General features: G+C 43.4%; 1 protein-coding gene across 1 annotated transcript; it reads right to left on the bottom strand.

Moving 5' to 3' along the window:
• Positions 1-4,168: 4,168 nt before the first annotated feature.
• NAMPT (nicotinamide phosphoribosyltransferase) lies at positions 4,169-66,141 on the bottom strand. Its single transcript, XM_084635591.1, has 11 exons — positions 65,929-66,141; positions 37,799-37,955; positions 36,021-36,124; positions 33,584-33,712; positions 32,775-32,933; positions 32,219-32,355; positions 28,704-28,929; positions 23,673-23,792; positions 11,408-11,548; positions 10,613-10,747; positions 4,169-6,244 (listed from the first exon to the last, which is right to left on the bottom strand). Exons 1-11 carry the CDS (start codon positions 66,124-66,126, stop codon positions 6,131-6,133), a joined length of 1,620 nt encoding a protein of 539 aa, XP_084491717.1. The 5' UTR covers positions 66,127-66,141; the 3' UTR covers positions 4,169-6,130.
• Positions 66,142-121,896: the final 55,755 nt, after the last annotated feature.

The raw sequence follows: 121,896 nt of genomic DNA, 5'->3' as shown, positions 1-121,896 counted from the left end.
ATATGCTACACCACCCAGGGTGCCCTTCAACAGAAGACTGTCGCAGATTGAAATACTCTTCCCTTACAAATAAGGCAGAGAAAAGCATATATTATAAAAAGAACAGACAGTGTCTGAGAACCTCAGACACCAGGGCTGATGGTCCATTAAAAAACTACTAACAGAGGTTAACGGTGCTATCAGTAAGGGAAGAAAACCTGACTGAACAGAATGCTTAGAGCCCACAACTGCTATTACAGTAAATCTGATTCATATTCCTTTGTAAGGAGGAATGAGGCTAAAGAGGTCATGAGTTTGTCATTATGTGCCTTGGGAGACAGTGGAGATGGATAACTAAGTGCAAAGTCTCCCTCATAGGGATTCTATCCATTCTCTGTGCAAGGCCATGGTCTTTCAGGAGACAATCTTCAGGCAGGAGAGTTGGGTCTATAGGACTCTGTGGTGGTTCTTCAGGACTGAAGAATGCATTGTACCTACCTGGAGATGAAACCTTCACAACTTGAATACAGCTTTTCTAGCCCCCAAGAAACGTCACAGGGAAACCAAGAGTAGCCCACACACGCTACGCTAACTGGAGCAACAGTTACAGTGTAACGGAGTCAGCAACCCTTCCCCCCCCCCCCCCCCAGCAGGCAGTTCACCCTGAATAAGTTTAAATAAACAAGAGGCAAAAAACTGAAAATAGGAAGGGAAGGGGGGGAAGCTGGTTAAATAACCCCATTGCAATGACACTAATATAAAACCCCACAATCCACACACATCTCTCTGACCCCCAAACACCTCCATGGAATGGAGCCTCCTTGCACAGAGAATAATTCCAATACCTATTTGTTAGCTAGCATTACAATGGACTCAATTCTGAGTCTAAAAATGCTAACAGACTTGTAAACGGTAGAGCCTGTTGCTACAGATGTGGGACTCAAGCAAGGGGACATGAAACAGGAATAGGGTGGAGATCTTTCAGGAAATATGTGCTAAGAAGGCCATACAGCTTTAGACAGTCATAAGCTGTTACCCAGATCCACTTATTTCCTTCTTCTTGGCTAAAGTGACAAGCCAGGTGCTTCCCAGAGGTAAAAGGTCACGCAGGTTCTTATGTTCTGATCTCCCCTTTTGGGTATCACAGGTGGTCTCTGGCCTGGTGTTTTCCTCAAAGTCTTCCCAGGCAACAGAGGCTCTTTGTTTGCTTTTGTTAACAGCACAGCCTGGGGCTTGCAATGGATAAGCTGAGAACAGCAGCTGAGCCATCTCATTTCCGCAGGAGCTTCCACAGCTGCCTTCGCATCAGCCTTGCTCCTCTTGAAAAAAATACACCCGGCTTGACTCATACCCTGAAGAGGTGAGCTCTTGTTGCTATAGCACTGAAGCCACAAAGTGCTCCAATTTGAAGGCTTTGGTGGTCTAAGTTTTGGTTCTTAACTCACTGTTGCATCTGTACATACATTTACATGAGCCTTTCTGGCTCTGGAGGACTCAAACACGGGCTAGAAACAAACCAGCCAACCACCTCCATTCTTAAACTGTGCATTATGCTCTTTATAGCTTCACTTTAAAATTGGTTTAATGCCCCTATATTTCAATTGACCCACTCCCTTATTACCTCATCCCAAAAAAGGTAGGGTATAAATCAGAAATAGACCATTTATACCCCAGGCATGTATGACACTATTATTCTTAACCATTAATATAGTATGTAATGGACACTGACAAATAGGCAAGGTTCCTACCTTAAGCAGCTCAATCCAGGTAGTATTTTATGTCAGAGCTGGGGGACAGGGGAAGCAGGGAAAAAGCACATCTATTTTTAGGGCTATTTTAGGTTGGAAGTTTTCCGAGAGCCTCCTTCATACAGATACAAGCTCTCCTGCTGGTAATAGCTCACCTTACCTGATCACTCTCGTTACAGTGTGTACGGAAACACCCATTGTTTCATGTTCTCTGTGTATATAACATCTCCCCACTGTATTTTCCACTGCATGCATGTGATGAAGTGAGCTGTAGCTCACGAAAATTTATGCTCAAATAAATTTGTTAGTCTCTAAGGTGCCACAAGTCCTCCTTTTCTTTTTGTGGATACAGACTAACACGGCTGCTACTCTGAAACTTGTCTATGAAAACACAAAGAACACTTTACATACCTGAGAACAAGTAATAACTTAACTCACAAAAAGTGGGACTATGATGGAATAAGAAGCCTGGAGCATTGTAATGGGATGGTTTAACTAACTTACCAAGACAGTCGGCTGTACAGTCAGCTGTGTGGTCCTAGCTACAGTATATAGTACATATACTCTTGAGAAACCATGCTCAGAAGACTGAAATGTCTAATCATAAGCAGCCTGTTATTGTAGGCCAGAGAAGTCACTAAGATCAGGGCTGCCCTGTTTCAAAATTCTGTACAGCCTCATTGAGAGAGCTTGTATTTTGTATTGACAGGGCATGCTCATCAGTTCTTTAAGCTTCTGCAGCTAGTGCACAGGGGATTTCAAAGTGAAATTTTCTTTCATTGTTATGCTTAACTCATTTAATTTTTGGGTCTGGCAATAAGCATTTTGCCCCATAAGCGTTTACATTACATCTTTAATGGGGCTGGTTAATGGGCTTCTGAACAAGTTTTCAGCAGCTTTATCCTGAAACTGTCAAGTCTGAGGACATTCACTTGACTTAGAATTGTGTGAAATATAAAGGGCGATAAGCCCTTGGGGTTTTCATACCTAAGTGTTCTGGCGACTGTATATCAAGATCATAGAAGAGTGGTCCACCTTCAAATACATATAAAACCTGTAAGTGGAATAAGGTGTTAGAGTAGGGATTTGCTCAAGTCCTGTAACAAACATGGGATACGTGTAACCTGCTCCACCTCCTTCCAGAATGTGTTTTAAGTCTAAATACATAAACGTAAACCAGTGATACTCAGACTTCAGTGGTTCACGAGCCAAATTAGTAATAAACATTACCCAAAAGAGCCAGAGTACTGCAAATTCATGGTTTCATTTACTATTTATATATATTTATATATATTTATATATTTATATCTATATATATACACATACAATTCTCACAGCAAAATGACTGACCAAGTATTTTATCAATTACAATTGGTTAACATAGTAAAAGCATCCTGATTGGTTAATAATTAAAATCACAGTGTTTTAATATTGTGTGCTGCAAAGAGCTGCAGGAGACGCATTGAAGAGCCATTTGTGGCTTGTTAGCCTCAGTTTGAGTATCACTTATGTAAACTGTTCACTTTGTATGGTTATCCTATATAGAAGATCATGGCACTTCAATTTCACTCTGTCCAAACTGCTGGCAATGGGTGCATTGGAAGAACTCTGACGTCCAACAGCACAGGTTTAAAACAAAGTCAAATGGATATTAGTGTTTCACTACCAGAACTAAACTTTATTTCCATTTTATTACATATTTGTATTTGATGTTGAGTACATTTAACACAAGATTTAAGTGAAGAATATTTACTCTCCACTAAACGAGTTAAGGAGGAATGTAAAACTAGAAAAAACAGTTTAAACTTTACGTTTTGAATTTTGGCAAATAAAACAAATACTTTTCTATTTTCTCCTCAGATCTTCTAAGATAGATCTTGTTACAAAAAGATTTAGCATCAGTTTCATAGCCATGCATCTCAGGAAAAAAAGAAGTCCTATAAAATCAATTTCTTATGCGAAGTACTAAATAAATTATTTAGAGTATTAACACAAAACGTCCAACTCCGATTTTTAAATACAAGCACTGTACTATAATTAAATGGGGATAATTAAAATGTCTCAATAGCTACAAATCTAATTATTTAAAGCAAACCCAAACATGCTGTTTGCTTCAGTATGGAAGAATTATGATATTGTAAGGTTCAAGCACTGTAGTAGGTTATATTTCACATCACTATCAACCCTTTGGTGTCCGACATGTCAAACGCGTGGTGGCAAGAGTTGAGGATTGACTAGCACCAGGTGGTTAAAGTACTAACATTATTTTAAAATGAAAGACACGACTTTCTGAAAGTGACATGCACAGCTTAGGAAATAAACTGAAATCTAGATATAATATCAAACCGTCACTTGTGTACTTCATGGTAGACAAAAAGAAAACAGTGCTTTCATAGCATATCCCCAGCTCTTAATTACAAAAATATCAGTTATGGGTAGTCAATAGTTATCAAAATCTTTATTGGTACAGGATGAAAACAGTTATATTTTTTTTTAAACCATACATCATAAAATTCTCTAATACGTATCATATGGAGGAGTGAAAGTCTCTATTCTATTGAACTGTTACTAATCCTATCTCTGGAGTTAAAGTCTTTACTGACCAAATATGAACAATATGGGTAACAGCAATAGAATGCAGATCCAGGGTGTGAAAAGGTCAGTGTTTATCATCTTACTAAAACTCTACATCACTGAAGTGTATAATCACATACAGTAAGAGTGAAAACATTTTTTTAAACAAATAAAACAAACTATTGCAACTGGGCTTAAGTGTTTTAACTTCAAATCCCGGAAACATCCTAGAAATATGACAAGTTCTTTGTGGCCCTTTTTGGTGTGACAATAAGAACAATAAAGTATGGCTTTTTAACCTTCCTTCAAATAAAACTATATTTTGTATTATCTCAATTGGTCTAAATTGTTTGATCTCTTCTAAACCATTTGTCCTGTAACATCGCTTGCTAATACATTAGAGCCAGAACCAAATGCAACACCTGTTCAATGATCAGTGACTTAGTTGCTCTTTAGCATGGATAACGTTACAGAAACCATTGCTTTTCTAAAAAAGGAGAGATTCATTTTCTCATAAGAGCCACTCTACAGTAGAGTCAAACATCTGAAAACTTGCTATGGTTTGTCTAAAAATCATTGACAGTTTTGTTCTCCAGCAGGTGTTCAAACAAGCATATGCAGAGAGTGAATAAAATCAAGCGCAGTGGACTAAAAAGTACCTTTCATATCTTTTGTTTTCATAATTATCCCTCTGTATCATGTCCCCCCTGGGGGGTTCATGTAAAAGGAGTTTGTCTAGCGTAATATTTTATTAAAGTTGTTTAACAAAAAATAGTTAAACATATTTATACAATTTAACATCCAGTCTGCTAAAAGGTAAATTAATGAAAAAAATACAAAAAGTAAAAAAAGTGCACTACCCAGTCCAGTATTTCACTTTAAAGTCATGTCACTTACAATATATGAAAAATAAACCCAGAAGTATAATTACTTTAAAATACACCGCTTCCATATTTATCAGTATTTTACACGTATATTCTGTAGTGGAAGAGGATATCTCTTAAAAACTTTACTCTTAAAATATTGAGGTGCATATGCCAAGTGGACTATACTTGACAAGAGACAAGTTGCAGTAGAGAATTCTTTCAAATTTGGCATTCCATTTACATACCATACACTGCTAGCAAGGCCTATACGTTTATAGTACCTAAAGATTCCAGCAAGAACAGTAATTTTCTTTAATGTAGAATGACTACTACAGATAACTACAAGGAACAGTGAGGTCAGCAATTCTATGGGTCTTAAGTACATACAAGTCCTGATTTAACCTTCAAATGGTACAATGTCACAAGAAACTTTAAGGCCATTCTTATTTGCTGATTAATGGACAAAAGGCAATGATTTTTCCTCCAAAATATTTTCTTGAAAGTCTGTGCTCATAAAAATCATGAAAAGTTGGAAAGACTTAATTATTGAAACTTTAAATATATTTTACACAATCTTGTTTGTACAAAAATACAAGTTAAATATAAACAAAGTAATCATGATAATTTCATGTAAATCCATTTTGTGATATTCTGTTCCATATAAAAATGTTTCTCTGCTCTGTCTCATTTGTGAAAAGATCAATACCAGATTGAATCACTACTGGCAAAGGGCCCTAAAAAGCACACTTCAGCATTAAACAGACTTTACATTGTAAGAACCATTTCCTAATTTCCTCTTTTCTAAAGACTGGTGCCAAAAAGGAAAGAAAAAAGGCAGTATGTCCATAAACCAACAAATAATTTGGCTATAATGCATCATAACACACAAACACAGAGATCTGTACAACAAACTCGTTAGCTATGCAGTACATACTCATTACACAGAGAGACATGGAATTAAACTTAATGAGGTGCCACTTCTAGTTCACTGTCCCTCAGGCTGGCATTTTTCCTTACTTCGTCAAACGAGTAAGACTTCATTACCTTTCCGTTCTTGAAGACCGTATGAAGGAGATCCTGTAACAGACACCACTTTGTTTCAGTGAACGTGAAATAAGATCTCTTTCAAGAAGAGGTGCTGAACACACATGTATACTAGTTACACTGTCAGATATAAACTTTTATATGATCCTGCAAACACTTATGCACTGCTCAACTTTACATATGAGTAGCCCTGTACACATCAATGGGACTTACTGATACGTAAAAATGAGCACCCACATAAAGTGTTTGTGAGATTGGGGCCTTAGTTGCTAAGAGACTAGCTTTTGTGTTTCTATTTGCAACTCTAACATTCTTAAAATCTTATAAATATTTTAGCCATATTATGCATGTGTAGTGTTTATAGTACAAAGAATTAGTATACACAATCTCAAAATAAATTAAGACATCAACCTCTTGTGCCAGGCCACTGCTGAAAGCACAAACTAAGAGTGGTGAAGATATTTCATACACTCTGCTAGAGCTATTAATAGGAAAGGTGAAGCTCACTTGACCAACACCTGACGAAAATTCTGATATTAGAACTAAGAGTGCGATCCAACATTCACTTCCCTCAGTGCGTAGAAGGACCAACACACTTTTCCCCTCTGGAATAGCTACTGGAAAAGCTGTTTGTAGCACCTGGCAGAAATCTCCTTTGCATATATCCTTGTATTAAACAGAGCATCACCAAAGAGACAAGCTGTGAGTTAGAAGTGTAACAAAAGCCAACTCTGTATAGTGTTAATGTGGACAAGTGTAGCTGCCATCACACAGACCTGCAATTTTAGTCAACCAGGCCTGGGGAGCAGTGAGTATTTTGTATTCCGCTTCCATTTAGTGACATTAATGAATAAGCCACTTCAACGCAGTAGGCAGCAAATCTTTCTTCCTTACCCGTTGTACTTGCTAGAGATGGAGGACCATATTTTGCCTGATTTTGAACAGACTCAAAGCTTTGCGGGTCCTGAATTGTGTTGTGATAAGGCCTACCTCCTATGATTGAAAGCTAGATACCTCCAGGATGGACAAGCGTGTTACTCAAAGCGTTACCAAAATATACCACCTCCTACAAAAGTGCCATGCAAATGCCTTTTCTCACTTTCTGGTGGCACTGTAAATAAGAAGAGGGCAGCATTATCTCCCATAAACGTAAAACTTGTTTATCTTAAGGATTGGCTAAACAAGAAGTAGGACTGAGCGAACTTGTAGGCTCTGAAGTTTTACATGGTTTTGTTTTTGAGTGCAGTTATAACCAAAAAAAAGTCTACATTTGTAAGTTGCACTTTCACAACAAAAAGATTGCACTACAGTACTTGTATGAGGTGAATTGAAAAATACTATCATTTGTCAAAAAATATACACTTTGATTTCAATTACAACACAGAATATATAGGAAAATGTAGAAAAACATCCAAAATATTTAATAATTTTCAATTGGTATTCTATTAACATTGCTATTAATTGCGATTAATTTTTAATCACAATTTTTTTTAGTTAATTGCATGAGTTAACTGAGATTATTCGACAGCCCTAGCAATTATAGATCTGTTTGAGAAATCTAAAGGCAAAAGTGATATATATTTACTAGAAGCCAATAAATACCTAGAGTGGCAGAAATTGCCCGCAATACAACAATATTCAAACTTCTGCGTAGGTTTCCAAATATTGCTACTGCCTATTGTTTTGCTTTATTGATAAAGACTCTTGTTGTCTGTGCCTTCCTTGCTTGTGAACAGGCAAGTCTATATGACTGCACCTTTCTCTTCTTCTTCAAGATACATCAGGTGGCTTCTATGACCAACTGTTCTGCAGTGAAGAGGTGTTATATAGCTGCCTCTGCCCTCACTTGTATGTTAGTTTAACCTGGAGAACAAAGATTCTAAAAATCTGTGCATAAATACTACTTAGGAAATTTCCTGTATACAGCCACTTCTTTACCTGGAGACAGTTAGTTGATCCAAAAAGACCAAAGGATTGCATGACTTCTCCAATCTCTCCCTGACTCTCTCCCCAAAAACTGCCCTGCCATTGTACTGTCCTGCCATATGCGGCTGACAATTCACACATTTGATCCCTTTATAAGGGCCCCTACTATTTGCACACAACTGCCTGTAAGGGGTTTCTTTAGAACACGCTAGTAACTGTTGTGATCACCTGCACCAAGCGTAACACGTCTGGTAACTCATGTCTTAACTGCTTCCTCAAAGAAGTAGGGTTAACATTCAGAAGAAAGTGGCTACTGGGCGAAGTGGCTGCAAAAGATAGGAATGGTCACTCCCCCTCCAAGAAAAAGTCCTTTCCTCAGTAAGAAATCAAAATCCAGTAATCTGATGTTTCTTTGCCAATCAAGCACTGTGGCTATTCAGAAAGCCTGGGCAACAGCTTACAGCATACACATTTCTCACCACCTCGCTCTTCAATTTAAAAGACTGCAACCAAATGTTTCCTCTTCCTGTCTTAGCATGCATATCACAGCCCCTGCATACATCCCTTCTATACCAAATTCAAGAGCCCATTTTAAATGTCAAGCCAATGCAGAGCTCTCAGTAGTTGTTTCGTCCTGCATTCAACTCATATCCTATCACCCACTTTTGACTTTGTATCTCCCCTCTTTGCTGAGCTCTACATTTGAAATTGCTTCTCTTGGCCTATGCAGTAAGTCACCTCCTTCCTCTCCTTCAAATCTACTGAGCCTGGCACTACTGATCAACTACAGCTTGCCTGTTCTCACTCTTGCACCCAAATGTTTAGTGTCTATCTGAACATGACTCAGCATTCCAAAAGGCAGTGAACTTTTAAATCCTCACCAGGTATTATGAATACATGCAGTGCAATGAAATGGCTAGAAGCCAGGAGGGCTGGATTTACTCTCCAATTTGCCTCAGATTTAGCTCAACACTTTGGGGCAAGTCATTTAATTTCTGCTTTTCTCCATCTGAAAAGTGGAGAAATATCAACTGGCAGAAGCACTGCAAGGCTAGTTTGTAAATCCTTGTCTGGAAGTCTCTAAGGGCGGCATTTTCTTAAGTGCTCACAACTGGCCTAACTCTCTTCCCTTTGAAGTTAAAGGAAGTTTTATCTCAGATCTCAACATGAACATAATTAGGCCTACGCCAATTGCTTTTAAAAATTCCACACAAAACCACAATTTGCATAATCATCCAAAATGTAATATTTAACCTGTAGCAAGTTAGGCAGTTATCAGATGTCACTTGATATCTGGCCAATTTCCTTGGTTATTTTGGGGCTACTAGGTGTGTGATGTGGCTGTATGAGGCCTTCCAATGTACCCCACTTCTCCCTACAGCTGGATCTTGCCTCCTCCCCTCAAATTAGATAAGAGGCAGGAAGGGTAAAGCATATACTGGGGTGCTGAAGTAGAAAGATAAGAAAGAGTGGGCAGGTGTAAGTCAGTGCAGGTGTACAACACCCTACTGGGGATGGGATCATTTTGAAAACGGGAAGATGAGAAGAGTCCTTCTGTTGAGAGAGGTTGAAAACATCCTGCCCGAGCCCCTTTTGCCTCCAAAATATCTAGTAGGAGTGTGCTAATGCTCAGTGATTCAGATCAATTCACTGAGGAGGCCTGCAGTCATCCTAATGGTAACACTGGTCACTGACGTCCCAGGTACATCTTGGAGAACACACTGGATTTATGTTGTAAAGGGGGCGGGGGGAAATTGGTGAAATAAGATGCATTTACTGAGATATTCTGTGGCCTCCAGAGTACAGTGTCAAGGGATTAATCGAAGTTTATGGCACAATTAAAGTCTTGAATTTAAATTTTTAGATGACTTTAATGCAGTTTTGAAGGCTATGCTCAGCGATACAGTATATAATGCCACACAGCAGATATGGCATCGTAGACTGAATGGAGCTAAAAAGGGCTTGAGAACAGGACAAGAACAGCAGCTTGGCTTTTATGAACATACCAGAAAGCCTTAATTTTTTAAAAAGGAAATTAATGAGGACATGTTCTCTAGAGGGTTCTTTTTTAAATGGATTTTTAAAAATCCAGTTTCTGGTAGACTCCAGTTGACAAAAGCCATTTAAATATTGAGGGAGTATTACAGAGGTTGCACTGTAAGAGCATTCTACATTTCATCAACAGACTGTTCAGATCTGGAAAAAGGAAGGCAATTTTCCCCATTCCTTTCCTATAATCCCAACTGAAAATACTAGAGAGTAAAACTAAGTGATATCTACAGTGCAGGTTATACTGATTTTGCTATAGATGGAGCTTCTGGGATTATTTGGTAGAGGTTATTGGTTGAATATGAAGAAGACTGAAAACAAATCTCAAAATCAAGCTTAACTATCTAAGCTACTTTCTCTCAGTTTGGGTTAGCATTGGGAACAAAGTCATCTACTTCTGAGGAAGTCATAAGTCAGAATACATACATGACCATATTCTTCAAGATCCCCCTTGCCTTCCTCTAATGTAACAAAATCTCCATTGGGTGTCCTATGTAAAGAGAGTCGACCTTTCTTTGACCTTTTGTTAGGGTCTGCTACTGGATCCTTAAAGACATTCACCTGGAAATCACAGTGAGAAGAAGTTAGTATAAGAGGAGATATTCAAATGAGTGCTCATGCACATCATGCAGATGGTGCCAATATGTGATTGAAATGTGAAGCAATACAAATATAGTAAAACCTCAAAGATGTGAACACCAGAATTACGGACTGACTGGTCAACCAGACACCATGTGAAACTGGAAGTAACCAACCAGGCGGAAGCAAAAGAAAATACTGTAGTGTGTCTGTATTGCATGTTAAAGGTGGGCACATGTGGGCTCCCTGTCCCCACCACCATGTGCGAGGCACCCACTTATAGCTAGGAGTTGAAGATGCTGTGATTCACAGGCAAAGCTGCGAGCCCCCACTGCCAGCCAAAGCAGGAGCAGCACTGGGGTCTGCACTGCTTTCCTATAAGCCCTGGGTGTTGTTTTCACTTCCCCTCCATTGGCCAATCGGGAGGGGGACAAGCTTTCCCAGAAAGAAGCTGCCTGCAAGAAAGCTGCATAGCTGCATCTGGAACCTGGCCCGGAGTGTGAACTGCTGGAGCCAGAGCTGCATTCGGAGTTACGAACCTTTCAGAGTTATGGACAATCTCCATTCCCGAGATGTCCATAACTCGGGGTTTCCACTGTAGTTTATATGTGATAAAATGAGTGAAAAAATTAGAGGTCATACCCCAAGGCCATTGGTCACCACATAACTGCATTTGAAGGAACAATTCAAGAGATCCCTAGTTAATTTCTGCAGCAAAGCGCCACCAGATCCAAAGGAAACATTTTCAATACTCCATTTATTCTTCTTCATTCCCTCCACAATCTGATAAGAAAAAGAAACAGTGATAAAGGAATGTACTTTAAGAGCTGGGTTGATAAATGTCATTTTTCATAATATTTTATTGCACATTTTGAGAAGATGCTCTTTTACAGACAATTAAGCCAGCTAGCATTCATATATCAAGAAGATATATGTAAAATATTGTCAATACCTGGCATGCTGTTCAAATTTTTAATACTTTAGTCTGAGATCATTATAAAATGTTACTGCTGGAGAACTGTTATCTGCACTGTAACATGCAACATAAAACACCACCCCCTCCCTTCCCAAGACAAGAATAGTACAGTAATGCAACACCCAGCCATAGAGCCCTAAAGCATATTATTTCTTTGCTCAAATTAATCCTTCATGGTGGCATTCAAGAGCCTTCTGATGGTTGTCAAAATTGTGGGCCAACTCTAGATTCCAAAGAAGCTCAAGTTATAGGATGTGTTCTGAAACAAAGTGATCATTTCACCCACCAACACCAAGAGAGGGGCTTTGCTTGCCTCTACCCGGAACTGCAATAGAGCAATTCTTCCTAAGGATATGCAGCCTAGAATTAGTTGTATTAGAGATTTCTAGGATGGTATTCACGTGGTAGAGCATTTGGTTTACCCTCTTCTTCAACCAAAGTTCTTGAGCGATTCTTGTTTGGCATATTCAGCTGTTTTGCCATCTTTTCTGAGAGTTATCAGAAAAAAAGTTAAATGCAATCCCATCAGACAATTTAAAAACTTACCATAAATATGTCTTCTCATAACACAAGAATCCTCTAGTCTAGAGTCATGATTGCTGTATTAGCCCTACCCACAATGGCCAGAGAAGCTGATTGGTCAAAGTTCTGTTTTCCTGAACTGCTCCCCTATATGAGCTTGGAAAGCATGTCACAACCAAGGTCAAGAAACTTTCAGTGTTTGGAACCACCTATAAACATACTACTAACCAGAGTCTGAAAGTCCCAGATGAGAGGATTCTTCTGTTATGAAGGGACAGTTTACACTTAAATTACACTACATTAAAATTATTTTACTCTCTCACACAGACAATCCCTAGCCTGTAGTCATGACTGATGAGAAGTGACAACCAGGCCATCCAGAGAAAGAGAAGGGGAAGAGCTAAATGAAAAAAGAGACTGGGGGAGAATATGCGGTGTTCTTGTAGCCATGTTGGTCCCAGGATATTAGAGACACAAGGCGGGTGAGTTAATAGCTTTTATTGGACCAATTTTTGTTGGTGAGACAAGCTTTCCAGCTTACACTGAGCTCTTCTTTAGGTTTGGGAAACATGCTCCAAGTGTCATAGCTAATTACCAGGTGGAACAGGTTGTTTAGCATTAATTAACACATACAGTATTTCAATGGGCCATTCAAGGTGAAGTGGCCAGTTAACACCCCTCCAGTCACAGGGGGAGAAATGAAGGAGGGAAGTAACTGGGGGTGGGGGGGAGGGTGTTTAGTGGGTTATAGAGTGTTGAATGGTCCTTGAAATGTGTGTGTTAACAACTTATGCTCAACAACTTTGTATTTAAGGGTGACACTTTGAGCATGTTTCCCAGACCTGAAGAAGAGCTCAGTGTAAGCTTGTCTCTCACCGACAGATTTTGGTCCAATAAAAAGGTATTACCTTAGCCACTTTGTCTCTCTAATTAGGGGAGAATGGCTAACTAAAAGATCTAGCAGTCCAAAGCAGCAAGATCTTCAGCAGCCTTTCCAGGATATTTAACATGCCAAACTTTCCCCTTGCATGATTTGTTCAGGGCCTTAACCTATGACAGGGAAGCTTGAAGGTAGTGACACTGAACATGACTGTTTGCAGAGTTGCAGAGGCTCCTTTAAAACGAGAGGGTCTAGCAGGATGAAGGGTCATTACACAAAGTAAAAATTATTTCCCCATGCTATTCCCCCCCCCCACACACACTGTTATTCACACCTTCTTGTCAACTGTTTGAAATGGGCCATCCTGATTATCACTACAAAAGTTAGCCCACCTTAATTGATTAGTCTTGTTATAGTTAGTATGGCAACACCCATTTTTTCATGTTCTGTGTGTATATATCTTCCTACTGTATTTTCCACTGAATGCATCCGACGAAGGTGGTTTTAGCCCACGAAAGCTTATGCCCAAATAAATTTGTTAGTCTCTAAGGTGCCACAAGTACTCCTCGCTTTTTTTGCTGATACAGACTAACACGGCTACCACTCTGAAACCTACAAAAAAGGGACACCCTGTCCGCGGGATAACATTCAGACTATGGTAGACTTTGCCAGCCAGTCTCAGGCCTGGTCTACACTACAAAGTTAGGTCGATGCAAGGCAGAGTACTTTGACCTAGCTGTGCATGCGTCCTCTCTTAAATTGGGCTACTGCCGACACAACTGCCCTGTTACACCAACTTAATACCCCCACCTCCCCGAGAGGCCCAGAGCCAAGGGTGATGTACTTAGGTTGACGCAGTGCGAGGGTAGACACTGCGTTACTTACATCAACCATTACTTGCCTCCAGCTGCTGGAACAGGCGGGAAGAACTGGGCCTCCTGGGCCTCCGGGGAGAGGAGGCAGTGCAGGCGCAGCTGAACCAGTCATAGAAACGTGGACATCTCTGAGTAGACTGCTCTAGGGAGCGGGAGAAGGGCTACAGCAAGGAGCAGCAGCGCCACATGAGAGCCAAGGAGCCATAGCATGCATACCAGAAGGCCAACAACTGATCTGGTGCCGAGCTGCAGACCTACCACTTTCACAAGGAGTTGCATTATATCCTCCGCGGAGACCCCACCCCCCCCACCAGCACTGTGGCTGCCTCAGAGGAGTCCCAGTCAGAGGCCCAGTCAGAGGCCCCTGCTGTGAACTGCAAGGAGGCGGAGGTAGAAGAGGAAGAGTATGGGGGACAGGAGATTGGGAGGATCCAGGTGCACAGCAAGCCAGGATCTGTTTTTGACTCCACCGCAGTCCAGCCAGTCCCACCAGTTGAGCACAGGCAAGCCCAATGCAGGGGAAGGAACTTTGAGCAAACGTGTAGTTTGATTTTAAAATTACAGGAATGCTTCCCCCCCTCCAAAGTAGCAGAACACATCTTTTGACATCTCATTAAATTTACTCATGCTAGAAGAGAGAGTGGTACAACCAAGAAAGGAAGAGTTGCTATCTGCTTTTCATTCTCCTCTAGATTTAGGCAGGGTGGTCCATGCGGAGCAGTATATGCACAGGGATGTCCCATAAATCCTCCGGAAAGATCTCAGTGAAACTTTCATGGAGGTACTCTGCAATCCTCTGACAAATGTTTCTAGTGAGGGCTGCCTTATTTCTTCCATTGCGGTAGGACATTTTCCCACAGCACCCAGCAATAAATTCAGCTGGCACAAGCTAGCAGGATATGGGCCTGGGCAGCATCAGGTCACCAGCAGCAGCTGCACGGTCTCTGCCTCCGTTACCCTCAGGACTGAGGTATCAGCTAAAATCACCACTGCCTGTGGAAAACAGTGCCAGTATTCAGTGTCATTGCCCTATACTACCAGAATCATGCAACCGAGCTATTACTACCTCATTTCCCCTTCCCCGGTGGGCCATACTCACCCTGGCTGGTGCCGAGCAAAAGCACAAACAATCGCAAGCAGAAGTGAGAATGGAGTGCTTACAACTTTTTGGGAGTAAAGGGAGTGTTCAGCATTTTAAGTTTTGCTTTCCCTAATGAACACACTAACAATAGTACCTTTTTGTTTTATCTACAGCTGCTGCCATTGTGGCCTTCAGGTTCTCCCCCTCCACACCTGCAGAATGCCTGAGTCAGACAAGCAGGAGAAAGAAGAGGTCTCAGGGTGACACATTCCAGGAGATCCTGCAAGCCAGGGGGGAACTGAACACTGAGCTCAGGGCCTGGAGGATCACCATTGCCGATAGCCTGGGGAAGGATGGAGTAGAGAGGAGAAAGATGCAGGAAAAGGAGAGGGACATGCAACAGGACATACTGGGACTTCTCAGGAAACAAAGATGCTGCAGACTCTAGTGGACCAGCGGGTTCAACAATTCTATGCTCGCCTCCCTCTGCAGCCCATGGCAAACTCAATATTGAGACCTCCCTATACCCCACTCAACATTTCACATGGTATCACAGCTCGCTAAAGTACTCCTACCACTCCACCCTGGGACACTGAAGACAATCAGATATACATCATCTGTGGCTTTCACAGATCCGTGTGTGTAGCTGAAACGGACATGAATGTCCTTCCTCTTCATACGTTCTGTTCTCTTAATTACTTAAGTTTTAAATGTTTAATTGCCTGTTTGTTTTTTTCACAGATTTTGGTCAGAATTAAATTCTGTTTTTTGTAACATAATTCAATTTATCATTAGGGCTACGATTTTTCCATGGAGATGGCGGAGGTCACAGAATCTGTAACTTCCAGAGACCTCTGACTTCAGCCCACAGCAACTGGGAGTTGCAGGGTCCCCCTGCCTCTCCCGGATGACAGCAACTGTGGTGGGGCCCCCCACAGCTCCCGGCCACTGTGGGGACCTTGGAGCTCTGAGCCCCCAGAGGCAGCGCTTCCAGCAGACCCCCTGCTGTGGGCGGTGTGGGGACCCTGCAGCTGAGCTCCCCATTTTGTCATGGATATTTTTAGTAAAAGTCGCAGACAGGTCACAGTCTTCTGTGAATTTTTCTTTATTGCTCGTGACCTGTCTGTGACTTTTACTAAAAATATCCATGACAAACTCTTAGCCTTATTTGTCGTTTTTAGTTCACAACATACACTGGCTGGTGCTGAGAAGTTCTGAAAGCGACCAGTTACCTGTTACTGAGCAGTGTCTCAACTCAAAAAGATCATTCACAAGCAATATTAATAAGTGCATTGACAATGCACTGTTCCTACATATAAAGCTGTTGCCACACAATTCATACCAGTCTGCAAACAGGAGGGCCAGCTAGAGCACAGTACACCAACACACTACTCTGGTTCAGTATTAAAATGCTATTTCAATGCCCCCCCTTAGCTGTATAGCTCTGCACTGAGCTCCTCTAATAGCCCTCATACCTGGCTGTTCAAATTCAGCAGACAGCCACTCCACCTGCTGCTTGGTGAAAACTTTTTCCCCTTTGCTTCACAGATATTACACAGCAGGCAGCTAACCATTGGGATATTTTTCTCACCAAGGTCCAATCGTCTGAGTAACCACCACCAGCAACTCTTCAAATGACCAAAGACACATTCAACTGTTATTCTACACCTGCTGAGCTGGTAACCAAAGTGTTTCGTGGTGCTGTTGAGTTGTCTCGCTTCATGAGCCATGGGAGCAAAAGGAAGGCTGAGTTCCCAAGGATCATTACTGGCATTTCAACATTGCCAATGGTAATCTGTGTTCTTAAAGATGTGAGCATCATGCACCCTCCTTGACCAGCCCATAATGATATTGGTAAAGCATCCTCAGTGATCCACCAGTGCTTGCATTACCATAGAAAAGTAGCCCTTTCTTTGACATACTCTGTGGCAAGGTGGTCTGAAGCCAAAATAGGGACCTGCATGCCATCTACCCGACTGTAGTTCTGGATCCCCACGGCTGCAAATCCATTACTACATCCTGCATATTGCAGAGAGTCAGAGTCCTGCACAGCAGGAGGCACTTGAGGGTCCTGCACATTTCTGTGACAGTAGCCCCCATGGTGGATTTCCTGACTCCAAATTGATTACTGACTGACTGGTAGCAACCTGGCACTGCAAGTTTCCACAGTGCAATTGCCACTCACTCTTCCACTGTCCCTGCAGCTCTCATTTTGGTGTTCCTGTACTGGAGGGCTAAGGTAAGCTTACGTGTAGCTCACGAAAGCTCATGCTCAAATAAACTGGTTAGTCTCTAAGGTGCCACAAGTACTCCTTTTCTTTTTGCGAATACAGACTAACACGGCTGTTACTCTGAGATCCAGGTACGTGGCCTTGCGCTTCTAAAAGTTCTAAAGCCATAGCTCATCGTCCCAATCTGCATGATGAGGAGATCCCACCAGTCACTGCTTGTTTCTCTTGCCCAGAACCAGTGCTCCAGCATCTGCAGCTGCTCCATGACCACCACCAACCACCTTGAATTGTTTCGCACTGGTCCCACAGCAATATGCTCTCCAAGGAATCGTCATGTTCCCTGTGTTTCTTCTTGTAACTCTGCAAATACTGCAGGATGATGTCCCCCATGCTTGCAACATTCATGACAACAGTGCAGAGCTGTACAGGCTCCATGTTTCTATCAGAGATGGCCAAAACCAAGGATGCCCATGAGGGTTTGTGGGATTTTGAAAAGACGGTGCAAAAATTATGAGACAGATGAAATTATGGGATGAGAATAATGCATTATGGGAAGTTGACCCATGCTCCTAGTCACCCCTGCCCAACTTGTTTCGGCTTCATCATGCATTGCCAAAATTCCCAAAAGACAGTGCACTGGAAGATGGGATACCTACCCATGATACACCACATTCTGCATCGATACAAGGGCTCCTGGTGAGTATGCACACCACTGACACAAGGAGCCATCTACGCATGTGCATAAGCAACGTACTAACTGTGGCAGCTGTATGCTGACTTAACTTGAGTCAACGTAAGTAGGTAGTATAGACATGGCCTCAATTTACAAGTGGACCATCCACATAGAGGAGCACTAAAGTTCTAGACTTACCCTTACAGGATATGGTTTAAAGCCTAAAGCCATGACAGGGAAGCCAACAGGTAGTGGTATAGGAAAAGGCAACACACACAGCACAGCGGCTGAGACATAACGTCTCAAGGTTATGCTCCAGACTTCCTCCCACCAGGTCTTTAGGGGCAACATCTCCCTCTAACACACACCTCTTTAGAGAATTTCCCCTGCCTCAGTTCCAGCATATACAGATTCCTCAACCTGACAAGGAGACAGGAACGTCAGACCTCCCTGTAGTACTTCCTTTTAATGGAATCTTCTTGAGGCATCCTGAAAATTTCTCTTCTAAATCTCTAAAAATCATATTGGTTTTAACAATGAACTTCACTCCTCTGGTGCCAATGACTAGGGGACTCTGATTTGGACACTACTTCCTAGAGAGGAGCATGAGCAGGAAGGGACTCTCCTTCCTTGGAGGATTAGAGGCTTTCCTAGAAGCCATTTGCAGAAGGGGAACCAGAGGACGGCAAATGACTCAGAGTTGTTAATTAGGTCTGAATGAGGGAGATTCTCCAAGAGCCTCTGGAATAACTGAAGGAGATAAGGAAGGGGTAGGAAGAAGAACTGTTTGTGCAGACTCCTTTCAAGCACAACCTCCAAAAAATTGTTAGAAGATGGCCATGAGCAACATCTAATTCAGAAACACGAAGCTGCTTGGGAGGACCAGTCATTCTGGGGGACACTCCCAGGTTAACAGGCATTACCAGTGCAGAGTGTGGCATAACTGGGCTCTGTTTGACTGGTGTAGTAGAGTGGGGCAAGAAATCACAACTACAGGGTTGGTCCCCTTCAGCCAGCATCCAGCCACATGCTTCACCCCGTTCTGTCCATGGCATCCCTGGACAGTTGGCCGCCTTATGCTGTGGACACATTCTCGATTACCTCAGCTGATGAGCAAACACATTTGGATGAAAAGTTGGCTTCAGCCCATCCACACTCCCATCATGAGGGATCTTCATTAGTCAGAATGATCTGGGGAGGGGGGGGGGGGGGAGAGGAATAGTATGACCCTGGCTAACGCTATGGCAAAAAGTTCTGATTCTACCACTGACCCTTCTGCTGAGATCCACATTTGGTGCTTCCAGAGGAGGAGCAGAAGGGGAAGCAAATAGAAGAGGAAGGAATTACTTACACCAAAAACCTCAAAGGTCTGCAGCCTTTCCTCAGAACAACGCCACACAGAAGAGTTTCTCATTGTGGTGAAGGCAGCAAGACAGAGGGCACGTTGTACTTTTCAGCTCATACAGAGGGAGCAATTCAGGTGTCTAGATTTTGACCAGCTAACCCAGGGGTTCTCAAAACTTCATTCTAACATGACCCGCTTCTGACAATAAAAAATTACTACCTGGCCCCCAGGGGGGGGTGGGGGTGGGGGGAAGGAACAACACACGGACACCAAAGCCTGAGCTCCCCCAAGCCCCGCCACCCTGGGTGGGGAAACCCAAAGTCCAAGCCCCAGGCAAGGGGCCAAAGCCAAAGCTCAAGGGCTTCAGCCCCAGTTGCAGGGCCTGAACCTGAGCCCCATCACCCAGAGTTGAAGCCTTTGGGCTTTGGCTCCAAGTAGTGGGGCTTGGGCTTTGGCTTCAGCACTGGGCCCCAGCAAGGCTAATGGAAGCCCTGGCAACCCCATTAAAATGGGGTCGCAACCCACTTTGGGTCCTGACTCTCTGAGAGCTGCTGAGCTAACCATTTCCATTGTAGGCATTGTTAGTCTATCAGTCATGATCCCAAACTAGAGGATTCTCTAGTATGAGAATTTAAATATGTCTGGAAATCGAATGCTCAAAAGATAATCTCTTGAAGATCTAGTATATTTTGCAGTTAGCAGATTGGAATGACTTAAAAGTGAAAACATCAAAATAAGAAGTCAAACAGAAGGTTCCTTACCTGTGCTACCAGTACCCCCTATTAAAACAAAGAATTTTAAAAATCCAGTTTACATTCTTCCTGCTGTTTTTGTTCGCTTCAACTAGTTTGGACAGTGAACTAGACTGATCAGTTAATTTCTCATTCTAGGTTTTCATAGCATGCCCATCACCACAGTACTGTACCTGGTACATGACACTGTAGTTACATTTGAGATTCCAACACTGATGTGGAATGTTTAAAGTTAAAACAAACTTTCAAGAAGTTTAAAAGAAAAGTAATCACTATGAATATGTATATACAGATAAAATCCTGTAAAACTATTTAAAAATGTTTTATTCTACATGAAACCTACAGTGCTATATGTAAAATAATTGAAAGTGCCTCTTTAAAGCAATCCCAGCATTGATATCCTATACATCAGCATGGGAGATGCGGTGTTATTTAAAACAGGAGTAAGAATGCCTTTGCAGTTTAAATAAGTATAAACTTGGTTCTCTTATACCAAGCGTTATGACTGTTTTTATTCTCGCAGGTAATGCTATGCTGCTAAAAGGCTTGGGGGAGGAGGGGAGGAGAGGAGAATTAATATATATATTTTTATATCCTACATTTTTGGGATCTGAATAGGAAAGTAATTTAAATACAGACTTATCCCTTGTGTCCATTTCCTCTCACATTAGGTATCAGAAACAGTTTTTCCCTGTCCTATTTACACCTTGCAGAACAGCACTGAATCTCCATATCCTGAAGAACAAGGTTCCACCTCCTTTCCCGCATAAATATATATTTTAAAAGACTAGTTATGATTTTGTGATAGACTAGTATGACACTAATTGTTGCCTCCTAGAATTTTGTCAGGTTAAGGAAAAAAAGTCTTACCAGAAGCTCACTGGCTTTCTTCTGGAAAGACTGAATTTAGTGGGCCAAATTCATCACTGGTGTAGCACCATCAGAGGTCAGTGGAGTCAAACCAGCAATGAATATGGCCCAATATATTCTAACTCACAACTGAATTCTGTTTAACAGTTGTTAAATGTAGTTTATGGTCTCCAAGAACAGATGCTGGAAAAGTTTAACAATCAATCAGACATAATTATGTATTAAAGAGAAGAACACGCCTAGGGGAATTCTGCGCCACTGCGCATGCACAGAATTCATGTCCCCCCAAGATTTCTTTGCTTCCCCACCGAAAAATAGCTTTCTGATAGGAAAGCAAAGGGAAGCCACAAGAGTAGTCATGCGACCCTCCCCAGCAGTATGTTTTGGGTGTCCAGGGCAGCCAGTACAGAGGTAAATCACTGTGGGGTAAGGGGTGGGACTGGGGAAGACCCGGCTGGTGGCTCCTACCCTGCGCCGGGTTCGGCCGCTAGCCCTGGCTGGGGAGAATGGGACTTCCTCTTCCCCTGCACAGGATCCAGAGCCAGGTCAGACCCATCCCCAGATTTCTCCAAAGGCTGCAGGAAGTTCTGCAAACGCCTCACCCATCACTCCTTAGCTGCAGAGGGAGGGATCACTGTATTGGGAGATGCTCCCCCATCCGCCCAACCCCCATGCATCCAGACCCCCCCAGATCCCCCACCGAGCCCCACTCCCCCTGCATCTGGACCACCCCAACAAGCCACCCACACCCAGATCCCCACTCTACTAAGCCCCAACCAGCTGCACCTGGATCCCCACACCCCATTGAGCCTCCCTCCCCCACATCTGGACCCCTCACTGAACCCCCACACCTAAACCCCCTTCTGAGCCCCAACCACCTTCGCCTGGACCCCCTTGCAGAATCCCATTACCATTGCACCCAGAACTCCCCAACAAGCCCATGTGCATCCAGATTACCCCACACAGAACCCTCTCAACCCACACCTGGATCCCCCCACACTAAGCCGCTCCATACTTGGATCCTGCTGGGCTGAGCCTGCCTTCCTACACCTGATGCACTTGGCACACAAGGGCAGGGCCCTGGGGTGTTTCTGGGACAGGCTCGGTCCTTGCGCTGTGTCAGGGTTAAGTGCAGCCTCACTGCTGAGCCATGTCCCTGGTTGAGAGCTGCAGAGTGATATCCTACCTCTGTGCACCAGTGGCCTGTATTCCCCAATGCGACGCTGGAGCGTCCACATGTATTTGACAAATAAAACCTGCAGAATTTTGAAATACTGTGTGCAGAATTTCTATTTTTTTGGCGCAGAAAGCCATCAGGAGTAGAATATCCAGATTCAGTTATTTCATGCTTGCTGTTATCACAGTTGTGCATGATACAGCAAGACTATTCTCGTCAAATCACTGTTTCTGTCAAACAAACCAAGAAAATCAGATTTGCTTTTCAGGGTTGTCATAGCATGAATTTGTTAGCTGTTTTCCATTACAAGGCAATCTTCCCACCAATGACTCTGTTACTTAATATCCCAACTAGCATGCTCTCTGAGGATTTGTCAGTGACATGTAAATACCTTTGCAGCTTTGTTGTTTGGGCTCATGTTCGTGGATCTCAGATTATACATGGTTTATCAAACTGAACAGATGCATGACTCCCACCAGTGTGCCACTGCTTTACTGCCACTTCTGTGGTCTAGTTTCTCTAGTCCTTAATTCAAAAGAATGCAAAGCTGCTCAGACCTGGTGAACTGGAGTTCCTGTGGGTACTTTCCAATATCTAAGAGGTTTCACTGAACTGAGTATTTCCTAATTTATTTTGCAGCACTGCAGCAGTATTTACTCAGGTGAAAACGATGAATGCCCTATGCAATGCTGCTATTCATTTTCAAAGCAAAAGGCATTAATCTTGTGATGGCCTGACTCTTAATATCAAGTAACTGATGAAGTGCAGAAATAAGATTAACCAATCCTGTTCTGCACTTCCTTTCATCAGATACTTGCAAGTTTGTCACTAGAGTTTCCAGGAGGTAATAAAAACTTCGGCTTCTATTTCGCTGAAATTGTACTTTAATTTTAACAGTAAGAAATGATGTGCCCATCTCTCAGACTATCAGGCACCAGCAGTTTAATGTGGTATAATTTTGCATAAAACATGGATTGTTCAATTATTCTTATTGGCTGGGATTTTAAAGATGCCACCCCCACCACATTTAATACTAACAATGGTTTGTAGACACTTTTGCATTTGCTTTCAAAAGTATCTCCTTCAAAAAGCACAAGTACACCTTGAAAGTTTGAATGCAGACATTTAAATTTACAACCTAACAATCCAAACTAGTTAATTACTACTGTTGTCACAGCACAAGTCATGACTGGCACACTAGACACAAATAAAAGGATAGATCTTTGCTCTGAGTTTAATCCTAATTAGTTTCAACATGGGAGGGATAAAGGAAACAATGAGGCGACGGAGGAGAATAAAAATTACAACCATGAGATTAGAAAATGTATTTTAGGTTATGCTTTTTTTTAAAAATTCCTTGTGGTTTTAATAAAATTAATTTATGCGTTCGGGTTTGTAAGCAGTGCCCAGAATGAAAGCTAGGAATGGGTCAGTAAAGAACCATTAACATCTGACTAATTGTAATAGACTCCAGATTAAAGGAGGACACTGCCAATTTCACCTGATATATTAAGAAACTTCATACCTCTTGCAGCGTGTTGATATCCACACCATCTCCCTGAATAACTCTGATATAAGGGGGCAACACCTTGTAGCCTTTTGCATTTTCTACAACAGGGAACTTCTTTCCTAAGATCTCCAAAACCTGTAGAAAACAAAATGGAAGCAATTCTGTTTCTACATCTCTCACTCTAGCAAAGTTAAACACCAAATCCATTAAACTTAATAGAATTAATTTTTGTTAGCATTTTGAGTACATGGCTCAGAGCAAAGCCATGCTGTACTTTAAATACTCCAGTCATTGTGCAGAGGGTGGTTTAGAAGAAAATGGCTTAGGAGACAATAGGGTCTGTATAGTCACATGACTAAAGAGAACTAATCACACCCAATCCCCACTTCTTGCTGCATAACCACAAATTGGCAGCTAGACTCTCCTTAGTAGGTCGACCCAGCATATTATTTTCTCTCTCTCTCTCTCTTTTTTTTTAAAAAAACATTTCTTTACTTTACACAATGCAAACAGTGGATGTGCCCTTCACGTTGCTCAGCTCTGTTAGCACCATACGCCTCATGGAGTAAGGATTGCTGTCCGAGGTCTCAGTTTAAACTAGCAATACTCAAAATTTAGATCGTGATCCACACTGACTTTTTCATGGTTCTGAGAAAGAGAAAGTAAGCAAAGTTCCTATGGTGATCTAGCACTTGCCCTAGAAAAAAAAGTACCCAGACAGGTTAAATCTGTATTTGTCCTAGTAGACAGCCAACATATAATAGCACTGAGAGTTACTCTAATGGAATGGTATTGTTAGCTTTTATGATATGATTTTTACATTCAAGAGTGTGTGTTCTAAATAGCTTTACACTTCTTGTGTGGCATAATGCGATGACCTGGAAAACCGCATGGTGACTTGCCTGCCTGGGGAAAAAGTTACACATCTCTCCAGGCATCTAGATAGACTTATGTGTAGCACTGGGGAGGAGCCAGTGGTCATGGTATGACATAGGGAAGGATAGGAGAGAGGTCCTGGAGGACGAATTTAGGCTGCTAGGTAAGAGATTGAAGTCCAGGACCTCCCTGGTAGCGTTCTCTGAAGTGCTTCCGGTTCCACGTGTAGGGCCAGTTAGACAGGCAGAACTTCAGGGTCTAAATGCATGAATGAGACGATGGCGTAGGGAGGAGGGAACTGGGAAAACTTTTGGGAAAGGGGGAGCCTATACAGGAAGGATAGCTAAACCAGATTGGAACCAGACTGCTGACACTTAAAATTAAGAAGGTTGTAGAGCAGTTTCTGAACTAAGGGCTGGGGAAAAGCCGACAGGTGCAGAGGAGCATGTGGTTCGGACAGAGATATCCTTTAGGGGAGGATCTATTAATGGAGATTCGTTATGTCCTAGTAAGGAGGAGAGGATGGAAGAAGAAAAAATACAGGTAGGATCTGATGAGAAACAGTCAAATGAAAAAAAAGTACCGTTCAATCACATCATGTAATGGCAGACAGCTAAAAAGTGACAAGTTTTTAAAGTGCTTATATACAAATGCTAGAGTCTAAATAATAAGATGGGTGAACTATAGTGCCGTGTATTAAATGAAGGTATTGATATAACAGGCATCACAGAAACTTGGTGGAATGAGGATAATCAATGGGACACAGTAATACCAGGGTACGAAATATGTCAGAAGGACAGAACAGGTCATGCTGGTGGGGGAGTGGCACTAAATGTGAAAGAAAGCGTAGAATCAAATGAAGTAAAAATCTTAAATGAACCAAACCGTACCATAGAATCTCTATGGATAGTAATTCCATGCTCTAATAATAAGAACATAGCAGTAGGGATATATTACTGACCACCTGACCAGGATGGCTATAGTGACTGAAATGCTCAGGGAGATGAGAGAGGCTATTAAAATTAAAAACTCAACAATAATGGGGGATTTCAACTATCCCCATATTGATTGGGTACATGTCACCTCAGGACGGGAGATAGTTTGACACTTTAAATGACTGATTCTTGGAGCAGCTAGTCCTGTAATCCACAAGAGGAGAGGCAATTCTTGATTTAGTCCTAAGTGGAGCAAAGTATCTGGTCCAAGAAGTGAATATAGCTGGACCCCTTGGTAATAGGGACCATAATATAATTAAATTTAACATCCCTGTCGTGGGGAAAACACCACAGCATCCAACATTGTAGCATTTAATTTCAGAAAGGGGAACTACACAAAAAAATGAGGTTAGTTAAACAGAAACTACAAGGTACAGCACCAAAAGTAAAATCCCTGCAAGCAGCATGAAAACTTTTTAAAAGACACCATAAGAGAGGTTCAACTTAAATGTACACCCCAAATTAAAAACATAGTAAGAGAAACAAAAAAGTGCCACTGTGGCTAAGCAACGAAGTAAAAGAAGCAGTGAGGTAAAAAGGCATCCTTTAAAAAGTGGAAGTTAAATCCTAGTGACGAAAATAAAAAGGAGCATAAACTCTGGCAAATGAAGTGTAAAAATATAATTAGGAAGGCCAAAAACGAATGTGAAGAACAGCTAGCTAAAAGACAAAGCAACAGCAAAAAATTTAAGCACATCAGAAGCAGAAAGCCTGCTAAACAACTAGTGGGGCTACTGGATGACTGAGATGCTAAAGGAGCACTCAAGGATGATAAGGCCATTGCTGAGAAACTAAATGAGCTCTTTGCATCGGTCTTCATAGCTGAGAATATGAGCGGGATTCCCAAATCTGAGACCTTCTTTTTAGGTGACAAATCTGAGGAACAGTCCCAGATTGAGGTGTCATTAGAGGAGGTTTTGGAACAAACTGATAAAACTAAACAGTAATAAGTCACCAGGACCAGATGGTATCACCCAAGAGTTCTGAAGGAACTCAAATGTGAAATTGAAGAACTGTAGTCTGTAACCTATCATTTAAATCAGCTTCTGTACCAAATGACTGGAGGATAGCTAATGTGATGCCAATTTTTATACAGGGCTCCAGAGGTGATCCAGGCAATTACAGATTCTGGTAACCCTGACTTCACTACCAGGCAAACTGATTGAAACTATAGTCAAGAACAAAATTGACAGACACATAGATGAACATAATTTGTTGGGGGAAGAGTCAACATGGTTTTTGTAAAGGGAAAGCATGCCTCACCAATCTGCTAGAATTCTTTCAGGGGTCAACAAGCATGTGGAGAGGGGGATTCAGTGGATATAGTGTATTTAGATTTTCAGAACACCATTAACAAGGTCCCTCACCAAAGGGTCTTAAGCAAAGTAAGCGGTCATGGGATAAGAGGGAAGGTCCTCTCATGGATTGGTAACTGGTTAAAAGGTAGGAAACAAAGGGTAGGAATAAACGGACAGTTTTCAGATTAGAGAGAGGTAAATAGCGATGTCCCCCAGGGGTCGATACTGGGACCAGTCCTATTCAACATATTAATTAATGATCTGAAAAAAGGGGTAAACAGTGAGGTGACAAAATTTGCAGATGATACAAAACTACTCAAGATAATTAAGTTCCAGGGGCAGACTTCGAAGAGCTACAAAATGCTCTCAAAACTGGGTGACTGGGCAACAAAATGGCAAATGAAATTCAATGTTGATAAATGCAAAGTAATACACATTGGAAAACATTATCCCAATTATACATATAAAATGATGGGGATTAAATTAGCTGTTACCACTCAAGAAACATCTTGGAGTCATTGTGGATAGTTCTTTGAAAACATCCACTCAATGTAAAGCAGCAGTCAAAAAAGCTAACACAATGTTGGGAATCATTAGGAAAGGGACAGATAATTAGACAGAAAATATCATATTGCCTCTATATAAATCTATGGTATGCCCACATTTTAAATACTGTGTGTGGATGTGACTGCCCCAATCTCAAAAAAAAGAAAAAAGATGAATTGGAAAAGGTTTAGGAAAGGGCAAACAAACATGATTAGGGGATGAAACAGCTTCCGTATGAGGAGAGACTAATAAGACTGGAACTTTTCAGCTTGGAAAAGAGACTACTAAGGGGGGGGATATGATTGAGGTCTATAAAATCATGACTGGCATGGAGAAAGTAAATAAGGAAGTGTTATTTACTCCTTCTCATAACACAAGAACTAGGGGTCACCAAATGAAATTAATAGGCAGCAAGTTTAAAAACAAACAAAAGGTAGTATTTCTTCACACAATGCCCAGTCAACCTGTGGAACTCAATGCCAGAAGATGTTGTGAAGGCCATAACAGGGTTCAAAAAAAGAACTAGATAAATTCATGAAGGATAGGTCCATCAATGGCTATTAGCCAGGATGAGCAGGGATGGTGTCCCTAGCTTCTGTTTGCCAGAAGCTGGGAATGAAAGACAGGGAATGAATCATTTGATGATTACCTGTTCTGTTCATTCCCTCTGGGGCACCTGGCATTGGCCACTGTCGGAAGACAGGATACTGGGCTAGGTGGACCTTTGGTCTGACCCAGCATGGCATTCTTATTCTACAGTTCTGTATGATGAAGTGGCTCTTTGGTTGTTCAAGAGCAAGTGTCTCTGGTTTAAATGCAAGTCTGACAGGGTTTGGAGCTTTTCTTGTACGTGCAGCACGTGTAATTTATTGCTTCAATGTTAAGTGACTCTGGATTTTCAGGCTTTTCTTAAGTGGTGAGAAAGGTCACTTTAGCTTGGCATTTGATTAATGTTTAGTCAGCCTCCTATTTCACTCCTTATTGGAAAGTGCTGAGACAATAATATATGTTGTATTATCCCCGAATCTTTCTGCATCACAACTGAGAATTTCATTACATACACTGACTAATCTTGCAGAGTTCTAAAAGGGACCCAAAAATGGCTTTAAGAACTATAATCAGTTGAGTAACTGGCTTGGTAAAAACCAAGCTATTTGGAATGTGGAACAGAGTTTCCTCAGATAAGGTTAACTAGGGACATTTTTTGATTTATCACACATGAAATACCCTAGTGCAGCAATAGTTTTAGATCATCAGTAATAAAATTTCCCAAATGTGTTAGACAGCCATTTCAAAATTCTACATACGAAGGATTATTTTAAAAGTATTACCTTTAACACTGTGTCAAGAGGATTTCCAGAATCTGGTCTAATAATCAGTGGTGCCTTTGGACTTCTGGATACAATTAAATGCCTTAAGTCCTCACCCCATATTTTCTCACACGCATTGTAGATGTCATAGCTGTCACTGACCACAGATACAGGCACTGAAGAAAATTGTGTCACTATGTGTTCAAAAGCATCTTTCTCATGGTCTTTCCCCCAAGCGGTTATGGTACTGGAAAATCAGTTGAAGATCTGCATTAGACTGAAGTTCATGAGTCAGCCAAATCACATATTTTGTATTTTTCTGTACGTAAAAGGTACCCTATAACTAAAGCCAACTATAATGCAAACTGACGCAGTCCTTGAAATATCTTCAAGTAGTTTATATGAACTATAAAAGAGGCTGAATCAATGTATTGCTGCTAATAGTTTTAGAAGGAAATCTCTCAAAAATGTTCTGCCTTGGCATCTTACTATCTTCTCAGGCAGTGACCCAACAAACTTCACCCATCCCCTTCAATCTGAGGTCTATCGTACTTTGTAGAGGGCTCCTGTCTGCATTTCCCAACTTGGAGACCAAGCCTAACTGGTGGCTGGTTAATCACTCTGTAGATTAAAGTAGGGTAGAATAAATAAAATCTCCCTCTACTTGGCTGCAAGCAAGCTGATTTCCCAAAACTGGGTACAGGATATGATGGAAGAGATCCCTCTTGCTGGCGGTGGTGCTTGAGGTTCTATGTCCCGTCCCCCCTTTTGCAGATAGTGGTGGAGTGAGTGAAGGAAGAGCCCTTGTGGAGGCAGCAGAGTGGGGAGCAGGCATCCATAAAACTATGGAACGAGGCTGAATAGGGAGCAGCACTCTGGCCTGTGTGTGTGGTGGTGGGGGGAAGAGGGGAAAAAGAGGAGGAGTAAGGAGAGAGTCCCCTAATCCTGGGGAGTGAATGAGATAGTAAGTACTTTGCTAGCAGGGGGGCGTGCACCTGGCTTCCTCTCAGGACCAGCTCCTTCAACCTCCAACCTGACAGATTCGCAGTTCAGCAGCAGCTCAGCTCCATCTCCTCCTCCTGCAGGAGCACCCTACCTGGGGGGTGTGGGTGGGTGTAATGCATGCCAGGGTGAAGGGATTTACCTATAAATGCGGGGTTGTTTTTCTTAAAAATGCTGATACAGGATGGGAATCTTATTTTTTACCTGTGCAGTTTTGTAAAACTCCGCAGCATCAAGGCCTTAAATACTTCTAACACTAAACCAGGTACAGAACTACTTACATCAGTAGTCCTATTGACTACAATGAAGCTACTCGTGCTTGAAGTTAAGCAATGTGCTTATATGTTTGCAGCACTTGGCACTAAAATTATATATCAGTAAAAACTTCTCTTGGTAGCACAAAATCTGTCACTTCAGAACAAAACTGCTTTAGTGTTAGCAATGCATCACTATGTCGGCCCTGATTGTGCAGTTACAAATGAATTGAGATGATTCATGATAGTTAAATTAAGCAGATGTGTAAGTATTTGCAGGATCAGGGTGTTAGATTTTCCACAGCATTAACAAAATCATTGTTAACTTGCATACAAACAGGCCAAAATTTTCAAAAATAAAAGCCTATGGTTAAAACTCCTTGACCCATATTTAGATCCTTTAAGGGTCAGGATTTTCAAAAGCAATCAAGTGACCTAGGAGCAATAATCCTATTGACTTCAAACTGTGAAACTAATGTAGGAGTATAGCCAGGTCAAAGCATTTCTGCTTTCACGACTTTTGGAAGCTCAATATTTAGAAGATGGTGTTGACTACAAAGACAGCACGAGCTATTTGTTTTGTAAATTTGTGTTTCTGTTATCATATAAAGGATGTTAATGAGGCCTTGGACTTGCCTTTTTCAGCAACAGATGAGCACGTTAATTGTGAAATTTCCCAATAGAAAAGAGCATGTAAAATCTGAAATTCTACTAACAATTAGGAAGCTAAAACAAGTATGAAACATCCCATTTAGTGATTTAAAGACTATAACATGGTACGAACTAGCACCACAAACAGTCCTGATTAAAATTTAAAATAGATTTTTTTAAAAAACTAAAAGCATTTATCCACTCTGGTGGCTCTCTCCCCCCACAGGCACCCTCAGCAATGTTGGCAAATAGATGCAAAAAGGAAGTTCCTTTTCCAAGAGGAGCTGTGGCAATAATGGGAACATGCACGGCAAGGTGCCAGCTACAAGCACAGCGCTGACAGCACTCCAATCCCGGAGAATTGGGAACAATTTGAGAAGTGGCTTGCATGAGCCTCTCACACTCATTAGTGGCTTGGAGACAATGGCTGCAATATGCATGTACCAAACAATCTCAACTGGGACTAAAACTGTTCACTTTAATGTCACCATGCCACTGAACTGCACAGAACATTTATTACAGCTGTTCAGTATATTTTCTTAAGTTACGCTTTAAATTTACAGTTATTTCTGCCAAGCCTAAAAAAAAGGTCAAAAGCACTGGGCAACCTGTTGAACTTCCACTAACTTATACAATAGTTCTCTAGATTTCCAATTAGTCATTAAATCCCATACTTAGATTGCTCCAGAAACACTGACCTGGACAGACATTTACTGCTCAGAGATGACCACTATACGAAGTAAATCCAGTGTTCAAATTGGAATCATGTACCCCAGTTTACCAGATTAGAATATTTATTAAACTAAACACTAGACTTTTATCCACTAAGAATAATAAGGAGTGGTGCAAAGCTTTTATCCATTTAAGAAGGTAGACTGGATAGCACAAGGTAATGAGATTCAGAGACTTTCATCTCTATCAAAATCCAGTACAGGTCAGGAGTGGCTGAAAGTTACCAGCTAACGACTGTGATACAATGTTTGAAATGAATGAGTGTCAATCTCATAGGAGTGTTCAGAATATAACAACCACTGTCACAATTCTCATCCTTCTTGGCAGGGTCAGTAGAGATCAAGGATTGATCACACAGATAGGACTAATTCTTCAGCCAGGGTCCTGACATGATGGGAAGCTTATTATACCATAACTACCTCTTCTTGGGAAAGAAGTCTTGAGTTGGGAGTGCTGACACTGGCAACTTTCATGACTTCTCATGTATTTTTAAATACCTGTACTAAAGAATTGGGCCCCAGTATCAAATTGTTGCCCATTGAGAATACAAATGTTCAAGATGTTTTAGCTATGACTTTACAACTTGACTCAAATAACCCCCCAAGTTAGTCTCATTTTGAACCTAAATAAGTTTCTTAAAAAACAGATCAGTACATTAGCTGGCAAGCTTCATCATGCATCAGCTGGCAAGGTTCACTTCTGCCTTAACAGCTGGACTAGCATCTACTCATACAGTGTGCCACACAAAGACTGAAGAGGTTTTATCTGCCTCGTTATGTGGAGTGAAGCAAGCATTTCCACATGCAAAGAAAGGACATGGAAAAATAGTTGTGTTAACACTAGAAATAACGAAATTCAGCAAAGGTTTCAAACAACTGGGGGTGGGGGGGATTTTACCTGTGTTCAGCAGCTGGAATAGAATATCCTGGAACAGGGTCTTTCGTTCCATAGTACTTTTTAATTAAAGCAATTCCTGCTACTGTGTCAGTTCCTTTAAAGTTTACCAAGTGAGCAGATGCTCCTATTCCTGCTGTCTGAGAAAAAGAGACATGACTTTAAAGTACAGTGCCAAATCATGAAGCCTAATCATCAAGTATTGTACAGGGTTAGTTCTGTTACAGCAAAGCTCTTGTTTAATTCTAGTTTCTCCTGTATTTAGTTTAAACACAGTCTCATACTATCCAGAAGATAATTTCCATAAAGAGAAAAGTTCTCCAGGTCTTGATATTTCTTTAATTTTGTACCTGAAGGTACAAAGAGAAGGAAAGAGTTCTCAATAAAGTACTCCCAACTCACACTGCTCCAATAATCCAGACTTTCATAACATTACAAGACACCAAAGTGTCAGAAATAGTCAAAAGATATTTGTGCCAAAATGCTATAAATTCCTGGCTGTACTATATTTCTTTAAATAGAATTAAACTTCTCAAGCTATTGGGCAAATTAGTGTTACCTCTTGTGAAGAAACTCCTCTGTAGCCAAAGTCATGCAGTTTGTACTCCAGTCCTTCTAAGCTGCCAGATGTCTCTAGCAAATACTTTGCCAAAATTTTCTTCTGCTCCCTGGAATTTGTGGCTACTGTGATTGGATACCATGACTGAACAAGAATAGTCTACAACAACAAAAAAACCCATTGTTATCAGGTGCACATAAATGAAATATGTTTGATCAAGACTCAAAAATCCCCACTTGGCAATGAGCCATGCACAACTGAGGCTACTGGCAATAAACCAAGGGGAAATCTATATGGGCAGTGCAAAGACTTAGCAAAATTAGGTACGGCAAATGGTGTCAACATATGCACAAGTAACTTATTGGGAAGTACCATCACATCACTCCCCAATTCTACTGTCTATTAACTTACAACTACACTCGTCCAAGAGGTGTTCCTCATTTTTAGAAGTGATGCAAGAAATATTGGCTGTGTCCAAAATAGTTTGCCTAAGAGTCATATTTAATTTAATAACTCCTTTTTATTGTGAGGTGGGCCAAGCAGCTACTCACTGCAGGAGTCAAACTTCCTGAGCTGCAGACCAATGCACACAAAAGTCAATTCCCACAACATGTCTGAGTACTGTTGTGAATTTCCCCTATTTATTAAATAAGCTTATTACACAACACTTCTGCAGCAGGCTTCAAGAAAGAGACAGATCTTTTGAAAGCAGAAACCAGCTGGTTCCAGAGATCTCACCCTAAACCCAAGTAGAATGATTGTGAACCCGTTCTTCATTTTTAATGAAAGCTTCATTTTTGAAGACTGACCTCAATCCAGTTGGTGAGCCAATAGCACTCTGGATCCGTGTTTTCTACCGTGAATAGTACATTTCCTCTGGGAATGACTGAGCCTTCAGGAACAGCCTTTACTTCTATCGGAAGATGCCCTTCATACTTCTGTAAGAGAAATTAATAGCAGCATTAGATAGTAGGAACAGCTGAGCCAGCCCTGCTTCCATTGACTTCAGTGGAGCGAAGTCAGGCTTTATATTTGCTAAAAAGAAAGCCTTTACAGTGAAAAACTAAATATTTAAAAAAAAAACACACACAAACCACCCACTCAAATATGCCAAAACCTATACATTTAAAAAGGCACCAATTCCACAAAATGAATAACCATGGTTCACCAAAGGATATTTAACAAGGTTATTCTTTGAACACACTCATTTAAGGAGACCCTGCTGTTTAAAAAAAAAAAAGAACAAAAAAAAAAGGTTTGATCCACAGAAATGTTTATGTAACAGATCTTTGCCGTTCAGTTTTCTGTGGTGTTTTACCTTGACGGTTGCGCCATCTGGCATCTATTTTTTTAAATGGTCTCATTATGTTTTGGTGCTGACATTTGTTTTAAGAGAACTAATATCTTTAAATGGGATTCAGTGTACATCCTTTCTAAAAAGTTTTATCTACTCTATCCACTGACCATGGAATCCAGCCTCCCAAATTTTTGTTCTTTCAATTTCAAAAAACAATTGTCAACATTAACATTCATGTTCGAAATATTCAACACTCTGGAATATGAGATGTAGCAGCCTGTTTGCAATGAATAAATTATGAGACAGCAACTGTAAAATAACTATTATAAGCTACTGAAATAGCATGACGAACTAAACTGATAAGTAGCAGCTTGCGTAGACCCAAAGGAACGTGCCTTAGGAGTTTTTCCATAAAGTGTACAAAAAGTGTTAAAATGAACATATGTACCAAAATGGTGCTGCTTTAGAAAAATGGTGCAGTTTTATAGCTAGTATCAAAACATATTCGCCAGCGATATCCCAATGCATGTCAAAACGCTGCTTCAACAGCTCCAGTTGTCAAAGATTAATCAGTATAACTTTTTTTAAATTAAAACACTTCCATTCAGAATTTCAGAAGCACTTTCTCATGGAGATGCATCCAAGAAATCCAAGTATTTCCAAGAAATCACTAGAGTTTCATTTCAGTCCTTTCCTGTTTAAGAGTCTTATCACATTTATATACTGCAAGGAACCAGTTAACCAGACTGACCAAAGATGACCATGCCTATTAAAACCTCCCAAGACAGAAGCCTAGTAAAGACTGTCTGACAATAAGGCTTTAAATTATTTATTGGTGAGATAATGGTGTTAAAAAGGGACAACCTAAAGAGGAAAAAAGAAACCAAGTGATTAAACAGTAAAATAAGTCTGGTTCTCTTCAGGAGAAGTAATATGCAAAAATCTTAGTAATGTACTCAAAGGATCTATGAACAGAAGTAGACACACACACACACACACACACACACACACACACACACACACACACACACACACACACCCACCATACCCCTTTAGCTTTCTTGAGTTAATGGTAGAATAGAGAAAAATAGTTTGATTCAGCTGGTCACTAGTGTTACACTTTGTGAAAGTGGAGAATTTCCATTCTTATTGTCCATTTTGGTTGCTAAAGGACAACCAGACATGCCAATATGTTCATATCCACATGCCATCAATTACCTCAGTCATGATCACTAATGCAATATGCAATGCTTTCGAAGAAATAGTTTAGTCTATCATAAAAATTGGAAATGCAGCAAGCTTCAGGGAATGGAAAGAACGGAACAAATCTGCCCACACTTAAAGGGGAAATGCCCTCATTTCTTTGAAAAAAAATTATACGCTACGAAAGTAACATTTTCGAATATAGTTATTTTGGAGATTTTGTCTCAGAAAAATTTCTAACTGTTCTCTATATCTCATAACAAAAAACTTATTTGAAGTAGCACTACAAAATTTAGACACATTTTAGATATAAAATTTTAGATATAAAATTTATATTTTCATATACCAATTAAAATGTATTTTCTCCATTTACTATTTACTCATGCAAAAAGTTGCAGTGCTTTCTGCATTAGAAGAAAAGCTACTATGATTAGAGAAAGTGATTTAAATGACATAACCAGACACTAAATATTGTATTACATATTGAAATTTGCTAACAAGCCCCAACTCATACTAGCAGGTGACAGCAGCAATAAATCCCTACTACCCAGAAAGCCATATTTGGCATTTGTAAGGATGAAAACTACTTTGCTTCATGCATTTACAATTATTTGATTATTCTGTGACAGCTGCTAGTCCTTGCAGACTACAGCAGTGATCCTAAAGATGGAAGTAACTAATGCCTGATTCACAAATCCTACCTAGAATTACCTTGAATTAAAATATACCTCAAGAATATTTTTTACCTCAAGAATATAGCTCCATCCCTTTTCATTGAAGACATCATCTTGAAAATGCTCCCTATACACCTCTTTGGCTTCCTGGATTTTCTCTTTGGTTATCACTTTGCCTGCAATGAAAAATAGTTAAAAGTAAGTTCAGACAATGCGATAATTTTTTAATGCCAAGCATTATTAAGCAGCTCTTGATGAATAAATAAAAGATGAGGCTTTCATTATCAAAGTCTCCTCCCAGACATGAAAAAGTTACTTTGTGTCCAAAGAGCTTTCGGAGGGCAAATATGTAATAGCGAATGCTATGCTTACAAGCATCATTTTTGGCTTTAAAGTTGTATTGTAAGAGAGACAGGATGGCTAAGAAAATTGGTATTGGAATAGAAGACCTTTCACTTATAGATCAGTCGTTCAAATTCAGCTCAGGTTGGTAATAATTTGAGGACATTATCAACTGATGGCTGGTCAGCATCTACATGAAATGATTTGATGCCCTCAACACTGTTCCCAGAGAAGGAGTCACAACACTCAGCAAAGCACGCAAAGTCTAAATTAGCGTGGATAAGAAGCTACGTTCCTCCACACTGATGATCCCTTCAAAACAGGATTGAGGCACCTTAGCAGGACACTCTGAGGAAGCTTGCAATGCTATTGCCTCGGTCATACTCTTTTTGTGGCTAAATAGGGGACTTCAATCTACAGGACTACTAACCTGGCACATTCCATAAATGCTAAAATGAATTAAGTTTAATATTGTCCTGTAATCCTTTAGATCTCTATAGAAGCTGTTATAGTAATGTCAACTAGACTCTGACAGCCCACCCCAGAATGAGATTTTGGAGACTAAGTATACTGATCATGCTGTGATTATTTTGGGACAGTTTTCCTAATTCAAGGAGGTAAAAAAAGAGAAAGTTCAGGTCCTACGCTTTTCACAGTGTATGATATGGGATTGCCACCAAATGATTTTTTTACTGGAGTGCCAACATTTGGCAAGAACTGAGATTGGTATTGGTGGAGTCTTGGTTAGGATTTGCACACAGTCTGAGACCAATGATGTAGGAAAAGTATTTTTTGGTATAACAGGAAACGAAATGAGAGGAAGAAGCACAACACATGGTATTTACTTGAAGTGCAAAAAACAAATAATTGTACCTCCAAAATGAGTTTATAATGCAATGTGAAGTTTTAAGATGTACACTTTTAAATGGGCTGGGGAAAAAATGCACACTTAGCTACCACACTCAATTAAAATTGTTATAGATCATTACTAGATTTAAAGGAAAATACACTTAAACACAAGTTACTAATACATGCATATAACTGATTAGCAAATACAGATTGTACATTTTTCAAGTTTTGAACATAAAACTTATTTTCCTCCAAATCTTAATTGACTCTCAAAGAGAGTGGTGTTGCTACCTTTTTTAATGATTCCAAGTAACTTATCTTTGGTTCTGATCTTTAAGTTTTGATGTTTCAGATGACCATTTATCTAAAACATTGTAACAGCTTCACAGATAAAAATACTTGTTATTCTTTTTTGTAGTTTTTAGTTTGCTGAATATCTCATTGATACCTAACAAAAATAGAAGGCACTGAATGTAGAAGACCATTTTACGAAAGATGACATCTCATTTTTGAGAGTCATGAGAATAAATTGAGACTTCAAATTTAAAAAACAAACACTGAGCTAAAATAATCCAAAAACTGCTTCAACTATCAGAATTCAAGAAGTTTGGAGAAAAATATGGAGATTTATGTTTTTGCTGAAATTATGAGACAAATACCTTTTAAGTACTTATTTAGAATGTACTGCAACCCGTAAAAAACTGTTTCCTCATATTTCACCTTCTTTAATCTGGAGTTCTCAGTCTTCTTTTCACGACATTCAAAGTAGGAATAAACTTTGCTTGTATTAGGTGGATATTGCTTATAATGTGTAACCTACATTAAGAAAAACCTCAGTAAGAGCTCAAAATGTATATCACTACAGAACAGACAACAAGAGATCACAAATAAACAAGACTTGTTAGAGTTTTCAGCAGAGTTCCATCTCTACATGTGACTTTGGAATGACCCCAACGCTTTCAGGCTAGAAATGAGGAACATTCTCTCATTTCCCCACTACATCCATACTAGTAGCTGGGAGGATGGTTGTGGGATATCTCTATCGGCTTACCCCTCCCTCGGATTTCTGATTGCTCAACCCAATTTCTCCTATTTTACTCCTTCCCCCATCTGTTTTACAATCTGTCTGTCTAGTAAATAGCTTTAGTGCCCACCTCTGCTTCTACTCATACAGTAGGTTTCCCTATATCAGCAGAGTGAAACTGACCTGGGTTTTGAATAGCAGCAATGAAAAGTGACAAGACTGGTCAGTTTTCGTTCTGCTGTGCCTTTGCAAACCTGGTAGCAGCAGTGGAACGGAAGATGTTTGCCTGTTGAGAAGTTAGCACTGCTTCGGTTTATGCTCAATTCACATTTGCAGGTTATCATAGTCATAAGGCTAGAAACAGTTCTTTAAGCAGTTCAGATTCTGAAGAAGCTGATGGCACTTACCCAAAAAAGCTTCCCATCTATCCTGGGTGAACAGAGGAGTAGATTTTTCTAGCTCTGATTATGTCCATGCCAGCTCTCTAGCCACAGTTATTGCTGCTAGTTGTGTTAAATAAGTGGGTTGATTTTCTTCTTCAATGGAAGAGTTGTATTTTCCCACTGGAATTACTAAAGGGATTTTGCTCAAACTTTCCATAAAAGCTTATCTTCCACTCCAACAGTGAATGTTTAGTGAGAGCTGAGCATGTGAACACAAAAGGTTATAAACGTACCTAGCATTCGATCAGATACTGATGGGAACTATCTTAGCATGTACATTATACAGATCTATTATACTCCAAGTGTAACTACATCTTCCTTTCCCATAGACGGGCCATTTTAGCCTTTAACTTGCAAAGCTGGTATTCCTCTTAAAGTGTTAAAATTACACATACAACCCACAGCTGCATGTGAGATAAGAAGGGTATATGATGGTGTAAATTGGAAAGTTTGGGCTGGTTTACAAATTCTACCATCTAAATGTCATAAGAAGTCAGCTAATTTTCACAATTTTTTGCTCTGTCAGAATATATACGTATACACCATACACTAATATACACCTACACGCTTTACAGCAGAAAAAAAATATATAAGAAAGGAGAGGTGTCATCACCGCTCAGGACAGAAAATTGGAGGAAAAGTGCAAGATGTGTTTGGATATCTCTTTGAAGACTGAGATATTTCTAGGTTTGAACAAGGTATTAAAAATAATTTTTCCCTGCTACTACTTCCAAATTAAGAGGATTTTAAGACACTGAAGTGATAATTCCTAAGTATTTTTCTGTTTTGTTATTTTTTTTATAAAAGTGTTTCCCATCTTATTTTACAATAAGTATCTGACACTTTCAAGATTAAATATTTAATTTTTCCCTTACCTGTATTACTAAAACTGTAGATTAAAAGATTTTTAAAATCCTATTTTCCTTTTCATCACTTATGCTGTTCTATTTTTTGCATTTCACTTAGCTTGGACAGTGAACTAGACTAGCCAGTTTCACTTTCTGGTTTTCATATACCAGCACAATGCTGTTGTGTTTGGGTATCCAATGCTGTAAGGGAATGTTTAATAAATCATAAAGGGCGTAAAAAATGAAAGTTTTTATTCATCTTTGGCCATGGAAAATTCAAACCCCAAGTTTTAAGCATGGACAGTGTGGCAGAGTATTTTTAAGTGTCTGGATTTACTTCAAATAATGAAAGTACTGCAGAACCAATACAGCTAAAGGATCATAAACTGGCTCAAACATCAAACACAATTGCTCCAAATGCAAAATGTGTATTATCTGAGATGTCAGAACAAGAAAACAACTAGATTTTTAGATTCAGCCAAGGAAAATGATATGTTTTAATCTGGGAAGTCAGAAAATTCTATATAGAATTTAAAGACATTGCCACTTTTACCGAGCAATTCTTCCAGCATAATTATATCTGTATGGAAGAAAAAGTGCTACAATTGGAAGGATTTGAAAAAATTAAGGTATATTGAACACTTACTTCCACTTAATGTTTATATACAAGTATGTTTGATCACTAAAATTATATTACTTGATCTTTAAGAAAAGAGGATGCATGGAACCAACAACAGGTTTGGGCTATTACAAGATATTGGATGTTTGATATTCTGTGCCAGATAGTTTCACACTGAAGTGAACTGGACTAATCATGTGATTAACTTTCTAGTGTGTGTAAATTTGCAGGATTAGATCCTTCATTAGGCATTTTTCTAGTTTTGTTGATTTACATCACCGTAATGTGACGGATATTAAGTTTGTCTACATACTGAAATTTAGTATTTGCATCTACTATTTTAACTATAGTTATTCTGGGCTCTGATCCAGTACCTACTGGTACCTAGATTTTGTACAGCAACCTGAAAAATCCCAAGCTGCTTCTATATCTACACTACACTTTCGTCTGTAAAACTTTTGTTGCTCCAGGGTGTGAAGAAAAAAAAACCACCCAGACTGACAAAAGTTTTACCGATGACAAGCGCCGGTATGGACAGCGCTTTGTCAATAGGAGACGCTCTCCCGCCGACAACGCTACTCCCCCTCATTGGGGATGGTTTTCTTTTGTCGGCAGGAGAGCTCTCTTTGGATGAGAGAGAGTGGCTACAACATGTGCCTTACAGCGGAAAGGCTTTAGCAGCACAGCTGTGCCACTGTAAGCTGCGCAGTATATACACAGCCTTAGTGAGAACAGGGTCATAATGATTCGGCAACACTACTTCCTGCTCCATCTACAGAAAGTGTTCTTTGGAGGTTTCCCAAAGAAATACTAAACTGGCACAATGCTGCTTAGCTTGAAATATGCAATGTGATCACAGTATAAGGTGCGAGAAGTGTAAACTACAGTTTGCAGGCTGAAGTCAGACAGGATTACTAATAACCAGATTAGTTCTTTATTCAAAAATATCAATCAAATTTAATAGATTTTCCCCTCTCAAGTTTCTTTGGGAAAAATATTCCCTTACCTGAAGATATATACCAAACTGCTTCCCAAAGAAAACCTTTTCATTTAGTTTTAAAACCTTGGAGAGTTACAGTCACAGAGAAATGCTGTGTAATATAATAGTCAATTACATTACCTCATATTTAAAAAGTCATTGACAGATTTCAAGTTCAAGATAAGAATTTTAGCCTTAGAAATGTAATTGATCACTGGGTACTGAGAAATAATTTAAATGGATTGAACAAGGTATATATGTCTTTCTAATTTTAAGACACATTCTTCAATAAAAACAGGAGTACATGTGGCACCTTAGAGGCTAACAAATTTATTTGAGCATTAAGCTTTCATGGGCTACAGCCCACTCCATCGGATCCACAGAATGGAACATATAGTAAGAAGATATTTATACATACAGGGAACATGAAAAGGTGGAAGTACCCATACCAGCTCTAAAAGGCTAATTAATTAAGAGGAGCTATTATCAGCAGGGGAAAAAAAAAGCCCTTTGAAGTAATAATCAAGATGGCCCATTTCGGACAGTTGACACGAAGGTGTGAGGATACTTAACATGGGGAAATAGATTCAATTAGTGTATAAATATCTTCTTACTAGATGTTCCATTCTATGCATCCGATGAAGTGGGCTATAGCCCAAGAAAGCTTATGCTCAAATAAATTTGTTAGTCTCTAAGGTGCCACAAGTACGCCTCTTCTTTTTGTGGATACAGACGAACACAGCTGCTACTCTGAAACCTGTCAGTATACTTAAGTAATCTTTGCATTATATTTGTAGCACAACATACTCAATGTATGCTCCCTCCCACATATTAAAACTCACGTTGTTCATTGTTCTCACTTGCTTTGTCTTATTTGAAGATTGAAAGATCTTCAGAGTATAGAATGTGTCCTTGTAAGGCGCCTAGCACACTTCACTGTTCAGAAAAATGGAAAGTATAGAACTGCATAGCCTTGAAGTGCTAACTGTTTATTACAGTCAAACTATATTAACATGTTAGAAGTTAAGCAGAGGGAAAGGCTGGTCTTGTGGTTAAGATGTGGAACTGGATCTCAGGAGATCTGGTTCAGTTTTAAGCTCTGCCTGTGTGAAATTGGGCAAATCTCTAAATCATTTTGTTCCTCATCTGTAAAATGAGGACATTAGTACTTCCTTTATCGCACCCTTTCAGCCTCATATATTCCACGGTGAGCTTCTTGGGATAGGGACTGTATCCTACTAAGGGCTTGTCTACACGACAGCCTTATCGCTAAAAATCAGCGTGTGTAAACACTCTGTCGGCACTTTTGCTGACAAAATACTTCCAGCTTTGCGAATGGTCTTAGCTTTGTCAGCAGGAGAGCGCTCCTGCCAGCAAAGCCGCGTTCATGCTGCCACTTGTGATGGCAAAACTTGTGTCTTTTGCGGGGGGGAGGAGGGACTTTTTCTAAGTACCCATGAAAGACAAAAGTTTTGTCGACAACTTCACAGTGTAGACATACCCTAAGTGTCTGTACAATACCCAACATAACAGAGCCTCAATCTCGTTAGGACCTGTAGACTTTACCATGATACAAGTATATACAAACCACCATTGTGACAATCAGCAAGCATGATACAGGGGTTGTGTTTAGTAGAAAAAACAGCTTTGAGAAGGACAAAACATTAGTGAATAAACACACTGCAGAAAGGATACAGACAACAAAGAAAGCGATAAAAATCAGTATCATAAGGCACTTATGACTATAAAAATGTCAAAAGAATGTTACAATCACTTTTTTCCATGTCCAGGTAGACAAGAGAAAATGCAAGACACTGAAAAAACCTACAATCAGAACAACTGAGTGAGATGTGGAGAACATCTCACCTGAGTTTCCATGTGTCCTACAGACCAGTTTAGGAAAAAATTACTGTTGACTATTCTGTCTTCCAGGAGTAACTTGATACATTTTGACAGGTTTCAGAGTAACAGCCGTGTTAGTCTGTATTCGCAAAAAGAAAAGGAGTACTTGTGGCACCTTAGAGACTAACCAATTTATTTGAGCATAAGCTTTCGTGAGCTACAGCTCACTGCAAATGGTAGAGACTTTGCAGGTGACTGATTAGGGATGAAGAAGTGTTGATACAAAGGGACAGAGCACTCAAATTTAAAATGACCTAAGACAACAGACTTTTGATAACAAAAGTAACTATGCAGTTCAATAGAAAAACGCAAGGTAATGAGGGCAAGGACCTTCAAAAGAAAAATATATCTCAATGATCTCACACTATTAAATCAGACTGGTGGTGTGTGACGGGGCGTACCAGCCCATACTAGATTAGAAAAGGTTAACCCCCTATTGTAGGTAGAGGTAGACACGCCGCCTCACTCACCACTGCTGGGCATGCTCCAACTGGAGCCTCAGTATAAAAGGGAGCAGCCTAGCTCAGTCTCCCCTGATCACTGAAGGAGTTTGCACATTGCAGGCTCCTTCTCGGGTGCTGCTGGAGCCCCAGATGTCAAACAAACAAACAGATCCAGGAGCATGCCCAGCTGCCCACAGAAGCCCAAGAGTAGACAGAACCATTGGGAGCTTTGCCGGCCGATGATCCCAGAGACCCAGGAGACCTGTGGATAGCAGTGCTGGAAAATAGGGTTGGAAGTAGCCATGGGGAACTAGATATTGGTCCAGTGGTTAAACTGGGACAAAGGCAGCATGTTTTGGACGGATCCCTGATGACCAAGTGAGGAATCAGTTTGCCGCTATCAGGGCCATGGGTGGAACAGGGAGGGCCCAGGTCCCCCTACCCTGGCCACCACCCACCCCTGCGTGGCGGCCCATTTCCCCCTCAACCCCACAGAGGGCTGCCATATTAGCCCTGGCCAACAGGCTCCGCAGAGGCAGGCTGCCATAGTGACGCCAGCCACTAGGCCATGCAGCCCTGAGGCTTAGGGTGGTCATTAGGACTCAGCCGCAGGGCTACAAAACCCTTCCTTGCCTACCCTAAGGGTATACCCACCCTGTGACATGGTGATAGTTTAGATTTTGTCTGCATGCCACTTGAGCAAAGACTGATGCAATACCCAATTTAACTAAACTAGATTGTTAAATTGAAGCTCAAATTGTGGGCAAACCAGCTCCGAGAAGCAACTAAATACAACTTTGAGATGAAATACACAGACAGATGTTCACCATAAATCAAAGCGAACAATACTGAAGTAAATACTACAGTCACACAGACTGACTAAGGACTAGTCTACACCTGAAGTGCTAAATTGGTGCAGCTGCGCTGCTGTAATGTGTCTAGTGAGCTCTCCTGTCAACATAATAAATCCACCTCCGCAAAAGGCAATAGTACATCGGCAGGAGAAACTCTCCCATCAACATAGTACTGTCCACACCAGCGCTTAGGTCTGTGTAACTTATGTCGCTCAGGGGCTGACTTATTCAGACCTGAGTGACATAAGTTATAGCAAAGTAAGTGGTAGTGTAGACCTGGCCTTAGAAAGAAAGCAATGTTTTTTTTGAAAAAGAAAAAACCCCAAAAAACTAATGCTATCTACCCGCTAATGCTACTCTAGCATAATCTAGAGGAACCCAACAGACTTTAAGCCTGTTAATGAAACTGCTTTCAAAACTATATAGCCCATCCACTTTAACCATTCCAGAATTGTTTTAACACATCCTCAAGAGGAGAGACACCCAGGCAGAACTAGATTCAGGATCATTCCTGGTGCCTAGCAAGGTTCAAACATGTTAACAGAAGGTGAGTCAGATGATAAAAATGGTTGCCTCTGTGTACACTAAAGATATATCTGGTCAGCAGAAATTTGTTTACAATGTAACTCCCAAAAGTTCAACTAAACTCGCATCAGACCCGGTTGTAGTTAATTGAAAATTTCTCCAGCACCAACAAGGCCTATGAATTTGACGCCTGGCATAAGCTAGCACGATAGGTACCTTATTTCAATGGATGCTAGAATATACTGTCTTACTGATGTGACCAGTTTCAACAGCAGTTGGGGCAGGGAGGAGGAGAAGAAAGCGTAGCCACATTTGGCAGGATTTTCAGCTATAGACCTAGCCAGTTTGAAACAATGTTTAAAAATGATTTGGCTAACAATCACTTTCTCTGGGAGCACAGAGGTCAGTTTGGTTTGGCCTAACAGCTTTATCAAAAGTTTTAGAACAGGATTTTTTTTTTTAACCTTAATTATAACGTTGTAAATTGGTTTGCTAAACAATTAGGCCCGAGTCCAGTAGCCAGGGAGATTAATTATCCTTATAGTTAGAAAGTTTTTCCTAGCATCTAACCAAAATCTCCTATGCTGCAGATTAAGGTAATTATTTCTTGTCCTGCCTTCAGTGGACATGAAGACCAACTGATCACCACCCTCTTTATAACACTTAACATATCTGAAGATTTATCAGATCCCTCCTTCATAGTCTTTTCTCAAGACTAATGACGACTAGCTTTTTAAGCCTTTCCTCATAAGTCACATTTGCTAAACCTCCTATCATTTTTGTTGCTCTCCTCTGGACATCGTTCTTAAAGTGGCACCCAGAAATGGATAGTATTCCAGATGAGGCCTCACCAGCGCCAAGAAGAGGATGACAATTACATTCTGCATCTAACATGATGTTCCTGTTAATGTACCCCAGATTACTAAAGCCATTTTCACAATTGTAACTGTTGACTCATTCAATTTGTGATCCATTATAACCTCCATATCCTTTCCAGCAGTACCCACCTAGCCAGTGTTTCCTCATTTTGTACTTGAGGATTTGATTTTTCCATCCTAAGTATAGCACTTTGCACTTGTTTTTACTGAATTATGTCTTGTTGATTTCTGACCAATTCTCCAATTTGTCAAGGTCCTTTTGAATTGTAATCTTACTCTTCAAAGTGCTAGCAATCTCTCCCAGCTTGGTGTAGCCACATATTTCATAAGCATAGTCTCCATTCCATTAACTATGTCACTAATGTAAATTTTGACTGGTACCAGACCCCACTAGATACATCCTCCCAGTTTGACAGTAAGCCATTGATAACTACTTACAGTGTTTCAACCAGTTTATTTCCCTAGTTGGTTTATGACAACATCATGTGGAACTGTGTCAAAAGCCTTACTAAAATCAAGGAACCACATCCACAGCTTCCCCCCATCCACTAACCCTCTTAAAGACAGAAATTAGGTTGACTTGGCATGATTTATTGACTATTCCCTATGATCCTCTAGATGCTTATAAATGCATAGTTTAATAAATTTGTTCTATTATCTTTCCAGCTATTGAAATTAAGTTGACTGAAATTAGGCTGACTGGAATCTATGATATTTTAGAGTGCAATCAGTGAGGCTGTGTCACCCCAGCCCTGCAGCCTGGGGTCTGTTTACCTTACCATGAGGCTTTTTAACATATGTATCTTCATTCACCTCTCCTGATACCTCAAAAGATCGTTCCTAAGAATTTTGTATTTTTTCCACAGGGCTTAAGACTAACACCAAATCTCCTATTTCAAAAGAGCATTTACATGTAAGTTAATCATACCACACCTTTCGTTTGGCCTGTCACTGAGGTTTGTTTGAACAATACCCACCACATCTTAACTCTTTTCTGAATCTTTGTACATATTCTAGTACTGCTCTTCTTTTGCCTCAGTGTCCAATTCCCAGGAGTCTGAAATCTAAAGGTCCTCTAACATTCCTTCCATGAAGATCAAATGGGGGAGAACCTCGTTGATTTTTGGGGTACCTCTCTGTAAGAGAATAGCAAATAATGCAACAATTCGTCCCAGTCTTGAACTCTCTTCTTTGCCTACATTCCCAGCACAGATTGAAGAGTTCCATTGAATCTCTTCACAAGACCATTTGCCTCTGGATGATATGGGGATGCCTTCAGTTGTTTCACCCCACATAACTTCCATAGCTCACTGAATAGCCGAGACATGAAATAGGACTCACGGTCAGATAAAATCCCTTTAAGGAAACCCACTCTGCTAAAAATAGTAAACCGGACTTGAGTCACAGAATCAGCTTCTATGTTAGTCAGAGCAACTGCTTCAGGATATCTAGTGACAAAGTCCACTACCAACAGGATACAGTTCTTTCCCTTTTGGATAGGCACAGGACCCACAAGGTCCACTGATACCCTATAAAATGCCTCTTCTTTTACAGGCCAGCAGCATATGGGAACTTTCTGTTGTCTGAAAGGTCCTTCCCTTTTTTTGTCATAATTCACAAGACCTGCAATAATTCTTCATTCTGTATCCCTGGCCAGTAGAGAGAAAAAAAAATTTTAAACCTCTCAGAGATTCTCTTGCCCCCAAATGATTGGCAAAAGGAAAAATCACAGGCTAGAAACATTTAATTCCCCACAGTCCTGGCCAGGCACAATTACTTGCTTGTAGTGTTTTCAAGGGGTTTTCTCCCATAGGAGCTTCCCTGTTGTGTCTCCCTTCTTCAAAAAAACCTTTCCTATTTCCCCCTTTCTGGGGCTCTCTAGGAGACATCCTCTTATGCTCTCTAGAGTGGGGTCTCCCCTTTGTTCATCTTCAAAATGCTGGCAACTGACAACTGGGTCAGCTTCTTCTGTAACACAGGTCAATTTCTTTCCCCCCATAGGGCATACTACTTTTCTCTGCCATGCAGGAGCGGGTCTCAACCCCTCCCACATCTGGGAATATGTTGACTTTTTTTTTCCTTCTTCTGTGACAGTGGACTAGGAAGCACCTTCATCTCCTCACAGCAGTTTCTGGGACTTTACCATTTTCCTCTGGAATTGAAGCACAATATTCCCTTTTCCTACAAGTTACAACATTAAAAGCAAAGGAGTACTTGTGGCATCTTAGAGACTAACAAATTTATTAGAGCCTAAGTTTTCGAAAGCTTATGTTCTAATAAATTTGTTAGTCTCCAAGGTGCCACAAGTACTCCTGTTCTTTTTACAGATACAGACTAACACGGCTAGTACTCTGAAACCTAACATTAAAAGCCTTAGTCATATGCAAAATCATTCCCACAAGTATTTCCACAGGCATACTATTCAGCATACCCACAGTGAAGTCATCCTTTAAACCTTCCCATTCCAAATGAACCTTAGCCAAAGGCACAGGAATTTTAGGTTTCCCTCAGAAGCTCTACCTTCTGTCCAGGTAACATGTCAGTCTTTTGGACCACACTCTCCCTGACTAGAGAGATCTGTGCACCAGAGTATCTCCACCCTATGCATTTTTTTACCATTAATTGGCGACTTCAATAAATTCCATATCTACCTTCATAGGGTCAAACCTCACAAAAACTACAGAGGACCTACAGATACCTCTTAAGGACCTGTGTTCTCCCAACCACCCTTCTCCTTCCCAGAGGTAAAATGAGGTTCACCCTTTACACCAGGTTTGCATCCCTCCTTCTCTGTCTTGCACTCATTACATATTTTGGCTCACACAAAAGGAATCTGTCAGAATGGCCACTCCTGTACAAAATATAAAGACTCATCCCATAATACTAGGGCTGTCAATTAATTGGTTAACTCACGTGATTAACTAAAAAAAATTAATTGCAGTCTTAATCACACTGTTAAACAATAGAATACCAACTGAAATTTATTAAATATTTTGGATGTTTTTCTACATTTTCATATATATTGTATTGTGTTGTAACTGAAACCAAAGTGTATATTTTTGATGAATATTTGCACTGTAAAATTGAGACAAAATTCAGCTCATACAAGTACTGTAGCGCAGTCGCTTTGTCGTGAAAGTGCAACTTACAAATGTAGAATTTTTTTGGTTACAGTACTGCACTAAAAAAAAATGTAAAAAACTTTAGAGCCTACAAGTCCACTCAGTCCTACTTCTTGTTCAGCCAATCGCTAAGACAAACAACTTTGTTTACATTACATTATTTACAGGAGATAATGCTGCCCTCTTTTTATTTACAGTGTCACCAGAAAGTGAGAACAGGCATTTACATGATACATTGGTAGCCAGCATTGTAAGGTATTGACATGCCAGATATGCTAAACATTTCATGCTTCGGCAAGCCTTTCATGCTTCGGCCACCATTCCAGAGGACAAGTTTCCATCTGATGAGGTTTTTTTGTTTTTATTATTTTATTATTATGTTTTTGTTAAATTTGTGACTGAACTCCTTGGGGGAGAACTGTATGCCCCCTGCTGTTTTACCAGCATTCTGCCATATATTTCATGTTCACAGCAGTCTTGGATGTTGATCCAGCACATGTTCGTTTTAAGAATATTTTCAATGCAGATTTCTCAAAACACAAAGAAAGTACCAATGTGAGATTTCTAAAGATAGCTATAGCACTCCACCCAAGGCCTAAGAATCTGAAATGCATTCCAAAATCTGAGAGGGATGAGGTGTAGAGCATGCTTTCAGAAGACTTAAAAGAGCAATGCTCCAACGCAGAAACTACAGAACCTGAACTACCAAAAAATCAACCTTCTGCTGGTGGCATCTGATTCAGATAATGAAAATGCACATGCATCGGGCCGTACTGCTTTGGACTGTTATTGTGCAGAACCCATCATCAGCATGGACACACGCCTCCTGGCACAGTGGCTGAAGCATGAAGGGACATATGAATCTTTAGCGCAGTTGGCATGTAAATATCTTGCAATGCCAGCTAAAACAGTGCTGTGTGAACACCCGTTCTCACTTTCCGGTGACCCTGCAAACAAGAAGCGGGCAGCATTATCGCCTGCAAAAGTAAACAAACTTGTTTGTCTGAGCAATTGGCTGAACAAGAAGGAGGACTGAGTGGACTTGCAGACTCTAAAAATCTTACTTTGTTTTATTTTTAATGCCGTTTTTTGTACATAATTCTACATTTGTAAGTTCAACTTTCATGATAAAGAGATTGCACTACAGTACTTGTATTAGGAGAATTAAAAATACTATTTCTTTTGTTTTATTACAGTGCAAATATTTATTTTTGATGAGTACTGTACACTTTGTATTCTGTGTTCTAATTGAAAAGGTAGAAAACATCAAAATATTTAAATAAATGGTATTCTATTATTAAAGAGTGCTATTAATTTTTTTAATCACTTGACAGCCCTACATATTACGTTTTCTGACCTCCTCAGTACATATCCTTCAGAAATGTTCTTGCACAAAGAGCTCAAACAATTGGTCATATTCCTCAGCCCTCTTCCCCTTTTTACCCATTTTCTCATTAGGTCACATATTTTATAGGCATGTTCACAATGACTCATACCTAAATTTCAACCTATACACTTCAGGGGTGATTTGAATCTTTGCAAAAGAGCTTGTAAAAAGTCAGGATATTTCAAAGCTCCATCAATTGGCATTTCTTTGAATACATTTAAAGCTTCACCAGAGTGTTTTGCAATCAGTGTGTGGACTTTCTTGTCCTCTGGAACAGTATGAACCTCACATAGCCTTTCAAAAGTAGTAAGGTATTCTTCAATCCAGTGCAATTCCTTGTATGCAGGGCACAACTTGTCCCAGCTGAGTGTTCCTTGGATGAAAGGAGTGATTGGAGACAATGGGATCTGTCCATGCCTTGCCATCATGTCCAGATTATACCATCTCTCCCTCTTCTTTAGCTTTGTTGATGGGCTTCATGGCTTGTGGGTCAGTCGGTCCGTCCGTCCCCCAGTTTGATTTATTTTGTACATCTGTTTTATGTTGATAGGCAGCTGCTTCTAGCTCCTCTCTCTGAGGGTGTGCTTCTTCCTGTTGCTGCCCTTCTGCCTCCCTCTCCTTAGCGCTCATCTCTGCTTGCCACTTTTGATGCTCACGCTCTTTGTCTCTGTTCCTTTTCATTCTCTTCCCATTCACATTGGATTTGGAAGGTTTCCTGCTGCAGTTTCTCTCTCCCTCACTCCCCTTCTCTCCAACCACATGCATTCTAGGCTTCCTTGTTAGCTGGGGGATCTGTTTCCTTCCAATGCTGTAGACCCTGCAGCCTCAGATAAGTCCTGGTAAACTGCCTGCCCTCTGTTGGCTTTGTTATAATACATGAAGAGGTTTTCTCAATTCCTGTCTTTTTTCCACCATGGAATATGCAGTGATTAGCGCACAATTCTTCTGTTTTTTGTTGTTTTGGGGCATGTGTTTCTTTACTTATCTGGCCCCTGCTTCTGTTCTCCATCTCTCACCCCAAATAAGCAAACAGAAAACTGTAACCTTTCTTGGACTGTTCCTGAGCCACCATACTTGAGACTCACCTAAAACTAATACCAGTGCTTACACCACTATGACATTTTAGGGTGCAATCCAGACCACTGTGGGAGTATTGTAAGACACCCAAAGTTGCAGGGTGTCTTACAATACCTTGCTGCTGTAACTCCTACCTGGGCCACTCATAAGCAGCCTGCCAGCATGAAGGTCACACCCTGAGTGTCTGCATATGGCCACAACTCTGGTTTAGCAACTCTTATTCCTGGTGGAATTCTGTGCCTAAAAATTCTGCAACAAAATTAAAAATTCTGTGCACTATTTAAAAATACTGCATATTTTGTAAAAAACAACAATATAATCATACCAGTTTCAATTCTTTTTGGTCATTTCAAAATACCTGTCAGCAAGTATGTCTGCAACAAGACAGACGACAAAGAAGATTCAGGAAATCTTTTTTGACAAATAGATTCCTTATTAGGCATATTAATACAGAACTTGGAGTAATAATTCCCCCCACCCCTCAGAAGCAGTGCAAAGGCTTGGGGGAGTCAGGGGTAACGGAGGAGCTGAGGGAAAGGGAAGTAAATTGCTGGGAAGGAGCCTGGGTGTGAACTTTGGAGGGCTGTTGGGTGTGGGTGGGACAAGTATGGAACAGGGTTTGGTTGTGGTTTCTTTTTTGGGGGGAGGGGGGGATTGTTCGGGAACTTCCCCCATGCAGACCCTGGCTGACCCCTAGCCTCTCCCATTCAGTCTGGCACATCTGCCCCATCCATGTGTCTGTGCCCTCACCCAGCCACTGCCCTGTCCCTATGTAGCTCTGCCCCACTTCCTCCTGTGTCTGTGTCCCCTCCCAGCCATTCCCCGGTCCCTAGGTCTCCCTGTACTCCCTCCCCTTGCCCCCATGTGTCTGTGCCCTCACCTAGACACTGCCCTGTTGCTGTGTAACTCTGCCCCACCTCCCCATGTGTCTCTGCATCTCCCTCCCACTGTGCCTCCACTCCAATTCAGCCCCTGCCCCAGTCTGTCCTCCCCCACTAGCCCTTATGAGCCCGTGTGACACACACCCCCCCCCCCCCCCGAACCTCACAGTCTATCTTCTGACCTGGCCTGACAAGCGCTGCGAAGGAAGCTCTCTTCCCCTTGCTGGCAGGGAGCTGCAACTTTGCTCTATTGCCACAGCACCCTCTGGTGGGCAAAAGGCAGAACTGCAGCAACATTTGGCAGACGCTTTTTTCTGTGCAAAAAATTAGAAATATGTGGAGCTCATTAAATATGCGTGTGCACAGTGATGCAGAATTCCCCCAGTAGTAAATGCTGAACCCAGCAGCTTGTCAGCAAAACCAGTCTCAGTCTCCCATTAGCTTTAATTACTTGCAGGGCGACGCCAACACATTCCCAGTCCTGAATTCCCGCCCTCCCCCAAAAGTGTATTCTGGACAAAAGTGTATTCTAGCCCTCTCCTGGACTGTTCAGATATTTCAGGTCTGTTGTCCTTGTAAGGGAAAAATATACAACTTGCCACCTTAAATAGAGTTACCCACACAAGTCACAACATTTAATTAAATTTAATTACAGAACAAAAAAAGTTTAACTACAAAGAGAGAAGTAATAAGGTATTAAGTCACAAATGGTTACAAGATAGCTAAAACAATTTCCTTGCTAGCATGGCTGGTGCCTATGATGTTTGTAGTGTAATTTATAGATTGTGGTTTGTATCACACTGAGCTTTGTCAACAGTGAAAGGGATATAATCCTCTCAAACTTGTCTAAAAATTGACTTAATACCACTACTCGGAACAAACTGGTCAAACATTATCAAGGGGAAAGGTTTACAGAGGCAGTTTCTTCAGATGTCTTCTTGAACCAGCAAATTCTAGAACACACAGAGGAGGCTCTTCTCTACTTTGTCTTGAGTAATAGCTCTTGAATTAGCCCTTGTACAACTCTAAAATTACAATAGATCCTGTCTACACTAGAAATATCATGTAGAATTCTCCCCACTGTTACCAATACTATTTCAGCACCAAAGTAAACATTGGGAGGCCCTGTATGAAAAAGCTGTCGCCATTTTGAGCACTGTATTATCTAACCCTGCAGGTTAACAGATCTAATCAACAAGGCATTTTAAAATGATGAGGCCTGTCTACACTAGGTCTCCTAACCATGATTTAGCAATGTTAGCAACAGCGGGAAATCTTTGCAAAATGACCCGTGTGCAGTGGAAATATAAGTAACAGTAATAACTAGGGAAAGAGTGTGTGCCAAAAACAAGCAGTTAGATTCAGCATGGAGGCTACTTAAGCTGCTGAACACAGATTCATAGATTCTAAGGCCAGAAAGGACCATTATGGTCAACTAGTCTGTATATCGCAGGCTACAGAACTTCCCCAAAATAATTCTTAGAAAATAAATCCTATCTTGATTTAAAAATGGTCAGTGATAGAAAATCCACCACAACCCTTGGCAGGCCCGCCATCAGCAATTTCGGGCCCCAGGGCAGAACAGTCAATGGCCCCCCCTAAAAATGGATGGCTGAGGTTTATGACTACTTTTTATCCTATTGATAACACATTAGAACCCATTATGCGTAAGTCATGGTGTTGCTTGCTCTAGTTAACCTTCCCTTTCCCCCCTGCCAGTTACAGCACCAGTGTTAAACAAATTGTGAGCCTAACTATAAGATGTAGAATTTGTTGTTTTGAATTATACATTTATATTAAATACATACATTATGGAATGAAATTTATATAAAAAAACATTTAAAGAAGCACAAAGTAAGAAAAACCTAAAGTATCAAGTAGGCTAATTAAACGCCTAATTGTGATTCATGTGTAATCTAAAGACAAGGAAAAAACTGATATACAAGATGTAACTGAACAGGACCAAAGTTAAAATATACAATACTTGTGCTGCGGGACATCAACACCTAGAGCAATGAGGAGACAGCAAGCATAGTGTGCCAAATCTACCCGGAGATCTTAGAGGTGGCGATCTGAGGCAAAGGCCGAGGGAAAACCTGCACCTCGTTCCCTGGCTGAGCTGCAGAGGTGGTCCATCATCCTGGGTTCACGATAGCAGCTCGTGAGCCAGTGCTAGCAGCAGTGAAGGGGAAACTAGCCCCGGCTGCCTCTTGGTAAACTTAAGACAGCTGGATTGGGTGGCTGAACTTGCTGGCTTGTGCTTGGTCAGGAGCTGCAGCCCTGGGGGAGAAAATCTGGTACCGCAGAGGGACCTTGTTCCTCTTCAACGTCTCCCTGTCATCAGCCCTGCAGCCTGAGAGCCAGCACGGCAGGCACAGCGGCTCCCAAGCAGCCAGAGGGGGCAGCAAGCTCCGCAGTTCCCAGGTTGCTGTTGCTGATGCTCTGCCAGGCAAGCAGGGTGCAGCAGCGTTCTGGCAAACTGTTACTGTCACAATGAGGGATGGCGCTCTGTACAGAGCAGCAGGAAACTGGGGTTTTTTTTTAATTTTTAAAAGTATCTAGCCCATCCTGGGCCCTTTTAAATCACCAGGCCCCTGGGCAATTAACCCCTTTGTGCCATCCCCCCACCTCCGGGCGGCAGGCCCGGCCCTTGGTGAATTGTTCCAATGGTTAATAACTCATCGTTAAATGGAAACAGGAAGTTAAGGGGGAAAAAGCCAATAAGGTTAAGTGACAAGGTTTTAAGAAGTTATTTGAGCCAAACAGGAATCCTTCAGAAAAGGGGATCCAATTCTTGTGAAGTCAATAGACAACAGCATCAAACTACAACAGGTAACACAGGTGCTGGAACTACGGGTGCGGGGGTGGGGGGAGGAGGTGCTGTAGCACCCCATGGCTTGAAGAGGTTTCCATTATTTACGGGGTTTACAGTTTGGTTCAATGGCTCTAAACACACCCGCTATAAAAACTGTTCCAGCACCTCTGGCAGATAGAGTGTAAAATGAAAATTAGGAAGCCTAATAGGGTCTACAGAGTTTGAAGATCAAGTAGCCAAGGACACAGAAGTAAACAGGAATCTCCAAGTACATAAGAAAACAGGTAGCCTGAAAAAGAGTCAGCAGGACTGGTAGACTAACAGCATAAAGTGTACAGTTAAGGAAGATTGAGGATAAGGACATTGCATAGACACTAAGTAAAGATGCCGGAAGTAGATCTGAGCTAATAATGGATTTTATCATTCAGGGACCAAATGGAAAAATCCAGAAAAAAATCTGGCTTGGATTCTGGATTCTAAACAAAACCAATTTTTTTCCTTAAATGTTTTGTTTAGATGAAAAACTTAAGATTTCAAACAAGACATTTTCAGGTTCTCCCTCTCTCTCATTTTTAATTGGTCAATTTTGAACTAAAACATCATTTAGAAAAGAAACATTTTGACTGAAGTTTTCCCTCCAGCTTTTTTGTTGGGTGAAACTATTTGTCAAATTTGACACATAGTTTTGGTGCATCAAAAATAAATAATTGTGTGAAAAAAATCTATTTCTTGAGAAAATTTCACCCAGTTCTAGTTGGGAGACACCTAACTCTTTCTATATAATGAAGACGGGATACTGGCAGAAATTGAGGTGTAAAAAAGGTGCTAGAACAAAGTAACACATTAAAAGCCAAGTCACCAGGACCACCATTCCAAAAGGACTTAAAAATGATGTGGCTAAACTGCTAAAGAAAAATATTCAGAGAGAAATCCTGGCCACACTGAAGTCAGTAAGAATTTTATCACTGATTTCAACAGAGCCCGGACTTCTCCCTCAATTTCCCAATCAAAACCTTTTACTACACTGGAGGACAAGTGAGGCAAATGTGAATCTTTAATTCCCAGGATCACTCCTCATGTTTTTTTGTTTATTGTTTGAGATCAGGCTTTTCTGAGTAGTTACAGTTAATTTAGTGAGTTTTACTTCAGTATCATGTAAATTGGTTGGAATAATCATTAAGAATTAAATTTTAGTATTTAATGTGATAGGGACAAACCAAGCTTCTGTAACAATGATTTTTTTCTTCTCTTTCAATGGATTAGAATTCTTTTAAAAATTGTCAAAATAATGGCTAAATAAAAGAACAGATAATTTTTTTTGAAATTCCAGATAAGCTTTCACAGTGATTCTCACAAGAGGCTATTAAGGAAACTAGAGTAGCCATCGGGTGGGAAGTTATACACCATCATGAATCAGAAACTGGTTAAGAGATTAAAAACAATAGGAATAAATGGCTGATCTTTATTATGGTAAAGAAATTAACATATGGGTCCCTCACTGGCCTGGTCTAAACTACAAAGGGAGACCAACAGATCTGCTCCCGAGCCGCAGGCCTACTGCTTTTACAAGAGCTAAATGCCATAGTTGACAGACTCCACCAACACTCTGCAGAGCACTATGGATACCTTGGAGGAGCCAGAGCCAAAAGACCCCTTCTGTGAACAGCAAAGAGGAGAAAGATGGGGCACATGCAACTGGTGGGGTCCACCTATGCCACGAGCTAGGACCATTTGAGACTCCACTGCACTCTAATCAGTCCCACCGGCTGAGCTTGATGCAGGGGAAGGAATCTTGGGTAAGCGTGAGAATCTGTTTTTCATTACTATATTTAAATGTACAGATGCTACCCCGCCCAACTTAGCAGGACACAGGTATCGATTTTTCATGATTTTATTTGTACGAGAAGAGGTCGTAAAACAAATAGGTAGAGTTAGCATCCGCTATTCATACCCTTGTTGGGCGAGACTGGACTGGGGGGTTGGGGGATGGGACAGGACTTGCAGAACAACTTATGTGCATATTGAGGTACCTTGTATCTGCCTGAGAGATCTCAATGAAACTTTCACAGAAAGTCCTCTCCCAGTTTCTAGGAATGGCAGCCTTATTTCTTCCTCCATGATAGGGCACTTTTCCATGCCAGTCTGTGCTGACTTCAGCAGGCACCACTGCAGTAAACAAGCTAGCAGCATACAGGCCCAGGTGGCTCCAGAACACCAGCAGCAGCTATGCATTTTCTGCCTGTGATACCCTTGGGAGCAAGAGATCAGAAAAATTACCAATGCACGTGGAAAACAGTGCCAGTACTCCGTGACATGTCCATGTACTCAACCCAATGGAAACAGGCAGAAATTGTACTGCTTCATGTGACTGAACAATTCCTTCCTCAGCCATACTGAGACTGGGTATGGGACTGGACCGGGACATGGGACTGGACAGCAGTGCAGTGTTGAGGTGCTCCAAAGCGGAAATCTCATAAGCATGTCTTATTTAAAATTTTAGGGGAGCAAGGGAAGGAGTTCTGACCCTTAACTTTTGCTTTCTGTTGTTACTATAAATGATAACTCTGTTTTATCTGTAGCTGCTCCTGTTGCTGCTTTGAACACTTGACCATGATAAGGAAGAGAACGAACAGGACTCAGGAGGATATGTTTACCGAGACCTTGCAAGTCAGCATTACACCAAATCACGAACAGAGGGAGCTAGATGGTGAATATTTCCAGACAATATGGAGAAGGAAAAAGCGTACAGGAGAAAGGCCCAAGAGTCACAGCAGGAAACAGAGAGAGAGCTGTACCAGGACATAATGGGGCTTATCCAGCAGCAAACACAAATGCTACAGACTCTCCCTGTAAAAGCCCTGGCTGGGATGATTTAATTGGGGATTGGTCCTGCTTTGAGCAGGGGGTTGGACTAGATGACCTCCTGAGGTCCCTTCCAACCCTGATATTCTATGATTCTCGTTGACCTACAAGTTCAACAAACGCAGGTTCCCCTCCTGTTGCAGTCAATGGAGAAATCCATTTCAACAGCTTCCTACACCCCTCAAAATTCCACAAGCCATGATGGGCCACATCTCTATACTTCCCATTTCACACCGGGGTTAGTAAGGACACCACAGCTTCAGATGAACCAACAGTGGCTTTCACAGATCAGTGTATGGTAGCCAAAGTGGGGTAAAATAGACAAATGTTCTTTCCCCTTGTTAAGTTCTGTTCCATTAATTTTTTTCAGAGGTTTTTATTGTATTTTTCAGTTTTGGTATGAACAAATTTTTTTTGGAAGTTAATGTGTTATTTCAGGAGATGTGTTGTAGAATGCCTAGCACTACTCAAAACACCCACAACTTGTTTATTGTACAGGGTGACAGCACTCATAGGATCAGTGACAAACACTGTAATAATTGTAAGTGTACACCAAGTACTACACAATCCCTTACAGACCCTGAAACTTCAGGGCCAGGTAGAGCACCAACACACCACATTACTGTGGTTGACTGTTAAAGTGCTCTTTCAATGCATTCCTCAGCCACACAGCTCCGCCTTGAGCTCTTCTAATAGCCCTTGTGTCTGGCTGTTCAAATTCAGATGACTGCCACTTCTCTCTCCATCACAGCAGCCATTTTCCCCCATTGTTTCACAGATATTATGCAGGACACAACAAGCTAAAGCCATTGGGATATTTTTCCCCACTGAGATCCAATCCTGTAAGTAAACACTGCCACCAGCATCTCTTCAATCTACCAAAAGCACATTCAACTGTCATTCTACACCTGCTGAGCTGGTAGCTGAATTTCTCCTTGGTGCTGTCAGCAGGACAGTGGGGTGGGAGGAGGTATTGTTTCATATTCTCTGTGTATATATAAAGTCTGCTGCAGTTTCCACGATATGCATCTGAGGAAGTGAGCTGTAGCTCACGAAAGCTTATGCTCTAATAAATTGGTTAATCTCTAAGGTGCCACAAGTACTCCTTTTCTTTTTGCGAATACAGACTAACACAGCTGTTACTCTGAAAGGTGGCCAGTGTACAGCTTCATTAGCTAGGGGAGCAAGGGGTACGCAGGATTCCCCAGCATCATTATTGGCATTTCGACCTCACCAGTGGTAATCCACTGCTGGTGGGGGGGGGGGGGGAGAAGAGAGTACCTGCTTCAGCTTTCTGAGCAATCCTGTGTTCTTAAAGATGCATGTCATGCACCTTCACTGACAACCCATAACGTTACTGGCGAAGAGTCCCTAGTGATCCACCAACATTTTTATAATCACAGAAAACTAGCCTCTTCCGTTGATGTACTATGTGGCAAAATAAGCTGGGGCCAAAATAGGAATACGCATGCCATCTATCCCCCGCTGCAGTCCAGGAACTCCACTACTGCAAAGCTATCTACTACATCCTGCTTGTTACCAAGTCACAGGCCTACAAAGCAGATGACAACTAATAGCTCTGCATGACAACAGCCCCCATTGTGGATTTTCCATGACTGCCCACTGACTGGCAGCAAGCCGGCACTGCAAGCTTCCACAATACGATCACCATTCGTTTCTCAACTGTCAGCGAAACTCTCATTCTGGCGCCTGAGCTGGCGGGCTGGTGTGAGCTCAGCACACAGATGCAGGAATGTGGCCTTTTGCATCTGAAAGTTTGGCACCTACTATAATGTAGGTTTGGGACAATGAGTAATGTGATCCAACCAATCAGTGCTTGTTTCTTAGACCCAAAAGCATCACTCCACCATCTTCTGCTGCTCAATGAATGCCACCAAAAGCCTTGAATTGGTTTTCACGATGTGTCCCACAGGAAATGGTCCTCCACAAAATTATCATGTCCCCCAATGCTGTTCTTCCTAAGGCTCTACACATACTGAAGGAGTGTGCGTCCTGTGTTTCCAACACTTATGACCACAGTGCATATCTACATGGGCTCCATGCTTCTGTCAGAGATAGCAGATACTGAAAAATGCTGCAGGGTGTGTGGGATTTTAAAGATGAAAAAATATGGGATATGGATGGCATTATGGGGATTTGATCCCCTTGCTCCCAATCACGATTTGTTCTGCTGCTCCCTCCATTGTCAAAATGTCCCAAAAGCCAATGACCCAAAGAAGGTGATTGGTACACTAGGATACCTACTCACGCTGTATCACACTGTGCATTGACACAAGCAATCCTGGTGAGCATGTGCAGCACTGACACAAGAAGCCAAGTATGCACACGCATGAGTGATACACTAACTGCAGTGGCTTTATGCCAACATACTTTATGTTTGTCTAAGTTTGTAGTGTATACATGGCCATAGTTGTGTACAAGAATTAGTAGTGTTAATATATTAACAATCTGGAAAAGGAGATAAGCAGCAAGGTAGAAAAATTTACTGATGACAAAAGTTATTTTGAATAATTAAGAACAGATAAGACAAACTTCAGATGGTCTAACAAAGCCAGGTGAGCAGGCAACACAATGCCTAGCAGTGCAATTCACTGTTACCAAATGCAAGGCAATACACCTTTGAAGTAACATGTTAAACTAGGGGTCTCCATTCCATGTCCTCATCCTACCCCCACCTCTATGCTAGGGGTTCTGACACACCCATGTCAGGAGTTCGGTCTTCCCCCATTAATCTGCCCACTAAGGAGTTCCCAGAGTGCAACCTGGACGTAGGACTGCTGAGCTAACTGTCCCACCAACCTGGGGGGTCTCCCTCTCACACTGTGATGCTGTTGGCAAGCTACAAATCACTGGCAGGTACTGCCCTTACACAGACATCCACAGGCAGGGACACATCCAACTGAGTTACATGAATGCTTCTCCCAGCCACTAATGAACAATGGAGAGGCTCCAGCCAATTCCCCCCATCTCCCCAGCCTTGCACCCTAGTATACCGTCTTGCCCTGGTTAGAAGCCTGGCCAGTGTAAGTTCATTACCCAGTCCACCCCCACCTCGATGTGACGAGGACACGCACTAGCCTTTGTAAACTGACCTGAGATTTCCCAAGCACTTTAATCAAAACACGTTAGTTTAGGTAAAATATAAAACAGATTTATTAACTACAGAAAAATAGACTTTAAGTGATTATAGGTAGTAAGCATAACGGTCAAAGTAGGTTACCTAAAAAATAAAACTAAATTTGCAGTCTGAGTTCTATAAATTAAACAGGATTTGAATCAATCAGTATCTCACCCTGATAGATGGTGCAAACAGACTACAGATCTTCAAGGCACAGACTGGAACTGCCTTCCAGCCCAGGACCACCCTCCCAGTTCAAAATCTTTGTCCTTCAGACATGTTTCCAGGCGTTGAGTTGTGAGGGGAGTGAGAGCAAGTCATGAGGTCACTTCCCCTTCTTTTACAGTTTCTTCCAACTTGCTGAAAAAATCTTTTGATATGAGGTGAGTCAAGCTGTCTCTATTGTATACATGCTCTAAGATGGTTGTTGGGAGAGTGGATTCCCTTCAATGGGCCATCAGTGGGTCTTGCTACTCCACTTTTGTACCTGAAAGGCTAGTTGTGGGTGTTCCCAGCCTCACAACATATTTCAGTAACACACAACAAAATTTCATAACTTCACATACAAAGACAGTACATACAACCCAACAGGAGGATATTAGTGTTCAACAGATCAAGACTTTTAAAATAATACCTCACAAGGCATACTTTGTATGAAACATATCAATTATATGACAGTGGTGAATATGCAGGTTCCAGAGTGCCACACAAGGGTTCTGTGGGCCCCCCAACAATAGTCCCTGATATATTACAATTACGGTCACACAGAGCCTCTGCCACGGTGAGCATGGGGAAAACAAAGGGGCACAGAGCCCCAGGCACAGATTAGAGGGAGCTGCAGGGAGTCCTTGAAATAAAAAGGGGAAGGAGGGAGGCACAGAGAGTTTGTGAGGTAGAATGGAGGAATGGACACACACCAGCGGCTCCATACATTGTGGTCAGCCTAGAGAAAGCAACAGGGTATGTGACCCTCTAGTTAAAAACTGCTAGCATTTTAAATCAGAAGAACTTTTCCCTTTTTCAGCTATGTTGTTTCCTAGTAAAACCATAGCAATGTATCTTCACCTTTAAGATATTACAAAATGCTTTAGCACATCCATTAGAACACTAGCTAACTAAAAAGTTTAGTTTTCAGAAACTGCTTTTGGCTTTCCCAGATATGAATTTGTTTATTCAGTTTGTCAAATTAAGATTTCTTCCCTACACCAAAGATTCGTTTAGAGATGTTTAAAAAATAATACCACCTTAATAACTATTGAAAGCTTTATTTAACAATGATAAACCAAGGACTAAAAGGGCATATTTTCACTCTGCAAGACACATATGCCCCAACATTAACTAAACATCTCATTTAGTGAAATAGCAATTACTGACAGGAACCAAACGTGATACCTTATACAAAAATAAATAAATAAATAAAAATAAAACCCACTTTCCTATAAGCCTGCATGTGCTACCTTCTTGATCTTGGTCCCTGTACACAGTGCATGTCTCCACAGTTCATCTAACAGGTTGCCCAATACTGAGAATGACGCAGGCAGAGCTGGACTATACACTAGACTAACTGCAAGAAGGCAAAACACATATAGGTGTGCAAGGAAACAATTTGTAAAAGTAAAATTTAATTTATTTCTGATAATTGTTTTTAGTGTCATACAGTGTAAAGTGTTATAAAAATATTTACCTTAGTATTGGTCCAGAAAAAGGACAGTATAACTTAGTTTCCTGCTTCAAAAAACTAGAAGCACTTGCTGCATAATTCTGGGGGGTCCAATTTATAATGCTAAATTGACCTTGCAACTCAGCACTGCAGAAAACTGTGCCTAGCCTGCAGCAAAGCTCTGAAATCCATCCATCAAATATTAACTCTTATCTAGAAAAAGAATGCCAAAACAAGCTTTTTAATACCCTGCCACCCCTAGTTTTTGATAGATTGGCCCAGTGACCCAACAGGACTTTCTTGCCATACTGTATGAGATAGGAAGATGTTTTTCGAGGAAATGGTGACAACATGCTGATTGTTCACATGGTATTCCTTAACCAAAAGATCAGAGTCCAGTTCACAGTACTTATTTTTAAAGTCCTACATGGGCAGAGGGCCAGCTACTAAGTCCCTCTCCCTCCCTCCCCAACCCCTTCACATTACATTCGGCAATGACACTAAAGCTAATGAAACTCAGATTCAAATTCATGGGTGGGTAGAGCGGAGGGCTGTCAGGAGTAGCAGCCGTGTTAGTCTGTATCTGCAAAAACAACAGGAGTACTTGTGGAGGGCTGATAGTTGCCAAGTCTGCTCTCCACTAGAAAGGAGTTCAGTAACAGTCTTGCCCCACTTAGGACAGATTATAAATTCTGTTCATGCTGGATTTTGCTAAATAATCATGTGTCACTGACAATGGTTGCTTGGAAGTCATCCACTGGGACTGGAACACTAAGTAAGCAGCTTAAACCAGAGGTGGCTTCTTCCTCAGAGGCTGAATTATGCATCAGTTTTTATAAGGTGTCCATACGGTAAAGGACGTTATATATGTGTGCAACAGCTCTTACAGGATTTTTTATTATTAGAGATAGGCATATAACGAGAAGTAAAACTTACATCACATTAAAAAAAAAGTAGAGGTTTCCAATTGTATCTAGCATACACTGAAGGAAACTAACCGTAGCATTAACTCAGTTTAAAGCTGGTAGTTTGGACAATCTTAAGGAGTATCAGGCCTACTCTAGCCTTTTCTGAGAGTTTGCAGTGGAATCCCTAGGCAGTCGGCAGCGTTTTAAACGCAGCAGCAGTTAAACACTGGCAAACTGATCTATTATACTGGCACTCCTACTATTGCTACCACCAGTGGAGCTACACTAGTGGAAATCTTAGAAAAAACATTTAGTATAGATTGAGTTTAAGAACATGCAGCACAATTTACATCCATACCACGAAGATTCTGAACAGTATTTTAAATTTATTACAGAGCAGTATTTGAGACCTGCTGGTGGTTAACCTTAAACATGGTTCCAACTTGGAAGGTTCACTTACACTTAGGATGTCCAGACAGCAAGTATGAAAAATTGGGACAGGGTGTGAGGGGTAATAGGCACCTATATAAGAAAAAGCTCCGAATATTGGGACTGTCCCTATAAAATCGGGACATCTGGACACCCTACTTACACCCCCTCCTCTCCCCAAAAGAGCCATGGTAAATTCATTGACATAGTTCCTAAAAGGGTAATGTACATGGGTTAAACCAGTTTTGAAAGCAGTTTCACTAAGGACTGGTCTACATTATAAAATTAGGTAGGTTTAACTACATCCATCAAAGATGAGAAAAATCCATACCCGAGTGGAGTAATTAAACCGACCTAAGTCCCCATGTAGACAGCACTCGGTTGACTGAAGAATTCTCCCGTCGACCTGACTACCGCCTCTCGGGGAAGTGGATTACCTATGCTGACGAAAGAACCCCTTCTGTTGGTGTAGATGTCTATACTGAAGCACTCCAGCAGCACTTTAAGGGTAGACCAGCCCTAACCCCTGACTGACTTGGTTAAACTGATCTAATTTTCTAGTGGAGACCAGGGCTAAACATAGTTTAACCATTAAAAATACTTTTTTTCTTCACTACCCTAGAATGAGACCCTTCCCTCCAGATCCTAAGCAATACATTTCTCAAACAACTTCTACAGTGAGACTGAACAAAGCTTTAGAAAAAATAATATGGTAAGTATATTATAAATTACAAACATATTAGCAAGAATAGTAAAATTTAAGGGCACTGTTAAACTAACTTACACTCCCAATTTGGATTTGGGAGGGAAAATACACAAAGGTTGGAATATTCAAAGCCAATTAGGGGATTTAGTCATAACTCCGATTCATTTCCGTGGAAGGTGAGCAGCTAAGGAGCGGATTTGGAAGTTTTACCTGGAGGATCTGACACCCAATATTAGCATTGATTGTTCCCTTTACAGCACTGTGAAGTCACAACTAAAACGAAACAAACGTGACGCCAACCAGCACAGCTTCACTGTCCAAAGTTGAATGGGGGGGTGGGGGGGCGGGGGAGCCCTCATTGAGGAACGCTAGACATGGAACATATTAACAGCTTCTTAAAAACAACTGAAAGAAACAGGGACAAGGGGTTTTCAACAACAATCACTTTACAATTTTCTCAACACAACCCGCCCCACCCTTCTTTGGGATCCCTCAAAACACCATCGTTATAGGTGGCAAGAGGATTTTTTTTAAGAGCAAGGCGAGCCAGGCAGCAGCATCTCCCCTTTGCTGCCACACCACCCGGGGAGTCGCTCTCCAAACGCGAGGTTTTTTCTCAGTACGCCCCAAGTGAGACTCTGCCGCTGAGCGCTTGGCAACTGCCCGTGCGCAGCCAGCGGGCCCCGCGGTACCACTGACCCTCTCGGGCCTCAGGCCCCCACAAACCTGCCGCGGGCGCCGCCAACGCCCGCCAGCGCTGAGCGTCCCCCGGCGCCGGTTTCACTTTCCAGCTCGCTTCCACTCTCCGGTTCCCGGCAGCCCCCCCCCCCCCGCTTAAAGAGGTCACCACCCCCGCACCCGGGATACCCTGCCAGGCCCGGCCCGGCGCAGCCCCCAGCCCGCTCGCCCAGCCCCTCCACCGGGCACCCCGCTCTCATGCCACCACCGGGACCACAGGGCAGCCTCCCAGCCCTCCCTGCAGCTCGGGGGAGCCCCGGGGGAAACCCAACCCCCTCCACTGGGTATCCCGGCCTCATGCCACCAGCGGGACCCTCCGCCAGCCTCCCCCCGGGGCAGCTCCCCTCCAGTCCCGGCCCCGTGCCGCTCTGCGGCCCCTGCCCAGCCCGACAGGCAGCGGCCGCAGGTCCCGCCGGTGCCGTGCGCGGCGCCCCCCGTGCCCCGCTAGCCCCTGGCCGGGCGTCGTCGGGAGCCCGGTGCCCTGCGCGCCATGCGCCGGCCGAGCCCACGCACGCAGAGGTGACCCCGGCCCGGCCCGCCGCCCCCCTACCTTGTAGGAGTCGGTGGCGAGCAGGATGTTGAACTCTGCGCCTGCCGCTGCACGTTCCATCTTGCCGAGCACGAGCCGCCGCCGCCGCCGCGAGCAGGGACAATCACCAACGGGCTGTGCCGCCGCCGCCGCCGCCGCCTCCCCTCGCTGCCAAGAGCCTCCCTGAGGGGTGGAGCTACTGCTCCACCTCCCCCCCATTAGATTTCGACCTGCGACGGGAGGAGGCGGGGCTATGACGTCACGCAGAGGAGGGCGGGGCCTGCGCGTCCACGCATTCTCGAAGTGAGCGGGGCGGAGTCAGCACTTCACGTTCTCTGTCGTAGGACTCGATCGCCCGGCTGCAGGAAGGAGGCGGAGCCGAGGCGGTGACGCCACAAGGGTAGCCGCTCTACTCTCTCTTTCTATTGGCTGGAGTCGGTCCCCTGAGCTGGGCGGCCGGAGAGGGAAAGATGCTCAGTCAGGAGAGCCGGTGACCTAGCGGGGAGAGGAGAAGGAGTGTTTGCGCATGCGCGCTGGCGCAGAGCTCGCTGCTTTCGATTCTCTGGAGCTGCGGTGGGTGCGGGGAAGTGGCTCAGGCCTGGCCCTGGCCGGTTTCTGCTAAGCCCGCCCCGCCCTTGGCTGCGGGGCCGCGGAAGCCCCGTGCGCTGGGCCGCTCCGGGGTTCCCGCCCACGGCGGGAGGCCGGCCCCGAGGACAGCTGTTTCGCAGCGGAGGAGTGTCCGGAGCAGGGGTGGGTCCGGATCGTCTGTGGGGCCAGCGCGGCCGAGAGCCCCGCTCTGTAGAGCAGCAGCAGCAGCTCCCCTCAGCGCTGCTGGGAGCCCCGCGGTAGCTGCCGGGCTGGCTGGGGCTTGCCGAAGGGGAGCAGGGCGCGCAGGCCGGCCCGGAATCCCGTCTGAACCCCGCATGAAGAGGGCTCAGGGCTGCCGCAGAAGTTACTGGTCCTCTACGACGGCCTGCAGGAGAAAGTTGTTTGGAGACACTTCGGCTCATCCCTCGTCAAGAACGCCACGGCTCCTGCACCGCCGCGGGACAGAGTCTACGTGCCCCGGCCCGCCCCCCAGCTACGCCTGGGACACTGCTCCTACTCCGGAGCGGTCCCTGCAGGGTGGTCTCTCTTCTCCAGGGGAGGCAGCTGCTGCCACATCTCTCCTGAGCGGTGGGGCTGAGTTCTGCACACACAAGCCTAGCACGACCAACTCCTCTGCGCCCCCCTCGCTGGTTTACCTCCTGAGGGGCAAATGCTCTGTAGAGCTCCTTCGTCATGGCAGCCAGGCCAAATTTGCGTGATTGGCCTGCCTGGCATGTGGCGTTCAGAGTTAGCCCAGCTGCCCCTTCTCCAGGAGATAAATCAGGAGCTTTTTGGATGTAAACAGGAGCCTCTTTGACAGAGTGGGAGATGGTCAGTACAGACACCACAGCCAGCACACACACACTAACCCCAAGCTTCACTCTGAAGTCTGGAAAGTCTGAGTCAGTGTGAAGCAATAGGAACACCTACAGGCATGGGTGAGAGGTCGTTTTGTATTGAATATCACCAGATTCAATCTTCACTGGTATTCACTGGCTACTGTTTAGCTTTTAATTTTTTTTTCCACACACACAACTGTACAAATTACGTCTGTTACTCCTGTGGGAATTCTGTGCCACTGTGTAATGCAGAATTTTGCAGAAATGAATGTGGGTTCAGAATTTACTTTCCCCTACAGAAATGGGCTGCAGTGGTGCTAGTTACCACTAGGGGCCACTGGACCCAGCAGAGCCCAGTTTGCACATAAGACACTGCTGGGGGGAGTGGAAGGGAGCTAGAGCAGGGGTGGGCAAACTTTTTGGCCTTTGGGCCACATCATGGTGTGAAACTGTATGGAGGGCCGGGTAGGGAAGACTGTGCCCCCCAAACAGCCTGGCCCCCACCCCCTATCTGCCCCCACCCACTTCCTGCCCCCTGACTGCCCCCCTCAGAACCCCCAACCCATCTAACCCCCCTGTCCCCTGACTGCCTCCCCACCCCTATCCACCCCCCTGACAGGCCCCCCAGGACCCTACCCCCATCTAACCCACCCTGTTCCCCGACCACCCCCAGAACCTCTGCCCCATCCGACCGCTCCCTGTCCCCTGACTGCCCCTGGAACCCCCTACCCTGCTGCCGCCCCCTTACCATGCCGCTCAGAGCAGCAGGAGCTTGCAGCCCTGCTACCCACGTGGCAGCATCACTGCAGGGAAGAGGGAACAGCAGGGGAGGGGCCGGGGACTAGCCTCCCCAGCTAGGAGCTCAGGGGCCAGGCAGGACGTTCCTGCGGGCCAGATGTGGGCCATAGATTGCCCAGCTCTGAGCTAGAGGGTACCTGGCAGCTGCAGTTCCCAACATGCCCTGAGGGAAGGAGAAGGTGCGGTGCAGGAAACTCTGCAAGCCAGGGACCAAGCATCAGGCTGTTTCTCCCTCTGGATCTCTGAGGGAGGAGGGGGCGGGTGGCTGGGCAAGGGGGAGGGAGGCTCTGTGGCTGGGCTGGGGGGGGTGCAGGTGTCTGGCCCCCAGCTGGGATCTGGGGGTGGGGAAAGGGGGCAGAAAAACAGGAACTGGGTTGTCATAGGAGTTTCTTTAACTCTCTACTCCTGGAGGAATTTTTGTGTGTGTCTGTATTGTTACAGACATACTTGCTGACAGGTATTTTGAAATAAATTACAAAAATAATTGAAACTGTTGTGATTATGTATTGTTATTTTGACAAAATTTGCAGATTATTTTTTTTTTTTTTGGTGCAGAATGCCCCCAGGAGTAATCTGTGTTTGAGCATGGGCTTTTAGCCACTAGCTTTTAATATGCAGGAGGCAATGGCCTCCACTTGGGACGATTCCTCCTCTGCCTTGAACATTAAAATACTAAATGTTACTCTGTTCTGTATAGGTTTTCAGTTATATAGGCTTGTCACTCTCAATCCTAGGATGGCTTTAGTCAGTGTAAAGAGGGAGAAACAGCTACAAGCATAGTAGGGAGCCTTTTTTCACTAAAATATCACCACGTTCAGTCACTGTGATTCAGACTATTATTGTCGAATTTTGGGGATCTCTGCCATTTTGACTTTACAAATTACACCCTTACAATGAAACTGTTGTATGCATATTAGTGTAGAGTATGAGGGAGATTACACAGATGGTAGAACTTGGCTGAACTGCTACATCTATACAACAACACAGGCTTTCAGGTACTAGTTATTGAATAATACACAAGAACAAAATCCTCCAGAAATACCACCAGCCAAAGCTGACAGTGCTCATCAGAGTACCTGTGGGCCAGCATGCCCAGGGACTATCCAGCAAGGCTGTAGGGGAAAATGGTGATCCTTCACCATTGCAGCTGAGTACATAAAGTAAAGTTATAGCCCCACCAATTCATGGTATATAGGCAAATCCTCACACATGGGAGAACAAATCCTCCATTGAAACAAATGTGAACCAGTGCAAAGATATAGTGTACACCATACATAGTATGACTCTGCTCCAGTGAGTGGGGCGGGGGACAATATGCCTGGAATTAGGTGACAGGTGTAGCAATGTTTGCAGGGAGTGCTGTGTGGATGTGGTGCACCATGTATACAGAACGGCTAATTTTGCTTCAGTTCACCAGTGCAAGTTTCAAGTGTGCAGTTCTCTAGTGTACACAATGAATCATGCTAAGCTGTTGGTCAAAAAACCGTTTTGTGGAACCATATGCACCTTGAAGCAGGAGACAGATATGGCTGTGAGAAGTCCTTTTTGATCCCTGGGGTAAACTGCAACTGAGAAATCCTTGATTTCATTTACACAAACATAAGTTAGGGTAAACCACAGGATGTGCAGAAAGGAGTCCATCATTTAACTATTGACCAGCCTATCAATGAATAGTACAGGAAAAAACGGTTACTCTCTATATAAACAAGTGATAAAAAAAACAAGCCTTTTCATAAAACAAGGACCTTGTATGAACTAATACCTGGTATAAGTGTTCACCGTCCAATATACGTATCTAAAAGAAAGTTTCACAAATGGTTACTGCTTAAGAAAATGAGCCATAGCAGCTGGAATCTTGGTTTCCACGCTTTACTAATACTATTAAATATGTGAAAAGACTGAGTAAATTACACAAAGTAATCAACTGAGGTAATCAATACCTAGATCCTTTTTCTTGTAACATCATGAATTAAATATTTAGGGCCTAATCCTATAGAACTCATGCAAGTACAGTAGTCCTGTTGAATTCCGTAATCACACAATAGGCCTGATTAGCTGAGCATACAACAGCCATTCTTGGCAGTACGTTAAAGGATCTAGTGAACAAACCTGCTATACTTTCTTGGAAGCAAGCTCTGTAGCCAGTTCATATCTTGCAGAAAAGCCTGACCTACTTGTAGCAATCCTGCAACCTATTGTATACAAGGTATCCATGACACCTCCTGTACTAGGGAATCCTTTGTCTTCTCACGAAATGGTTTCATATAACTTGATTATTCTTCGTGAGTGTCAATGTTTTGCTTCTGTTTAGAATTAATGAGTGAAAGACATTACTAAACTTAGGGCCTGATTGTCCTCTTGCTTAAATTGGTGTAAATCAGGAATAACTGCACTGAAGTCAATAAAGGTACACTGGAGTAAGTGAGAGAAGGTATGTTACATATGGCAGTATCTAGTGATAGGACAGCATAATACAGCTTAGCATTCCATAACAGGAGGAAGCTCTTTGACAGAGTGGTAGCAGCTGGATAGGGTTAAAATAAATTGTAGAGCAGAGATTCCTACACATTTCTTTTTTTTCTAGGCAGTATATGTGCCACTTAGCAAACAGAACACCTGGCAGCAGCAGATATGAAAACCAACCAAACTCAAGTGGCTGCTGCCATTTGAGGATCAAGGAGCTGAATGTAGGATTAATTTGCCATGACCTCTGACATCCTCTCCTCCTCCCCTGTGACTGACATTGAAGTTTCCCACCCGCTTTCCTCCAGTCCATATCACTGTTGATAAAGTCACCTTTCTCGCTGCCTTGAATGCTTTCACTGGCTCGCCCTCTTCCACAACATGAAGTTCAATGATCTTGCCCTTATTTTCAAGCCAGTACTGCATAACTCTGCCGCCTTCCTAGTGTTCCCTCTTAATTTTTCCCACCTATGTGTGGAAAAAATTTTGTTATGTGCACCAATATGGAGGTGATGTGTGGTGGGGCCAAAGGTTTTGGAGTGTGGAGGGGCTGAGGGTGCAGGTTCTGGGGTGGGGCAAGGGGTGAGGGGTTTGGGGTGCAGGAGGGTACTCAGGGGCTACAGCGGGGAGAGAGGACTCCCCCCAGCTCTCTCCCCACAGCAGCACCTGGGCTGGGAGGGAGAGGCACCCCTCCCCCAGCCCAAGCAGGTCCAGGCCAGAGGAGGACCGCGCATGGGGCCGGCCCAGGCTGCACTGCAGCGGAGTTGGGACCGGGGTAGGGGCATCCGCAGCTGCAGCAGTTTGGGGCCGGGCTAGGTGAGGACCAGGGGAGGGGCGTCCTGGCCACGGCAGGTCCCCGGGCGGGTTCTCTGAGCGCCTGCATGGCACTAAATAGGCTGCTGCGTGGCCGTGCAGCTTACAGGGAACCTAGCTTCCTACTTATCTGTCCTTGTTGTGCCTCCCCCACCCACCCACTCTGCTCCTCCAACAATGCCAGTTTCCAAATACCATTTGCCTACTTTTCCAGTGAACTTTTCTGCACCTTCTGCCCATCACCCTCAAGCATGGAATGGCTTTCCTGAGCTGGTCTGGACTGTAACCTCAACCCCCTTCTGAAGATCTACTTCTACTGTGATGCATTCAGTAACTATAACAGTATAGTTGTAGGGTAAATTGGGATAATTTTTACTTGATATATCATCATTTTAAAGTAGTATGTCCTTCAAACTTTGTATTATCAGGATGGGGCCCAATCACTGTCTGGCTTGTTTGCAGTTCTTCTTTCCCCTGTCCTGCTCCTCTATTTTCTTTTAGAATGCCAGCTCTTTGAGGCAGGGTCTGTATCTGTTTTTGTGTTTGGAAAATGCACATTATAGTGCAGGTATTATCAGAAACAAGAGTTACTAATAGTTAAATGACTGAATGACGAAAAATCCTTTGCCTGAAACCACAGTTGCAGAAAATTTGCAAACCAGCTATTTAATTAGTGAAGACGGGGGAGCAGAAATCCTTCAGCGTCCAGTTTTTTAAAAAGTCATGACATTTCTCTGTATAAGGCTCTGCTGATGTATTTTCAAGCTTTCAGTAGTATGATTAATGCTGATTTGTTCACACAAGATCTTTAATCCTCAGCATCTTTCCCCCTCTTAGCTCTTCAGTCGTATCTGACAACATGTCAGAGCTTGAATAATGGCTTAATTTAGTTTAGGTGAAAGAATCAAACTGTATCAGTAATGAAATATTGGAATGTTAGCATACTGTGGAGCGTTAATCGAAAATGGGACCAGGGTAAATGAAATTATGCTAAATGACAGTTTGCTGGGGAAAAGGACAAAAGGCAAAGATTAAACAGTGGCAAAGATTAAATACTAGTCACTGGTGCAGCAGTAACTGGAGGGAGCATGTTTACAAGGGAGAAGAGGGGTGAATCCAGGAACACAGAACTCTACTCATGTATAGAAATGCACTCAGATAGTCTATTATTACCAGTGATTGCCTCCATTGTGGGTATAAGTAGACTTCAGTCTACACTACAAACTGGAATCAGGATTGTAACTTGGTTAGGGGACAACTATGATGTAATCAAGTTGCATCTGTAGCACAGACAAGGCCTGAATCTCTGTCTAAAGTAGGCAGGGAACCAAGTTAAGGTTTATTTATTTATAGTCAGTTTAAACATGATTGCAGATACATTATTTCTAACATTATTTGGCATGGTCAGGGCTGGTCAGTGATCATCTTTTAGCATTTTACTCTTGCAAGTAAGAGATTTTAAAATTTGTTCATTATAGGTATCTTTAACTCTCTCTCTCTCTCTCTGACAGTAATGAATGGATTCAAATTAGGCTAGGAACCACCTTGCTTTCCAGGGACTTCTGCTAACAAGTGATTTTCTATTTAGCAGAAGTGTCCTATCAGCATTTTGCATGTAGAATTTAACAATTTACTGTAGAAAGTGAATCCCACAAAAATATTTTCAGTCTAATGCCTTGTGAGCTGTCCAGGGACAGTCAAACTAAGATAGACAATGAAACCATCTCTCCACTATACAGGTCACTAATCCAGATATATCAGAGCTCCAAACTTACTTTACATAGTCACAGGAATGACATTGCAGGAGCACAGGAAACTCATCTGAGTGAAATTTCAGCACAGACCATGCAGAATTTAAGTTTCATCTGGAAAGTTTCACATTGTTCTGGTTGTACGTCTGTCTACGGACAAACAGATACAACTGTCAGCCTGAAACAATCACTCAGATGTGTCCTGCCCTATTCATCTCTGTGTTGACTCTGAAGCCTATTGTTAAGTCAATATTAATGCTGATCATCAAGTGTATGCGAGTTCAATTATCCCCATCCCAGTGGGTGCTGTGGGGTCTATTTTACTAGTGGGCCAGCACCTAAACCTCCAGTCGAGGCCTCCTGGCTGTTTCTTCCCCTCTTGAGGTCCCAAGTGAAACAACAAGACAGCTTACAGTCAGTAAACAAGGTTATAAAAAGGCCTAAAGGAAAAGAAAAAGCTGTAGGCAGCTCCCTCCAACATATAGGCCTCTCTTACTTCAGAGGACCCTGCGTTCACTGGGTCTCTAGTGCAAGTCTCAGTCTTTTCCCCCTTTTTAGCCCAGGGGATCCACACCCTCCTTCTATGATGGCAGAGACTTCTCTGGTTGTCAGCCCCCTCTTTGTGCTGGAGAAGCTCAAACAGCCTGTTCCCTTCCCAGGGTTTCCCCCTTCTGAGTGGAGTTCTCTCCTTTAATGACCTCCAGTCTTTGCATGATTTGCAGATGTGGAGGCGCAGAGCCTCTCCAACCCAAAGCAGCCCCCTGACTCCTTCCATGCTAGTGCAGGGTTTATAGAGCCCATTACATGGTATCCTCCTAAGTACTGTCCATACTACACCCGTATGTGACACCAAAAGGGGATGTGCAGATTCGCATTAGATTATGTCAGCCTCCATAATACGATTATCCCTCTATTTTGTGTGCTTTGATCAGCAGTGAAATAGTTAGTGATGCTATAATTTAAATGATCATTATTAGACCTCAGAGTCAATACCTTGTGGAAATAAATAGGAACCATACATCCCTGGTATGAGCTGTCTGCAGACCCAAGCAGATATTGTTACATTGGTATACAATATTTCAGGCAGAAGTTTACCTTTGGAACCACAAAGGGTAGAGACAATTATTCTACTTATGTAAAGAAAACTTATATTTTTGAGCACAAGATGGCAGCCACTAAGAAAAAGTGTCATTCCAAATTAACCTCTGTATACTCCATAGGACAGGGCCCACAACTGCTCAAGGTTTCCTGTACTCCCCAAATTCCAAAACTCGCCTGCCCTGCACCATCCTACAGCACCTGTTCTAGCCCCATTTCAATGCTGCAGTGGCCTTCCTTGTGGTAGGACAGCTAGATGAGTCTCTGGAGCTCATCAATTCTGCTGCAGGGTATGTAAGGACTATGGGGTGTACTTATTATTTTAGGACCTCAGTATTACCTAAATGTACATTTTGGTGAACTTGAGAACTAGGGGCCCAGATTCTCAACAGTACTTAAAGGGTGCTCTGCTCAGTATTGCAAAACCTTTCCTCACGGCAGCCTGCTGCCAAGGCTCTCTATACAATGCATGGGAAGAATTAGGTGCTGGAGGAAGGGATCCATGGAAGTCAGCAAGTTGGGTCGGGAGAGGCCTAAGCTAGCCAGGCATGAAATGCTGAAAGGGGAAGTGGGGAGGAGAGGGGCTTTGGCTCCTAAGTGGCTGACTTGCTGTGCCTGGCTAATGGGCCATCTCCCTTGGCTTGGGATCCTCAGCCACAAACCCTCTCCTGGAGTTAAGTGACTGACCTGGCTTAGGTGCTTAGGTAGCCCAACCCTAGCAGTTGAAAACACCTCACTCTCCTGCTCATGCTCCATTCCTCTCTCAAGCTCACCCCACATTTCTCTGTGCCCTTGTTATCTTTTGTGCAGAGGCTGTGCTGTCTCCACCCCAATATCAGTGGTCTGCATCCAGTTCTTCTGCTGTAGGGTCTGACCGGTCTCAAGAGTGCTCAGAGCATGCCTACAGGATCAGGCCCCGCTGGCAAGATTGGCATCCCCCTGCCTAATTTGAGAATCCTGCTTTGGAGCCCCTGGGACTTTGGCTTGAGCTAGGGCTCTGAGCTGCTCGTTAGCTGAGAGGTGGCAAATAGGAACTATGCAGCTTTGTGAATGCCAACCTGCAGAAACATAGGCAATTCAGGGGACCTATAGGGTTAGCTGACCACATGCATAGTGGTGGTTTTGAAAATGTCAGTGGTGCCTCAATGGTGGCTTTAAGTGCCTAAAGAGACAGATCAATGCCTTTGGGGATTTGGGTCTACATTCTCATCAACTAAGGTACTTCTGAGGTATTCATGAGCATGACCTCCTCAGTCAGACTTCCTGCTGAACAGCATCCCAAACACTTGCATGAACTCAGCGAGAAGGAGGAGATCATCTTACATGGAAATGAACAAGAAATCCCTGACATGTCATTTTAAGTCATCTTCAATGAACAAAGGAGTGTTGTTTTTTTAATTGAACAGTGTGCTCTCTCGTTTAGTTCCTCTAAAAGTAATGTGTAGATGGCTGTTTAAACCATAACTCAAAAAGTTGTTTAAAAGTGATGTTATGTCAGTTGTAAAAAGAAACTGAATACACTATATAATGAAGATGAAACATCAAGACCTAGTTCATACAAAAGCCAGAGAAAGGCCAAGCCCAGTACAAGATTTTATTTCTAAAAGACTAGATACCAGATACTAATGGTATTGTTAAAATATATGCAGTTAATAATTGAGATATTTCAGTTTATATTTTACCAACATATAGTGTCATGTTTGGTTGTCCACTGAGCCTTCTGCTCTATACATCATTCAGTATTACTTTCAATATCCCTGGCTATCTATTTATGTTGTGTATGTAGGATCCAAACCAGCAGGAATCAGATTTCATTACTGCTAGCCCATGGATATTCAGCAGGGCTCCAGAGCTCTAGAGCCTTAGCCATCATCAGAACTCACTTTGACTGTCTACCTCCTAGGGACAGTGTCTGAAAGCCAGCCTCTGTCTTTAGATGTAAATGTATATATTCATGCCAGACTGTGGATTTGTTAATCTTCTGGACACACTACAAAACTGTCCTTTCTTCACTGGCTTTTTAGAACAGAACAGGAGGAGGGTGGAAATGGGGGGTTGGTTGGTGAGTTTCGATATAATGGCTTTGCACCACACTACATCAACATATATTCCCTAATATGTGTCTTGCATACAAACCCTGTTTGGGGCACCTAGATTGTACCATAATACAATAATTAATAATAATGAGGTAGAAGATGTGATCATCTGCAGCCAATATGAGCCTTTGTTTGCCTCACCTGCACTTTGCCCCCTAATCCATCTCCCATCAGCAATTAAAATTCCCAAGTTTATAAACAGCTTCACACAGCTGGCATTTTCTCTTTGAAATAAATCGGAAATATTTGTCTCTTTCCTTGCCTCAAATGAACCCCTCCACCCCCCAAAATTAAAAATACACCAGCCTGAGGCTCAGCATAGGCAACATATAGTAGGACTCATGGTAAGTCAGAGGCACTTTCCAGTGAAAGCTAGGCTATTTGTCATGTTCTCTTCAATGAAACTCCTCCAAAGCAAACATAAATTTCACTAGCAGGCTGGGGACTGCTAGACAATCATCAGATTTCTGACAGAAACTTTGTTTTAACATCCTGTTAATATGGAAGGCGTTCATTATTTTGTGATGGATCAGACCTATAACATCCACCAATGTTACCCAGGAAAAGGTTTTAAAGGAAAAATAAAACACTACATCAGCATATTGAAAAAACAGTACATGGCCTTGACTCTCAGCATTTTGCTTGTACCTGCCAATTTTCTGAGTTGCAGTCTCATAGTTTATGAAATCAGCAGAGCCCCTCAGATGAACCGCAGCCTTGAACTGTATTTACTCTGCAGCTATGGTAGCCAAAAGTGCTGGAGCATGTTATGTCCTGCAAGGTCCTGAGTCTCTCCACATACATGCTCAGCAGCCGGAGCTACTATTGACTTCAGGATGCTTAGTACCTTGCAGGATTGTACTTCACAAAGGCAAAGTCTGAACTATTTCATCTGTTTTCTCAGGAACAGTACTGAGGTGAAGTATTTAGAACAGATTGTATTCGGGTTAGCTGTTATTGGGCTGTAACATTTCTCTCCATGTAAGTTTAAAGAAATGTCTGATTTTCAATTGTGCCAGATTTAAAAGTGAGCCAAGAGGTGTATCAGACAATGCTCACATTGAAGATTATGAAATTTTTTCCACTACCTTCACAGGAAGCAGGATAAGACTTTACATGGGGTTGCCAACCCTCCAGGACTGTTCCGGAGTCTCTAGGAATAAAGATTATGTCGTGATGAAACCTCCATGAATATGTCCAACCAAAACTGGCAACCTTAGCTTTATGTGTAGTGCTGCATCATGCCCATTGCCATGTAGTAAAATCATAACCTGCAAAGCCAAACTCCTTTAGTCACTCAGCAAGCGGCCTTTGTAACAGTGTGACAAGAGCTACAATCCTTCACAGGGATTGAGGGTGGTACTGCAGAGTCATCCTGTTTTCAGTTGCTAGAACTCTGACTAGGGACTCAGAAATGGGTGGGTTATGTTAAACCCCCACCGGATTTGAGAGGATTCATAGGCCCTCTCTAGAGGGGTGGAAAATAGGGCCCAGCAGGGAGAGGAGACTAGCAACACAGCAAACTCAGGAGGAGATTCAGGCCAAGGTTATGTTTTGTTGTTATCGACATTCATAATAAAGGTAAAGAGGATGCGTTTTGGATGCTAACGTAGGCCCTGATCCAGCAAACATTTACTCATATGCTTAAACTTAACCATGGGAGGAGTCCTGTTAACTTCAGAGGGGCTACTAACATGATTAAAGTTAAGCATACATGTAAATTATTGCAGAATGGGGACCTAGCATGTGTATGCTCTTTTGGAAAGTGGGATGGCTAGGCCAAACTTGAGCAGTGCAGAGCTGCATGAATATGGGGCAGTGTAACAGATCGAGCACTCACTGCCATGGTGCCTCCTGCTGGTCTTCTGGGAATTAGCTCTTTTCAGCCTCAGAGCACCCTTTGCTGGCCAGTTTCTCACCTGCCTCAGGCCCCCATGTCCCTCCTGGACCTGGTGCCCCTTTCCTCGGGGTTCTGCCCCCAGCAGTACCCACACACTCTGGGTCTCCCCTCCCAAGGGAACCCCAAACCCTCTACACCCACCTTGCCTCAGTGGCTAGTGCCAGTCATCATCTAGCCTCCTCTCACTGGGGCAAACTGCAGTCGGTAATGGCCACTCATCATCGGCAAGGGGATTGGACCAGTCATCTCTGCCTAACCCTGGCCTGCACCTCCCAGCCCCAGTACCTGCACAGGCCTTTATAAAGGCCTCAGCCTGGGGAGTTGCCAGGCTGGAGCTCCCCCACTCTTCTTGCCTTTCCCCAACCCTACTCTGCTTCAAGTACCCTATTCCCAGGCAGCTAAGTCTTTCTCCCTCCAAGGCTGGAGAGAGACCGTGACCCAGCTTAGGCCTTCTTATACTCCCAGTCCGGTGCTGATTGGCTCCCCGGGGCCGCCCTTTCCCAGGACTGTTTTTTACCCCTTCCATACCAGAGCGGGGTGACTGCCCCACTACAGGCAGGCAAGGGGTACAAATGGAGCTAGGTATCCAGGATTGGGATGAGTTGCGCTACTCCAGGATAGGAGCAGAGTGCTAGGCTGGGGGTGTGTGAGTGGTCAGGAAGGTTTCAGGGGCAATGGGTGAGGGACTGTGGATGAGCTGTTGGGGGTTTATGGGGTGAGCGTGGGAGGTTGGTTTGGGGGTTAGGATATGTCAGGGCTGCTGGTATGTGTGTGCTGGCTACCAGGAGAAGTAGGGGCTGGTGGAAGGTTGTTGGGGTATATGTGGGGTGGAAGAGGCATTTAGGGGTCATTGTGTGGGGTGCAGAAAGGAACATTCTGGGATCTGTGTGGGATGGGGTAAGTATGGGGCAGGGCTGCTTTAAAGTGAAGGTCCCTATTTCCATAGTGCATAGGGCTCCAAAATTCTTTAATCTTGGTCTGTGTTATCAACTTCTCATGCTTTCCAAGGCTTCATTTTCATACCACCACACACCACTTTCTCTCACAGGATTGATGGCTCTGCCTCCATACTCTCCTTTCTGTCTTCCTGTATTGTGAGCGGCACTTATGAGGCATACAGATTCCTGTGTCAATCTCTCCCAGGGTGTTGATATCATCACCTTCAGGGAGGACTCTGCCATCGTGATATTATGTTCAATTATGAGGGAAACTTCTGGTAAGAAGTCTGACTACTGTGATATACCTTTTGTATTATTACAATCCTTGTGATTCTCAAGTTCTGTTAATACTTCTGGAAAAAACCCTGACTCACATTAACTTTTCAGATTAAAAAGATGCCCTCTATAGTCAGCACAGTTTATTTTGAATGGATGCTGACTCAGGGCTTGATTATTTAACATAACAAATGAGTTTTCATATTTAAGAATGGGAAATTTGACATTAACAGTAACTCTTGTGGCAAGATTTCTGAAATAGTCCGAGTTTGATCAATTAATCCAATGACAGCGAGACAATCATGGGAATGTAGGGTTGGCAGAGATCTTGAGAGGTAATCTGGTGCAGCTGCCTGTGCACCTCCCTAAGAGATGCTTGTCTAAACTGTCCTTAAAACCCTCCAGTGACAGGGATTCTACAGCCTCCCTTGGAAGCCTATTCCAGTTCTCAGCTATGAAGATAGTTAAGCAAGTTCCCCCACCCCAACATCAAACCTAAATCTCCCTTGCTTGTAGCCACTAATTTCTTGTATTACCTTCAGTGGACATGGAGAACAATTGATCTGTCCTCTTTATAACAAACCAGAGGGCTAGTGTTACTCTGAAAAATGGATTTTGGGACACTACTATAATAGTCTGCCTACTCCGCCCTAGTCTATTCTTCCCGAGGTATAAGTTTCCAGGGTTGTTAAAGAAACATTAAAGGACACAGCTATAACCTTCCAAAAAAGTAACTGGCACAGGCAGTATTATTTTCCAAAACAAAGTATCTTATGACTGTAACTAATAATCCTTACTAATCCTAAAATCCTAAACAAAACACAACATTCCCGTCAAAAATCCCTATTGCAAGTTAAAGAGCATTCAAACTACTATGGCATATATTTTAAATGATTCTAAGCGAAATGATTTGTTACAAATGGCCAGTTTGCAATAAATCACTGACAGCAGATCTTAAATTTTCATTTAAGTTTTACATAAGTAAGATACAATTAAAACACACATGCACACTTCAAGCATATATAGAATACTTAAGCTAAACTATACTGTGACGGGTTGGATCACAGAAACCCCCTTGGGGCTGCCAACTGATGTGCCAAGACTACTTCTGCCCCTGGTTTCCCTGCCAGTTTGGGACTCCAGAGCCCCGCCTGGCTGTGCCAGACACGCTTACTCGCCACAAACAGAGATCCAGGTCTGAACCACATCCCACAAACTGCAAGCTTAATTGAAAGCAGCTTAAGAAGTGTTCCTGTCTTTAACACTCAGATGCCCAACTCCCAATGGGGTCCAAACCCCAAATAAATCCGTTTTACCCTGTATAAAGCTTATACAGGGTAAATTCATAAATTGTTCACCCTCTATAACACTGATAGAGAGATGTACACAGCTGCTCCCCCCCCCCGCCCCCGTATTAATACATACTCCTGGTTAATTAATAAGTAAAAAGTGATTTTATTAAATACAGAAAATAGGATTTAAGTGGTTCCAAGGAGTAACAGACAGAACAAAGTAAATTACCAAACTAAATAAAATAAAACATGCAGGTCTATGCCTAATACAGTAAGAAAACTGAATACAGATAAAACCTCTCCCTCAGAGGTGTTCCAGTAAGCTTCCTTTTACAAACTAGTCTCCTTCTAGTCTGGATCCAGCAGTCACTCACACCCCCTGTGGTTACTGTCCTTTGTTCCAGTTTCTTTCAGGTATCCTTTGGGGTGGAGAGGCTATCTCTTGAACCAGCTGAAGACAAAATGGAGGGGTCTCCCACATGCTTAAATATACTTTCTCTTGTGAGTGGAGACCCCCTCCTCTCTCCTATGCAAAGTCCAGCTCCAAGATGGAGTTTTGGAGTCACATGTCCATGCATGACTCAGTTTTTACAGGCAGCAGCCATCGCCCACATGCTATCTTGAATGTCTCCAGGAAGACTTCTTCTGTGGACTGGAGCCTTGCAAGATCCATTGTTTGTTAAAAGAAAAGGAGGACTTGGGGCACCTTAGAGACTAACAAATTTATGTGAGCATAAGCTTTCGTGAGCTACAGAAAGCTTATGCTCAAATAAATTTGTTAGTCGCTAAGGTGCCACAAGTCCTCCTTTTCTTTTTGCGGATACAGACTAACAGGGCTGCTACTCTGAAACCATTGTTTGTTAAGTTTTTCTTGATTGGGCACTTAATTTGCACATTCCTTTCTCAAGAAGCTGACCAAATGCTTTACTAAGGCTACTTAAAAATCAAGCAAGTACACAGCCAATATCCATAACTTCAAATACAAAAATGATACATGCATACAAATAGGAGGAATAGATTCAGTAGATCATAACCTTTACAGACATATGTTACATGGCATATGTAGCATAAAACATACTCCAGTTATGTCATATATATATATATATTCATAAGTATATTTCCATAAAGCTTTATGGGGTGCACCTTTACATTAAAAACTGGCAGGCTTACTTTATAAATTCATCGGTATCTCTTTAAAATTACTGTTGCTGTTTAGCTCCTGGTCAGTCACCTTTGCTCTGCTCCAGTTTTTTTCTCTCTCTCTGCAGCAGCTTTTCTGATTTCTTTCCAGCAGCTTTTCTTTGGCTTTCAATTCCTCCGTCTGTTCCCGATTGACTCTTACAGGTGTGCTGGGCTGAGGCTGATTGTGCCTTGAGCACCCTCCCGCACCCCAAACCCCCGCCCCAGCCTGGAGGCCCCTCCTGCACTCCAAACCCCTCATCCACGGTCCCACCCCAGAACCCACACCCCCAGGTGGAGCCCTCACCCCCCGACACACACCCCAGAGCCCTCCCCAGCCCGGAACCCTCTCCCGCACCCTTAATCCCTCTTTTCTGGTTCCACCCGGAGCCCACACCACCAGCCCAACGCTCATACCTCCCCCCGCACTTCAACCCCCTGCCCCGGCCTGGTGAAAGTGAGTGAGGGTGGGTGAGAGTGAGCAATGGGGGAGGGATGGAGTGAGCGGAGGGTCGGGCCTTGGAGAAGGGGTGGGGGAGGGGCAGGGCCTCATGGAAGGGGAGGGGCAGGGGTGTTCGGTTTTGTGAGATTAGAAAGCTGGCAACCCTCATATGATTCCCAGTGAGTGTCAGGTGACCTAAGACAAACTTGAATAGTAGTAGATTAAAGTACAGTAGAACCCCTATTTTATGAATTAATTGGGAATTCAGGAGTTCATAACACTGAACATTTCAAAATTACAGTAGATATGGTGCATAAGTGAATTTATTAATCATTCGATTATAGTGTACAGAACTAATGGTAACTCATATTTCCTATGTGCCTGATTTTCCTTTGTTTGAGAGGACTTTGTCACCAAATCTCTGTCTTTTCAAACCTGGACAGACCCTTGAATGCTGGCTGAAGGACTGAAGTCACTTTTGGAAGCAGAAAGATGACTTCAGCAGCAGAAAAATCATGCATATAACTGGTGGTTCACAAGACTGATGTTCATAAAATTGGGGATCTACTGTACTTCACACTAACGGCATCTGCACTAACTTCTAAGTACTACTCAGCAAATCATAGAATATCAGGGTTGGAAGGGACCCCAGAAGGTCATCTAGTCCAACCCCCTGCTCGAAGCAGGACCAATTCCCAGTTAAATCATCCCAGCCAGGGCTTTGTCAAGCCTGACCTTAAAAACCTCTAAGGAAGGAGATTCTACCACCTCCCTAGGTAACACATTCCAGTGTTTCACCACCCTCATAGTGAAAAAGTTTTTCCTAATATCCAATCTAAACCTCCCCCACTGCAACTTGAGACCATTACTCCTCGTTCTGTCATCTGCTACCATTGAGAACAGTCTAGAGCCATCCTCTTTGGAACCCCCTTTCAGGTAGTTGAAAGCAGCTATCAAATCCCCCCTCATTCTTCTCTTCTGCAGACTAAACAATCCCAGCTCCCTCAGCCTCTCCTCGTAAGTCATGTGTTCTAGACCCCTAATCATTTTTGTTGCCCTTCGCTGGACTCTCTCCAATTTATCCACATCCTTCTTGTAGTGTGGGGCCCAAAACTGGACACAGTACTCCAGATGAGGCCTCACCAATGTCGAATAGAGGGGAACGATCACGTCCCTCGATCTGCTCGCTATGCCCTACTTATACATCCCAAAATGCCATTGGCCTTCTTGGCAACAAGGGCACACTGCTGACTCATATCCAGCTTCTCGTCCACTGTCACCCCTAGGTCCTTTTCCGCAGAACTGCTGCCTAGCCATTCGGCCCCTAGTCTGTAGCGGTGCATTGGATTCTTCCGTCCTAAGTGCAGGACTCTGCACTTATCCTTATTGAACCTCATCATATTTCTTTTGGCCCAATCCTCCAATTTGTCTAGGTCCTTCTGTATCCTATCCCTCCCCTCCAGCATATCTACCACTCCTCCCAGTTTAGTATCATCTGCAAATTTGCTGAGAGTGCAATCCACACCATCCTCCAGATCATTTATGAAGATATTGAACAAAACCGGCCCCAGGACCGACCCCTGGGGCACTCCACTTGACACCGGCTGCCAACTAGACATGGAGCCATTGATCACTACCCATTGAGCCCGACAATCTAGCCAGCTTTCTACCCACCTTATAGTGCATTCATCCAGCCCATACTTCCTTAACTTGCTGACAAGAATACTGTGGGAGACCGTGTCAAAAGCTTTGCTAAAGTCAAGAAACAATACATCCACTGCTTTCCCTTCATCCACAGAACCAGTAATCTCATCATAAAAGGCGATTAGATTAGTCAGGCATGACTTTCCCTTGGTGAATCCATGCTGGCTGTTCCTGATCACTTTCCTCTCATGCAAGTGCTTCAGGATTGATTCTTTAAGGACCTGCTCCATGATTTTTCTAGGGACTGAGGTGAGGCTGACTGGCCTGTAGTTCCCAGGATCCTCCTTCTTCCCTTTTTTAAAGATTGGCACTACATTAGCCTTTTTCCAGTCATCCGGGACTTCCCCGGTTCGCCACAAGTTTTCAAAGATAATGGCCAATGGCTCTGCAATCACAGCCGCAAATTCCTTCAGCACTCTCGGATGCAACTCGTTCGGCCCCATGGACTTGTGCACGTCCAGCTTTTCTAAATAGTCCCTAACCACCTCTATCTCCACAGAGGGCTGGAGTGTTATGTTAACTGAATGTTAACTGAAATGTTAACTGAAGCCCAGGTTTACCACAAACAATTATATCCAAGTCTTAGAAAATCTGTTGAGTAGTTCATTGTGGTTTTCCAGTAGCTTGTTTGTATATAATCATCACTTTTCTGAAAGATAAAATGGGAAAATATGATGTGGTCTCTTGTTCATTAATAGTTGTTCACAACAATATCAAGAGACTTAAAAAGATCTAGGATCCCAGTTCTCAATCTATAGACCTTCAACTATCTATCTAAAGTACTTACATGAGCCCCATTCCCATAGTACCTAAGCAACCCTGAACTTTGATAACTAGTATAAACTATTGACTTTCAAAATTAAATGGCATTAGCATAGTCATTTAACATAACCATGGATTTGACTTTTATGTTAGAGTACTTTATCATGTACTTTTATTGATTTTGAAACAGATCCATTTTTTCGAAAACATTTTTCATAATCAGGTATTAGTCACTTTGGTAAACAGCAGTTCATGGACACTAGAATGCAAAAGACTGAAAGGGAGGCTTGGGAAAGGCATCTGTCTGCACTGGGGTATTCTGGAATATATTTTATATATTTGACTAGAAAATTAATGGGGGGAATGTGTAAATGTTTTTGCTTTTGACAGTATTTTAAATATTTATTTTGCTTTTGTCTCTACACTGAGGAGATGCTGTTTGCAGAGAACAAAGGACAACACTCCCTTTGTTTCTGCTACCAAGGAGCAGAGAGAAGCTGCCTCTAAGGGCAAGAGAACACCAGCCTGTGGACTGGAATCCCTGTGGAGGGAAGTAGTGGGGGCAAAAGATCTATCTTGCTTTAAGATTAAACTCGATAAGTTTATGGAGGAGATGGTATGATGGGATAACATGGTTTTGGTAATTAAATATTCATGGTAAATAGGCCCAATGGACTGTGATGGGTTTTTAGATGGGGTAAGATCCAAGTTACCCGGGAAAGAATTTTCTGTAGTATCTGGCTGATGAATCTTGCCCATATGCTCAGGGTTTAGCTGATCGCCATATTTGGGGTCGGGAAGGAATTTTCCTCCAGGGCAGATTGGAAGGCCCTGGAGGTTTTTCGCCTTCCTCTGTAGCATGGGGCACGGGTCACTTGCTGGAGGATTCTCTGCTCCTTGAGGTCTTCAAACTACAATTTGAGGACTTCAATAGCACAGATATAGGTGTGAGGTCTTTTTTAGGAGTGGTGGGTGAAATTCTGTGGCCTGCATTGTGCAGGAGGTCAGACTAGATGATCATAATGGTCCCTTCTGACCTAAATATCTATGAATCTATGAATCTATGAATCCTGGGGTGAAGTCCTGGACCCACTGAAGTCAATGGCAAAACTCTCATTGATTTCTACAGTGTCAAGATTTCCCTATTGGAGCCTTTGTGGGTTTCATCTGATCAGCTGATGGTGGTTTTTTTTATTTTAGTGTGTTCTGTGTCACTGACAGGCCTACAGTGGGGACTTGTGATGTGGGGCAGTGTTGGGGGATCAGAGTCCTCGGGGCCAAGTTCCTAGTCTGAAAGAAAGAGGGGGAATGGGACAAGAATAAAACTAAAAAGGAAAACACATGGAAGAGGCTGATTTAACTCAGAAAAATTAACAGGGGTTAAGGATAGTTGCCACTTTAACCTGGCACTATGTAATTGTATAGGGTAATTACTGACCTTACCAAATACACTAGAAACTATTTACCAGGAGGCTCCTGAAGTGTGGATTGCTTGCTTGCTACCTGAACTCGGGGCAGGGGCAGCACACAGAGCCTCCCTGGCCGCCCATGCGCCTAGGAGCCACAGGGACCTGGCGGCCACTTCCAGGAGTCGTGCAGAGCCTGGGCAGGCAGGGAGCCTGCCTTAGCCTCAGGCCTCTGCTGCGCTACCGACCAGACTTTTAATGGGCCAGTCGGCAGTGCCGTTTGGAGCCACCAGGGTCCCCTTTTGACCAGGCGTTCCAGTCAAAAAACAGACGCCTGGCAACCCTAAATCATACAAGCGCAGGCTTTTCAATTTATGACGGCCCTTCTGAAGCATAAACTCTTACTCCTCTCAGGGCCGGCTCCAGGTTTTTTGCCACCCCAAGCAAAAAATTGCCGCCCCAAGCTCCGAGAGCGCAACTGCCCAAGCAAAAAAACCAAAAAACGTGTGGCCAGAATGCCACCCCTGGAACTGTGCCGCTACAAGAACGTGCTTGCTTTGCTGGTGCCTAGAGCCGGTCCTGACTCCTCTCATCCATAATTACATGCATTTTTGTTGAGTGAACTAGTGGGAGTTAAGAAAAGTCCAGTAAAACTCACTGGGCTTTATTCCAGTCTCACTTACACTAATGCAGTAGTGCCAACTCTTGCAGTTTTATAGTGACTTGAGTGATTTTGGGGTGGAGTTTTTTTGCCTGTCCCATGAAAACATTATGAAAGGTGCCAACTCATGAATTTTCCCATATTCAAAATGGCCACCATCTCCTATTACTGTCAATGGGGCTGAAGCCAGCAAGCTGGCCACCATTTCCCTACAGTTTAACTACATGTGGCAATGAGGTTGCCCTTAATAAAGTTGGCTGCCACTACCCATTGTTTTCAATTAGATTGAAGCCATGCCCACAGGCAAAATGGCTTCCTCTGCATGGTTCAGGGAGCTGGAGGAGCAGCAGAGACGCTCAAAAGTTGATGGGGAGTTGAGGGAGAGCCGGGGGCAGATTTAGGAGTTCCAAAGGGATGGGGGGCAAGAGGGAGACAGAGGAGGGTGAAGAAGATAGGCGATGGAAGGGATAGGATAGCAGCTCCTCCAGCCTAAGGGTAGTGGTGTGGAAGGGGAGTGACCTCTGAGCATCCAAGGGAACGCTAACAAATTGCTCCTGAGTCACAGGATTTTGGCAGCTGCAGGAGGAGCTATTGCGATTATGCCAGAAGCTCCTCTGATCATGTGATCAACTTCACACAGGAGGTGGTGAAATCACAATCTACTGTCGCAAAGATCAATACAGAACCGTACCATTATCACAGCACTAGTATTAATTTTTTTGTTTATACATTTGAATGATAAAAATTGTCTTCTGTTAAATGTGAGCAATTAATTAAGCTGCAGTACATTATGTCAATGTGTAACCTCTAATGTTGCATTGTAATTGTTTGAGTATAACTATGTTCTTGGAACAAGCCCAACTTGGGATGGGACCTTCAGTATTAAAAGCATGAGTCTTGACTGCTTGAACTCAGGAGTAACTCCTTTAGAATGCAGCTGTTGTAGACTTTTATCCTCTTCTGTGGGCTAGTCACTATAGGGGCACAAACATGCATTCTCTTATTAGAATAGACTATATTTTTACTTTACATAACAGACTGCCAATCACTGGCATTATTTATGTCATTATAAACAGGGCTCCAATGTAGAATACAATCAAGTGTTTTTATTACCAAATAGGATGGTGTAATAACATTTCACCAAATTGTAATTCCATGTAAATTTTAGTGATTCTGCCTCTGTTATGTTACTCCTCAGCTCAAGCAGTCAAGACTCATGCTTTTAATATTGAAGGTCTCAGCCCAAGTGGGACTTGTTACAAGAACACAGTTATAATTAAACTTTCTTAAAGCCTGAGAACCTGGTGTCATGTGAACACACCAGCATGCCAGCTTTCTTTTATTTTTTTAAGTAGGTTTCTAGCCCTGATGGTTTCCAAGAAAAGCTTGAGAACATGGACCCTAAAGGTTTCAAAGCCCAAAGACACATTTAAAAAAAAACACTGCACATGTACTATTTTAAAATCTCAAGGATTTTTAAGCCATTCTCATGATATTTTGGAGCCTGACACAATTTTGGGGTTGGCAGTATTGTATCATTGGATAAACATTGGAATGGATAAACATTTGACTACTGTTGTTTACCACTTGTATTATGGTAGGGCTCAGAAACCCTGATTGGCAGTAAGTCCCCACTATGCTAGGCGCTATACAGACAAACAGATACAGTCCATGTTTTGGTATATAAGAGCATGACCCCTATTTCTGAAAATGACTGATTTTTCTCAGTGTGTATCCTCTGAAACCACTTGCTGCACATTTTATGTAGTTTGACTTGAGTTTTTAAATTCTCTTATGTTACAGGTTCTAATCAAGATTAAAGGGGAAATGTTTGAGATTTATGTTGGTGTTTGCACAGTGGCATCATATGCACCATTGCAAACAGTCTTTTCTATTTACTTAATTTGATCTAGTTGCAGGCACAAAATCAGAAAGCAAAAAGGTAGAAATAGTTGGAAGGTTTTAATGTTAAAGAACACTATCAGCACATTTAGGACTTGAAAATATACCCTCCTTTAATAGAAAGCAGAACACATGCCCAGTCTCTGAAGAATGCCTTTTTTAATATATTCAACATAGATTTTTTTAAAAATAGTTCGTGTCCTCAGTGACCCACATGTAACTGTTTATATCTCTATCGCTGTTGCTGCCTCAAAGTCAGAGAGAGAGTTTAGATAAGACAAAGCTAGGGTACTTATTATCTGTGTTCAACAAAGATACCATGAAGAAAAGGAGTACTTGTGGCACCTTAGAGACTAACCAATTTATTTGAGTATAAGCTTTCATGAGCTACAGCTCACTTCATCGGATGCATGGAATTTTTACAGGAGTAGGAGTTGCATAGAATATCAGGGGTGGAAGGGACCTCAGGAGGTCATCTAGTCCAACCCCCTGCTCAAAGCAGGACCAATCCCCAATTTTTGCCCCAGATCTCTAAATGCCCCCCTCAAGGATTGAACTCACAACCCTGGGTTTAGCAGGCCAATGCTCAAACCACTGAGCATTCAGTCACAGTGTTCTGGACAAATGCCCAAGATATTTACCTTCTGCCAACCTAATTTTCCTCCTCCAATGTCAAATGGATGACTTTTTCTTCACTTGTGCTAAACTGTTGTGTAATGTTTCAGAGGGACTGTAATTCACTTGGGGACAAAGTATTCTGTACGTACATGGCAATTAGTATTAATTATCATCTTCTTGTTTAATATATTTTTGCACTTCTCTAGTACCGCCCCTCAGATCTCAAGGCACTTTACAAATATCAATACACTACACCTGTAAAATCAGTGAATGAGGTAGTTAAGTTAGTCTCATTTAAAACTGAGAAACTAAGGCACAGAGAATTTAAGGTCAGAAGTTTACAAAATTGTCCTTTGATTTTGAGAACCCAACTTGAGACCCTGTGAGCCCGATTTTCATTATTCCTAAATAGTCTCGACACAACATCCTATGTTTCTCAACAGGATGACAGTGCAGGGTCAACATTTAGAGATAATTTCCACCAAAGACCTTGTGTTGTATACCATACCTGAAGTCTTAATGCCATTGAAGTCAATGGCAATACTCCCATTAATTTCATGCCATGTCCTCGATCCAGGTATTTACAGCATTTAACTTTGCTTACTCCTAACCTCCATTCCAGATGGACAGCTAGAAGAATAACTCAGAGAGAGACAGCTGTATTTGGAATAGTATTTGTTCTCCACAACTTGGAGATATCTGAAAATGTCTAAGAGGCCTGCTTTGAACTACATCTCTCTCTGTGATGGTTAAATTATGCAGTCAGCAAAAATTTAACTAGATGACATGATGCAAATATCTGTCTAATAGGTATATGACCAATCTGTATACTGTAGTTTATATCCATCAGGTACCGAATACTGACCATCAGTATCTGAATGATCCTGGATATGGCTAGATATGGATTCCTGTGAAACTGACAGGAATTCTGTGAAATTTGCAATGAAGTAGAGAGATGGAAGCCAGACTGCACTGTGTTACATACTGCAGCATGACAAGACACCTGCTTAGATAGCCTTAATAGAATGCTCAACTTTTATTTAAAACCTAGAAGATCCCAAGTAGCTGGAGGTCAATAATAGAACATTGTAACTAGGTAAGAAGCCAACACTCTCCACTTTCTTGCATTTTCTCAGCACAACTGTCTCCAGACTAATCCAAACTCAGAATAATTAAATAGACAGCTGCAGCCTTACACAAGTTGCAAGTGTGTCACCTTTTGGTGTCCCCAGGCACGTTTTATCAACAGGTACACAGTAGCTCACATGGACTTCCGTGTTGTCCATGTGCATGCATTTAAACTAGTTAACACATTAGTTTCTGGATTAAGTCTGTAACACTGTGCAGAGAACATGTGATAGGGACTATATAAAGTCAAAGGCAGAATAAAGGAGGAAGACATCAACACAGTGTTGGGGAGGTGCGAGAAAGCCAGACCATATTTAAAATGACCTCATACCATTTTAAGTATCAGTACTTGTATAGAGTTTCTGAATCAAATTTGTTCAAAGTCAAATCCAAATTCAGAACAGTTGCTGGATTTGTTCCTAGTGCCTAGTAGTGCTAGGATTTCCCATGACCTCTACAAAATCCTGCAGCTAGGGATCTGTGCTCAGAGAGTACCTTAATGTATCCTCAGGGAAAATCTACCCTCTTGAACCTGTGACGGCAGATACAGCAATAGGTTGAAGTTTTGCTGAATATTGCTTTTGTTTAGTATCTGAGAAGAATAGTTACTGGCGAAGCTTCTTAGAGGAAATGTAAAAAGCATAAACCCTTCAGCTGGCAGAATATTTCCTAATGCATCATACCCAATGGATAAAAGGCGCACTCGGGGAACAGAAATTACCCTGATAAGGGGATACAATATCTATTTCAATGGTTTGTGGTTCAGTGTGAGAAACCTTTAGGGAGAGATCACAACTGCAGAAGCCTGTGATTGTCCCTAGCTAGTAAGATCTATATATGAAACTGTATTTGTCCACCTGCCAAACTGCCAGTACTGAAACAGTTTAGATGTAGACCCAGGGATTCAACAGAGTTCTAATTGCCATAATAGTCAACAGATGCACAATGCTGTAGCGTGGATTGACCTTTAAGTGGTATTTCTTCCTGGCAGCGGTTATCTTCTTGCAGATGAATTGTCACATTCACATTCTGTAACATCTAAAGTTATCATATATGTATTTAACACTCAAATCCTCTTCCATGCCACCCAATAACTGCCAAAAGGTACATTTTATGTGATGGGTATGCCAATATTTGTGTGCATATTTGTGTTTTGTATTCTTGTCCTTGAGCATGTTGCTGAGACATTGTGTGTCTATGATTAAACGGACCGTTAGCCACATCTGCTGAAAACAGAATTAACTGTCTTCACAATTATGTACTAGTGTAACTTTATTTCTAATTTTGATTTACTGTAAGTAGGATTAGGGGATGATCATTAAAAATTAAGTCCCTACTCCCTCCGAACAGCATTCTGTGAGAGGCTGCCACAGATCTCTCCTTGTAAAAGCAGCTTCTGAATCAAGCCCATACTTTACACAATGAGCTAGCTAAGGATAATAGCTATATACTGTAACAACTCGGTATATTTTGTGGCTTTTAAGCAGTGTAAGGTTTGACATTGTTCCTTATATATTTAGATAAGTACAAATGCAGCTGTGTCATGGGGGCTCGGTCTGTCCAGCAGGGGTCAACCCCATTGGCCCAGTGCGGGGTTGATACACCCAGTCACACAGTCATCAAGATTCCCTGCAGAGTCAAGTTATCACAATCAGAAACTCTGGACCCCTGGGTAGAGCAGAGCAAACGATCAATCTATAGTCCCTCAGCCTCCTGGTGGGGGCAAGCAATAGCCATTTGGGGGGCTCTAACCCTCTGGGTAGGGCAGAGCAAACAAGCTGTCTATAGTCACTGGGCCTCCTGGCTGGGGCAAACAATAGCAGTTTGGGGGCTCTGACCCCCTTGGGTGGGGCGGAGTAAACCACCAGTCTACAGCAAGAGTCCCTGCCAGCCATGCCTAGGGGCAAGTGCTGGGCTGGGATAGGCTCACCCTACTCCCCCAGGTTCCAACTCAGGGCCCTGTGAAGCCAGTAAACTTCCTATTAAGGGTTCAAGCATTGGCTCCTAACACATTCCCTAGTGGTTCTCAACCAGGGTCCCCTGGGGGGCTGCAAGCAGGTTTCAGGGGGGCCGCCAAGCAGGGCCAGCATTAGACTCACTGGGGCCCAGGGCAGAAAGCTGAAGCTCCACTGCATGGGGCTGAAGCCCAGGGCCCTGAGCCCTGCCACCCAGAGCTGAAGCCAAAGCCTGAGCAATGTAGCTTCATGAGGGCCCCAGGCAATTGCCCGTCTTGCCACCCCCTAACGTCGGCCCTGACTTTTATATGCAGAAAGCCAGTTGTTGTGGCACAGGTGGGCCATGGAGTTTTTATAGCATGTTGAGGGGGGCTCTGAAAAAAAGGTAGAGAACCCCTGCACGAGCTCACTTCCTACCATAAAGCCCATCTTGGGCATCTCGCTGGCAATGGCTCAGTGTCCCTGTCAGGGCTGGTCTACATTAACGCTGTACATCGATCTAAGTTACACTAGGTCAGTTACATAAGTTATGTAACTGAAGTCAATGTAACTTAGGTTGACTTAGAGCAGGGTCTACACTGCGCTATATCAATGGGAGATGCTCTCCCATTGACATAACTTCTGCCTCTTGGGGAAGCGGAGTGCACACATCAATGAGAGAGCACTTGCCCATCAACTTAGCGTTTCTTTACTAGACCTGCTAAATCGATATCCACAGTGATTGGTCAGCCCCCGTTGGCCCAATGTGGGGTTGATACACCCCATCATAGGCTGTCATTTTGTGGGTGGTAGACTGAGGTCTTTAGGGCATAACTGTTCAACAGTCTGCACAACTTGGGATGAAAAGTTGGTTCCCCATTCCATTAGTATCTCCTTCGGTATCCCAACTTGTGTAAATATTTTCAGGAGTTCCATTGTTATGGCAGGTGCGGTAGTCAAATGCAGCAGAACGACTTCGGGATAGAGGATCACATAGTCTACCCCTACCAGTATGTGATGGAACCTGACCTGCTTTTCTCTAAGGGACCCACCAGGTCCATACTGATCCTCTCAAAAGGCATTCCCACCACTGGGAGGGAGATCGCGGAGCCTTGGATCTTCCTTTAGGGCTGGCATGTTGACATTCTGGACATGGGGCACAAAAATCACTCACTTCCTTGTGAATGCTGGGCCATAAGAATCTAAGTGCCACTAAGTCTTCTCTCATCCCAGGTATCCACCTCAGGGCACTGAGTGAGCTAGATAGAACAGATCCCGTCAGATCCCCCATGGCACCAGCAGTTGTTGAAGTACCTCTTGCGTTTGCGGATCCATGGTTACAAATGGGTTATAAATGGGCAAAGCAGGTCCCCTAAGGTACCCATTGGTTGGCGCCCCCCTCCTCCTCAGTGTTGGTCACTTATTCCAATGACTGACTCAATGCTGGGTCTTCTCTCTTCTCTCTCGTGAAATCTCCATTGACTGTTAGCCACTCGTGCCTGGCTTTGGCTGGTGCCTCTGTCTCTACAGAGTGTGATTCAGGGTCTTCTGAGTGGTCAGGAGCTTTTTCCTCTGGCCCTTCATCCTCCTTTTGACTTAGGAGCTGACTCAAACATGGTCTCAGATTTGTTTCCATCGTCAGTTGGTCTCCCCACTCATGCATGACCTCCCCAAACCATTGCCAGTCAAGTCCCAGGATCATGGGGTATACTAGTGTCTTGGCCAAACTGACTCAGCACGTTTCCTTGTGACAGCCTACCTCCAGCTTTACTGTGGCAACTGGGTATGGCTGTAGATCCCCATGGATGCACTGGACATATGTAGGTGCCTCTGTCCCATTTGGTGACTTCATAAGGGTGACCTGGACAAGTGTCTGGCTGCACCCCAAGTCAACCAGAGTAGTCACTTGGATGCCATTTGTAACAATCTTGGGGTTCATTAAATAACAAACCAGTGAATAAGAAAGGAATAAAACTTTAATAAAACAAACTGGAGCGCTTCTGTAGTGAGTTGCTGCACACAGCCATGCAGTGTTCCCAACCCTCACCTCCAGGGCACATCTCCAAATTCCCACACAACACTGTCCCTTATGAGGGAGCATCACCAAATTACAATCTTTCATAAACATATTTCTATACTGTTGACCTGTAAAGTGATCAGGAGTTTTGGCAGGCTCCTTTTCCAAGCCTGTAGGCCTGTCACCCACACTTGGCTATAGTTACAATCCATAAAAGGGCAATATCATCTGAAGTACCCCTCTTGGCCACACTCATAACATCTGCCCCATGGAGTCTATGTTGCAGGGCTGCTGGGTGGAGTTTCTTGACCTGCTGCTCACAAACCGGGAAGAATTAGTAGGGGAAGCAAAAGTGGATGGGAATCTGGGAGGCAGTGATCATGAGTTGGTTAAGTTCAGGATCCGGACACAGGGAAGAAAGGTAAGCAGCAGGATACAGACCCTGGACTTCAGGAAAGCAGACTTCGACTCCCTCAGGGAACGGATGGGTAGGCTCCCCTGGGGGACTAACATGAAGGGGAAAGGAGTCCAGGAGAGCTGGCTGTATTTCAAGGAATCCCTGTTGAGGTTACAGGGACAAACCATCCCGATGTGTCGAAAGAATAGTAAATATGGCAGGCGACCAGCTTGGCTTAACGGTGAAATCCTAGCGGATCTTAAGCATAAAAAAGAAGCTTACAAGAAGTGGAAGGTTGGACATATGACCAGGGAAGAGTATAAAAATATTGCTCGGGCATGTAAGAATGAAATTAGGAGGGCCAAATCGCACCTGGAGCTGCAGCTAGCGAGAGATGTTAAGAGTAACAAGAAGGGTTTCTTCAGGTATGTTGGCAACAAGAAGAAAGCCAAGGAAAGTGTGGGCCCCTTAATGAATGAGGGAGGCAACCTAGTGACAGAGGATGTGGAAAAAGCTAATGTACTCAATGCTTTTTTTGCCTCTGTCTTCACGAACAAGGTCAGCTCCCAGACTTCTGCGCTGGGCATCACAACATGGGGACAAGATGGCCAGCCCTCTGTGGAGAAAGAGGTGGTTAGGGACTATTTAGAAAAGCTGGACGTGCACAAGTCCATGGGGCCGGACGAGTTGCATCCGAGAGTGTTAAAGGAACTGGCGGCTGTGATTGCAGAGCCATTGGACATTATCTTCGAAAACTCATGGCGAATGGTGGAAGTCCCGGATGACTGGAAAAAGGCTAATGTAGTGCCAATCTTTAAAAAAGGGAAGAAGGAGGATCCTGGGAACTACAGGCCAGTCAGCCTCACCTCAGTCCCCGGAAAAATCATGGAGCAGGTCCTCAAAGAATCAATCCTGAAGCACTTACATGAGAGGAAAGTGATCAGGAACAGTCAGCATAGATTCACCAAGGGAAGGTCATGCCTGACTAATCTAATCACCTTCTATGATTAGATTACTGGTTCTGTGGATGAAGGGAAAGCAGTGGATGTATTGTATCTTGACTTTAGCCAAGCTTTTGACACGGTCTCCCACAGTATTCTTGTCAGCAAGTTAAGGAAGTATGGGCTGGATGAATGCACTATAAGGTGGGTAGAAAGTTGGCTAGATTGTTGGGCTCAACGGGTAGTGATCAATGGCTCCATGTCTAGTTGGCAGCCGGTGTCAAGTGGAGTGCCCCAGGGGTTGCTCCTGCAGCCGGTTTTCTTCAATATCTTCATAAATGATCTGGAGGATGGTGTGGATTGCACTCTCAGCAAATTTGCGGATGATACTAAATTGGGAGGAGTGGTAGATACGCTGGAGGGCAGGGATAGGATACAGAGGGACCTAGACAAATTGGAGGATTGGGCCAAAAGAAATCTGATGAGGTTCAATAAGGATAAGTGCAGGGTCCTGCACTTAGGACGGAAGAACTCAATGCACAGCTACAGACTAGGGACCGAATGGCTAGGCAGCAGTTCTGCAGAAAAGGACCTAGGAGTGACAGTGGACGAGAAGCTGGATATGAGTCAGCAGTGTGCCCTTGTTGCCAAGAAGGCAAATGGCATTTTGGGATGTATAAGTAGGGGCATAGTGAGCAGATCGAGGGACGTGATCGTTCCCCTCTATTCGACATTGGTGAGGCCTCATCTGGAGTACTGTGTCCAGTTTTGGGCCCCACACTACAAGAAGGATGTGGATAAATTGGAGAGAGTCCAGCGAAGGGCAACAAAAATGATTAGGGGTCTGGAACACATGACTTATGAGGAGAGGCTGAGGGAACTGGGATTGTTTAGTCTGCAGAAGAGAAGAATGAGGGGGGATTTGATAGCTGCTTTCAACTACCTAAGAGGTGGTTCCAGAGAGGATGGTTCTAGACTATTCTCAGTGGTGGAAGAGGACAGGACAAGGAGTAATGGTCTCAAGTTGCAGTGGGGGAGGTTTAGGTTGGATATTAGGAAAAACTTTTTCACTAGGAGGGTGGTGAAACACTGGAATGTGTTGCCTAGGGAGGTGGTGGAATCTCCTTCCTTAGAAGTTTTTAAGATCAGGCTTGACAAAGCCCTGGCTGGAATGATTTAATTGTGGATGAGTCCTGCTTTTGAGCAGGGGGTTGGACTAGATGACCTACTGAGGTCCCTTCCAACCCTGATATTCTATTCTATGATTCTATGGTTTCCCCCACCCAGGATCTCATGCTGGAGTTCCAGCAGCTTTCGGTACTGGGGCTACTATACATGGTATGGATCTAATCTGGGGTCCCCCTTCTTTGAATTTGTACTGTCTCCTGGGTGAGTCCTGCCTATGGCTACTGGGACTCCCAGGTTTAGGTGTCTGTAGTTTGGGACCCTCTGTGGCTAAGTAATCTTCCATCAGAGATACCTCCTCCATGAGAGTCATTGGATGGTGTTGATGCACCCACTTCTTCCTCTCTGGGGAAAGGATTTGCATAAACTGCTCTAATATAACAGCCTCCGCCACATATATTCCCGTCAGTTTCTCAGGGTCCAATCATGGCAAGCAGTAGTCCTGGAGTCGCTGAGCCACTGTTCAGGGTTGGACTCCATGGGTCTCTCTGTCATTGAAATCACTGATGGAATATCTAAGGATTAAAAGATGGCTGCCTTCACTTTGGCATAATCTAGTGTCCCAGTGGGGTCTAAGTTCCAGTAGGTGGTCTGTCCAGGCACAGTCACGTATGGGGCCACTATGGTAGCCCAATGCTCTGGAGGCCAGTGGGCCGCAGTGGTGGCCTGCTCAAATATGACCAAGAAGGCCTCTGAGTCATCCCTGGGAGCCATCTTGGCAAGCCTCACTGGTGACCCCATCGAGGTGTTGTTCTCTGTTCCCCAGCCCATCATAACGGTGCCAGGTCATCCAAATGGTTGTAGGAATGCTGCCATATGCTGAACCACGTGCTCTTGTTGGACTTGATGTTGTGCTGCTAACTCCCTGATCAGCTGCTGTTGCTGTTCTTGGTGCTGGCACATCTGTTGCTATTGTTGCATGGGCATTTGCTGCAGCAACTGGTCCTGTTGTTGTTGTTGAGCTGCCTGCTGCTGCTGGCTTTCCAGCATCCATTTTAGTACCCTTTTGGTATCCATGCCAATCGTAAAGCTTTATCGTCTGTACCTTCCCCTTTTGGCTCTCTTATCAGGATCTGACTGTTGCCCGCATTTCCACCACATGTCAGAGGGCTCAGTCAGTCCAGCAGGGGTCGCCTCCATTGGCCCAGTGCAGCGTTGATAGATTCCCTGCTCAGCCTCCTGGCTGGAGCAAGCAATAGCTGTTGGGTGGGGGGGGTCTAGCCCTCTGGGCGAGGCAGAGCAAACAAGCGGTCTATAGCCCCTGAGCCTCCTGGTTGGGGCAAACAATAGCAGTTTGGGGGGGCTCTGACCCCCTTGGGTGGGATGGAGTGAACCACCATGTTAGGATATAGATATTCAGGCCTGTCTGTAAAGGCCTATACTCTAAGAATTTAGGTGTATTCTTATCACTTGGCTAGTGATAGAGGTATAAAAGAAAGAATCAAAACCACTGTCTGCCAGTGTAAGGGCCTTCTCTTACTGTGACAGTTTGTGGCCCTGTGCTTAGGCTCAGGCCTTTGGCTAAGCAGCAGAGGCAGCCATAAGCTGGGAAGCGAACGGTCACATCCTCGCATTCCAAACTAGTCACATTGAAATAAGGTGCTATTGGGCTGTTAGGCACTATCAGGACAGGATTGTATTCCTATCACCTCCAGAGAAAGGGAAGTGCCTAGAAAATGTAAAAGGAAACTTAGTTTGATAGCATCCTGTCTGGCAAGAACTCACTTATCAATAGCTGGGATGTGAAATCCTCACTTCTGTATTGTTTTGTCATTATAGTTCCCACTTTGCTGTTGTTTGTCTGTATAATCTCTGTCTGGTTCTGTGATTGTTCCTGTCTGCTGTATAATTAATTTTGCTGGGTGTAAACTAATTGAGGTGGTGGGATATAATTGGTTACATAATCATGTTACAATATGTTAGGATTGGTTAGTTAAATTTCAGGAAAATGATTGGTTAAGGTATAGCTAAGCAGAACTCAAGTTTTACTATATAATCTGTAGTCAATGAGGAAGTGACGGGGTGTGGGTGTGGGTGGGGGTGTGAGATGGGAACAGGGAATGGGGGTAAGAAAATTGGAATCATGTTTTGCTAAAGGGGGAGATGGGAACAGGGAATGGGGGTAAGAAAATTGGAATCATGTTTTGCTAAAGGGGGAAATGGGAACAGGGAATGGGAGTAAGGAAGTTGGAATCATGTTTGGCTAAGGGCAGGAATGGGAACAGGGACACAGGTGTAAGGCTTTGTGGTGTCAGAGCTGGGAAGGAGGATACTAAGGAAGGAAACTGGAATCATGCTTGCTGGAAGTTCACCCCAATAAACATCGAATTGTTTGCACCTTTGGACTTCGGGTATTGTTGCTCTCTGTTCATGCGAGAAGGACCAGGGAAGTAAGTGGGTGAAGGAATAAGCCCCCTAACACACCAGTCAATAGTAAGAGGCACACTTCCTGGACACAGGTTCTCTATCTGTTATCCCTTCACAGAAATTAGACCTTGTGGCCCAGCTGCCCTAAGCCCCAGGACCAGTGCTGACCCTCTCCTCCTCCTCCAGTCTCCACACTAGTTTAAGCAACACCCTTTCCCAGAAATCCAGCCTTCTGGGCACTCTAGGTTTACAGTTTACCTCTTCAGAGACATAGGACAGTGAAAGCAAACAGATGCACAGGCTATGTAAGGGTTCCAAAATCCAGCCACCACTCTTTAGCTAGCACAAGAAAGACAGATCTAGACAAAACAATAAAAGCACCTGTGGACCTCTCCCTGCCTCAGTGTCCTCACCACCCTGGAGCATTCTTTGGGCTTAGGTCATAATCCACTAAGGAGACCAGGATCTCCACATCACTGCACATGGCTTCTCCAAATCAGGAAGTGTGTCTCACTCTCTGTGCACAGGGTTACCATATGTCCAGTTTTTCTGGGCACAGCTTCTTTTTTGAGCCTCTTTTCTCTATCCAGGTGAAGTTTTCAAATAACAGCAAATGTCCCGGGTTTTTGCAGAGCAGACGTTGCGGCTCAGAAAGAGCCCTGATTGGTCCACTTCCTTATTGGTTCCTCCCACGCATTTGCAGCTCATTGGTCAATTCTCCTGCAAGCCACAGGATCCTACCCACCCAGAGTCTGGCTCTCAGCCTTGGGGAAGGTGTCCCGCAGGGAGACACAGACTGACAGCTGTCACTGTGACAGGGAGCAACACTGCTCTGCACCACTAGTGAGTACTCCTGCTGCAGGTACCCTCTCCAGCACCCCCAAATGTCCCCCCTCCAGCTCTCCCACCCCACTCCAGATCCCCCCATCCAGTAGAGTCCTCTTTTGGGGAACCTGAAATATGGTAACCCTACCTGGCAGCCAATTTCCTTCTTCTTTGGCTGGTCCAGCAGCTAAACAGGATTAACCCCCTGCTATGAAAGCATGCTCCTCTCTTCCGCTCTCTGAGTCCTGCTGCGCCCAAGCTTTCTGTGTATCTTTGAGTCTCCCGGGCTCTGAGGATTTTAAGACCCATTGTGAACACCAGATCTCTTTGTTCTGCTTCTGGGAAATTCCACTGCTCTAAACCCCAATCCTGCTGACAAACTGGATCAACTGGTTTCCCTAGACCTCAGCCATCCGACTGTCTTAAATTGGTGCCACTTGAATGGGAGCCATCAAAGTTTAACAACCCCCCATTGTTCCTGGTCTGAGAGATATTGATATAATCTGGGGAGCATGAGATTGACTCCACATGCCGTGAGGCATTCCGTGATACAGCTGTTTCATACAATCAACCATTCATAAATTGTACATAGACCGATTTCCCAAACTGTCACACTTAAAATTACATTTATGTTAATTAGCCAAACCTTTGATTTACTCAGATATAATCCGTAGTGGCATAGTTATGCCACTAATCTCTAACTGCAGCATTTCAGAGTAGCAGCCGTGTTAGTCTGTATTCGCAAAAAGAAAAGGAGGACTTGTGGCACCTTAGAGACTAACCAATTTATTTGAGCATAAGCTTTCGTGAGCTACAGCTCACTTCATTGGATGCATTCAGTGGAAAATACAGTGAGGAGATTTATATACACACAGAACATGAAAAAATGGGTGTTTATCATGCACACTGTAAGGAGAGTTATCACTTAAGATGAGCTATGACCAGCAGGAGAGTGGGGTGGGGGGAAGAAAACCTTTTGTAGTGATAATCAAGGTGGGCCATTTCCAGCAATTAACAAGAATGTCTGAGGAACAGTGTGAGGGGGGAATAAACAAGGGGAAATAGTTTTATTTTGTGTAATGACTCAACCACTCCCAGTCTCTATTCAAGCCCAAGTTAATTGTATCCAATTTGATAATTAATTCCAATTCAGAATGCATCCGATGAAGTGAGCTGCAGCTCATGAAAGCTTATGCTCAAATAAATTGGTTAGTCTGTAACTGCAGCATGTATCACAGTGTTGGTGACACTGGACACTACTCTAGGTAACTCGGGAAGGTGGAAGACCACGAGTGTCGATGAAGCCCTCTTGCTCTAGGCCCAGACAAACTGAAGCCTCTCTGCTCCTTGAACTTTCTGTGACTCTGCACGACTATGAGGAAGCTAGCACACAAACAGACAGGTTTGCACAGGGCTCGCCAGCCAAGGCCAGCTTCGGCCTGGGAAACGTATAGATAAGGCAGAAATGTTTAGCAAAAACCAGTAACAAATAGACCCAAATAAGGCAAGGCTCGGGCAATGCTACTGAGGAAAAACACAACCGGCTGCTTTAGCTGATTGGCTACGGTATTGTACGGGGCAACAGGTAATTGGTTGCATAAGCTTGTGTAGTGAAGTAGGCAAAGGTATAAAATGTATACTGGAATCTGCATGCGGGGCTGCAGGATTTGAGACAGCTCAGACTCCCTGTACCCTATCTGAAGCTTCAAATAAATCTCTTTGCTTCTCCACCGTGTTGTGGTCATTGGCACGACGCATACCGGGCAACAAACCCAATTGTTGCTTGCCTCGGGCACTCTGTGCCGGCAACAACAGGACCAATTTATAATCAAATGTTTGTCTTTAAGTTATTCTAACATTACTAACGTTAGCTTTAGGCTTCTTTTGATGTTGACAGTTGGCAATCCAAATGAATCAATGTATTTAAATCAGGTATGTTGCTACTTTGTTGGAATGCAGCTGGTGTCTCCACTACACCAGTTAGTTACAGTAAACAGAGGAAGCATTTTTGACCTCACAAAACTCTTGATGAATCATGCAGGGCTTATTTCTTTTTCAGAAGTAAGGTAGGGTGAAATTTTGGCTCCCTCCTTGTCAGCTCGAGTTCCACAGGAAAGTGCAGGAGAGACTTCCTGAAGATCTTTTGAGCGCTGCAGGAGTGAGGCTCCCTTCCATCCCAGGACAGAAAAGTCCCTGCCTGGTTTACAAGCACTGTAGCAGTTAAACCTCAGCTCCTGAGGTGTTTCTAAGCATCGCTCTGCCACAGCATTTGCCATCCACTATTTTTAACTCACCAAATTCAAGCAGATGAGCAGATCTGTTGAGGATTGCCTCAGAGGAACACTTTTGTTAACAAATATTGCATTCTATAGTCCCTCCACAGTTCTGTATGGAGAGGGAAGCTATCTCAGAGCCAATTCATTCAGGAGAGCGCCCAAAGGCACACGTGGGCAGAGGGTTTCTGCTGAGTATTGTTTTGAGTAGAGAGGTGTGTGAGTGAGAGAGTGAAACCCCTCAAAACAGATACAGAGAAGCATCAGAAAGCCAGACCCAGCCTGAAAAAGCACTGAGAAAAGCCTAGAGAGTGTTCTTTTGGGCTGAGTGCTGGGCAAAAGCGATTTGGAGCTGCAAGTGAAGAGACTGCCTCCTGTGGTTTGATTCCTGATCTGTTCAGAGAAACAGGACTTTGTACATTCTCTATAAATAAACAGGATTACACCAAAGACACCTGATCCCATCATCAACTTCTCCTGCTATTAGGAACAACCCATTGGGCACTGAACTTTAGCTCATTGCTCAAGTCAAGAGAGGTAACGCTAACATATGACGATAATTACAAGCTGCAGTGTTATTTGCCTTTGTTCAACTTTGTTCAACTGTTTAGTAACATTGGGTCTGAGCTAAGAGCTTTCTTTATTTGCATAAAAACAGAGAGTCTGACCCAAAAGTTTCAGTAAATAACAGTAACTCTAAAAAAAATAGTGCTCCATCATATTTCAATCTTTCTTTCCAGTAATGCCCCTAAGATCTGGTCTATTATTATACATAGAACTGAGGCTAGATCATTCTAAGTCCTGACAATCTCTCATCCATATTCTTTGGGTTCTGGCAGTAACAGAAAAAGAATTTTGTCCAACTATTAAATTATGTTCATTCTTGCTAACCTCGTATAATGAATGGCTATCCCTGAACAGGTCATTTAGCATTGCTACCATTTTAGGCCATGTCTATACTACTGTGCTGCTCTACCACTGTAGTGTAGACACTTCCATTACTGACGTAAGGGGGATTTCCACTGATGTAGGTAATCCACCTCTTCGAGAGGCAGTAGCTAGATCAATTGAAGAATTTTTCTGACCTATTTGTGTCCATAGTGAGGATTAGGTTGACCTAACTATATCGCACAAGACATGAAAATTTTCATAGTCCTAAGCAGTGTAATGAGGTCAACCTAATTTTGAGGTGTAGACCAGGCCTTAGAATCAAGATGAAATATAATATGTATAAGCCCTGCCAGGGGAAAAGCTACAGGTTTTGTACACAGAATGAGTCCCTGAGCAAGTGGGGCTAGATGGAACAAGCTCTAAACATACTTCAGGAACATTCACTGGAGACAGTATATTGGGGGAACAATGTCAGATGGGGCTCAGAGAAAAGAAGCAGAGAGATGGGCAACTTCTATATACAGTGTAAGGCTATACCAGCTGAGGGAGACAGACTTTTGGTGAACCGGGCATTGCCCTTACATAACCAGGGGAGGGACTAGAGCCACTGGGTATGAGCACTGCCCCTACAACTACTGCTAGGCAAAGTTCTCCAGCTTCACTGCTCTGGACGCATGCAGACTTGTGGAATACATGTCTGAAACCACACACAGAATAACTTTTCTTCATGTCCCCACTAGGAAAGGAACAGGGAATGTGTGAGCGACAATTTACTTTTTAGTGCTTTTCAGACACCGCAGGCTATGCTGAGATGGGAAGATATCAGCATAAACTGCTAAAAATAGAGGGTTTTTTCTATCTAGGTTTCAGTATTATTCTTTTTCCAGTATCCACACATAATCAGATAGCTTTAAGAGGGAGTGAAGATTTGTCTGCAGGTGGTGTATGAGAGAAAGATACTTAAATACTTATCTCCTTTAACTTAGTGTAATCCCATCTCCTTGTCATGGTTCCCTTCCATATGGTTTAGCCTTAGCTGGTTTTACACTATCTGGAGCACTCCTCTGCCCCCGCCCCCCACCGGGTGAGAAATCCCTATCAACAAAAATATTGCTGGATCTCATTTCATGTCTTGATGGGATGCCCTTTCAAAATCCACAAATGTTTGCTGAACTTTTGATTCAGCATTTTACTGTCTTAGAGACTAAAATTAGACTTCCTCTTCCTGGCATGCACAGAATCACAGTTTGATCCTTGGGATGTCATCCAAGCCTGAAGGGTAGCAGAGACTGAGGTGGCAGCAGCAGCAGCTTCTGATGAACTAGCTTCAGGAAGGGAAGGAACCATTTGTCTGTGGATTAGAAGGAGCTGCTGAGTTCTTGTCCATGGGCCCTCTCAGAGGGTCATTTCCCCAAAGTGCTAAATCACTGGCTATGAAATGTGAGCGTAATTATTATCCAAGTGCTGGGCACGTGTTCAGCCCAACCTACCTCAGTCCCTGCCTCAAGGTACTTAAAAATTATTACAAATAATTTACAGTCACCCCAGATATACTGCACTTTACAAACCAGTTATAACACCTTTCTTGTCCACAAAGAGCTTGCAGTCTAAAAACACGTCACAAGACAAGACACAGGGCTACAATTGACAGGTGGGGCAGGAAGGGGAGATTACTGGGAAGGAGAAGGAAGGATGGATTGCTAGCAGCTGGGGTTTCAGAATGAGGGGAAGGGCTTAGCAGATGGAAGTGGAGATTGTTCCAAGTACTAAGGTCAGCATGACAAAGTGTGTAGCAGAGAGTGTGAAAAGAAAAACAATGGGACTGTAGCGAGGCGGTGTGGTGTCCCACCACCTCGCAGAGGGAAGAACCTCCCCAGACACCAAAGTGGGCAGAGCCAGTGGATCCTGCACCCGCTCCCCAGAGGTCAAGGCGCAGGACAGGAAGTATAAAAGCTCGACCCCAGAGCTCACTTGGGCCGCAGCCGCCAGACGCCTCTGGCCTAGCTCTGGCTTGAGAGACCCCGGCAATCCGCAGCCGATCCGAGGACTGGCTGAACCGACCAGCCAACGCCTAATGCCAACCAGTGCATGGAGAAACAGCCAAGTTTACGCATCGCCAGCTACCCAGAGGAGCTGCCAAGCCTACCTGTCGCCAGCTACCCAGAGGAGCTGCCAAGCCTACCCCTTGCCAGCTACCCAGAGGAACCCATGGTGCTGGAACCCTCCGAGGACACCACCCTGACCCAGGAACCCTACAAGGGGGAGTCCGGAAGTAGCCCGGGAGCAGCTGACCCTAGTCTGGCTGATCATTGCCAGAGTCAATGTCAGTGTGTTGCGGCCAGGATCCTCACTGACACAGTAGTGGGTCTTCTGCCGCTGCTTGCTGCCCACCCTGACCCAGGGCCTGGGCTTATATTGGCAGCAACATTTTGGGATACCTTTTAAACCAGCCCCAGGACAAGTAGAAACAGGGCACCTTGGGTTCCATGAGCTCTGTCACAGCCCCACATCACCCCCTGCACTCTATGCTATGCACACTCACCACTGTACTATGTCAGCATGTTCCACTAGTGCATTAAGTGATATGACTAATGTCTGTCATGTGTTTGTTTGCTCATCTTCACCACAGGGACAAGCATGGGCAGTGGAGTTGTATTGTTTGGGTTGTTTTTTTCAATCCCACCCCCATGCCTCCAGAGGGCCCATCCTCTCACTTTGTCATTGCCCTTCCCTTTTTCCTCCTTCCACTTCAGACCTGTTTTCTTCCTCTTCCCCATCCCTTCCCAGTGCTTTACCTCCAACCCTTTACCAGGTGTGTCAGGAAGACTAAGAAGCTGCTTAGAGTACCTCAAGCTGAGTCCAGGTGCATGTGTGGCATGGGGATGATATTATGCTGCCCCTCCACCAGCACCCACCCACCACTGCCTCCCCTCAGCAGCAGCAGCTAGGAGCATCCACCAGACCTGCTGCATTGAGATACTTCACTGTGCTGTTTTGCACATGTGCAGAGACCTGCCAACAGCACTGTCCCCCCTACTGCAGCTCAACATTTCATAGATAAGAAAGTTTTCAATTTTGTAGTATGTATGCAGTGCCCAGAAGCCCCACTAAGCACTGGAAGAGGTCAGAGGTTGAGAGGAAGATAGATTGTAGTGGAGAGGGATGGATTAATTGCCAATATCTTGATTTTGGTGCTAAAACTTTGCAAGATTTTTGAACCAAACTAATCACAGCACACAAACTCCACAATGCTTTTTATACATAGATTCATGGTAGAAAGCATTTCCGCTTGGCCATATGGGATTTTGTGCCTCAGAGTGGAGCTGGCTAATCCTCACCATTGTGCCATCTGTTGGATTCATCCCGTTGTCCCGTTATAGCTGCATAATACGTATTCCCTTTTTTCATCCACAACAAATGGCAGAGCACCTGTACATTTATAATCTTAGACAGCATTGTCAAGTAGTTTTGGCCCAAAATGTAAGATTTGTTTCAGAAAATTTTAGCAGTTCTCAGTTCTTGTAGTGTAGATACAGGCTTAAAATTATTATTATTTTGGGACTCCATGTGTGTCATGCTCAAATTTATTTGAGCATAAGCTTTCATGAGCTATAGCTGTAGCTCACGAAAGCTTATTCTTTCCCTACAACCTCAGCCGTGCAAAACACAATGCCATCCACAGCCTCAGAAACAACTCTGACATCATAATCAAAAAGGCTGACAAAGGAGGTGCTGTTGTCATCATGAATAGGTCGGAATATGAACAAGAGGCTGCTAGGCAGCTCTCCAACACCACTTTCTACAAGCCATTACCCTATGATCCCACTGAGAGTTACCAAAAGAAACTACAGCATTTGCTCAAGAGTCTCCCTGAAAAAGCACAAGATCAAATCTGCACAGACACACCCCTGGAACCTTGACCTGGGATATTCTATCTACTACCCAAGATCCATATACCTGGAAATCCTGGGCGCCCTATCATCTCAGGCATTGGCACCCTGACAGCAGGATTGTCTGGCTATGTACACTACCAGCACTCCCAGCTACCTTCGAGACACCACTGACCTCCTGAGGAAACTACAATCCATCGGTGATCTTGGATACAATTAACTTAGGCTTGAATAGAGACTGGGAGTGGCTAAGTCATTATGCAAAGTAACCTATTTCCCCTTGTTTTCCTAACATTCTCCTCTCCCCCCCCCCCCCCAGACGTTCTTGTTAAACCCTGGATTTGTGCTGGAAATGGCCCACCTTGATTATCATACACATTGTAGGGAGAGTGGTCACTTTGGATAAGCTATTACCAGCAGGAGATTGAGTTTGTGTGTGCGGTTTTTGGAGGGGGGTGAGGGGGTGAGAGAACCTGGGTTTGTGCAGGAAATGGCCCAACTTGATTATCATGCACATTGTGAAGAGGGTGGTCACTTTGGATGGGCTATTACCAGCAGGAGAGTGAGTTTGGGCGGGGGGGGGGGGGCGGCGGAGGGTGAGAAAACCTGGATTTGTGCTGGAAATGGCCCAACTTGATGATCACTTTAGATAAGCTATTACCAGCAGGACAGTGGGGTGGGAGGGGGTATTGTTTCATGGTCTCTGTGTGTATAATGTCTACTGCAGTTTCCACGGTATGCATCCGATGAAGTGAGCTGTAGCTCATGAAAGCTCATGCTCAAATGAATTGGTTAGTCTCTAAGGTGCCACAAGTACTCCTTTTCTTTTTGCAAAGACAGACTAACACAGCTGTTACTCTGAAACTTGTTTATGAACAGAGGCAGGGTGATTAAGATAACAAAAGGCTTCTCATTAAATTAAATTAAGGATTGTTAGATGATCCTGAAAGCATTCCCAGGCACTCCAGTTAAGAGAGGAAACAAAGAGTAGGAATAAATGGCCCATTTTCAGAATGGAGAGAAGTAAATAGAGGTGTCCCCCGCGGGGCTTGTAGTGGTCTGGGATCAGAGCAGTTCAACATATTCATAAATGATCTGCAAAATGGGGTAAACGGTGAGGTGGCAAATTCTGCAGATGATACAAAATTATTCAAGACAGTTAAGTCCAGAACAGACTGCAAAGAGTTACAAAGGGATCTCACAAAACTGGGTGACTTGGCAACCAAATGGGAGATGAAATTCAATGTTAAATGCAAAGTAATGCACATGGCAAAATATAATCCCAACTATACATACAAAATGATGGTGCCTAAATCAAGAAAGAGATCTTGGAGTCATTTGCAGTACTCTGGAAGCACTACGTTTCCACAGCACTGCAAATTCATAAGATTCCTTCTCTCTGTGCTTGTATCATCCTGAACTGTGGTATGCTCATTCTCCTGCTTCAGAAGACTTAAAACTTATCTCCAATCATCAATGGGACAGACACAACTGAATAATGTAGCTGTCCTTAACCTGCATCAAAACAATACCAGGGAACATAGATGTAAATAAGATTACTGACAGTTTCATCCAGAAAGCTACAGTCAGACATAATGTCTTTAAACTGCAAAAAGAAATGGAGGACTTGTGGCACCTTTGAGACTAACAGATTTATTTGAGCATAAGATTTCGTGGGCTACAGCTCACTTCATCGGATGCATTCAGTGGAAAATACAGTGGGGAGATTTATACACACACAGAGAACATGAAACAATGGGTGTTACCATAGACACTGTAAGGAGAGGTTTCAGAGTAGCAGTCGTGTTACTCTGTATTCGCAAAAAGAAAAGGAGGACTTGTGGCACCTTAGAGACTAACCAATTTATTTGAGCATAAGCTACAGCTCACGAAAGCTTATGCTCAAATCAATTAGTTAGTCTCTAAGGTGCCACAAGTCCTCCTTTTCTTTTTGCGAATGCAGACTAACATGGCTGCTACTCTGAAACCTGTTATTTGAGCATAAGCTTTCATGAGCTACAGCATCCGATGAAGTGAGCTGTAGCTCATGAAAGCTTATGCTCCAATAAAATTTGTTAGTCTCTAAGGTGCCACAAGTACTCCTTTTCTTACCGTAAAATCAAGGTGGGCCATTTCCAGCAGTTGACAAGAACGTCTGAGGAACCGGGGAAGGGGCAGGGGGGGCGGGAGGGGAAGGAATAAACATGGGGAAATAGTTTTACTTTGTGTTAATGACCCATCCACTTCCAGGTCTTTATTCAAGCCTAAGTTAATTGTACCCAGTTTGCAAATTTTTTCCATGGGTCCAGATGATGAAGATGTCGTCAATGTAGCGCAAGTAGAGTAGGGGCATTAGGGGACGAGAGCTGAGGAAGCGTTGTTCTAAGTCAGCCATAAAAATGTTGGCATACTGTGGGGCCATGCGGGTACCCATAGCAGTGCCGCTGACTTGAAGGTATACATTGTCCCCAAACGTGAAACAGTTGTGGGTGAGGACAAAGTTCAGCCACCAGGTTTGCCGTGACATTATCAGGGATAGTGTTCCTGACGGCTTGTAGTCCATCTTTGTGTGGAATGTTGGTGCAGAGGGCTTCTACGTCCATAGTGGCTAGGATGGTGTTTTCAGGAAGATCACCAATGGATTGTAGTTTCCTCAGGAGGTCAGTGGTGTCTCAAAGATAGCTGGGAGTGCTAGTAGTGTACATAGCCAGACAATCCTGCTGTCAGGGTGCCAATGCCTGAAATGTTGGGGCATCCAGGATTTCCAGGTTTATGGATCTTGGGTAGCAGATAGAATATCCCTGGTCGGGGTTCCAGGGGTGTGTCTGTGCAGATTTGATCTTGTGCTTTTTCAGGGAGTTTCTTGAGCAAATGCTGTAGTTCCTTTTGGTAACCCTCAGTGGGATCAGAGGGTAATGGCTTGTAGAAAGTGGTGTTGGAGAGCTGCCTAGCAGCCTCTTGTTCATATTCCGACCTATTCATGATGATGACAGCACCTCCTTTGTCAGCCTTTCATTATGATGTCAGAGTTGTTCCATAAACCTGGAAATCCTGGACGCCCCCATCATCTCAGGCATTGGCACCCTTACAGGAGGATTGTCTGGCTATGTAGACTCCCTCCTCAGGTCCTATGCTACCAGCACTCCCAGCTATCTTCGAGACACCACTGACTTCCTTCTGGAAACTACAGTCCATCGGTGATCTTCCTGAAAACACCATCCTGGCCACTATGGATGTAGAAGCCCTCTACACCAACATTCCACACAAAGATGGACTACAAGCCGTCAGGAACACTATCCCCGATAATGTCACGGCAAACATGGTGGCTGAACTTTGTCCTCACCCACAACTGTTTCACGTTTGGGGACAATGTATACCTTCAAATCAGCAGCACTGCTATGGGTACCCGCATGGCCCCACAGTATGCCAACATTTTTATGGCTGACTTAGAACAACGCTTTCTCAGCTCTCGTCCCCTAATGCCCCTACTCTACTTGCGCTACATTGATGACATCTTCATCATCTGGACCCATGAAAAAGAAGCCCTTGAGGTATTCCACCATGATTTCAACAATTTGCATCCCACCATCAACCTCAGCCTGGTCCAGTCCACACAAGAGATCCACTTCCTGGACACTATGGTGCTAATAAGCGATGGTCACAAACACCATCCTACACCGGAAACATACTGACCACTATGCCTACCTTCATGCCTCCAGCTTTCATCCAGACCACTCCACACGATCCGTTTTCTACGGCCAAGTTCTACGATACAACCGCATTTGCTCCAACCCCTCAGACAGAGACAAACACCTACAAGATCTCTATCAAGCGTTCTTACAACTACAGTATCCACCTGCTGAAGTGAAGAAACAGATTGACAAAGCCCGAAGAGTTCCCAGAAGTCATCTACTACAGGACAAGCACAACAAAGAAAATAAAGAACACCACTAGCCATCACCTTCAGCCCCCAACTAAAACCTCTCCAACGCATCATCAAGGATCTACAACCTATCCTGAAGGACGACCCATCACTCTCACAGATCTTGGGAGACAGGCCAGTCCTTGCTTACAGATAGCCCCCCAACCTGAAGCAAATACTCACCAGCAACCACACACCACACAACAGAACCACTAACCCAGGAACCTATCCTTGCAACAAAGCACGTTGCCAACTGTGTCCACATATCTATTCAGGGGACACCATCATAGGGCCTAATCACATCAGCCACACTATCAGGCTTGTTCACCTGCAGATCTACCAATGTGATATACGCCATCATGTGCCAGCAATGCCCCTCTGCCATGTACAGTGGCCAAACTGAACAATCTCTACGTAAAAGGATAAATGGACACAAATCAGACGTCAAGAATTATAACATTCAAAAATCAGTTGGAGAACACTTCAATTTCTTTGGTTACTCGATTACAGACCTAAAAGTGGCAATTCTTCAACAAAAGAACTTCAAAACAGGCTCCAATGAGAGACTGCTTAATTGGAATTAATTTGCAAACTGGATACAATTAACTTAGGCTTGAATAGAGACTGGGAGTAGATGGGTCATTACACAAAGTAAAACTATTTCCCCATGTTTATTCCTCCTCCCCCCCCCTCCCCGGCGCTTCCTGAGAGGTTCTTGTCAACTGCTGGAAATGGCCCACCTTGATTATCACTACAAAAGGTTTTTTTTTTCCCCCTCTCTCTCCTGCTGGTAATAGCTCACCTTACCTGATCACTCTCCTTACAGTGTGTATGGAGACACCCGTTGTTTCATGTTCTCTGTGTATATAAATCTCCCCATTGTATTTTCCACTGAATGTTTCCGATTAAGTTAGCTGTAGCTCACGAAAGCTTATGCTCAAATAAATTGGTTAGTCTCTAAGGTGCCACAAGTCCTCCTTTTCTTTTTGTGGATACAAACTAACACGGCTGCTATTCTGAAACCTGTCTTTAAACTGGTGCGTTAGTGAAGATAGCCTGTAGGTGATTGCAGTGATCTTAATATACTGTATTTCATGATAATGTAATTATGTAGTTCATAACAACTGAATCATTATTAAAATAGTAGATACCAATGATAGACACATTCAATAACTAGAATATGAAAGAAATGTATAAATATGCTGAAAATAGCCTCCCCCCAAAAGTGGCAGAGTGCCTCCCCTCCAAACACACACACTTCTTCAAAGCACCCACTGGCAAAACCAAAAGTCAGGGCTTAAGCTCTCAGTGCTCTCTTTATTGCTTTTATAGGCAGGCATGGCAGCAGGCATGGAGGCACCGCCAATTAAGGATGCCCGACACTTTCCTTTATAACAGGTGTCAGAGTCGGAGCCCTGTTAGTCTGTATTCGCAAAAAGAAAAGGAGGACTTGTGGCACCTTAGAGACTAACCAATTTATTTGAGCATAAGCTTTCGTGAGTTACAGCTCACTTCATCAGATGCATGCAGTGGAAAATACACAAGGTGCCACAAGTACTCCTTTCCATTATAAGCCATTGTTTACAGTCATTTGTAACTTCACCAAACTTTAACTATTTGGGCTGATGTTTTCCATTCTGGGTGTCTGCCTCTGGCTGAGGTTTGTGAGGTTTTTTTATTTCAGCCAAAATAGTCCAGCAATTTCAAAACACAAGGTTTGGGGAAAATATTTTGTATTGCCCTCATTAAAGGTCAGGTGACCTTTCTTTGAGACGCTCTAATGCTCCCATGGTTTGGAGCTTGGACTTGAAATCTGGCAAGGGGGTAACCTTTGTATCAGGGATGTGCCTTTTGCTATCCCTGTGAAAATCTGCCAAAATACGGCCAGGTTATAAGCCTTTGGAAAAAATTGCAATCGGCACATGCTCAGTAGAGAGTTACTGGAACTTTGCAGGCTCCAGCTAAATTCCCCAACGACTCCATCTGCACTGGGCATGTGCCAGCCCAGAGCTGAGCAGGACTTTCCCTACAATTGCAATTCAGGGCTGCTACTGGCAGTTCCAGACTAGGGTGGCGCATGCAAATTGAGAGCAAGAAGCCTGTCTCTCCTATACTCTGTGTCCTCCTTGGTTGGCCCAGACAAGTGCAAAGAGGACAAAAGCCAGACCTGGGAGCAGTAGACTGGGTGAATGAGCTCCCTGGATTGGGGTGAAACTGGGGACTGGCAGTTTGGGGAATGAAAGAAGAAAACTGGGAGTGAGAGTTGTGGTGGGGACAGAGACTGGACTGGGAGCCAGGGGTGGAGACAGAGATGGAGACTGGCTGGGCAATAATACTGAGACCAGGAACCAGTGGGACTGAGAGCTGGAGCAGGGGGACAACTGTGACTGGCTGGGAAAGAAGATTGACAAGAATCTGGGGGGCAGGGGGAAGGGGAGACAGCTCTGATGAGGAGCTGAAGTGCAGGAGAGGAACTGGGACTACCTGTGCAAGGAGACTGTGACTGGGATGAAAAATCTGAGGACTGGCTCAATGAGGAGAACAGGACTGGGACAATGGGCATGGGGTAGAGAAGAGACAGGACTGGGAAAGGGACAGGTTCCAGGGGTGGGGCAGAATAGGTCATATTTAGGGGTGGGAAATGGGCAGAAGAGTCTGTGCCCACCTGAGCACACTGCTCTCCAGAGCCTTGAATGGAGCCCAAGATTTCTGATTCTCAACATTCCTGTGCTCAGTGGGCTGTCAACAAATATCTGTGAAACCCACTGGCAAAATGTTCCATCCTCCTCTATTGCTGATCCTTCATAGAGGATAACAACTACTACTGCTATCAGTTGCTCCCTTTTCTCAAGTGGCAGAGGTTTGTGCAGAGTGTCTAAAGCTTCCAATCCTGTTGATGAACCACGTGGGTGTCAATCATAGACTATCAGGATTGGAAGGCACCTCAGGAGGTCATCTAGTCCAACCCCCTGCTCAAAGCAGGACCAATCCCCAATTTTTGCTCCAGATCCCTAAATGGTCCCCTCAAGGATCGAACTCACAACCCTCGGATTGACAGGCCAAATGTTCAAACCACTGAGCTATGATGTGTAGCATGATGGAATTTCTGTTTTTTCATTTTAAAAAAACCCTATGAAATTACACACAAAACTACATTAAAAGAACGTTATTAAGGTGGCAAAGTCAAGCACTCAAGAGTTAGGAAATAGCAGAATTAAGGTTGTCTGTGCAACCTTAATGTGGCCCTCTTGTGCACATGCAAATCTTTATTTGGCCCCTTTGGTCATATGCATTATGATACAGTCTTTAATTACATGACCACCTGCTATTTAAATAATTATATCATCAATGGGTGCCCAGGGCAGAGACGAGTTAATTTCTCTAATCAACATTGGTCTCTACGGTATAACAAGCCATAGTTATTTCTTCAAAAATGACCACCATGTAGAAATTCTGCAGGAACCTTGGCTTATGAGTGGATCAATGCATTTTCTCCTATCAGCATTTCTGGCCCTCTTCCTAATTCTCTAAGATTGTACCTCCGTTTTGGACAAAATCTGAATAGCTGTTGACAGTGTGGTAGATGGTTTTCATATGCCTGGCTGCCACACATACTTCTGCTTCCTTGAAATTCCACCTCTTCCACATATTTATTGGAATTCACCCTGCAGGGCATGAAACCCTTACAAAACAGGTGGAATTTTATGGCTGAAGGATTGTTTGCCAGCTGCTCCTGTTGTACCAATAAAATAAAAACCAGCAGGATCTTATTAAAGGGAAAAGGCAAAATACCACATTTATTGTAAATACAGAAAGAATCATAGTAAGCAGTTAGTTATAGCTATAACATTCCATTCAATCTCATATTTATTCACACATTCATTCATACAAACACACACCCACACACATACAGGTTCTGCAAGGTTGTTATCATAGTTACCAGCCTTAGAGTTGCTCATGCCAAGCCACTGGCCAGGTGGCCTGGACATGAGGAGGGAGCAGGGCCTTGTCAGATGCTCATCTGATGCTCCTGGAAGTTGGTTTGCAGAATCAGACCCCAAAGTTCTCACTTTTTAGAGTCTATTTTTATAGGAATTTCTTCCTATGCCAGTCTATGGGAATTGCTTCATCATGCTGTTGCTGAATCAATCAGCAGATAGCACATTCCTGACGGCTCCAAGATGTTATCTTGCTCTTTGGTTCTCCCATTCTTGAGGCTGTTGGGTGGATTCCAGTCTGCCCTCCGGGGGGTCCTCTGGTTATTTCCACTTGACGCCTTCTTCAGCCGATGGACACTGGATTCTTAGGCTGGCACCTCCCTGATCATTCAGTTATTATCCACACCAAGCATCCATCCACATACATCCTCTATCTCTATTTTAATCACAATTGTTAATACAACAAAAGGGTGGGGAGTCTCTGGGTGCTGTTTCTGTTGTTAGAGTATTGCTTTGAGTCTCTCTCTGTGTGAATTGCTTTGAGAACAGACTCTGTCTTAGAATGTACTAACACAATTAGCAGCTTGCAAGTTTCATACATAGAGGGAGAGAAACAGTACCAAAAACCAAGAGACCTCTTAATTAGTGATACCCTGGAATTTAAACTCTGGGGAACCAAACTCATTTGTGATTTTAATACAGAACTTCTTTAATATGATCCAACACTCCTGCCAGTTATTTGGCTCCCCCCACTTTTTCTCCACATTGCTCTCTCACTTTTGGTGTGTCTTAGAGGCTTCACAAAAGAAATAAGGCCAACACCATAACTGGACTGATTATACACACGTGTGGTATTCATACCACAAAACTAACACACATCTAGTAGTTACGCTTTTGAGAAGTCCGAGGACTTAGATTGCTGCTGCTTGTGCAGGTACAACACATAATCATAATTCCAGGTTGCAGAGTAGCAGCCGTGTTAGTCTGGATTCGCAGAAAGAAAAGGAGTACTTGTGGCACCTTAGAGACTAACCAATTTATTGGAGCATGAGCTTTCGGGAGGTACAGCTCACTTCATCGGATGCATACTGTGGAAACTGCAGCAGACTTTATATACACACAGAGAATATGAAACAATACCTCCTCCCAACCCACTGTCCTGCTGGTAATAGCTTATCTAAAGTGATCATCAGGTGGGCCATTTCCAGCACAAATCCAGGTTTTCTCACCCTCCACCCCCCCACACAAACTCACTCTCCTGCTGGTGATAGCCCATCCAAAGTGACAACTCTTTACACAATGTGCATGATAATCAAGTTGGGCTATTTCCTGCACAAATCCAGGTTCTCTCACATCCCCCCCACCCCCATACACACACAAACTCACTCTCCTGCTGGTAATAGCTCATCCAAACTGACCACTCTTCAAGTTTAAATCCAAGTTAAACCAGAACATCCTGGGGGGGGGGGTAGGAAAAAACAAGAGGAAACAGGCTACCTTGCATAATGACTTAGCCACTCCCAGTCTCTATTCAAGCCTAAGTTAATTGTATCCAATTTGCAAATGAATTCCAATTCAGCAGTTTCTCGCTGGAGTCTGGATTTGAAGTTTTTTTGTTGTAATATCACAACTTTCATGTCTGTAATTGCGTGACCAGAGAGATTGAAGTGTTCTCTGACTGGTTTATGAATGTTATAATTCTTGACATCTGATTTGTGTCCATTTATTCTTTTACGTAGAGACTGTCCAGTTTGACCAATGTACATGGCAGAGGGGCATTGCTGGCACAGGATGGCACATATCACATTGGTGGATGTGCAGGTGAACAAGCCTCTGATAGTGTGGCTGATGTTATTAGGCCCTGTGATGGTGTCCCCTGAATAGATATGTGGGCACAGTTGGCAACGGGCTTTGTTGCAAGGAGAGGTTCCTGGGTTAGTGGTTCTGTTGTGTGGTATGTGGTTGCTGGTGAGTATTTGCTTCAGGTTGGGGGGCTGTCTGTAGGCAAGGACTGGCCTGTCTCCCAAGATTTGTGAGAGTGTTGGGTCATCCTTCAGGATAGGTTGTAGATCCTTAATAATGCACTGGAGGGGTTTTAGTTGCGGGCTGAAGGTGACGGCTAGTGGCGTTCTGTTATTTTCTTTGTTAGGCCTGTCCTGTAGTAGGAGACTTCTGGGAACTCTTCTGGCTCTATCAATCTGTTTCTTGACTTCGGCAGGTGGGTATTGTAGTTGTAAGAATGCTTGATAGAGATCTTGTAGGTGTTTGTCTCTGTCTGAGGGGTTGGAGCAAATGCAGTTGTATCACAGAGCTTGGCTGTAGACGTATGGTGTGGTCAGGGTGAAAGCTGGAGGCATGTAGTGAGGAAAAGTGGTCAGTAGGTTTCCGGTATAGGGTGGTGTTTATGTGACCATCGTTTATTAGCACTGTAGTGTCCAGGAAGTGGATCTCTTGTGTGGACTGGACCAGGCTGAGGTTGATGGTGGGATGGAAATTGTTGAAATCATGGTGGAATTCCTCAAGGGCTTCTTTTCCATGGGTCCAGATGATGAAGATGTCATCAATGTAGCGCAAGTAGAGTAGGGGCATTAGGGGACGAGAGCTGAGAAAGCGTTGTTCTAAGTCAGCCATAAAAATGTTGGCATACTGTGGGGCCATGCGGGTACCCATAGCAGTGCCGCTGATTTGAAGGTATACATTGTCCCCAAATGTAAAATAGTTATGGGTAAGGACAAAGTCACAAAGTTCAGCCACCAGGTTAGCCATGACATTATCGGGGATAGTGTTCTTGATGGCTTGTAGTCCATCTCTGTGTGGAATGTTGGTGTAGAGGGCTTCTACATCCCTAGTGGCCAGGATGGTGTTATCATGAAGATTACCAGTAGGAGAGTGGGGTGGGGGGAGGTATTTTTTCATGTTTTGTGTGTATAAAAAGATCTTCTACACTTTCCACAGTATGCATCCGCTGAAGTGAGCTGTAGCTCACGAAAGCTTATGCTCAAATAAATTGGTTAGTCTCTAAGGTGCCACAAGTACTCCTTTTCTTTCTGCGAATACAGACTAACATGGCTGTTACTCTGAAACTTGTTAAATTTAGAAGCCCTTTTAGAACTGGTTGTCCTGCGAGGGACAACCGGTTCTAAAAGGGCTTCTAAATTTAACAACTGGCCAAAAGTGGCACGTTAGGCGCTGACTCTGTGGATGCTCCGGAGCTGGAGCACCCAAAGGGAAAATTTGTTGGGTGCAGAGCACCTACTGGCAGCTCCCCGCCCTGCTCTGCGCTCAGTCCCAGCTCACCTCCGCTTCGCCTCCTCCCCTGAACGCGCCTCCCTGCTCTGCTTCTCCGCCCCACCCCCCGGCTTCCTGCAAATCAGCTGTTCGCGCAGGAAGCTGGAGGGGGGCAGGGGGGCTGAGAAGCAAGCGGCGGCTTCGCACTCAGGCCCAGGGAGGTGGAGGTGAGCTAGGTCGGGGGGGGGCACAAGGAGGGCTGCCCTCGCCGCAGCAGATAACCCGGGGGGTGCTCAGGGGAACCGCTCCCCGCCCCAGCTCACCGCTGCCTCCCTGGGCCTGAGCGCGAAGCCGCCACTTGCTTCTCAGCACCCCCCCCCGCCACGGCTTCCTGCACGAACAGCTGATTTGCGGGAAACCTGGGGGGTGGGGGGCGGAGAAGCAGAGCAGGGCGGCACGTTCAGGGGAGGAGACGGAGGCTAAGAGGAGGTGAGCTGGGGTGGGGAGCTGCTGGTGCACCCACCAAATTTTCCCTGTGGCCTAAGGCGCCACTTTTGATGTGATCCGTGGGGGGAGCGGCTGCTATGCTACCCCACCCCTAGGAGGCGGAGGGACCTGCCGGATGCTTCCTGGGAGCTGCCCCAGGTAAGCACCGCCGGGACTCCCCACCTCGCCCCCCAGCAGGTCCCTCTGGCTCTTAGGGGTGGGGTGGGCACCCATTATGGTGGCCCACAAGACCCTCCTGCCCAGTTCTGGGGGGCAGTCAGGGGAGGACGTCAAGGAACGCGGGGGGTTGGATGGGGCAGGAGTCCCGGGGGGTGAGGGTGAGCAACAGCCCCTCGTGGGGTGAGGAGGGAACCAGTTGTTAAGATTTTGGCAGCTCATCACTGGCTGGAAATGTATTTTCAAGAGACAAATGGCTGGATGTGTGACATTATGATTGTTAACTTACCAAAGGGAAATTGAATCAAAAGTAGTTTCGTCTTAAGAATACTGCTGGGCTGACTGCTGATGCTGCTTTCTGAGTGCCTCTTAGTTCTTCCAAAGCCAGAGTCCAAATTCACAGGCTGCTGAAGAGCTTCACAATCCTAGTTACGCTTGCTAAATCCCTCTGATGTTTCCAGCAAATGCTTAGATTTTATCATTAATGTAAGAAAAATTCACATCTCCTCTGGACTCAGTCCATCTTATCTTAACAGTAGGCGGTAATTGTAAGAGCCTAGCTGACAAGTAAAAAGAACCTTATTCCTTTCATTAGTACTGGGTCACTTTCCCTGTAAAAAGAAAAGGAGGAGGACTTGTGGCACCTTAGAGACTAACCAATTTATTTGAGCATAAGCTTTTGTGAGCTACAGCTCACTTCATTGGATGCATTCAGTGGAAGGTCTTCTCTGTGAGAGTATTTTCCACTGAATGCATCCGATGAAGTGAGCTGTAGCTCACGAAAGCTTATGTTCAAATAAACTGGTTAGTCTCTAAGGTGCCACAAGTACTCCTGTTCTTTTTGTGAATACAGACTGTCAAGGTTCCTCCCCCACTCTGAACTCTGGGGTACAGATGTGGGGACCTGCATGAAAAACCTCCTAAGCTTATCTTTACCAGCTTAGGTCAAAACTTCTCCAAGGTACAAAATATTCCACCCGTTGTCCTTGGATTGGCCGCTACCACCACCAAACTAATACTGGTTACTGGGGAAGAGCTGTTTGGACACGTCTTTCCCCGCAAAATACTTCCCAAAACCTTGCACCCCACTTCCTGGACAAGGTTTGGTAAAAAGCCTCACCAATTTGCCTAGGTGACTACAGACCCAGACCCTTGGATCTTAAGAACAATGAACAATCCTCCCAACACTTGCACCCCCCCTTTCCTGGGAAATGTTGGATAAAAAGCCTCACCAATTTGCCTAGGTGACTACAGACCCAGACCCTTGGATCTGAGAACAATGAAAAAGCATTCAGTTTTCTTACAAGAAGACTTTTAATAAAAATAGAAGTAAATAGAAATAAAGAAATCCCCCCTGTAAAATCAGGATGGTAGATATCTTACAGGGTAATTAGATTCAAAAACATAGAGAACCCCTCTAGGCAAAACCTTAAGTTACAAAAAAGATACACAGACAGAAATAGTTATTCTATTCAGCACAATTCTTTTCTCAGCCATTTAAAGAAATCATAATCTAACACATACCTAGCTAGATTACTTACTAAAAGTTCTAAGACTCCATTCCTGGTCTATCCCCGGCAGAAACCAGCATATAGACAGACACACAGACCCTTTGTTTCTCTCCCTCCTCCCAGCTTTTGAAAGTATCTTGTCTCCTCATTGGTCATTTTGGTCAGGTGCCAGCGAGGTTACCTTTAGCTTCTTAACCCTTTACAGGTGAGAGGAGCTTTCCCCTGGCCAGGAGGGATTTCAAAGGGGTTTACCCTTCCCTTTATATTTATGACACAGACTTTCCCTGTGTCAATCCAAATCAGAGAGAAATATAATGAAGCTCTTTTACATGAATAGCAAATTGATAAATGTAAAAACAACCTCTATTTTTCCAAAAAATGTGAAATATAACAAAGTGACAACCAAGCACCTGTTAAAGATTTTCTTCACACGACTTGAATTGAAGGAGGCTGTTGTGTGGGACATAATTCTCCTTAAGACACTGTCTCCAGTTGAGCACTTCGGTCTGAATGCAACACCCTGCAACAACATATATTAGCTGGAAGTTCCTGAGTAACCTTAACTCTTCCCCTTTGTGTGTATTCACTACAACTGTTTTTCCATTACATGATCATATACTGTTATTACTGCAGAACTATTTGCTCATTACATCCATACCTTGGACAGAGAATGCAGCAGAGTTGTACAGTGAATCAGTGTGAGGTCCAAAGCATTCACTGCTGAAGTTTTGTGGTGTGTAGTAAATGAGGCAGGACTCTGCTGGAAGAGAAAAACTGCTCTTTTGCTTCAGTCACTAGAATGGCATTTCTGAGACCTGGATTATTTCATTGGCCCCTGTCAAAGACTTCCTGTGTGATTCTGGGCAAGTCGCTTATTTTATTCTCTCTGTGCCAAACTGGTAAAATGAAGATAATAATACTTCCTGACCTCACAGTGATGTTGCAAGGAAAAAAACTATTGGTTACATGTTTGTGAAGTGCTCATATACCAGAGTGATGAACACCAGAGCAAAATTTATAAAGAAAATAACTTTATTTTGCGGTGTGCAGTTAATAAAGCTTGGGACCACATAAAGTAGACGGAGAAATGAAGAAATATTGAAAAGCTGGCTTTGTAAGTGCCTGAAGCAGAGTCAGAGCAGCACAGCCATATTGCAATATGTGGAGAGCGATAAATGGAAGTGCAGATTCCTGCTGTAAAATAATTCCTGGAACTTCAAAGCTCATTTAAGTCAAAGTATTAAAGTCTGTATCATGATGCAGACACCACAGGCCCTAAGGGGAAAGAGTTAAGGTTCCGTAGGCTGCCTTAACATTTTCTGACTTCCAAATTCTTGATCACTGTGACATTTT

This window comes from Lepidochelys olivacea (assembly GCF_965140295.1).
Source record: "Lepidochelys olivacea isolate rLepOli2 genome assembly, chromosome: 1".
In the NCBI taxonomy this organism is placed as follows: Eukaryota; Metazoa; Chordata; order Testudines; family Cheloniidae; genus Lepidochelys; species Lepidochelys olivacea.
Note: the sequence above shows the minus strand (reverse complement) of the source record. Positions and strands in the feature narration are given on the sequence as shown.

What these genes read in the sequence shown, in the direction of transcription:
- NAMPT (XM_084635591.1), bottom strand. Translation starts at nt 66,126, where the DNA reads ATGGGGGGGAGGTGGAGCAGTAGCTCCACCCCTCAGGGAGGCTCTTGG. An exon ending in TCGCCACCGACTCCTACAAG is followed by an intron (nt 37,956 to 65,928) that starts GTAGGGGGGCGG and finishes TTCTTAATGTAG; the next exon opens with GTTACACATTATAAGCAATA. An exon ending in ATTCCAGCTGCTGAACACAG is followed by an intron (nt 28,930 to 32,218) that starts GTAAAATCCCCC and finishes CTGATTTTCCAG; the next exon opens with TACCATAACCGCTTGGGGGA.